We start from the raw sequence: 144179 nt of genomic DNA on the forward strand, positions 1-144179 counted from the left end.
AATTTAAATAAATAAAATAAAGTTTACTATTAAAAATTAATATTTTTTATGAAATTCTGTATTTAATTATTTTTTTAAAAATGATTATGTAATATTTACACATTTCATGATTGAAAATATCATATATCTATATAAAATTGTTTTAGTCTGCGGGTGGGAGTTTAGATCATTTCAAATTATTTTATTATCATTTATAAATAAATAATCTAAAATATTATTAACGTATAAATGTACCCTTTATTCTCTCCGTGTATAATGGTACGGACTTTGCAATATTATTCTACTACTAATTGAGCCCCATAGTGGAATTAGAATTAAAATAAGAGCTATGTTATACATAAGTCCGTAAATTAGCACACTAACTATATTGTAATTCATTATAATTCTTAAAAACTTCTAAATAGATTTTCTCTTAAGATAATTATATATATATATTTAATTTAGGTATTTGGATCATTTTTTTAAAAGGAATGCGTAAAACTTATATATATTTAGACTGCAAATATCATTTTTCTTCCAACTTAGAGTTTAGAGTGTGAGAGTAACATATAAACATTTTTCACAACATTTATAGTTATTTGAATGAATTCCTTTGACAACATTAAATATTGAATTAAAACATGAATTTTAAGAGATCTAAATCCCAGCATTTAGAGAATAAGTATGATATGAGATGTTTACAATATATGTATGTAACAATGTAGAAAATATTCTAAATCTAATCGAAAACGACAACAATTCATATATTATTATATCCATCTCTTTTTCAAATTTCAACTGTAGAGGATATAAAAAGCTTATAATTATAAAACAATCTTAGACATTAACAGTGTTCAGATCATTCATTTTGTATTGTTTTATACAAGTCCATTCAAGTCAAGTCATGACCGACCTTAAAAAAAAAAAAATCAAAAAGCAAAAGAAGAAAGAATTCATAAAGTTTGGTAGGTTGGCATCTTCCTCTACATATAATATAAGCATGATTGTTATATGAGAAATGATATTTGTAGACGTGAGTGCGCAAATATCATATAGTCATTTTGAAAAAAATGAATAAATACGGGATCCATATGAAAAGAAATTAATTTTTTAATAATAGACTCCACTCTTTTTCAAAGTGACTGCACGGCATTTGCGCATTCCACGACTGTATGTAACATTATCCTTGTTATATTACATATGAATTAGCAAACATTTATATTTGAGAATTCTGAAATATTCATAAATTACTTGATGATTTACGTTATGATTAAGATTTAATTGTTAAATCCGGTGAAAAATAACACATATTTCTTTTTCTTCTTTGTTTTTTTTTTTATAAAAATGGTGGAGGTTTCGAATCCAGATTTTTTAGTTAAAGAACCGGATCATATGCTATCAAGCTCTCCGCAAAAAAAAAAAAAATATATATATATATATATATATTTGAATAAAAATAGTTTTGCCTCGCTCAAATTAGAAGCCCAAACTTAGATGGACCTAACATTGGCCTTAATTGAACACTTCGCCACCATTCATTTTTATGTGTTTGGGTGATCCGCTAACTACATTATAGTGACCCACTGGGATGCACAAGAAATGATCCATCAGTAAGTAAGCCCAATACATTAAAAGCTCCTCACCGGATTTCTTTTATGGATCACAAAGCAGAAATTTTTTTTATCTTCCTCCCCCCAAGGCCCATTCTAATGTACTGAATTTTTGAGCCCTCAACAAAAGTTTACGAGTTCTAAACTAAAAAGGTCTCAACCGAAACTTAACAATCTGTATAGATATCTTAAATTGACGTAGTTAATGCGAAATGTTAGATATATTTTATAATTTACAATTCGACTTATCACATCAAATCATAGCAGTTTGTAAGTTCAAGTTCGTAAAATTTATGTGCAGGCTAAGTATTTCTCAAAGTAATAAGGAAAGAGAGAAACCAGATTGAAGCTTTTAGTGAAAGTGCAAGAAAAACTCCTAAACAAAACTTTCATTGAGAATGAGTTGTTGTGAGAAGTCATAACTTTCAATAAGTGCACCATCAAATTGATAATATTGATCTGATCTTTGAAGTTATGAACATATAAATAAGAGAAATGATAATTGCAATCATGAGTGCGCAAGTGCCGCTCAATCACTTTGAAAAAAGTGAATAAATACGGATTCTATATGAAAAAAAATACATTAAATACTTATCACATCAAATCTTATCAGTTTGTAAGTTCAAGTTCGTAAAATTTATGTGCAGGCTAAGTATTTCTCAAAGTAACAAAGAAAGAGAGAAACCAGACTGAAGCTTTTAATGAAAGTGCAAGAACAACTCCTAACAAAAAACTTTCATTGAGAATGAGTTGTGAAAAGTCATAACTTTCACTAAGTGCACAATCAACATGATAATATTGATTTGATCTTTGAAGTTATGATCATATAAATAAGAGAAATGATAGTTATGCATAAGCGTCACTTAATCACTTTGAAAAAAAAAAAATAAATACGATATCCACGTTAAAAAAATATTTTACTCTATAAATAAAGGTTTCTCATGTTCCTCCCATGTGAATTACCAAAAGGTACTTTAGGGAGGCCGCACCCACCTACCAAAAACGCTCGGAATTGCGTGTTTCGTTGTCAAAATACAAGGTGATGATAGAAAAGAGATGGGAAAACAAAGATCAAAAAGCCATGTGGTCAATTAACAAGATAAGCTGCTTTGCAAAAAGAACCCAATTCCTTTCAGACCAGATTCATAAGTCCACACACTATGTATTTATATAATTAGTGCTTCTAGATGATGGCCTTTTTTTTTTATCACAGTTGCTGCCCCACCCACCATCATTTTCGTCTCAAGTGGCCAGATTTGAGGAATATAGACCGACCAAAGTTTATATAACAAAGACCGAATTAGGATGTTCTCTTGATCATCGACTACTGTTGTGATCAAAAGAGAATGATTCATGTTAGTGATGACAGAGACTTGTGCACTAGTCTGACTTCTTCTTTGCATCGGTTGACTCGGCCTCTCTCCGACTATACATGTTTCGGGGTTAAATTATTGTTAAAATCTTAACTACATTTCACAAAAGTAAATATATAAATTGATTTGATTTAATGTAATACGTTATATTATGATGTTATTTTTATATAAAATAGATAAAAAAATATTTTGTATGAAATTATGTCAATTTATAAATTTATTTTTTTAAAATCTCTGTAATTGTGATCAAATGATCGTTTTTGTTCATCATATGTACGTATATAACCAATATTAATTAGAATAAGATTGTTTTTTGGAAGGCCGCTAGTGATTAGCAGAGAAGGTGACACATACCAATGGCGAGATTCCCATTTGCCATAATTCCAGCATCTGAGAGTTTTTATGCCTATTTTTTCTCATAGATCTGTCCTGTTGCTGTTGTTATAAGCAATCCTTTTCACGTTCATGTTGTTTTCATGCTCCTCTTCCTGTGATTGAACAGTGATAGAGAGGATTGTCTCTTGCCAATCGAATCTCTCTCCACTGTCTCAGACGTACTCGCTGGCCGTGTGTCCTCCATGCATGCATGCATGTATAATTCTCTGCAAATAAAGAAGGATTTACGTGCCTATATATGTGTATATATAAGTAGCAATATATTAGTTGTCGTCGGACATAAAGCTTGAAGGTTGCCTGCATCCATAATGAAATTACCTATTTTGTTTTGACCTTGTACATCAAATATATCAGGATTGATGCTAATAACATGATAGTTTGATAACATATGAACCGGTTCTCCGAATAGTAAATTTGGATTCGAAACTCTTCATCCTTTTTGTGAAGGTTTGCAAAAACCACCGTAAATTTCAGGTGGATCACTTTATTTATTTATAGCAGTATATGTACATTTACACGTGATGAGTTTAAGTTAACAAATATATTTGTAAATACAAAAGGATCCGGTTCATAAAGGATCTTGTTCTTGTTCTTTAACTTGATCTTGTTCTTGAGCTTGATGAGTAACCGTAATACCCCCCGCAAGCCTAGCGTTTGAGAGTCTCGGACGCGAAGCTTGGAACGAAAAAATATAAATGCAGAACGACTAAGGCTTTTGGTAAAAATGTCAGCAAGCTGGAGATTGGTAGGTACATATTGAAGTTGAAGTTGTCCGGAGGCCACCAATTCGCGCACAAAATGATAATCGAGCTCAATATGTTTCGAGCGACTGTGAGAGACTGGATTTGCTGCAAGAAAAATGGAGCTTTGATTATCACAAAATATAAGTGGAGAGGAGGAAGATATCACCTTGAGATCACGAAGAAGATGGCCAAGCCACTTGACTTCAGCAGCGGTGCTGGCGAGTGCTCGATATTCTGATTCGCAACTTGAACGGGACACTGTCGGTTGTTTCTTGGAACGCCAAAAGACAAGGTTATCACCAAGGTAAATAGCATAGCCAGAGATAGATCGTCGTGTGTCAGGACAAAGGGCCCAGTCAGCATCCGAGTAAGCACGGATATCACGAGAAGAAGAGGGGGTGAATGAAAGACCATACCGCAGGGTTCCTTTAATGTAGCGTAGAATCATTTTAACAACCTGAAAGTGGCAAAGGGAAGCCTTGTGCATGTATTGACTTACGGCAGAGACAGCATGAGTAAGATCAGGCCGAGTGATAGTGAGATATTGAAGAGCACCAACAAGTGACCGGTAGAGTGAAGGATCATCAAAATCAGGACCATCAATGGATAGGTGATGTGCAACTACCATGGGAGTGCTGACGGGCTTACTATCAACAAGTTTGGCACGTTGCAATATTTCATGTGCATATTTTGCCTGACTTAAAAAGAGACCAGAGGAAGACCGATATGCTTCGAGACCCAGAAAATAATTTAATGAGCCCATGTCCTTGGTGGCAAATTCTTTGGAGAGTTTGCTAATAAAAGTATTAAGAAGGAGTGAATTGTTACTGGTCACGACAATATCATCAACATATAATAAAAGATAGATTAAGTCAGTACCCTTAGAAAGAACAAACAAAGAAGAGTCAGCCCTACTGCAAATAAAACCAATAGCAAGAAGAAAAGTACTAAACCGATGAAACCATGCTCGAGGAGCTTGTTTGAGCCCATATAGAGCTCGACGCAACCTGCAGACATGAGAGGGATATTTTGGATCAATGTATCCTGGAGGTTGCTCCATATAAACTTCTTCCTGAAGAATGCCATTTAGAAAAGCATTTTTCACATCAAGTTGGCGAAGTGGCCAGTGATTAGACACTGCCAAGAAAAGAACAACACGAACAGTGGAGGCTTTGACAACTGGACTGAAAGTGTCATTGAAATCAAGACCTGGTTGCTGGGTGTAGCCTTTAGCAACAAGACGGGCTTTGAGACGATCAACGGAGCCATTTGCAAGGTACTTGGTGCGAAAGACCCATTTGGAGCCAACGATATTTGTACGTGGCGGTCGAGGCACTAAGTCCCAAGTGTGATTTTGATGCAAAGCTTGAAGCTCCTCATCCATGGCAGCAATCCATCCAGGGTGCTTGGCAGCAGTCTTGAAGCCTTTGGGTTCGCGCATGGTGAGTAAGGATTTGATGAGATTTGAATTTGGAGCCAGGCATGTATGAAGGGCCCGAGTAGAAGGTTTGAAAATCCCATATTTTGCTCGTGTTTGCATTGGGTGGGTGCCAAGGATTGGTGCTGGTCCTGGATTTATAGTTGGGCTCAGAGCGGAAGCTAAGGCTGGAGTGGGCAAGGAGGAAGCCAAGGGAGATCCCGGCCCATCCATAGCAGGTACATGCAAAACTGAAGTTGGAACAGAACTACAAGGGGAGTCAGTTAAACAAGAGCTACACAAATCCGGAATTTTAATGGGCTGTGAGGGAGAAGAGGGAGTTATTTTTGGAGAGTGGGTTGCGGTCGGCTCTAGAAAGGTAGAAATGGAGGTAGTGTTTAAAGGCCCAGATTGAGTGTTATTTTTATAAGGGTAGCCATGGTCGTCAAAAACAGCGTGTCGAGAAATAAAAACTTGATTAGTGAGACGATCAAGACAGCGAAATCCATGATGGGACATACTATAGCCAAGAAAAACACAAGGACGACTACGGGGGGCTAATTTGTGTGGAGCATAATCACGTAAGTAGGGGAAAACAAGACAACCAAAAGGATGAAAATTAGAGTAAGAATGAGGCTTACCAAAAAGAACCTCAAAGGGAGAGTAATTATCAAGAAGAGGTGTTGGCAAGCGGTTAATAATGAAAGTTGCAGTGCTAAACGCGTCAACCCAAAATTTAAGAGGGACATGAGAGTGAAAAAGCATAGCAAGACCTGTTTCAGTTATATGTCTGTGTTTGCGTTCAGCACGACAATTTTGAGATGGAGTGTAAGGGCAAGACATTTGATGACGAATTCCCGAGGAAATTAAGTGACCTTGAAATTGATGATTTGTGAATTCAGTTCCCCCATCACTTTGAAAAATTTTGATTTTAGTAGAAAATTGATTTTCAACAAATGTATGAAATTGGAGAAAAATACGAAAAAAATCAGATTTATGTTTTAGAGGATAGAACCAAGTAAACCGGGAGTAATCGTCAATAAAGATAACATAATATCGAAATCCAAGATTTGAAAGAACAGGTGACGGTCCCCACAAATCGCAATGAATAAGATCCAAAACATGAGAAGAACGGTTTTTATTCAGAGAAAAATGAAGTCTTTTACTTTTAGCAAGTTGACAACTAGAGCACACATTAGGATTTGGGAGTAAAGAGGTAACACATAGATGATGATTTTTATTCAAAAGAGAAATAATGCTATAAGAAACATGGCCCAAACGAGCATGCCAATCATCAAAAGATGCGCGCGGACAATTATTAGGAAGAACGGAAATGAAAGATTTATGACCACGTTCAAGAACATAAAGTCCATTTTCACGTCGACCGGTTGCTACCACTCTTTTTGTGTCTCGAGTCTGCACAGTGAATCGATCATTAGTAAAAGTAATAGAGAATGGAAAATCAGAGGTTAGTTTACTAATGGAGATAAGATTTTTAGTGAGACCGGGCACAACTAAGACATCTTTTAAAAGAAGAGAAGGAGTTGGAGAGAAAGTACCTGTGTGAGAAATGAGAAGAGATGCACCATTACCAAATACAACACAATCCTTACCAAGATAAGTGTTTGCCGTGTCTAATTGAGCGGCATCATGGGTCATATGAGCAGTGGCCCCAGTGTCCGTGTACCAATCGGAGTCTTGGACGGAGTCTTGACCATCATTAAGAGAGCAAGAAGTGAAAGCTTCAACTAAATTTGCACTAGGGGGCCGAATGTAACGATCACGGCAAACAGAGGCATAATGGCCTTCACGACGGCAAATTTGACAGCGAATGGGACGAGTTCTTTGAGTGTTTCGTCCACCACGTGCACGTCCTCCACGAGAGGAACGGCCCTCTCCACGACCACCCGCATGTGATGCGGGTTTGGAAATTCTGGAAGTGGTAAAAGCAGCAGCAGTGGAGCCCAGAGGAGAGGTTGAGTCCAAAGATCGAACAAAAATCTCATGGCTTTCGGCTTTGGGTACAACATCATCAAATAGAGGAAGAGGAGACAGAGATAATTGAGTGGTGGAGAAAACTGAAAAAGATGATCCAAGACCACGTAAATACCAGTGAAGTTTATCAAGATCATCAACTGGACGTCCCATTGCAGCAAGTTGATCACAAACGGCTTTGAACTCACGGGAGAACTCAGGTACGGTTTTGTCATTCTTTTTCATAGTCTGAAGATCATCCTTCAACCGAAGCTCACGGGACTTTGATCTGTGACTAAACGTATTTTCCAGGCATGACCAGACGGCCCGAGACGTGGATAAGCCAACGACAGCAGACATGGCTTCTTCTGTTAAGGTGGAAAGCAACAGGCTGAGCACAAGTTGATCAATCTGTTTCCATTCGGTCAACTTTGGATTTGCAGAAACAGAGTCGCCATAAACAATGAAGCGGGCTTCTGACTTTGCAGCAACGGAAGTACTTGACTGCGCCAGAGGAGATAATTTGAGGAAGATAATTTGATCGTGAGGAGATGAACCATGGTGGTGAAGGGGAGAGAGGGGTTGACAGAGGCCATGGGATCGGTTTTGGATGTTAATCCGAGAAATGGCTCTAAGATACCATGTGAAGGTTTGCAAAAACCACCGTAAATTTCAGGTGGATCACTTCATTTATTTATAGCAGTATATGTACATTTACACGTGATGAGTTTAAGTTAACAAATATATTTGTAAATACAAAAGGATCCGGTTCATAAAGGATCTTGTTCTTGTTCTTTAACTTGATCTTGTTCTTGAGCTTGATGAGTAACCGTAATACTTTTTATTATATATATAGATATATATATATATATTAGGATTGATAAGAGAAAAAGTAAATTAACAAGTAGAATTAATTACATCTTATATAAAATTTACATCATTTTACAACATGTTTACGTTTATGAAATTATGAAAAGTTTTATTTCAAATAATAAGTAAATACATTACCGCAACCGTATAAGAGAATAATATAATATATAATAAACTTTAATGAACGGATCAGATCGAATCAAGATTCAAAACGTGTCAAAAATTGCCATGCGATAAAATGTAATTATAACAAATACATGCAATTCTTGTATTGAGTGTAATTGCACGTTTTAACTCAAAATTATAAAATCAAAGATCAATATATTATTGGTCTGTATACAAAATGAAAATACATATTGAACACAGCGGAAAAAAAATAAATAGACAGAGAGAAAAAGGAGAAATATATGACATTGTCATGAGCAAAGATATTAATTAGAGCATTGCTACACAACTTCCACCACACTCCATATTCCATATTTTTTTAAATTTTTTAAATTTTTAATATTTTTTTAAAATTTTTTTTAAGTTTATTTTTTTTAAATTATTTCAAATTTTTTATTTATTATTCATATAATAAATATTTAATAAAAGAAAAAAATAATAATAATTAAAAATAATGTGAAGTGTGGAGTGTTAGGAAGTTGTGAAGATTTTTTGTATTAATTATTGTAATTGCAGGAAGCTGCCCTGTGGCTCGGAGCTTGTCCCGTTTCCTCTTTCTTTCAATCTCCTTTCTTTCAGACCTGGATGATGTTTGGTGTTCTCTTTTCCGACTCACTCGCAAAGTCACTTTTTCTTCCCTGCGAGTCATCTCAGATACCCATTACTCTGCTCAGAGAGCTAGTTAGAGAGAGAGAACTAATTTTCCGAATCCGAAAAAGATAACAACGAAAAAAGGTTCCTAAAAGCACTCGGCTTTTATTTCTCTGTCTGCCATCGAAGTGCCGTAAATCTAATCCCTCGCTCCCCTCCCATTATCCCGTCCCCTCTCGCTACTCTCTGTCTCTCTCTGTTTCTGAGACAATGGGTGAACTTCTTTTGCTTAGTTTTCCCGGGCATCTTCCTCCTATCTCTACTTACCACTGTAACTCTTAAACCAGAACTCTTAAAGCAGCCCACTTTACTAGGCTGGACTGGTTTCCCCCCACGATTTCCCAGCCAGAAAATCTCTCAGAAATCCCGAGGTCATATTCCTTCCAATTTATACACAACCCCATCTGGTCGTTCTGCCTCGCCCACATTTCCCTTTCTGGGTAATCCTCGAACTCGAAGCCAACCAAAATGATCACTCTCATAGACCTCTACCACGTTCTCACAGCCGTTGTGCCTCTTTATGTGGCCATGATATTAGCTTACGGCTCTGTCAAATGGTGGAAGATCTTTACCCCCGACCAATGCTCAGGCATCAACCGTTTTGTGGCTCTTTTTGCTGTGCCTCTCCTTTCCTTTCACTTCATCTCCACAAACAACCCCTACGCGATGAACTACAGATTCATAGCCGCTGACACTCTCCAGAAGGTTATAGTCTTGGTGGTCCTTGCCGTCTGGTCAAGGACCAGCTTAAGAGGCTCTCTTGAATGGTCCATCACCCTTTTCTCTCTCTCCTCTCTCCCTAATACACTCGTCATGGGCATCCCTCTGCTCAAGGGCATGTATGGAGACTCGTCAGGGACCCTCATGGTCCAAATAGTGGTCCTCCAATGCATCATCTGGTACACTTTAATGCTCTTTCTGTTTGAGTACAGGGGAGCCAGACTCTTGATCGTCGAGCAGTTCCCAGACACTGCCGGGTCCATTATTTCCTTCAAAGTTGATTCTGATATCATTTCCTTGGATGGGAAAGAACCACTTGAAACCCAAGCTGAAGTTGGTGAAGATGGGAAACTCCATGTTATTGTGAGAAAATCAGCTTCTTCTCGCTCCGAAATCTTCTCCCGGCGATCTCACGGGCCTAATTCTGGTCTTTCACTCACTCCACGGCTATCTAATTTGACCAATGCCGAGATTTACTCGCTCCAATCATCAAGAAATCCAACCCCTAGAGATTCCAGTTTCAACCACACTGATTTGTACTCCATGGTGAACGGTAAGAACGCGAGCAGTGTGAGCCCGAGGCAGTCCAATTTCGGTAATCTGGGTTTCGACGAGGAGAGCGGGGTAGGCGTGCTCGGGAACCCCGCGAAATCGAATGGGGATTATCCGGCTCCGACGAGTGTAGGGATTTTCTCGCCGGTCGCGAGGAAGAAGACCAATGGGTGTGGTGGTGAAGGAGGTAAGGACCTTCACATGTTTGTTTGGAGCTCAAGTGCTTCCCCGGGTTCTGAAGGTGGGATCCATGCTTTCAGGGGTGGAGGAGAGTATGGGAATGAGCTTGGTGGGGTTGGTCGCCAAAAAGATTTAAACAGTAATCTTCAAAATTTTAATTTCGACGTTCTGCTGACATGGTAGACTATTAGTTCTGAATGCTTCTCTTAAAAAAAAAAAAAAAAAAGTTCTGAATGCTAGTGCTTATCTCTCTTTTGGATTTTTGTTGGTCGTTGATTTTGGATTTATATTGGAGGTTCTAAGGAGTGACGTTTGTCGGATTTTGGTTTTGTCGTACTCAACATGTCCTTTTAGTTTTACCTTTACCTTGGATGGGATATGGGCTCCTCCTCCCTTTCCCAGAGCAGATTTGAAACAGGATCCCCTGTTTTTCTCGGTCCCAAATTTGTCACGACTCCGATCATTTCTTTTTTCTTTTGTCGTTTTCTCGATCATATTTTACGTTACAGTGATCGAAATCTCGTGTTTGATATCTAGATTATCATGACGAGTTTGGTCGGGATGAGTTCAGCTTTGGAAACAGGCCAGCGACGAATGGAGAAGGCCCTGTACTCTCAAAGCTCGGTTCGAGCTCCACAACTGAGCTCCACCCCAAGGCTGCAGGTGCTCACTATGAATCAAAGATGGCGTCTTTGCCGCCTGCTAGTGTTATGACCAGACTCATTTTGATTATGGTGTGGCGGAAGCTAATCAGGAATCCCAATACTTACTCCAGCCTGATTGGCCTCACCTGGTCATTGGTCTCATTCAAGTACGTTAAAGCTAGATCATCCACTCTTTCCGTAGCAATTTTCAAGTGTTAAATCCCTCGCCTTTTAATTTGTGCAACAATTTTGCAGGTGGAATATCGTAATGCCAGCGATAATTGCACGGTCGATATCCATTTTATCTGATGCTGGTCTTGGAATGGCCATGTTTAGTCTTGGTATGTTCAATTATAAACCCTTTTTGGGATTTCTTAGCTTTTGTACTAGGTAGAAAGTCTGAGCCGAGAAAACTCAGAAAAGTGGTTTTTTTTTTTTTTTTAATTTTTATGGCTAGAGTTTTGCTAATTGTTTCTGTCTTGTGTGATGGCAGGTTTGTTCATGGCGTTGCAGCCGAGAATGATTGCATGTGGGAACTCTGTTGCTGCCTTTGCCATGGCTGTTCGATTCATCTGCGGTCCTGCTGTCATGGCTGCTGCCTCGTTTGCCGTTGGTGTACGAGGAGATCTTTTGCACATTGCAATTGTACAGGTTAAAAGGGTACCTTAATTAGTATTGGTGCTAGTGAAAGCATTTGATTCCCTAAATTTTTTTCTTGGCTAAAAATACTCTCCCAATAATTTTATCTTAAATTTTATTTATTTTTAAAAAATCTTCTACATTTTATTTTCTATTATATTAAAATAATATTATTCTATTTTTTCTTTATTATTTTTTTCTTTCACCTCTATTTACAAACTTAACTACTCAATATATTTTTTTTTATATTTTAAACTATAATTCTAGTAACTATAATGAATATGAATATGTGAAAAAGTATAAATGATTGTAAGAAAAATTTATTTTATTTATTAGAATAAAATATTAATAAAAGATTATTTAGGGGACGTATAATGATTTTTTATATTTGGATAATTACTGTTTATCCCCTAAATCAAAATCTTAAAATAGAGAATGGGATGAGAAGGGGTTTTTGAACTTTTTTCTAAATTCTTCTCCATAATTTATTTATCTTTTATAAGAAATTCTTCGCTATAATTTAGGAAAGAGGAAAATAGGACATGGGATGGAAATGCCCTTAGGCATAAGATAAGTCCATATTTATATATGGATCCCACGTAAAGTTACTAATTTTACTTTGAAAAAAAAATATATAATAATCTAACATATTACATCAGTTTTATTTATAAATTTACTTTTTGTAAATTTTTTTTGGACCAACTACTTGTCTAAGCACAGATGCCGCTAACACCATCTAAACTTGAGAGTGAGTCCAAGTGCGCGATTAAAAAATAGTTTTGCTATTTATCATTCTATATATCATACATTATACTTATTTTTATTTTATTTTTTAGTTTTAGTTTTATTTTTACTAAACTAATTAAATTTTTCTATTTATCATCTATACATTACATATTTGTTAAGAAAAAAAATAAAAAATTATATATGATGTGTAGTGTAAGGATGACGAGAGAATTTTTCTTTAAAAAATAATGCATATTAACAAAATATTTATAAAATACAATAAAAAGCGCCTTAAGTGCCCCATTTGCTTTTGTCAAGCGAAGTGCTTCGGCTTGGCGTTTTGTGCTTAAGTGCGCCTTTGCCAACCACCTACCCCAGTTCCAAATCATGTTTCGTTGTCTAACTCGTTTGCTGGATGCAACTTTACTTGCTCTTATGCAGTATAAGATAATGTAAGATTTCTTCTCAAATTTTCAGGCGGCTCTTCCCCAGGGGATTGTCCCCTTTGTCTTTGCAAAGGAATACAATGTTCATCCTGACATTCTAAGCACTGGGTTCGAACCATACACTGATTCTCATTTAATTTCTGATGGACTGTGTTATATATATGCTTACAAACTTACAAATGCGTGCATGAATATCAGAACATATGCCTGTCCATGCATGAATATCACTATATTTAAACTGATGAGCTGTGTGCTAACTCTCATCAATGATCATCATGCTATCAATATTTTCTAAATTTTTTCAAGATTTTGGTAATAATACCTACTTTGGCGTTCTCTTTGTTGCAGGGTTATATTTGGGATGCTAATAGCTCTTCCTATAACACTAGTTTACTACATCTTGCTGGGACTTGGAAGCTGAGGAACTGAAACTGTGTTAGAGAAATAGTTAATACAAGCTAGCTAGCTAGTACTTACCCTTTTGGAATTGGGAGGTTTTTATTTTCCTCGAACGAAATAGAATTTCAGTAGTTTAGAGAAGAGAAGAAAATTAGGAAACATCAACAAATTGGGGAGAGATAGAAGATGAACGATATTGAAGCTGGAGCTCTAACTTTTGTCTTAACGTTTTGTCCTTTTGTTTTTGGAAAAAGAAAAGAATGACCATGTGCTCCGGCTTTTGTTCCTTTGACGAAGCTTGTTTTTAGTTGCAGATACCTCTACCCTTTTACTTCATTTTTAAGGTCAAAAGAGGATTTCGATTGGAATCTCTGTGCAAGAAAGTCCATCACATTTGCTTTTTTCTAGAGAAAAACGTGTGTGCATAGCTCCCTCGGTTGAACCTGCTGTCCCTCGCGCTTTAAATTTTGACCTCTCTGGATTTTAATACAAATAATTTAGGTAAAGGCATATTGAAAACGTCGCAGATCAGCTTTAATCCTTTAGTTAGGCTTGTGGGAAATTAATGGCTGTCACAATTCAGATTAGATAGAAGCTGGTAGCAGTTGGCCATGGACACATCAACGAGTCAACAGCAACAGATCAGTGCTCATTGCAGTCAAGTAATTTTTTTTTTTCTCTTTGTGCTCGTGAATTCAAAGTAGTTCTGAACGATGTTTGCAAGTTTTCTGAACAACCATGGGATCATATGTAATTGTAGATTCACTTCATCTCATTCTCAGTGCATGCAATGGCTTGAATCCCTCAAAAGCCGCATTTTCAGGGGAAAATGCCACTATACGTGGGGGACATCAATATAAAAGTAGGAGACATGAGTCGCATTTTGGGTCTGCCCTTGGGGTTCCAGTCATGACATGCACTCGATCAGTTCATGGCGGTCGTGATTACATACTTAAAAGTGCTTTATAAGCAGACAAGAATTGCCTATTTTGACTAATTATTTTGACAATCTCACAAATTGATATGGCTTTATGTAGTTCGTCAGATTATAAAATTATTTTTATTATAAAATAAATCTAACAGATCAAATAAAATCACATCAATTTATAAATACTCATTATTTTACGCTGGTTCTGAACGTATTTTTTCAGCAATCTTCTGCTAAACGATCTTGGGATATTGCTGCATCGTTTCACACCAAATCTATGAAGGAAATCATATACGTGCCTTAAAGGCCTTTGACAAATGCAAAAGAACAGGCTTGGCATTCAAATGTAAGATCTGGCATTGGCCCACTTAAGATTTTGCAATCTATGACGACATTTTTTGTAACAGGATATATATAGATATATATATATAGTAATGCTACGTGAAATGCACAAACGCCGTGTAGTCGCTTTGAGAAAGAGTGGGGTCTATTATTAAAAAATTAATTTCTTTTTATATAGGTCTCATATTTATTCACTTTTTTCAAAACGACTACACGATGACAGCACGTTCACGACTGCAAGTATCATTTTTAATGTATATATATATATATAGACACATAGCTATCACTGACATGTTATAGTTCGGAAGATAGTCATGTTCTAAACAGGAACAAGTTGTCATGACTGCAAATGGACATTAATTTTGACAGAAATATTGCAGTACAATAAGAGCTAGATTTACGTTCATTTCTGATCTTGTAGTTCCAATCATATAAACTGCATCCAGAAATTTCTTACCCGGGGTTAAATGCGGGTGATCAGGGTGACAATTATGCATTAATTACCACGTTTCTGAATTAATCATGAGTTGCGTGGGACATATAAACCGTCTACTTTCGGTGAAAATTCTTATTTTTTATGCGAAACTATTGCTTAGTTTTCTTTACAAACTTCTGATCAATTCTAAACAAATTACATTCTAATGTTATATTCATTTTTAAGTCCTAATTATATGTCATGATCATATGATAATTATTAGTTAGATCTTAACAGAACGGGCAATCTTTAAAAAAATAGACAAATTATAAAGAATAATGATATTTTGTCCTCTTATTTTGACCGTTTATATATTTAATTTTTTTAAAAAAATTAATTATTAGTATATTATTATATTTTTTTATTATTTTTTAAAAATATTTAAAGATATTAAAAAAAATAGATGAATTTTATCTAAACAGTATGTCTAACGATTACTGCTGAACGACAGTCTAGTGTTACTCAAGTATAAAATGAGTTGTAATTTAATTAGGTGACAACTTAATAATTTTGTAACCATGTTGCAAAAGTCTGAGTACGTACTGCACGGGGTACGACTCCTCCCAGCCAGCTAAATGTTTAATTTTTTTTTTTTTATATTTATTATTATTTTTTATTAACGCTGAATATATTAATTAATCTTTATCTACTATTGAAAGCTCTTATATATTTATGATTTTGATATTTTATTATTACAAATTACCTGCATCATATATCCCTAAATCGGTAAGTATTGATAATATTTTTTTTTAATCTTAAATTACTGTTATAAAATCCGTTATATATATATAATATATTATAATAAGTGACTATCTAATTGTGAATAATAACTTTTATTATTTTTCTGTTAATTTTTTCTATTTTTCCTTTAAGTCTTTTAAGTCTTATTTTATCAAAAAATCCTTAAATATTTGACGTGTAACTCATTTGTAGAATTTGGTGAAATATCATATTTTATCAAAAAGTTATTAAGACCCTTGACCATTTGACGTGTAGCTCATTTATAAAATTTAATAAATGATCATGTTTTACTAAAAGATCCTTAATAGCCCATTGGTGGACAAGAATTAAAGTTTCTTTTTCATATCTTTTTTGTTCTGATAGTGTATTCATTTTTCTTTCTTTTTATTTCAATTTTTTTAAAATAAAAAATTAATAATATTTTATTATTATATAGAGAGTAAATAAATAATCTAATATGAATGCAAATCAATACTCATACTTTACTAAAGTTTTTTTTTTTTTTAATCTTGATTTTTTATCTTTCTTTAATTTTATATTTTCTTTTATCAAAAAACATGTCTTAACTTTTTCACTTTTATTTATTTATTTAAATGATTATATTAGGTGCACATATACTATAGGTAACGCACATGAGGCGTTTCCCAGTGTGTATATATATATATATATATATATATATATATATATATATATATATAATATGTATTCATGCATGGTACGTGATATTTAGAAGGATCGGAGAAGAAGCTACATCTCGCGAGAAATTTCCTCGACTTTATTCCACGACAACATTATTGAATCAACGCAGTAAAAGGGCCCAAACGAACCAAAAATTCTTTGATAAAAACCCTAAAGAGTAAAGACAAAACGCCACCGAAAGCTTCCAACACTTACTTATTTTCACTCAGTACTCACTCCAATTATAACTTCAACGCAGATCGCCCAGCAGCATGCTTCAACCGGAAAACCAAGACCTCTACCGCTTCTTCACAGGCAACGGCGCCTTCATCAACGTCGGAGTGCCATACGGTTTCCCTGCAAACTGTGATGATCAGTTTCCTGCCGGCGGGATGCAAAGCTTCTGTAGTACTTCCAGCTCGTATTATCCCAGCTTGGAGGTGTCGGGTTTATTAAATTCGCCACCGCAGGATAGAGCACTTGCCGCCCAGAAGAATCATAAAGAGGCTGAGAAGAGGAGGAGAGAGAGAATCAACTCCCATCTCGATAAACTGAGGAGTCTTCTTCCTTGTAATTCTAAGGTGAGGCGCCTGCGCATATATGAACCTAAATTCTTTCTTTGAGAAGGTTGGATTTATGACTTTGATATTTGGGAAGGAATTTTTTTTTTTTTTTTTCAGGTCGTGAGTTAGTGAGAGGTACGAGCTAACAATACGTGTTTCCAATTCGATTTTTCTTTTAATGATTCTTTTCTTTTTTTCTGAAAATTATGAGCTTGAAGGGTCCCAATTAGCTTTGCTCAAGATAAGATTCTCATCATGTTCATGTGTTTTGTGCTTTGTTGACTGTTTGGTTAGCAAGAAAAAGTAAATAAAGAAACAGATCGCGATGTTGGACTTTTCATTATCTTTGACCGAAAAAGGTCGACTTCACTTAGGCAAAGAGTACTGTCATTATGAGTTGACATCCACGACCTTAAATTCTTCTTCAACTTGTTCATTCATTTCTTTTCTTTTTGGTCTTTGTGGCGGGGGATTATTCGTTATGAAACAATGATCTAGAGTTTTGTTTTCAGTTTATATTTCTAGGCAACCAAACTGAGCTTACTTTGGGATTCTCCGCTGCATTAGAAGAAGATAGTATTACTTAATAACCCATTCATTTTATGAACTTAGAAGAAGATAATATTACTTAATAACCCATTGATCATCATTTTATGAACTTAGAAGAAAATAATATTACTTAATAACCCATTGATCATCATTTTATGAACTTAGATTCCGAAATCTTGGATTCATAAAATTCTTTCGGAAGTTTTGAATGTTCAAACTGTACTTAACACAGAATCTGAAAAGAGACAAGGAATCAAAAGCTTTTATAGCTTCTAGGGTTAGCGCGCGACTTTAATTGGGAAAGTTGTCCAGCTTTTCAGAATAGGGTTTTCTGACCTCTCCACCTTCCCTCCCTCTTCTTTTTCTTTTATCTTCTCAGACAGACAAAGCTTCATTACTGGCAAAGGTGGTCGAACGTGTTAAAGAGCTGAAAGAACAAACGTCACAAATCACGGAACTGGAAACCTTCCCTTCCGAAACTGATGAAATCACCGTACTCTCTGGTGACCACAGTGATGGCAGGTTAATATTCAAAGCCTCGTTGTGCTGTGAAGACCGCACCGACTTGATGCCAGACCTTATCGAGATTCTAAAATCTCTTCATTTGACAACTCTAAGAGCAGAGATGGCCACTCTCGGCGGAAGAATTCGAAATGTTCTTATTGTCGCCGCGGATAAAGATCACAGCATTGAATCAGTACATTTCTTGCAAAATGCCTTGAAATCTTTGCTCGAGCGTTCAAGTTCTAGTGATAAGTCCAAAAGGCGACGCACATTAGACCGCAAAATAGTTATGTAACTGTGATTGCTCGATCGTACTCCATTTCATATTTTTGTCATTAGCTTTTGCGTTTAATATACGAGAAGTGTTACCACTACAAATAGGTTTCAAGAAATAAATCTACCAACTTGACATAATGGTTTTATATTACACGTTAGATCTATTATATAATAGAAATAAATATATAATCTAACGTATTATATAAAATCATGTCAGTTTGTATGTTTATTTTTAGAATCTTTTTTATAGTTAAAACATTTCTCTACGCAGGTATGTTATCTTCAGTGAGTTATCTTTTGTATGTTTGATGGGTTTACTCAATTGTTTCAACCCATAGTTTTTTTTTTTTTGTCTTTAACAAATTATATATAGGCATGTGTGTGACTTTATATATATAGATCGGTGAGGTTTATTAACTGTTTAAGACCTCATAATTATAATTATCTAGTGCATGTGCATCATGTAACAACAATATATATTGGTTTTGCATAGAAAAGGTGGAAGAATCTGTATTAGTACGAGATGTATGACGATTGGATCTGTATAGAAGATTTGCTTCTGTAAGTTTCCAAGCTCAATATGATCAATACTATATTATTTTCTCTCATATTCTTGAGCAGTGTATCACTTGAAAAGTACTTGGCCCCCAGTATAGTTTTTATCTTATCTTCGTTAATTGAAAGCATTTTTATGTAATAAAAATGTATCTAAAATTCATTTTTTCTTAAAATATTGAAGTCATTAGTTATTTGTATAGTTAAACTTTGCGCACTCTTTTTTTTTTTTTTTTAAATACTAGATTAATCGATCATACTATTTTTAATGGTATTCATTGTTCACCGTTAACGATCATTTCATAAATTGAAATCGAATTTCAGTACCTCAGTTTCTTGTGAAATCTTCCCAATGCCCGTTTCGTGTGTGGCGTTCTATCGACTTCCCTAATCCGGCCAGGTTCCGATCTTTGGCTAAAGATCAAGAAACTAACAGTGCAGATTGATTGCAGATACTTTTTTCTATAATCTGCAAGACAATTAGGGATCGATGATCAACGAGCTCATGGCAGGCCAAGGCCACCGGCCATTAGCTCTCTCGCAGGTTTCTAATTTCTGTTCTATTTTTGCCCGAAGACAAACAGTCATAACTAGTTTAATTGATTGTATGCTATCGCGCTGTAATCACTAACCAAAACAGAGTTACAAAATTCAAAGTCTTAAATATGGGTTTTGTTGTCTCCATTGATTCCACTTATTCATCTAATTAACTTCTAATTCCTTTCCGAAGAAGTACTACAAAATATAATTATAATATTCCTAATGCAAACGAGCATGGACAGTGTATGACCTCATTCCGTCCGGACTTGAACAGCTGCTTTGTTAGTTTCTTTTGTTGGGATCTGTCGTATCGATCGGTTGTGGAAGGGCTTAGTGAAGCTTATTGAGCTCCCTCGTTAGATTAGTTAAATTTAAAAGATATTTTTTTATGAATATAAGAGAAATTTAACTTTTAACTATTATATTCACATAAATCTTCATATTAAAATAATTATTTTTTTATTATATAATATTAAAATAATATAAGATGAATTTAATTTTAATTATTCACATCAAATCTCCACATTAGATTATATATTTATTTATTATATAGTAATGAATAACTAATAATTTCAAAAATATTTAATTTTTTAATTATTAATTTATTTTATTTTATCATATTTTACTATTCTACCTATTATATATTAATTAATAATCATATTCTTATTAAATTAATATATCACTAACTCAAATTAATATATCGATTTCAAAAATATTTTAATTTTTTTAATTATTAAATTATTTTATTTTATCATATTTTACTATTCATAATATTATATATTAATTAGTAATCACATTCTAATTAAATTATGGATTAAAAATATAAACTAGAAAGACATTGATGGAGACCTCGAGAGAGAGAAACAAATTATATAAAATAGATTTGATGAATAAATAGTGTCTTTCAAATTTGAAAATAACTTTAGAAGTTACTGTAGTTATATTCCAAATATTTAGAATATAGCTATTCCAATGTGATACATTTTATGGTTCAATAGCTAAATTCTCATTGAATTTAGCTTTTAGCTAATTCAATGAGAGTGCTCTGCATTGGTAGTGGTTTATGAAAAAAAACTTCCACATTGGTTTATGCATCTTTGAACCAAATAATAGTAAAATATTATTATTATTTTTTATTTGTTTCCTAAAATTATTTTTTTATATATATGTTACAATTAACATCCACTTTGTATTATCAACTTAATAAAAATTTTATGTATCAAAATCATCTTAATATTAATGCTACAAATTTGATTTTAATAGGTAAGAGAGAGAAAAAAAATAGTAAAATAATATTTGAAGAATGAATAGTACTTCTTCAAATTTAAAGAAGCATTATTTATAGCTATGCATAAAAATTTAGAGATGTATGAGTCAATATAGATGAATTTAAAGACATATTCTTTAAATTTAAAGATAAAGAAAAAGATAGTGAAGCCACTACCAATGCTCCAACTTCTACTTGAGCTAGTTTTCGACGTTGAAGGGACCCAAAATCACCAAACATTGATATCGTTTATCGACACTCTCAAACTCAACAGTTGCGAGAAAAAAAAGGAGTTATGACTACTTCAACCCGCCCAAGACTAGAACTAGAAGTAGACAGACAGACAAAGATTCATGTATTAATAATGGTAAATTTGACCAAGAGAACCGAGAAAGCATGCTCATGCACATCCACTTCAGAAGTGAACAAATGGACAAAGGCCAGAGAGGCTCGGAGAGAGAGGAGGCGTGCGTAAAGGGAGCTGACAAAAAGTAGAAGTCATGGGCAGTGAGAAGAAGACATGAGAAAGTGAAGGAAGGAAGGAAGGGGGAGATTCAGGGCAGATGGGATTGGCTGTTTCTTCCTTCTTTTTTTTTTAAGCAAGAGGAGGAGACATTGAGTTTTGGATCGAGGATCGGTGTGGACCTTTTGTCGGGGGACGTGCTCTCAATCTCTGCCTCTGGGCTTTTTTTGTGTAAGTTGCAGTGGGTGGTCCTATCCGATTCTGCACTATCCTTCTTATGTATGATCCATCTGCCTCGATCTTTCTTTTGACCAATCATTACTCCCACTCCCATCTATATATATAATATTCTTTTCTGCAGTATATATAGTATTTGCTGATAAATTCTACTCATCATTTAAATTTTTATCATTTTCCCATCATCCTATGATGTGTCATTAGATGATTATAAATTATTTATTATATTTCATTTATAAACCTATCATTTAATGTCACATCATGAAATGATGAGAAGATGATGAAAGTTAAGATGATGAATAGATTTTTTCTTTACTGATATGCATTATATCGTCACCACCTTGTACGTACGTTCTAACTGCTAACTTCATGCTCCTTTAAAATTCGTGACTATTGTGCATGCATATGTAATAGATCAGACGGAAAGCCAAAGAAAAATATGTGTATGTAGACCTAACCGTTCTCGTATAAAAAAAAATAAATAAATAAAAGAGATCGGTTGTGTCTAAAAGCATGATATTTTATTAGAAAATGATCAAGTCATACTGTAGGGGTGTAAAAAAATCAAAAAATCGGTTGAATAGACCGAATCGGATCAAATTAGTGTGTTTGGGTTTGGCCAAATACTGGTTTGTAAGAATTGAAACCAGTTTGGTACCAATTTTTAAAATATGAAAATCGGTTTATACTGAATCGGATTGGAATAGTATATATATTTTTAATTTTTTATATTATATATAAAATTTATATTATATTATATATATTATATGCTAAGTTTCTCATTAGCATAATATAAAATTTTAATCTTATTATTCACGTGTATTATTAATTTAATATTTGATATAATATAAAATTAATCTAATAAATTTTAATATGATATATAAATTTTAATATTATAATATAAAATTAATATAACATCAAATTTTAATTTTAAACATTAATATTAATATTAAGTTATTAATATAAACTTACTTTTGATATATATATATATAATATCAATGATAAATACATTTTTGGCAAACATTAAGAAGTGTTAGGTACAAATTAAAAAAATTGGCTTTAAAATCTTAATTTATGCAATAGTATCACACGTGTAAATTGTAAATTGTAAATTGAAAAGACCAGACGGAACCAAAATCAAAAAAATTGAAAGTTTCGATTTTAAAAATGAATCAATTCATATCGATTCTTAAATTTTTAAAATCAATACATATCATTTCAATTTTTAAAATTGTCTAAAACTTAATCCAACTAAACCGATTACGCACCTAATCACACGGGAACAATATCCGAGCAATATCACGCTTCAGGGGATATATGAACAGAAACCGATGTAAGAGTGCATGCAATTGGTGTTAAGAATCCCTTGACGAGTGAGACAGTCGATGTGCATACACAGGGGCCCTCGTGGTTGTCTTCTTCTGCACAGCCCATATATGTGGGCCAGAGGTGTTGCCTAAAAGAAGATTCGTGGCCTAATCTCTGCTGGTAGCCTGAGAAGGTGGTGGAAATCCCCACAAAGGCCCAAGTTAAGCAGCCTCGCCACCATTGCCAATGCCATCCATCTAGCCAATTGTTCTTACCTTCTACACCAACAATATTCTGCAGAAACATTTAGCTCATTATTAATCCATAAATATAATAAATATTACATTATTAAATATGTTTATGTTTAATACACAAAATATAAGTTATTTCACTTATCAGTTTTTTCTATTTCTTGAAATCTTTTTGTAAATAAATTATTTTTCCTAATTGAATTTCTTATTTAATTTGAGTTCATGAATTTTATATCATGGTATTTTATTTACAAAAAATTATAAATATATATATATATATATAATATAATTACAAAAAAATGGAACAAAGCAAGTGGTGTTTGTCTTGTTTGTCTTGGAGTTTGTTGCTGCCTTTGTTGTACCAGCTCTCTTTGTTTTCTTTTGAATTGTTGTAATCATAGAGGGCCCCAACAAAAGTACTGATAAAATAACAGCTTTTTATAATAAAAGTATTTACCCAAAAAAATATAACAGTTATCTATGATAAAAATATATATATATAAAATGTCCAAAGAATTTGAAAGAAAGGTGGTTGGGGAATAATACAATTAAACAAATGAACAAGAAAGTTGCATTTTGGGGGGTACTACTGTTATATAATCTCTAATCCCCATGAAAGTCAGTCCAACAAAGCATAATCTTTTGAACAAGGAATTGTCAGAGAAGCAACCTTACCGATGCTTGACACGTGTTACTGATAATTGCTCCCACCTATATAAATAGATTAAATAAAAAAACAAAATACACTAATGCATAGTTTTTCTTACAAGCTACTTATATCAGTTATTATTTATTTTTATATTTTATATTTATAATTTTTTTACAAGATATTAGAGTATTTTTTGTAAGATATGGAGTGTAGAATGATGAATAGAAAAGTAATTTTCTGGTACTAAATTGTGAGTTGTAGCAAATTCAATGAAGATCAAAGGAGCTTGAATAATGTCTGTCCCTAATTTCCTTTTCCTTCCCTCTGGTCAGAGCATTTTTGAGGGAATGGAAACTGGGTCTTGTTGGGTCGCCCAGCAAAATCATAATGAAGATAGAAAGGTGGGGACTAGAGAATTATGATTATGCAGATAATGATGATGACATTTCTGATCAAGGCATTACTGTTTAAAAATGGGTTCTAAAAATATTGGGATCCATTCAAAATTTGGGAAGATATTGAACAGTAAGTAATTCAGTGATTAGTGACTGAATTGCCATTGGATTCTTCTTATGATCAACTGGGTTTTAACAAACATATTTGACCTAAGATACCTAGCTAGCTAGCTACAAGTGTCTTCTTAGTCAAGGCATTCCTCACAGACTCGGTGGCTTGCTTGGAAACCATCTGTAACCCATGTTCTTGCATGTTCATATGCAATTTTTAATCCACACCATCTCTCTCTCTCTCTCTCTCTCTCTCTCTCTCTCATATCTATGGTGGAAGAACACACAAATTTTCATTGTCTAATAGCTTTATTCTATGGAAAAAAAGAAGGGGTGGAGAGAGGAGGGCATCAGGGAATGAGAATTTTTCATTACTTGCTATTGCACAAAGTTCCACTCTGCAATAAAGTAGCATCATTGTAGTCCTTTGTTTTACCTTTCCCTAAATTTAGGGCATCATCTGCATATAGTGGACTGAAAAAGAGCTTACCAAATCTATTTCATATTGATCTTATGTACAGAGAGTCTGACTCTGACCCCCTTTTAAAAAAAATCATAAATAAAATTCAGGAAGTAAGTTTGTACATAAAAAATGATTCGAATCATAAAAGCTGCTGCATGAATGGATTGATGAAAGATTGGAATAAACATTTGCTATATTTATATATATATATAATATGCTTCAGTTACACTCTACATTAATCAATTAATTAAATTGCATAAAGATCGGGAAGTGATAGCTAATTAGGTATAAATAAGAGCATTGGCATTGGCTTCATCAAAAGCTTAGCCAAATGTAAAATTTGATGAATTTCATCAAAATAGGGCTGCATTGGATTAGTCAAAGAGATAAATGTGAAACTTTGAGCTACAGTAAATGGATAAGTTTCTTCAAATTTGAAGGGCTACTATTCACTCATCAAATCTATTTTTTATTCACTTTTAATCTCCAAAGGACTTTTTTATTCACGTTTAATCTCCAACCGTCTTGTAATAATAATGTAAAAATAAAATAAAATTATTAATTAACATATGATTAGTGTAATTATAAAATATGAAAAAAAATAAAAATATTTTTATTAAAATAATAATATTATATTATTATTTTGATGAATTCAATGACTAATTCAATGTGGAGTTATGGCTAGGAAAGTTTTGGATTTATAGAAATCATGTACTTTTCATCAAATTTTAGAGATAACTTTGATGAATCCAATGCCAATGCTCTAATCACACGTTGATTGCCTAAAACTCCTCGGCCTGTTGAAGCCATGCTTTGCGGATGAGAAGCATTCAAAGAGGATTGAAAAGTCACAGCTGTATGCATGCATGCATGCATGCCTGCCTCTACAATAAAGATTAAAGCGGGCACACAAAAAAGAAAGAAAATAAGAGAGAGAGAGAGAGAGGATTCTCTTGGTTGGGGGAAAAATGAAAATCACGACCAAATGTTTCTTCTTTTTTTTCACTTTTAATTTTCCCTCCTTCAGTTTTCTTTTCATGGGTAAGCATAGTCAAACCACATGATTCAAATATTGTAGAAACTCGAAAGTCCCCACTGAAATGACAAGCTAGTTCCATTGTCACGAGCATGAATGCATGGCCATATATTCAAAAGACAATTTAGCATGCAACATGTTTTATTATAATTTATATATGAGTATTGCTATATGAACAAAAAAAAAATACATAAAAATAATTTCATAAATTGATGTGACTTTATTTTATCTATTAGATTTATTTTATAATAAAAATAATTTTATAATCTGACGATCGCATCAAGTCACGTTAGTTTGTAAAATTATTTTTATATAATATTTTTGTGACTAGAGTATGAATCGGATTAAGTAGTACATACCATGATCCATCTCCGTCCGAATTGAAATAAGAAAGTATTTTCAATTAAGTTTATATTAATTTCCAATCTCCATCCATTATTCCAGACTAATTAACTTCCCTGAAAATTGATGGTTTATGCTACAATTTAGGGGAAGTTGTATTATATTTTGCTTTTTCAAAATATCACCTCTATTTTTTAATAAACTACTTAAACTAATTATAACTAACATCTCAAAGTAATTATCAGATTTTGAAAATTTTACCTCATTGATTAATATCTGACCATTAAATTAGTCATGCCTTTTTTTTATTTTTCATTGATTTGATGATCATCGTAATTTAGGATGCAAATGAAAAAAGATGCGCATTCGAAGGCATAATAATTCATGTTTAGAATTTTATATTTTTTGGTTTTTCTAAGCAAACGTTAATCATTGACATGAGTTTGATTAATGTGCGGTTTGGATATTGAGATGATATAAGACGGTTTTAGATAGAGGTTTAAAGTTGAATAGAATATTGTTAGAATATTATTTTTTAATATTATTATTGTTTTGAGATTTGAAAACGTTGAATTATTTATTATATTTTATATGAAAATTTAGAAAAATTATAATGATGAGATGAGATGAAGTGAAATATTTTTACTATCAAAACGAGTCCTACATTTCGGCATAATTATTACCCATATTATAAGTAATTTGTAATTTTAAATTACCCACATTCTAAAAACCGACCTCCAATCCTCCTATCTTTAACTTAAGAGGAAATGTATGTTGCATGCATGCGATCCTATTCTTCACAAATTTTCCTTTATTCTTTGATGCGTGCTTACTCGCGATAGAGCTCACAAAAATACGATCTTTACAAGAGTAGTTTTGCATTGTCCAATAGCGTCACATTAGAATGGGTGAATATGCTCAAACAATAATGTTTTCTTTCAAGAACAAACATAGTACGGACGCATATTGACATACCCAAAACTTAAGATCTCATTTGGATTAAGAAGTAATCTCAACTCTTTTCATCATTATAATTTTTTTAAATTTATACATAATATATAATAAATAATTAAAAATTAAAAATCTCAAAATAATAATAATATTTTATTCAACTCATCTCATCTCTTCTCAACTCACTATCCAAACAACATCTAAATGTTTTGCGAAGAAAACGACAAGAGAAATGAGAGAGACTTCTATGTTTTCAAGGCAATGGATGAGAACAAACACGAGATTTGAAACCAAGAGACATATAATTTCGTTCAACTATCAACAGTTCTGATCCGTATGAACTAAAACTGCAGCATGCATGAATGCATGGTCAGGTCACCCACCACAAAAATGTTATAGCCCATTGGTAGTCATAGACATGATGACATGCCCTCTTGTTTTGAATGAATACAGAACTCATACATATATGTATAGAAAAGTATGCTTTTTATCATCTAAACCATATTAATCAAATCAAGTCTTCCATTCAAGTGGCATGAATCCGATTGGTGGGAGTGTGTTACCCACTGAGATTAGGAATAAAGCTATACTTTAAATGCTTGTCAATGACACCTGACTCTTTATTTTGGAACACGAAAGTGGATGCACCTACTTTTGTGCAAAAGCCCACAAAAATGAATGGGATCATACCCTACAAATTAAGGGCACATGAGGACGTCGCCTATTAGATTTCCATGTGTAGGCTTAAAAAGCTCAAGTTCAACAAGGGACGGACGACACCTCCATCTCTATGCCTAGAAAAGCAAAAGGGTTACCTATTATTACCTAGTACCTACCTCCAATTACACTGTCTATAATTACTGCTCAATAATTATTGAATTAAAAGTCTAGGAGATGATTGGGTTTTTGATAAAAAGACAAGCCCTATGAAAACTCAAAAAAAAAAGAAAAAGAAAAAAGAAAAAAGAAAAAAGAAAAGGAGAATATAATAATAAAACAATTATAAAGACAGAAGGTTTCAAAGCCCAAAGAAAGCTGGTCAAAGCTAAAATACACAGAGACAAGGTGGCTCAGTTTCTCGACTTCTTACAAGTTACAATGGTAGCAAATAATGGAAATGCAAATACATCTATCCTTTATTTCTTTAGTTTTTATTGGGATCAATAAGGACAGGCTGGAAGGATCCAAAGGCAACCCCACTTCCATAGTTCCATTATTAGCAGGGAAGAACAGGCTCATCCAGCCTCTAATAAAGTTGATATTTTCCACAAACAAAACCAGAGCAAGAAAAGAGGAAAGGAAAAACATAAAATAGCTTACATAAAGAGAGAAAAAGGAGGTTTGGGGGTTTGTTCTTTTTCTTCTTTCCTTGCAGCCTCTGTTAAGCATCTCTGCTCACTTCTCTCTCTCTCTCAGAATTTTTTACTGGATTTTTTTGGTTTGGTTTGGTTTTCTATCATCATTTCCTCCTCTGCTTCAGCTATAACTTCTTGTTTTGGTGAGTCTTCAGGGTTTTTCCTCTCTTGCATTGATTTGTTTGTTTTAGCCGAAAAAGTTAGGTGCTTTTCTTATTAATTTCCCTTCCTGGGTTTCTCTTTTTCCCTCTAGAATTTGGTTTTCTGGAAATTCACGTGCTGATCCTTTCTGGGTCGTATGATCATATCCTCTAGCTCGAATATAAATTTCTCTCCCAATTTTTTGAGCTTCAAATTTCTGAATTTCGTTTCCCAGACTTTCACTGGTGCTCTAGATTTCATTACTTTCTACAGTTCGTTTCCCGGTCACAAACATTAAACTTTTGTCGATTTCTCGGCAATTTTCGTTCTTTATTTACCTGGGATCCTGATTCCATGGGACTCTGTCATGGGAAACCCATTGACCACCCACAAACCAAACCCGAGAACTCAGTAATTCCCGGCGAGAACGAGCCAGTGCCGCATTCTCAGACTGTTAAGCCCTCAAACTTCCCATTCTACAGTCCAAGTCCCCTGCCCAGTCTCTTCAAGAGTTCCCCCGCCAATTCGAGCGTTAGTTCAACTCCTTTGCGCATTTTTAAGCGCCCATTTCCGCCTCCTTCCCCGGCAAAGCACATTCGGGCATTGCTCGCCCGTAGGCACGGCTCGGTTAAGCCAAATGAGGCCTCAATCCCGGAAGGAAATGAGTGTGACATTGGGCTGGATAAGAATTTCGGATTCTCGAAGCAGTTTGTGGCTCATTATGAGCTTGGAGAAGAGGTGGGGCGAGGGCATTTCGGTTATACTTGCTCGGCTACGGCTAAGAAAGGGAGCTTGAAGGGGCAGGAGATGGCTGTCAAGGTCATTCCGAAATCAAAGGTCTGGTTTCTATCACTCTGTTCTCGTGATCACTCTTTATGACTCTGTTCATTTGTTTAAGTAGATATGTTAAAATGAATGTCATTAGGGAATTCCTTTTAAGTTTGGGTTTCTTATGTTTATCTAGGGAAGAAGTTTGTTGAGGATTGTTTGAGATTAATATCCCGCTGGGAATGTTCTTAGTTCGTTCTTTTACAAAAATGGCTTCTTTAGGTTGTTTTCTTTCTTCTGGTGAAATAAAAGGGGAACCTTGTTAACTTTGCATACGTCAGTGCATGCTATCATACTAGGTGTCTCAAAAGCAATGTTTAAATTTATAAAGCTTTTACACTTGAATTTTGTAGTGATCACAGTATATTTTTATCTATTGCATTGTGACATAACCATTTATGTTTATATGCTTGATTTGAAAGTGATTGACTGTTGATACAAATATGATGGAGCTCAATGCTTTCTGTTTGTTGAAGACCATTAGATATGTTGTTTGTTTTGAGTAAACATTATGAAAAGTTGTCCTTTATTGTCACACAGTATCATTGTGATGTTTTAGCTAATTCTCCCATGCAAAATTATTAATAATTTTCTCTATGATTGGTAAGTTCACTTCCATACTGGAAAAGTACCTTTAAAGGACCCATATTACTTGCTCAATATGAGACATAAGTGCAAGGATAGAAATTATTGATAATTGTTATTGTCTGCTTGGCTATGGACCACGGGAACAAATGAATGATTGTTGTGTAATCATGAAAAGGATGGTATTTTGGCAGATGACCACAGCAATCGCTATAGAGGACGTACGAAGAGAAGTGAAGATATTACGGGCACTAACAGGACATAAGAACCTTGTTCAGTTCTATGATGCCTATGAAGATGAAGACAATGTTTATGTAGTGATGGAGTAAGTTTAGAAAGCTTCAATATTTTCTTATAATAAATATTATTGTGTTACAATGCCTTTGTTGGCCTGATAAACTGAAAGGGTTGATAGCAGCTTGTAATTTCCTTTTCCAGGTCTTGAAAGAATTTATTTTATTGTTTTGCTCCATCTTTGACAACTGTACATAGGATAAGTGCCATGTAAATAATTCAACTTGTTAATGTGCCTTCTGGTCATCAACCAAACTATTGGGATACGGATGCCAATTTTAGCAAGTTATATGTAGTGGTAAATTGATTTAACAAGGCGGAGTCATCTATACAATTGGTTTGCAGATGCTTTCTACGAGTTAGTAATGTATTGGTGGAATAAATAGTCTTATACTTGAAAGGTTTGACCATTGTGTTTTATGATATTCATCAGATAAATCAGGATTTCTGGGGGTGCATGCTTATTAGTATGTTGTTCTTTCAGCTTTCCTGTTATACATTTTAGCATACCATTTACTCCTAAGATATTGATATGAATTGAATAATTATTTTTAGTTCTCATATTGGTCTTGATGAAAGCTACAATTGATCTTTGAAATTCTCAAGCTAATCATTTTCTTTTATATGTTATGTTCTTCAGGTTTTGCAAAGGAGGTGAACTGTTAGATAGGATACTTTCAAGGTACCCATATTCTACATGCTTTTTTCCCCATTTATAACATGAATTGGGAAAAATATATGCCATCTCTGCCTGGTTTATGAAATTTTGATCAGCTAAATTTAATTTCTGTTCACTAGGGGTGGAAAATACTCGGAAGATGATGCAAAAGTGGTTATGGTTCAGATTTTAAGTGTGGTTGCCTACTGTCACCTCCAAGGCGTGGTTCACCGTGACCTCAAGCCAGAGGTAATTGATAAAAAGATTGAGTACTAATTTTTGGGTGATTCAGTCGTTAAAAAACCTCCTGATAATATTTCCTCCTCCAGGAGTCATTTAGACACTAAAATGAAAAAGAAGCAAAACAAGGAGGGAGGGGAAGAGATCCTTTTGGGAGTTTTCTCTGCAACATATGCTTAAACTCCTTGGTTTCATATTTTGTCTTATATGTCACCGAACATAGTGACACACCTTGACTATAGCACTGAACAATTTCTTTAGTTCCAGCATTGATGTTGGATGATCTTTTTTGCTCCTCATTTGTTTCTTTGGAATCATCATTCATTCTTTATGTTATAGGTGGGTTTTCATTTTTGTGCATTTTATTATCATGTTTCCTCTTTTCTGAATGTGTTTTTCTCTACTTCAGAATTTTCTTTATACTTCTAAGGATGAAAATTCTCCGCTTAAAGCCATTGACTTTGGACTCTCCGACTATGTAAAGCCAGGTCAGGACTAGTACTTGAGATTTATCTCTCTGATCACATTTAAAAAGGTGAGTTGTGGTCCGACAATTCGAGTTTTATGCAGATGAAAGGTTGAACGACATTGTAGGGAGTGCTTATTATGTGGCTCCTGAAGTTTTACATAGATCGTATGGGACAGAAGCTGACATGTGGAGTATTGGCGTAATTGCTTATATTCTTTTATGTGGAAGCCGGCCCTTTTGGGCCCGAACAGAATCCGGCATCTTCCGAGCTGTGCTCAAGGCAGATCCAAGCTTTGATGAAGCCCCTTGGCCTTCTTTGTCTTCTGATGCAATAGACTTTGTGAAGAGGCTGTTGAACAAGGATTATCGTAAGAGATTAACTGCTGCACAGGCTCTAAGTAAGTTACTGAAGCTATCTAATTTGCTATCATGATTTTTTTATCCTCCCTCCATGGGATTACAGTGCTAGAATTAATCACATATATCGCTGCATTTGTGATGGAAATAAAACTGACACATGCATGTAAACAAATGAAATGGGATAGATGTAAGGGTACAATCGTGTATGTTAGAATGGCGGTGTCACTCCCCTCCTACCATCAAAGAAAAAGATTCCCAGGGGCGCTCATTTGAAAAGGAGTGTGTGCTTGTAACTCCAGTGGGGAGCTCGGATCAACTACACAGGCTGCCTTATTATGATAGGGATGGAAACCAAATATTTACATACATGATTTTTTTTGTGCTTCTCTCTTAAATTTTATGCTCTTTATTGTCTTATAATTAGGTTCTAGTGTATAACTCAAATAACCTCCAATCCAATGCTTTCTGTTGATCCTGAGGTTAACAATCATTACAGTGAATTTCTCCTGGGTTTTAAACTCAAGTAAGAAGAATATTTTCCCGTTCAAAATTTTCCCTGGTTAAAGAAAAAAGGTCACAAAGGCCATGGGAGGCAGTTATATTGAGCGTACTTCTTTCACATTCCTCAATTCCATGGTCTTCTTGTAAAGTTCTGTTTCTCTGCCCAAATTTTTATCTAGGTCATCCATGGCTGGCCAATCAACATGATGTCAAGATACCATTGGATATGATAGTGTACAAGCTTGTTAAAGCTTATGTATGCTCATCTTCTCTACGCAAATCAGCATTGGGGGTATGTAATCTTATAGAGTTTTTTTTCTTTTTTGCTCTTTTCATTTATCGTTGTTTTTTTTGGTCCAATGATTTTTTTCCGGCATTGTATGTCTTAAATTCACCTGTGGAAAATTCTTTGCAATCTAGCAATGTAGTGGTTTTGGTTGTGTGATTAGCCTGCTTTACAGTTCTCTTTTTGTTTTGTCAATAGCTTCCAAGTGAAGGCAACCTATTGTGCCCGTGAAAAAAAAAAGCCCATAAAAAGAAGGCAGACTATTTATAAGAGGTCCAAGAAGACAGACCTTAAGTACTGGTATTTATGGCTGATTAAAATCAGTGCACCAGCCTGTATCAGTTTTATATCCTGATTTAAATCTAACTCATTCGCCATATGATTTTGTTGAGGTTAGGCCATCTTGGAAAGTCTCCTTAGCCGGCCTGATTATATCATAGGTTTGACAGTAAATCAGTTTTTGGCCTGCTTCCAAAACTACCCAACCAGCAGCTCTCTAATCTGCTCAAGAAACCCAAACTTCACTTTTTTTTTTTTTGGAGAATAGAACCTTTATTAAAAAACCCTCACTGAGGCGGAGGAATAACCATATACATCCAATCAAGTCAAGGACTTATCTACGTAAATAAGGCAATTCCAAACAACCCAAACTTCTTCTAAGGTTCATCAGAAGAAAAAAGTTTATATCATTGAATGGATAGACCTAACAAATTTATTTTAAGACTGGCCAGGACCACCTAAAACATAACTGCCATCCTAACCAATTAATTTCTGAGCAATACAGCCCCCCCCCCTCCCTCTTTTCAGAAAAAGGAAAAGTACAACCCAGAAATGATAATGGAAGAAGAATTTCTAGCAGAGTGGACAATTTGAGTAGAATTCACGGGGAATTTGTGATTCAATCATATACCTTACTCTGGAGCAACAGATAGATTAGTACCACCTGCTAAGTTGTCTTAATGCATGTGTAGTGTTCTTAATTTGGATATTGGATATTTTAGGCAGTAACCTGTGAATTTTTGCCATTCTGACAGGCTCTTGCAAAGACATTAAGTGCAGCTCAGCTAGCTTATCTGCAGGAGCAATTCACACTAATAGGGCCCAACAAAAGTGGATTTATCTCCATGCCAAACTTTAAGACGGTCAGCACTTCTTTCTATCCTTCTCGCTTCCTATTTTAATATCCACTGGAAGCATTATAAATATAGGTGGATTTAGCAGGGTGCAATGAAGAACTCCACCGATGCAATGAAGGATTCACGGGCCCTAGATTATGCCAACATGGTAATGCTGCCAAAATTCATAATTCTGTTTGTTATAGCTGAATACCATGCTAAACAAATTGATAGAAAAACATGATGATAAGGGTAGCAGCTGATTGTGTGTGGGTGCATGTTGCAGGTTAGTTCTATTCAATACAGAAAATTGGACTTTGAAGAATTTTGTGCGGCTGCCATAAGTGTGCATCAGCTGGAAGGAATGGAGAGCTGGGAACAACATGCAAGGCGTGCATATGAGCTGTTTGAGAAGGATGGGAACAGACCAATTATGATAGAAGAGCTTGCCTCTGTACTCTCTCTCTCTCTCTCTCTCTCTCTCTCTCTCTCTCTCTCTCTCTCATGCTAGCATCACTTAAGCTCTATGTATAAGTATGCCAAGGTTTTATTGACTTGTATACAATCGTTTATCAATTTCTACTTCTGTATTGATAATCCCTTGTTTTCGTTCAGACAGTTCAACTTCTCAGCAACCAATTCAATTTTAATGAGATTAATAAACATGTTTTCCTTAGAATGGATTGCAATTACATCACTCAAATTTTTCTGGCTTTTCCCCAGGAACTTGGACTTAGCCCATCAGTACCCGTTCACGTGGTTCTCCAGGACTGGATTAGACACTCAGATGGGAAACTTAGTTTCTTGGGGTTTGTCAGACTTCTCCACGGTGTTTCTTCCCGCTCGTTTCCAAAGGCTTGAATTTGAACCAGGCTACACAAGTAATTTCTCTCATCCTTCTCACTTTTGTCGTCCTGAAATGTCGGAAGGGACTATCTGGAATTGGAATAGCTTCCTTATGCTGGCCATGCTGTCTTTCTCGAGTGGCGGGATGCTGCAAATCATGAAGTATAGCAGCTGTTGCTGGTGAAACAACCATAGGCAGCATGATCTCATTTCATTTTTCATTTTTCACCTTATACAAGGCTTTTTTATTATTATCATTATTATTATTATTTTTATAATGAATGGTGCTGTTGAAACTTAGAGAATTGTACAGATGAGGGTAGATTCAAGAGTGTAAGTAGGATTAGCAGACTGCTCAAGACTGAGATGAGTTTTTTTTTTTTTTGTCACTAGTGTTGCTCCCCGTTTACCCTCCACTTATTCTCCTAATAAATTATTTATGTGGTTTACTTGCAACCTTTAGATGAATCATGTCGCTTTGGTGATCACAGCAGCTAAATTGGTATCCCTTGTTCACCACCAGAAAAGAAGAAAACATTGCTTATGGTATCCTTATGGCTTTCGCCTATAAATCTGATAAATCTGCAGACAAATAAAAGAAGATGCGTTTGGATGGAAGCACTTTGGCCCTCCTCGTTACAAATTGGCTGAAGCAATGAAATGAATTAGAAACTGTCAAGGAAACTCCATTTTTTTCTTTCTGAGTTGTATTATAATCAGTTCTGAATCCCACAAATCTAATACGAGCTGAAAAAGAAAAGAAATACCTCCAAACATCATCCATTATAGTGAAAAATAACAATTTACTTTTTTTTTGGGGCAGAAGGCCCGAGAGGGGGTGGGGGGAGAAGATCACTAATCTGTGAACACGCTTCACCCTTTTAGACCAATAAAGTCCCTATTTTAAGTTCATTAATTGCGTTTAGATTTTGAGCTGAGTTGAGATAGCAGAGTGAATTTTGTGGGGTCTATTTAAGATTAAATATTTTTGAATGTTAAGATAAGTTTAGATATATTTATAAGAAGTTGAAAAAGATTGTGAGTCTCATGTGCAAAGAAGTATTGAATTGAAAAAAATTATGGATCTCATGTATAAAGAGTTTTTGAGTTGAGATGAGTTTAATAATTTGAGAGTTGGGAAGCAAGATCATCCTTAATATATCAAACAGAATTTACCTTCAACTTTGGGATTATAATGAATGTTTGGAACTGATAAATGTCAATGTGCAAAAAAGAAACTTTTGTTATTTTTATAAAAGAAATATGTTTGGTTCCACGTGGTACGTTTTTATTGATAAGTAACGAAAATAGAATTGTTATAGATACGAAGAGATTATAGAAAGTAAATTTATAAATTAATGTGGTTTTAAAAAATTCGTTAGATTTACTTTATAATAAAAATAATTTTATAATTTAACGAATCATATCAAGTCACATCAATTTATATATTTATTTTTATGTAATGTTTTTATAGTTAAAGTATTTTTCTAATGAAAATGGTGGAGGGTGAAACACGATGAATTCCTAGGAACACAAGGATGGATTCCACGTGATATGGTTTAGAAGTATCAAGGATTTATTTAGAGAACGTTACTAATTGATTTAAAAAATAAATAAAAATATTTAGAGTAAAAATGCAGCCACATCAGATTGACCATAAGCTGATTTAGGAAGATCTAGATGGTCAGGTTAGACCACTAAACAAAGATTCTCAATTAACCCCTGCTTCCTTCCTTTCTCTATCTGCAACTCCAATGGCATTCCACAGAACCCCAAAGACCAAACCAAAACTGAGATCCGCGATACTCTTGCTCGTTCTCGCCATTGCGCTCTTGTTCCTCCTTCCTTCCCTCATTTCCACTAATGGGTTGTCACTGCCTTCCTTTAGAGCCCTGGAAATCGTTCTCAAACCCAATAATTGGACCCCACGGAAAAGAATCCTCACGGGCCACGAGAAGTACTTGTACTGGGGTGACAGAATCGACTGCCCCGGAAAGCACTGCGACTCCTGTGAGGGTCTGGGCCACCAGGAGTCCAGCCTCAGGTGTGCCCTCGAGGAAGCCATGTTTCTCCAGAGGTATATATATATACACGAGTGCTGGGTACTTGGATTTGTCTTTTATTTGTGTTTGTTGCTGGCTTTGGAGTTTATGAAAATGAAGATATTTGGTTGCTGAGACTGATGTTGGAAAAGTACAATTAACAAGCATTATTGGGATTCGGGAAAACATAATTTTCGCTAAGCTTTTCATTCATCTTTAGGGTGTTCGGTTAAATTACGGGAAATTGTGTTTCGGAATCCAAAGAGATGATAAATTCTTGTCAGCCTTTGTGATTCGTATTGGTTTGATGTGTTCAGAATAGGATTTGAACCGAGTCGATTTTATTTGGTAGATCAATTATCTTATCCATCCGGATTGAATTTCATGTGGTTGCAGACTTGGCCTTTCCTGGTTTTCCAAAGTTTGGGGTCTATATCGTTTGTTAGAACATGGTCAGTCCAAGATTATCGTTCTTGGAATTTGATAGTGTTGAGGGTTCTATAAATGGCATTGTGTATTATCCAAGTTGTTATTCTGGTTTTTTGAAAGTTTTCTCCGACTCTGTATTTGCAATGATATGGAATGCTCGAACTGATTCATTTCCTCTGGAAATCATTACTAACTCAACATTTCGATTTTCTGATGTACAATTCTTTATGTCATTATCTAGTCTTTGACTTCTCTTTCTTGTTGCAGAACGTTTGTCATGCCTTCTAGGATGTGTATCAACCCAATACATAATAAGAAAGGAATCCTGCATCACTCTGATAATGCAAGTTCAGAGGAAAGGTGAGTTCATTGAGTCTTTTCGTGTCAGTTGGTCTTTTCAGAATAAGGTGCTATGTTGTTATTGAAGTGTCTATTTCAAAATTGTTATTTATCCCTCTGCTTTGAATCTTGACGGTTCTGGAAAAGATGCCTTCTAGGTTAGGTTTTATAGATGCAGCTTAACTTTATTTTCTATTTTAATGTTTTTATCATCAATCAGGCGATTAAATTAGTCTACAATCTGAACCTACCTCCTTTCTTTTGGTAGGTGGGCAGCCAGCTCATGTGCCATGGATTCTTTGTATGATATTGACCTCATATCTGATACTGTACCAGTAATTTTAGATAATTCGGAACTATGGCATCAGGTCCTCAGTACGAGTATGAAGCTCGGAGCTAGGGGAATTGCCCATGTGGAAGGAGTTAGTCATGCTGATCTTAAAGAGAACAGTCATTACTCAAATCTCTTGCTCATAAACCGAACTGCAAGCCCTCTTTCATGGTAATTTGGCTTTTTTCCCCCACCCCTTCTTTCTTTCTTTTGTCTTTTTTGTTTTCCCTTTGATGGGATTTCTTTTCCTTTTCAAGTATCAGTCCTATTACTGAACATTGCATTTGATCTGGATTTCATTGAGCCTCTATTTTTATGATTTACGTGAGTTAATGTTGATTGCAAGGACCATTGAATAATCCGAGATACGGTTTGATTTCTTTTTTGCAATCAAATATCAGTACTTGGTGATAGTTCGAAAACTTCGGTCTTGTTCAATTGGATTTATATTTTGTAATTCTTTTAAATAGTTCAGAAGACAATCGGGAAATGCCTTTCCCATGTGTACCGCTTCACTTAATCCCTTGTGACTCTGTATGGACCAGTTAGGATTTTGTCAAGGACTTGAGTTTCTGAAATGATATAGCTCTTCAGGTTTATGGAGTGCAAGGATCGAAATAACCAAAGTGCTATAATGCTGCCGCATTCTTTTCTCCCTTCGATGGTGGCAGAGAAATTAAGAGATGCAGCCGACAAGGTCTGTGTTGTATGAGATTTTGTTAAAATTTCATGTTTTTTCCCTTCTATTTGCTGAATAGAAAATGGTTTTGGGGCATAGCACATTTTTCTGAAAGATTTTTAAAATCTTGGATCACTTGGTGGTTATGGTTTTCATGATGCAGTTTTCTTTATGGAAAATGCTAAATGTACTTGAGAAAAACTTATTTCTCCATGTGTCAGTTATTGATACGGAGAAAATTATGAAAATTGAAATTCAAAAGAAAACTGACAAAATGAATCTTGTAAGTAAAATCACAAGTACATGTAGCACTGCTCTTTCTTTATTGCTTCTATATATAAGAAATGTTTGTTCTATGTGTACCATAAACATGAATATCTCTGTTCTTTGTGGTTCATTGGTCATATAGAGAATAAATTATGAAATAGTTTTACAGCGTCTAATTTGATGAAATATAACTGAATTTGTGCACTGTCTCTGCCACTTAACAAGCACTCAAACTTTCAACTGTGTAAGCCTTTAACACTGTTAGAAACAGATTGGAGGTACATCTGAAAATTTTGATTTCTGTACTTTTAGCAACGCCTATCATTCCATCCAGAACATGTACTGAAACTTTAGTTCATATTATTAGATATTTGCTAATCTCTGTCTTCAGTATGAAGTGTTGGAGCTTGGATCCATCATACTTTTTGTTTTGAAAAGAGGCAATGACTTCTTTCATGTTAATTCTTCATATGTGTCTTGCCTTTTCAATGACTTCTTTTGTGTTATTCCTTGATGTGTGTCTTGCCTTTTTACTGAACATTATCAAATGATGGAACAGATCATAATTCTAGATAACTGTCAACGAAAAATTGTCAACGTCTCGAGTAATGATGGAACTTGGCAATTATGTACTGGCAATTTAAGAAACCTCTTGGGGCTGTTCAATAGTTATTATATTATGAGCATGACTGCATACATTGTATTATTAGGGCTCTTAGTACTTTATCTTTTTTTGAATTTTTTGTTCACTCAATATGGGCTGTCAATTACATCAAATTTTCACCGAAATTTTTTATTTGTTATCCATGATTTTCAGTGGTCGGTGAATTCTTCTTACATTAATTGAAGTACCGCTTAAATGGATTCTTCAGCTTGGCTTATGTTCCTTAACAATGATATTTGGGCCTGTATCAAAATAAAAGTATTTTGCAGCATTTGGTTTGATATTACCATCTAATAAAGCTTAGTGAAGAGTAAAAGATATTGGGGGGTGGGGGGGAGTAAATCTGTGCTTTCCTCAAATATATTTAAAGAAGGATCAATCTGAGACTATAGTAACTGAATTTTGTTTGGATTATGCGAGTCTCGGGATGGTTTATCTGAAAATCACATTTCAATATTAGATCTAAGACAAATTTGTGTCCACAGATAAAGGCACTCCTTGGTGATTATGATGCCATCCATGTTCGTCGTGGCGACAAAATAAAGACGAGGAAGGACAGATTTGGAGTTGATAGGACTCTGCATCCCCATCTGGATAGGGATACGCGTCCTGAGTTTATCCTTCAAAGGATTGCAAAATGGGTTCCACCTGGAAGAACTATTTTTATTGCTTCAAATGAAAGGACACCTGGATTTTTTTCACCTCTCTCTGTAAGGTAAACAGCCCACAATCGCCTCCTCTTGTGCAGTTGAGGTCTCAAAAAGTGTTCGTTGCAGAGTGTATACTCAGTCACAAACACATCCAGTAATTTCTATGTCATTATATGAGAACTACATGGCAGTCCATCTGGAAGTATTTAGAAGAATGGTGCAGTGAAAACTAGATCACAGTGTTGCCTTCATAGGAAAATTGACTAGTCTTTCATTACTGTACCATTCTGCTAGATAAACCTTCGACCTTGTGTCCGTGTACTAGAAGCCATATATCGTGCATCTTTCATCATAAATTTGTCTTGGGAGTTTTCTGTTTTTCCAACGTGGTCAGTCAATGTGACCATTCTCCATCAAATGATACCCTACAGTATTCTACGACGTAGGAATTTTCTTACCATTTCCAGTTCAGTTAAATCTCACTTGGCCATATGTGTTTACCTTTTTGTCATGGAAATGAAAAAATTCAAAAAACTAAAATGATTTTTTGCATGCCATCTTCCTGCGTTCATTTTTGGTCAGAAATTGTCATTTTGCGGTACTTTTTGCCTCAAAACCAGGTGTCTTGGGGATTCAATTTGTCATGTGAAGACCTGCTGACCTATATTGTTGGTGATCCGTGTTTATAGGTACAAATTGGCATATTCATCAAACTATAGCCAGATGTTGGATCCCTTGATTGAGAACAACTATCAGTTGTTCATGATCGAGAGGCTAATCATGCTGGGTGCGAAAACATTCATTAGAACATACAAGGAAGATGAAACAGATCTTAGCCTTACTGACGACCCAAAGAAGAACACTAAGACGTGGCAGATACCTGTTTATACCATGGATGAAGAGGGAAGCTGACATGGGTTTCATAAGTGGGGCGGTTCTCTGTTTTCCCCACACCTCAGTTCATTCTTTCCACTCAATTCTTTTATGATACGGACAGACACTCAAGAGCTGCATACAAGAAATCTCTTGACATTAAAAAAATAAAGACTATGGGAGGAAATCAGAGGCTGACCACATAAAATTTGTTGTTGTAAAATTTGTGATGCTAATTATTTATAGGATTTTGTGTGTAACTTTACAAATATGTACATCTCTCTGCGGAAAATGGGCATGCTGCCCTTTTTTTCTTGTTTCCTTTTACCATATTTTTGCCCTTTATTTATTTATAAATATATCATTAAAGTTTGGAAAATATTTTAATTATAAAGAGATTATATAAAAATAAATCTACATGTATAAGTCAAATTGTAAAATTACTTTTATTTTAAAATAAATTGAACAAATTTTATGAAATTACATCATCTTGTAAATTTATTTTATATAATATTTTTTATATTTGTAACAGTTTAATTACATATTCCAGCAGTTCTATTTGATTTATAAAGTTTAATTAAAATCTATTTAAATAATTATAATTTTTTTTTTTTTTTTTTTTATCGATTGTCGTGGAACCCACTTCCATGAAAAAGAAACCAGACTTGACAGAGACTTGCCCCAAGTCATAGTGTTACTGTACTGCAATACAGGAATCTAATGCAGCGTTGGAACTTGGAATACGCAAGCCACTCCCTTGGGTATGTAAAGCAAACCAATCACTCTTTTAAAGGTCCTGATCTTTACACGTCATCACACGGCCTCGCCACCCTTACTGGAAAGTAATGGGTGGGTCCACTGCTGCGTAGAAGCCATCTCTTTCTATTAACCACGTGGACGATCTAATTCGGCGCGCAATCCCCACAGGTGCGTACGCCCCCACATGACAGTTTCTCCCACGTGAGGAGCACTACATGTCATAAACAGAGTTGCAGCCTGCTTGATAGAAATCGATAACCAGAGAGAGAGAGAGAGAGAGAGAGAGAGAGTGTGTGTGTGTGTGTCCGGAATATTCCGAGTTTTCAGGTTCGGGATTTTCTTTTTAATTACAAATTTCAATTGAAAATGAACTAATTGATTTTCTTCGATTTTTTATGTACTACTTATTTTTGGTTTTGTTTTCGATTATTTGAATTTTGGCCCTGTGTTTATCTGGAAAACTGATTGACTGCGATTCTTTTAGACGAATCCTGTTTGGGTGGTGAGGAAACAAGGGAGAATTGAGACAAGATTAGATTTGAACCACATCTTTTATGGTTTATGTTGTTGTGGTTTCTGAAACATATTGATCAACTTCACTTTCACTGCGCCAATATTCAAAAGTTTCAAGTTTTTGCTCATTACCCCCTCTTACTAGATTTTAATTCAGTCTAAAAATAGGATCAACTGAATTTTCTAGCTATGATTAGGAACAAAATGGTTTTGTGTTAATAATATGGTTTTTGTTTTTGGTTATTTATTTATTTTATCATTTTCTCTGCAACCAAACTAGACACTACTTTTTTTCGGAAGGAAGTTCAGTTTCCAGCTCAGTTAGTATTGCTACATGATCAGTTAAATAGCATAACAGACGCTGGGTTCTAAAATTTTTTGTACTTTCTGTAGGAAAAGGTTTTAAGGGTTAAGGAGGAATTCTGTGTTTGTTTGGTCATGCCGTACCGTGTTCGCGAGAATCTATTCATCGGCAACATCACAGACGCGGCGGAGATTCTCCAAAAGGGTAGCACTGAGATCACACACATACTATCCGTACTCAGTACGGTGTCGATATCGTTTTTCTCTGAATGGCGTAGCGCTCTTGTTATCCCCACTAAGGAAATCAAGAAGGTTCATGTTGGTGGCTTCGATGACAGCAGTGGAGGTTCGGTTTCAGAGGATGCTTTCGGTGGTGATGGGATGTTGAAGAGTTCCTTGTCGCCTGGAAAGCTTCTGTACTCGATGGAATATGCAGGCAAGGATTTGAAGTTGGTGAGGATGGCTGTGCCGGTGAAAGATATGGAGAGTGAGGATTTGTTGGATCATTTGGATGTTTGTTTTGATTTCATTGATCAGAGTCGACAAGAGGGGTCCGTTTTGGTGCATTGCTTTGCTGGCGTATCGAGAAGGTATAATTTTTTTTTTCTGTTTTGGTTATAAATATTGTTGTTTGAGCTGATTTTAGGCTGATGGTTTTAGGGATACCTGTAATTTGGAAATAAAGCCCACCGCTACAGATTTTTTCTGTTATGAGTGACTACATTATTTTTCTAGTTGTGGTTGGTGGTATATAAGGATCAAACTGGTACTTACTACTTTCTGTACTCTGCAAAACATAAGAGTTTTATTGGTATAATTCTTTGACATCCAATCAAGCTCTCAAACAAGATAGAGAAAAATTGATGGAAAATCTGTGCACGAGTAAGAAAAATGAGAACAGAAAATTTCGAATAGAAAATGGTACAAAAGCTGTTTATGGATTCCTCCATGAGTGATAAAGCTTTGAAAAATATATAAGTTACAATATAATTACAATGCTAAACAACAGAAGGTTCTCGAATGTAGAATGTAGGATTTGCGACCTAGCTAAATGAAGTTACTAATGCTGGAATGGTATTTACTTTGCATGTCATAAAAAACGATTGTTTGACACATTTTTTTCCTGTTTTAGAGTCAGAAGATTTTTATTATAAACATATCACTTAAAAAAATTATAAGCACATTATAGCAGGTAAGCAGACCGAACTTCTTCAAATGTTATTTACTAGTGCTACTCTACAACCAGCTTCAAAACAATGTAGTTTGGTGCTTCATTTCTACATCACAGATTTGAAGGTTGTGTTATTTGTTAAAAAGGGTTTGCTTCCTACTACATTTTATTTTGTTATATTTCAGCCAGCTAATGAATGTCAGAAATTGTTGAGAAGAGGTTTTTTGGTTTTCTCAATTTTCAAGTTTTGAGGGTTTGGTTTACATCCTTCTCTGCATCTGTTTGTTGCAGTGCAGCTATCATTATGGCGTATATCATGAGAACAGAGCATCTATCTCAAGAAGGTGTGAACAAATCCGTTGTTTGTTTGAAGTTCTTTAGGTCTACCAATTGGTATATGCTGGCTTGTATTTTTGTTTACAATACTTTCAATAACCATTTTTATGATGAGATTGAGAATATTTTAGACGTTTCTCAACTTATCATTAACATTTTCTTTTCTTTTTTATCCAACAAGTATTCACCTTTTCTTTTCATTTTTCTCTGTCGGCACATCCCTGCAGCTGCACTTTTTTCCTTACGGCAAAGCTGTGAGTTCGTTTGCCCCAATGATGGTTTTCTAGATCAGGTAATGCAATCAAATGCTATATCACAGGGTAACTGACGTGCAATTTCCAATGTGTCTACCTTATCCAAAATTTATGGCTTTTTTTTTAATTCCCATGGCAGTTAAAAATGTATGAGGAGATGGGCTTCAAGGTTGATCACACAAGCCCCATATACAAGCGCTTTTGTTTGAAAGTATTGGGTACAAATTCCTTCCCCCCTACCCCTCTTTTCCTTCGTGAAGCTTTATGGTCTCTTTGGACAATGGCTTTGTAACCTAGTGATGTTCCACTTCTTAATAGGGAGGGGGGCTCTGAGGTTTAACCTTGTATAGGTGAGATTTTTCACGATTTATGGAACAATGGAATCAGGAATAGTTATGTCACTTGCTTTTTGTGTGTGCGTGGGTGTGCAAATAGAGAGCATACTTAGTGGTATTTCTGAAAATACTACAAGAAAGAGACCAAGCTCATGGGAAATAATGACAACTATGTTAACAGCAAAACTTCAGAATACTCAAGTTGTTTAATTCAGAGGATGGACACCTAAGGGACAACCAGACATGAAAACTGTCAATTTTGATGCATAATTTATTAAGGAATAAGTATTCTTAATAAATTTCTTAAGAATACTTATTTCTTAATTATTTCTTAAGAAATAATAAGTAATAAATTCTTAAGAATTAATAATACTTATTTCTTAAGAATACTTTTTCTCAGGAATACTTGAAGAAATAAGTATTCCTGAGAAAAAAAAATATATTAAGAAACAAGTATTCAAAACCTCCTGCCTGCATAAGGATGGAGTGGACGGTCATGTGAAGTCATTGATTTAAGATCCACTTGGTGCAAGTGTAACATGAGCGCATGATCCATATTTGAAACTTTGTCTTACAACTTAATTGTGAGTTGTCTTTAAAATTCCTTTGTTAGTGATCACTATAATTGGTCTAGTTTAATATAATGCTTGGTATTTCCCATTTGTATTTTTCAGTCTGATTACTTCTTTTGACTGTTATGACTTGAGAATGAAAAGAGAAGGTTTTCACTTGTTTTCAAATGTGATTCTTAAAAGGTATTCCTCAATGGTTTCAGGTGAATCTTAGCAGGTATTCCTTAATGGTTTCAGGTGAATCTTACCACCGTGGGGAGAAGATAGACACTACTAAATTTGGGGCAGATCCTGGCTTGTCTACCGAAGTTTCCTCAGAAGGGAAAGTACCTTCAGATGTTGGAAATAATTGTACTTCTTCATACCGCTGCAAGAAATGCCGAAGAGTTGTTGCCTTGCAGGAGAATGTTGTAGATCACGTTCCAGGTGAAGGCGAGACATCCTTCGAGTGGCACAAGCGCAAAAGTGGAAACCCATTTATCAAATCTGACGAGTCTGAATGTTCATCCATTTTTGTTGAGCCTCTGCGATGGATGACAGCAGGTAAGTTTTCATTTTTGAAGTTTCTGATTTGGATTACTTTTGAGCTGTATATATAGACGAATTCTGTGGCAGCTATAATTGTATTACCTACTCCAGCTATGAGATAAATAGGGACTTCTTGGAGCCTATCAGAAATTGCCTCAAATCGACAGCGTTGTAGAATTATATCCACCATTCTGGTTATTTACCCCTGGTAGCCAAAAGCCACCTGTATCTTGAGTATAGATCCCAATTACTGTTATGTGCAGAGACATGTTTGTAATAATTGAAATTTTGATGGATATTTATATGTATCTTGTCACACCCAGTTGAAGAAGGTGCACTGGAGGGCAAGTTGTCTTGTGCTCATTGTGGAGCCCGGTTGGGTTACTTCAACTGGTCGGGCATCCAATGCAGTTGTGGGAGCTGGATCACCCCAGCCTTTCAGCTCCATAAAAGCCGTGTGGACATCAGCACTGTCTAATATTTGTCAGGCAAAGCCTTTCAGCTAATTCTCCAACCAACAAAGTGCCCAGCATCTTCCCAGCAATAATCTTTGAAACTCAGCTATCGCTCAGAAAAAGTATACCTTCCAACTCAACCTGAAGTGCAGGAGAAACCGGCGGCCTCTCTCTCTCTCTCTCTCTCTCTCTGTGTGTGTCAGATTTTAGCTATCAGACGACCGAGTTATCGTCTTTGTTTTCAGGTGTGAAACCCAGCACAACTTTGCCATCGCATAAGCTTTTATTTTTATTTTCCTAATTGAGCCAATCTATAAATTTCTCGGCTCTATCATAGATAGATGATTAGTGTGGCTCTATCATAGATAGATGATTAGTGTACCAAATCACATGCATGCCAAATCAAGAACAGTAAATAGACAAAAAAAAAAAAATACAAAAATTGAATTCAAATTTGAAAAGAAAAGGATAGATCAAGGTAAACATATAAAAAAGATATATAAATGGATAAAATACTTTTACTTAAAAAGTAATAATTATCTATTTTTAGATAGCCCCGCCCGAGTAAAAGACATTTTTGTCAGATGCGCGAAGTATACAAGACTTCTCATGCCTCAACGGCCCCCAACTCAAAGCATCATCTACTCTTCAATGTCAGCTCGTGCCCATGCTGAAAATAAACCTCACCATCTTTGCTCACCCGCGCGCGCGCGCGAGAGAGAGAGATGAGAGAACCCATTTGTATGTAAGCATAGCATATATGGATCATACATTGAACACGCACGCTAGTGAATAATTTGCAAGTTCTCTTAATTTTCTGTCATTGGTGTATGCGTATTTATCCTTAAACTGATAATTACATTCAAAATGAAAGAGGAGTTAAGAAAGACTAGAAAGTTAAAAGACGAAAAAACTGAAAAAGGAGAGAGCCTTTTCCTTTAAAATGATACTGCAAAAACCTTGACTGGGTCTCTCTAAGCATATCAATCTCGTCACCGGTTCGGGGCAGCATGTCTGCATCAGATAATATTCTATCTCTGAATCTGAAACAATCTAGTTCCATTCTACAGAGCAATGTTAACAGAATCAGTGAGATTGCGCTTCAAGAAGAATGTTTGTAGCCACATTGACGTCATTTCTAGCCTGCACAAGTGCCTGTCGGGCTGAGCTCCTGTCAAAGCCCATGGATACAAGTGTTGAAATAGAGTCCTCAAGTGGTTCTGTGGCAGATGGCATGGAGGAAGGATAGTTTCTCTGAAACAAAAAGAGGATATAAGTTCATATAGATCAACAGATGATGCTAAAGTTACTTGTACTCTTGAAAAGAAAAATATGTGAGCAAGACTCAATCAGATCAATCAACCAAACAATTACCTTAGACATACTCCTCTAAAGTACTAAGGGCTGACCACTCTCTACCTGACCCTGTCTAAAGCTGTGTTGTTTAGGCCCTTAAGAGTAGGATGTATGAGCACGAGTCAAGCCTAAGAGTAAGAGATGGACATAATTCATATTGATATTTGCCCCTAAAAGCTTCCACAAAATTATGATAATGGTCATATTGTGGTTCTGTTAAAAGTCTAATTGTTATTTAGCCGCAACTTCACAGAATTATGATAATCTCCTTTTCATCCAAGGATCTATGATGCCTGTCAATTTGCTACCCCAACGTGGTTTCACTTCTAACAGTTCAAAGCCAACAATTCGGTAAAATATAAATCTTATGGACGGAAAAGTTTCTCTATAAAATTGGAACCAACATTTGAGCTGGTTTTTTACTTGCAATAGCCCATTGTAGGTGATTATAAACCTGGCTCGCCCACTTCATGATACTCCCAACCGATCCCCCATAATATCAATGATGCCATGGCAGAGAAGTCCATCTTTGTAATTGTACTTAAATGCTTGATAAATGCACCCACAACAAAGAAAAAAACTCTGAGTCAAAATGGTTTTAGAAGAAAATGGCCTTCAAATCACTATGAATGGACATCTTTGTAATTTAGTTAAAATGTAAAATATGTTGCATTAAGTTGACTGGAGATTATTACCATGTTATATTTCAAAACTTCTAAATATTATGCAAAACATGTACAAATCATCCTGACAAGCCTAGAAACCTATTTATAAATCAACCAGTGCATTTTTGGGGGTATGAAAAATAGGGCAGATGATTTCATTCAACTTCAGCCATGTCAACCTAAAATGAAGGGTCTAGGGAATATGGATCCTACATAAAGCAAAAGAGATATGCATCTATGGAAGTAAACATGAGATCATACTGAGAAAGAAATCAAATAAGACATAAACAAATAGACATTATTTTGAATATGTTTGAAAAGGTACTCCATGCAAAACGTGTTATAAGCACATATTGGATCTATGTAAATGAATATCTTCATCCTCATCTTGGTTCCTACTTCCTAAGCTTTATGCGACAGCTTGGAATCAAACCCTATACATGGGGTAAATTACTTTGTAGGGTGTTAATTTGAGTTACTAAAATTAAAACTCAGCATAACACCTGTTATGAGGAAATGTAAGTTTGATTGAAAGCATGAAGCAAAACACTTGCCTCCACTTGGCGACCTGCATAGGATGGCATGTTTCCTACAATATTCCTAGGTGCTGCTGAAGGTGATCTCCCCATGGTTGGCCAAGAAATCCGCGACAATAATGAAGTAACAAACTCTGGGAACTGCAATATGAGACAGACATGCACAATCACATGTTATTTTAATTAACTTCAACACAAGCTGTAGCAATAGCAACAGATGCAAATAAGATATGAACCCCCATAAACAATTTGAATAGTTCTTTCTTCAAGTTAAAAGAAATATTTTCAGAGGAAGAGTGGTCAAAGTATTTTATACCCAGCACTAGTTGTGAGTAAAATGTGTCCATGAAGTGTTCCAAGTCACTACTGCATATAATTTCACTCATAACTCACTCATTCTCTAGTTGTAAGCTTCAGTAATGTGCCTCAGAGGAGGCTCACAGCTGTAAGCACTAATAAATATTTGAACAGAATACCAAGTTTTCATCAAAAACAGCAGAAAGGGATAAGAAGAATAAGTATCTTTCTGTCCAAAGGTAACTGATAAAAACCTTTGCCTTGCGGATATAAAAGACATTCAAACGGTACAAGGAACCAGCTAGGATGCCACATAACCCTGGTAAAATAGATCTTTTCCAGGATGATAAAAGAAGCTGCAAGACAGAAACTAAAATTAGATTTTACCGGCTGGAGAGAGATGGAGAACCAAATATGCTAACAGAACTTCAACTTTGGTGCAGCTTGCACCATAAACTGTACATATAAACCATAGTCAATTTTTACCTGAAGACCAGCTAGATATACGAAAGACTTATCAGAGAAGCGCACACCAACTACACGAAACCATGTTGAAACTGGAATATCGAAGAAAAATGGTACAAATGAAGCAAAAATAAGACCATAAGGTCCCGATGTGACCAGGTTCACTGCAGGATCTGCAAAAAAATTAATAAACGCTATTTTAACTTTAATATTATAAATGCAGTATGCACAACAGAGCTTTGGTAAAAAAGCAAAAAACAAATGCAGGTAACTATGAGATGAGACGGTAAACTCTAGCATCCACTTGTAGTATAATAAGCACTTAACCTATTTATCCTTGATACTGAATATATATATATATATATATATATATGCAAGTAAACTCTAGCATTCACATGCAATAGTAGAGCCAGGATTTTCCTCAAACGAGCCAATTAAAAATGAAAAACCAACATAACCATGCAACATATAAGTTTGTAGGAAATTGATCCTTTTTTTTTTTTTTTTGTAATTTAGTTTGATAGCCACACCACATTTTTCCATTTTTTTGGTGGTAGGAGTAACAGTATTGAAACTTTTAGTATAATTTAAGAAGTAATTCCCAACCGAACTGTTAATTTCATAGTAAGAAAAATAAAATAAAGACTTAAAAGCAACTCATTCCAAATAAGAAACATTTTGGGAAAAAGAAAAATCATGTTTTGAAAAATATCAAGTGAAATTTTAAAGACCATAATTTGGGATTTTTCTCTTCCATCTCAAGGTGTTTATAAAATTGAAGTATTTTTTTATTGATATAAAAGTGAAGAAGTATATCAATGATAATATTTTGGATACTTAAGATGGTTGCAAATTCATAGAGTAATGAAAAGCAAAATTCGGAGCAATGCATACCTTTAAGGAGTGCTAGAGCAAGGATCTCAAAAAGCAATGAAACTATTACAGAGAACAAGATAAAAACCTGCAGAATGGGGTAGACCAATTGTAAAACAGAGGCAAAAAAAAAAATCAAACCTCCTTTCTCCTATGTTTGATATCTGATTAACAGAAGGATTAAGACATGCCAATCATACTAAGAAATACCAAACATCAAAGAACTATGAATATAAATAACCAAAGCAACAAAAATTGTTACAATTTCCCGAACCTTGATTCTCAGATTATAGGAACACACAACCCCATAGGATTTAAAATCGAAGCATTGCTCAATAAAATTTTGTTTATCAATAAAAAAAATAGAAGCATTGAATCTCTAAGCACAGAGTAACAAATAATGTTACCACTGTAATGTTAAGCGCAGAGTCCTTTTTTTACTGCAAGTCCCAAACCACAAGAAGGAAAGCCAAAGCTAAAAGGCTGCTGCAAGTTTAAATTCTCAAAATTAATTAATTAATTAGATCCCTGTGAAATGACTAACAGAACAGTGTCCATGCAGATGACTGATTGGGCACCTTTGGGCATTCAATTCATTTCAAGCAAGGGTTAGGTTTTTCCCCACAATTAACTGTGACAGAAAAAACTAGTCATGGTCAGAAGTCCCAGTTATCCAACCCAAAAAACAAGTCCCTCTTTTTCATCCTAGAGAAGAGCCTGCACTCTTTTGGCTTTTTTCTCCAAATAGAACGTATATGGCATCTGAAGGCATAAAATTATATAATTCAGAATCCTATTTGATCAAAACCAATTATTCTAATTAAGGATGCAAAATGTATTTATATGTAACATTCCAATTTGAACCGCTTTTCTATATTAGTTATTCTGTGTGGTTTTTTTGAAGATTGATCACACCATTTAACACATTCTTAGTTATGGGAGTTTCCTGTAATTGAGTCTATTATTTTCAAAATGAAATTCCCTAAAAGAAGGCAGTACTTGAGTGTAACTGGAAGAAAACACTTCTCAACAACAAATGTTTATGCCACATGCTTTCTTCTTAGTCATGAGTTATTTTTTTTATAAGTTTTTTTTATAACTGAATCAGAGAGGAAATTGGAGGAAATGAGTAATTTTTTTTTATAAGTAAAGTAAATATTCTTCTGTACTTGGGCGATGCCTATCATTATCTAATAAAATTGTTTACTTATAAAAAATAAAAATTCTAGTCATGCGTTATCTTAGTTCTGTACATTTTCTTTAACAAATCTTCTAAAACTATCAATCCTATGAGTAAATCTGACCGACCAAAATAGCCACTAGCCCGCTTATTAATGAAGTTTTTATTACTTACCAGGGGAAAAAAACAACTATCACCATACCAAATGCAGAGCAATATAATGTAGTGATGTAGACTCATCCAACAGAATACTCATATTACATGCTTCACAGGCCAACCTTGGGCAGGTACAAGAAAGATAAACGCAGAAAAATCGGTGACCTTCACTAGGATGCTTTAAAATTCTTTCCCTTCACATGCATCTTAGAAATTTGCATCATAGTGATTATTTAGTACATATTTCATCAATACTAAGCCTTTAATTAGGCCTAAGATACTTTGATACAACTACAAAAGGCACATCTGATACATGAAAGATATCAAAGTCGACCTCACAAGTAGTTTAAGCTAGATGATTACTCACTGAGTACTTATTGGAACCTATCTGTCTCTCAAAGACCCTGAAGTAGTATAACAAGTAGAGTCCAAACATCAATTCTGGTGTAGAAGAAAAGGCAAAAACTGACACAATTAGCTTCCAATGTTGGAGATTCCCAAAAACATCCTGTCACAACAATAACATGGTTTGATATTAGTGCACACAAATTGCAACTTTTTAGAGTTTACAGCACCTTTCTAGAGGGGGAAAAAAAGAAGAAATGTAAGCATATTTGGCTATATCAACATTGGCATACAGCCCTCCGTTACAAATACACGTTTATCATGAGTCACTAGCAAAACAGTCAGCAAAATTCTCATTTCCAACCTTCAGCTTCCGAGAGTCAGTAACTTGAACAGCTTTATGGGAGTTATTATCTTAAAAGATTTTTTGTAGTGAAGAATGGGAAATTCCACTTCATATATCATCTACAATATTATTTCTTTACATCTGCAACTTTTCATGAAAACAAAAATATCTATAGAAATATCTCCTCAAACAGAAAACTAATTTTCTGGAAGAAAAATTAAATATTAATTGTGAAGAGGAAAAGGTGTGCACAGTTCCATAATTGGACCAAAAGCACACTTACAACTGTGATACACATACTCGGTCATGATCCTGAACACATTCATGATCCACTAATGTCAAGTTCAATTATGTTTTTGGTAAGTAAAAGAAATTTTATTAATACGAAAAATAGGCATAGACCAATTACATAGGTAGCGTACAAGAGAAGTTGTTCGTCATGATCCTGAACACATTCATGATCCACTAATGTCAAGTTCAATTATTTTTTTGGTAAGTAAAAGAAATTTTATTAATACGAAAAATAGGCATAGACCAATTACATAGGTAGTGTACAAGAGAAGTTGTTCAGAAATTTTCACAGTATCTTGTGATGAGGCAAGTACCTTGTATACGTCATGTGTACACAGGCTATGCCTATCATTATTCATCAACTAACCTTTTCATTACTAATTAACAAAAAGAACTGCTTAATTAACACTTCCAAGTCATTTTTATTAATGAAGTGTAAAGGGGCGCAACCAATGCATACAATGCGTATACACGGCAAAGCACTCAAACTAGAAAGATATTGCTTCCTAACGCTTGAAAACTACTACATCATCGTTGCCCAATCGGAATCCAATCAAAAGATTTTTTTTTTTTTTTATAAGAAGCAATTTATTAGAAACGAATGTATAGGCAAAGCCCATGTACACAGGAAGAATACAAAAGAAAACACCTCAATATATTCTAGGAAATAGAAAGCGACATCAGAAAATCATGAATGGAAGTTCCGTTAATCACTAAAGCAGAAAACCAAAACAGCAAAGAGTGCACAAAGAAATTCCAGAGTTGCTCCAAAGTACGCTCCTTATCATTAATACACCGCTCAATCCTTTCCATCCAAATGCACCACATAAGACAGAAATGAACCATTTTCCAAACCACATCCACTTGAGAGCAACCATGAAGCCCATTCCAACAAGCAAGAAGATCAACCACTCTCAAAGGCATCACCCAAGCCAAGCCAATTCTACTAAAAATGCCATCCCACAAAGCCCTTGCCACCTCACAATGCAATAGTAGATGATCCACGGTTTCCCCATTCTTTTTATACACGAAACATCAATCCATAACTATAATACCCTGCTTCCTTAAGTTATCCAACATCAAAATTTTCCCAAGAGAGGCAGTCCAAATGAAAAAAGCAACTTTGGAAGGCAATCAAAAGATTATTTATATGGTTTGACTTCATCGATCTCAATCCTTTTTAGTGCAGTATAACTTTGTAGAGGAAGACAAAACAACTCATGTGCATGGGAGTGTAAGGTCCTCTTAGAAGATACAACAAGCTCATCAACCGCCATCTAAGAAATAGACTAATGAGCCACAAGAAAAGAACACTAGCAAACACATGTCCCACCATCACACTAAGGTCCTCGTAGCAAGAGACGATTCCCTGTCTTACAGTCTTGCACGTGCAACACAAGTCTTTTGACTCTATATGCGGCTTTCAACCACTTGGATCTAAATCAAAGCAGCTATCCATCCAAAAAAGGAAACAAAAATGATAAGATTTTTAGGACCTTTACCTATATTTAATAAAATTCCTATTTACTGATAAAAAAAATTTTTTTAGGACCTTTACCCATTAAATATTTGTCCAACAAAACAATCCATTAGTAGTCCCTCAGAAAGTCTCTTGAAAATTGCAACCGCCAAAGTTCCCACTACTAGATATCTTCTTCTTCTTTTTTTTTTTTTTTTTGTGATAAGTAAGAGATAAATATTACATATGTGAATGAAATAGGCATGGCCCATGTACACAGGAAGTATACAGAAGAACTCCTAAATACATTCTACATGCGATAAATTAAAGACAAGAAATCATGGACATTAACTCCCTGCAATACAATAGCGGAAAGCCACGACAATAAAGTGTGGAACAAAAAATTCTTCAACTCAGTCAATGTGCATTCCTTATCTTCAAAGCAGCGCGCATTCCTTTCCGTCCAAATACACCACATGATGCACAACGGAATCATCTTCCACACCACTGCCACTTGAAGACAGCCTTGCATCTTTCTCCAATAGCCCAAAAGATCCACCACCCTCATAGGCATAACCCAAGCAACATCAACCATTTGAAAGATCTCATCCCACAACACCCTTGTTACCTCACAGTGTAGTAAGAGATGGTCCACCGATTCTCCATTCTTTTTACACATGTAGCACCAATCCATAACTACACATTCTCTTTTCCTCAAGTTGTCCGTGGTCAAGATCTTCTCAATGGCAGCACTCCAAACAAAAAAAGCTATTTTAGAAAGCACACGAGACCTCCAAATAGTCTTCCAGGGAAACGGAGAATGATCTTGTGTTGTCAAGATGTTATAATACGCCTCACTGTGCATAACTTGTGATTATTTGACCTCCACTTCAATCTATCTCGTTGTACTATAGGGGTCCCCGTAGAATATGGTGACCCGAAAAATTCTGCAACAATAGATAATTCCCAGTCATGAAAATCCCTACTAAAGAGAATGTTCCACTGATACGAGCCATGAGAAAATAACCACACATCCGCCACTAACGCCTCCCTGTTAACTGCAATACGATATAAGGTCAGAAAAGCCATTTCCAAAGCTTGATCTACACACCACATGTCCTGCCAAAACTTATTTGATTGCCCTCACCAACTACAAAACGGATTTGATTCGCAAAGCATGACCACCTCTTCCTTATAAACTTCCATAAACTCACACCATACCCCCCTCTCACTTTTTTGGAACACCAACCACCCCTAGCGACACCATATCTAGTATCAATAATTTCCTTCCATAATGATCCATCTTCCAAGTGATATCCCCAAAACCATTTTCCCAATAGAGCTTTATTAAAAGTTCTCAAGTTACACACTCCCAAACCCCCATTCACAACTGAGGCACAAACTGTTCTCCAGCTAACTAGATGAAAATTTTTCTCCTTCCCCATGCCTCCCCATAAGAACGTCCTAAATAGTTTCTCCATCCTGTTCACCTCCCCTACAGGCATAGGAAACAAAGATAAAAAATATGTGGGGAGGTTAGTGAGAGTACTCTTAATAAGAGTGAGACGGCCCCCTTTTGATAAGTACACATGTTTCCAACCAGCAAACATTTTCTCTATCTTCTCTACCACCCCATCCCAAATAGCTCTATTATTAAAAGTTGCTCCCAACAGAAGGCCCAGATATTTCATTGGGAAAAAAGACACCTTACATTCCAGAAGGCTTGCTAAACTAAGAATATTAGGAACCGTACCCACAGGAACCATCTCAAATTTGGCAAGGTTCACCTTGAGCCCTGACACTGCTTTAAAGCAAAGTAACAAAGCTCGTAGAGTTTGGATTTGACTCTTATCCGCTTCGCAAAAAACTAAAGTATCATCTGGAAAAAGAAGATGTGAGGTGATAGTAGGGCCCCCAAAGCCATTGCCCACCTGAAAACCAACTAAAAACCCTCCCCCAATAGCAGTCTGCACCATCCTACTTAGAGCCTCCATAACTATAACAAATAAAAGTGGAGATAGAGGATCTCCCTGTTGCAATCCCCGTGAACTATCAAAAAATCCAGCAAATGTGTCGTTGACTAGAATTGAGAATCGGGCCCGTTGAAATACAATGACGCATCCATGAAATCCACCTAATCCCAAAGCCACACCTCTGAAGCAGGTATAATAAGAATTCTCAGTTCACATGATCATACGTCTTCTCCATATCAAGCTTGCAAAGAACCCCTGAGCCTCCCTCTCGAAGTCTGTGGTCTAAGCACTCATTTGCAATGAGTACCGAATTAAGAATTTGTCTCCCCTGAATAAATACGTTCTGAGACTTGGAAATAATATGCTCCAACACCGGGCTAAGCCGGTTGGCAAGGACCTTAGCAATAATCTTATACACGCTACTAACTAGGCTTATTGGACGAAAGTCCTCAATAGTCGATGTCCCGTGTTTCTTAAGAATGAGAGCAATAAAGGTCTCATTAAGGGATTTTTCAAACTTTTGGAAAGAGTGAAATTCACTAAAATCCTGCATTACATCACCTTTCACAATGTCCCAAAAAGTTTGGAAGAAACCCATTGAGAAACTATCTGGATCCGGTGCTTTATCCTTGCCATACCAGAGATGACCATGTAAATCTCTTCTTCAGTAAAAGGTCTCTCCAGAACACTCGCACTCTGCGAGTCAATTGCCTCAAAAGGCAAGGTATCAAGCTTCGGCCTCCAAGAAGCCGATTCTGTGAGAAGGATCTCATAATAGTGTACTATATGGTTTTCTAGCTCGGGAGGAGAAGAAATCACCTGAGAGCCTAATTGGAGCAACTCAATAGCATTGTTACGCCAGTGTGAATTAGCCACTTTGTGAAAAAACTTAGTGCACCTATCTCCTTCTTTCAACCAAAGGGCCCTGTATTTTTGATGCCATGAAGTCTCCTCTGACAACAGAACTCTTTCCATATTTTCCATAACCATGCCCTTCCTCAAAACCACCTCCTTCGAGGTATATCTCCCAATAATTCTTTGCCCTCTAGCTCTTGCAATTCCTTCAACAGTGCAGACTTCTGATTGTCGATGTGACAAAAAACTTCCAAATTCCATTTCTTCAGGTCTTGTTTCAACCACTATTTCCAATTTCGTACCGTACCGGCCGTTACGGCCGATATTTGCCATAACGGCTGTTGGGCCGGTACAAGTACCATATACATTTCATACCGGCCTCAATTTCGACCGGTACCGATATTTCGGCCTTCAAACATTTTTTTTTTTTTTCATTTTTTCAAACTACAAGCTTATTTTTTTTATCCCCAATTCAAATTAGACTATTTATAATTTATATATAATTTATTCATATATTGACTATCCAGAAACGGTACACGAAACGGTACCGGTACCGAAATATTTCGTTTCAGTGCCTTGACGGGTACGGTATTCAAAACATTGGTTTTAACGCCTTTAACTTGCCTGCAAGAATGAAACTTGGAGTACCAATGAACTGATATGATGACCACCAAGCACTCACCATCTCTACAAACTCATCCATTGATAGCCACATGTTTTCAAATTTGAAATACCGGCGACCCCTATGAATACCCCCACAGTCTAAAATAATAGGGAAGTGATCTAAGTTGACTCGAGCTAACCGTTTCTGGCTTACTTCCGGATAGTGGGCTTCCCCACGAAGGAGAGACAAAAAATCTATCAAATCTCGACCAAACCCTCTCATTTGACCAAATGTACTCTCCCCCTACTAGGGGAAGATCCATGAGATCCAAATCAAAGATAAACTCCAAAAATTCCTCCTCCCACTACTAGATATCTCCTCTGCTTGAAGATGATTGTATAGAAAATCAATTGCCTCTAATTCTCAAGCTTGCAACCAATGAACTTTGGGCCTAGTGGGGTGTTGGGTGAGGTCGTAGGTTCAAGTTTCTCTGGTTGCATGAGTTAATTACTGAGATACAATAATTCTGAGTCTTTTTCTTTTATAGGTAAAGAAATTTTATTAATACAATTGAAAATAGACATAATTCAAGTACACTGGACTTATGCAATAATTCTCAATATTGAATTAAACACACAAATCTGGGATAGTGTTAAACTCTCACCATACCCCCAGAAACAAAGCTACAAAAGCTTTCTTTATCCTCAAATAAGAGAAACAGTTGAAGAAACAAATCCTTAAAAATATTCTCTCAAAATATGCCATACCAAAAACAAGCTCACTAACTATCCCCTAACACAAACTCAACAGACTTTAAAAAGCTCCTCCAAATGCATTACCACAAAATTGATCCACGAGAGTCTTTCAACATTGTGGAAGTACATTGAGCTCTAGTTTTCTCGTACTTTACTAATAACACGTCCAGGGTAATCCCACTCCTCACCTTAAAACCATAATTGGGAAATAAAGATGCAATTTCAGTTGCAGCTATTCCTAAACCCTCCACTCTAGCGACCATAATGCATTAGTGATATTGAATTAAATTTGAAAAGCAACAATGCATCACTAAAATTGATAATACAAAAACTGGAGTTAAAACGTGAGTCCGAGCTATCCCTATACAACAGCATAAACCCCATCTCCAATTACATGTCAAAAGCACCGGTACATTAGTTAAAGCTGCTCTCCAGTGATGACAAATGTAATCCAGATTAAGAACAAGTTTAAAAAGCAACAAGCCAACTTCAATTTAGCTATTCATAGAGAAAAGCAGAAAAGCAATTTACAACCTCACCTGGAAAAGCAATATCATATAAGTTGCAAAATTCTTACGATGGTGATGAAAGATAAATATGGACCTCATCGAAAACAAACTAAAGAGTAAAATTAAACAGCACGTTTATGAATCAAAGATCGCCATAAGTACATATAACAATATCAGAAAAAAGATCCATAATTTATACTCCCCAATTCGAGCTTTTGATGAAGAAAAAAAAGAGGTGAAAAGAAAATAAATAACCACAACATCTAAAAAGGAAATAAATGAGTCACAACTTAAATGAACACAAAATTAAATTAACAAAACAAGTTAAAATGAAATATCTAAAGGAAAAAACAATACCAGATATGACAATCCGAGTTTACTAGAACGGCCTTGAATCCCAAAGAACACGGTGAAGAGAGCAGAGGCAATAATGAAGGCTCTGGTAACAGGAGCATTATCTGTCAAAAGAAAATAACATAAGTGTCCGGGGAATCGGAGAATAATAGATAAAAGGGTACAAAAGTATAATATAAGAAGACCATGGGATTATTGTCTAAGCGAAAAAATGTATTGTACGCACTGAAGCCCGATGGACCACCGTTCATCTTCTTCTCAGTGACGGAGCGGAGAAAGACGAAACTCAAGAACCGTTTTTTTTTTTTTTTTTCCTTTTGATTTCTTTCTGTAAGGAAGTCTCTACTCTGTTTCTCTTTCTTCCTACTTTTTCTCCCTTTGACCTTTTTTTTCCCCCAATTTTGAGAAGGTTGGTCTAATTTATTACATAAAAGACTATGTTCTAGAAAATATGGTTGACAACATAATACAAGTCTCCCACTAAAAATAATAATAGATAAATGAATAAACATCATTAGTGTTTTTTTAACTAGGAATGTTATATAGAGTGCGATCGTGATGTATAATCACTTTAAAAATAATAAAATTTATTATTAAAAAATTAATTTCTTTTTATGTAAATTTTATATTTATTTATTTTTTTAAAATGATTGTATGACGTTTGCACAATCACAACTGTAACTATCATTTTTTTTTTTATAATCAAGTAGTTTTATTACAAGATTCTAAGGTAGAAAAAAAGTGAGAGAGTCTGCAATTCCCCTAAAACATTAAGATCTAATATTGAGCAATCAAATAAATGAAAAAACGAAAAATAAAGAATAGAGATAACAAAGTAATCTTAATTTCGTGTTCTCTTGATTAATAGACTGTTACATAAATTAAGAGAAAGACTACTTCGAGAGTAGTTTTTGTTGGCAAACAAAATCTTCAATTTTTTTATCTAGTCATTATAATTTTCTAAACTCTTAAATAAAATATAAAAAATAATACAACTTTTTTAAATTTTAAAACAAAAATAATATTTAATTTTTTTTAATTTTATAATATTTTTATTTAATTTTTTATCTCTCATTTTTTAAAACGAAATAAAATATCTTAACTCAAACTATTTTATTACTATTCATAAATATTTTAAGATGCCTTAAAATTATATTGATTGTAAATGTGTTGTAACTTTTTAGGAAGGTTTCCAAACAAATTTTATGAGGAGAGGGTGGATTTATCATGCAATGAACAGTTACCACCGTTAAAATTGCAGCAGACAATATATTAGACTTTTAACTTGTCTTCATAGACAGATAAGTGCATCAACTATTGATTTTAGAGAAGCAATAATAATGTAGATAAAAGAAAGATATTTATAATTGTGAATTGTGTAACTGTTATGTATTTATTTTTAAAAAAGTGAATGAAATATGAGACTTACATAAAAAAAATTAATTTTTTAATAATAAATTTTATTATTTTTTAAAACAATTACGTAATATTTATGTATTTTACGATTATACGTAAAATTATTTGTGTTATTTTAAGATTGAATGTGATTATTTGACATCTTCAATCATTTCATTCATGGTACTTGTGATTACTAATGTTAAGTTTGACATCTTTTGTACTAATCTCATTGTTGTTATTTATGGTCACCGCTAAATGCTAAATGTACTCACAAAAAAAATTATATATTCACGTGACTTTCACAGTTTTTTTCTTTTTTTATATTTTATTTTTTTAATGAAAGCGGTATGCTGATGATAAAGTTATTTGGATATATAAGTATTTTTGTGAGTACATTTAGCATTGCCCAATTAACATTGTCATTTCATGCTTCTACGTTGTTGTTGATAGTCATGATTGATTATTTTTTCTTATTACTAATTACCAATATCATTATTTTAGCTAATTATCATTGTTGATAATTTTGATATTTATTAAAACTAAATTATCATTGTTTGGTGGTTTTTATAACTATTGTTGCTGAATTATCATCTACAGGGCTTTCTTTCTTGTTTCATGATACCGAATTTTATTGGTTTTGGATTTTTGAGGTTTTGTGGATTGTTAATTTGGCAAAATTACTATTTACAGATCATCTGAAATCATATCATTATCCAAATATAGACTAAACAACTTTGATAAAATGGTACTATTAAATTCGAGAAATATATATACCTTTTTTTTTTTTTGGCATGAAGAAAAAATATTATGATCTAGGATCATGACAATAAACATTTAGAAATGATATTTGCAGTGGAGTGTGAAGTTCCCTCGTATTTTATTTAAAAAAAGTGAATAAATTTTGAATTCACATAAAAAAAATTATTTTTTTAAAGACGACCCCTATTTTTTTGAAAAATAATATGTGAAGATTGCACGCTCCAAAATTGTATATTGTAAGCATGCTTTGCTTTCTTTTAGGAATAAGCCAGGCCCGAGTTCTGTTACATATATTTTCCCAGCTTACCTTATATATTCAAGGCCCAGTATCTATAGAAGTAATCCACCAAACAGAAATTCATCTCCGTGCAGATAGATTATGCTGATCAAGGACTCTGCCTCTGATCTGATAATCATCTTGACAGAAAAGTCTGGAGGTCATATTTTCCTTTCTGTGCAGATTATGCATGTTGAAGAAGAAAAAGTGTCACTTACTCAAAAAAATCACCGAAATTCTCAACTCTTTCCAGTAGATGCACTTCAGTTACATATAAACATAAGTTATGAGTAATTTGAGTGATATTTCATCCTCTGATATGTTATGAATTTCCTGGAGTGGATATTGGCAAAATTTGTTTGAAATTATGATATCACGGTACGCTGTATTTGCAGAACCAAAATAATGGAGCCTAATCTTCATGAATCATCCCCTTTGAATACTAATTCTATGGCAATGAGCTCTTTTCATTCACAGCTCTAGAGAAAAAGCAAGGAGGAGCTGATGTACAATGTAGTCATGAAAATATGGGTGGAAAGTCCTCTTGATTCTATTCCAAGATTTGAGTTGGCCAAAGGCGCTTCCACCTTGCAATCTCCTCCTTGTTAAGCTTCCTAATTCCGCCATAGAAGCCATCTACTCCATTGCCTTCTTCCTGGTGTTCCTTCCTGTTTATCACCATTCGTCTCCATCTCGAGCCAGGAGTATACTGGTTGAACTCCAATATCACCATGTCTGTCAACCGTGATAAGATATAATTTAAATAATTAAATTTACTTCCCGTCAACTTATAAGTTCTAAGACAAGTGGTAATTTAACATAGTATTAGAATAACAATCCCGAATTCAATCCTTACTCTACAATCTATTGATTTAACAAGCACAGCTGAGGGTCAGCATTTTAAAACAAATTTGATCAGACAAATGCTTGTACTTGAGGGAGGCTGCTACCTTAATAAAAAGAACACAGCCAACATATTATACCCTTTTGCAATACAAACTCATAAAAGAAAACTTTATAACTGCAGAATCTAAGATGATCTTCTCACCACTATGATGACAGCAGCAGTGATTCTCATTGCGGTCGCACTGTTCCAAATGACTAATGACAGCATACCACCAACCTGCAATTGATGCAGAACAAGTTGTTACATTGTAATATGCAAGTAATGGAATAATCATGAACAATTTATAAAAGGCATAATTGGGTTCAGAAACAAACCATGAGGGAATTCTTTTTTTCTTCTCCACTGAATTTCAATATGATCTCCGGGCTTCAACTCATTCAAACAATCGGAGACATGAAGATCATGTGGAGGAGTATCAACCGGTGGTGCTCTTAGTCTATCCCATTCTATATTTTCCTCTTGTGTGCGCCGCCCATGAGGTGAGTATCTGCAATAAACATCCATTTTGAGTTACAAGGCTCTGCAGTAAGGACATTTAAATTCAATCTCGATATTAATTACTTTCTCAATACAATATATTAATGTAAGGAAAGGTTGCCCTCTGTTATAGTTTTGAAGATTTGAGACTTCATCTAAATTGACATAGCAGCATCTACTTTCCTCAAATCTCCAAGTACATAAACATAGACAAGTAACTCGATTGAAGTTCGTGAAGTAATTTTCTAAGAAAGCCACTTTTCCAATACCTTGCCTGAAAGGTGTCGGTTTGCGAATCATATCTGAGTAGGGCATCATAACATGACAGCATAAAGCCAACATTACCATTCTGCAGTAAAAAGTACAAAGGATTCATTAAACTGTTCAGCGTCCAAAAAAGCAATAATACTGCCACAGACAAATAAAGATGAGGATTTACAAACTAATATTTCAAAAAACGTGGTCACGGAAGAACACGCAGATTAATCATCGGAATAAGTTAGGTAGTTAGTCTTAGCAACTTACCTCACGATTATAGACCTGAGCCGGAAACCAAATCTTGCCACTTTCAAGGGAGAGATACCAAGCCATGATCGAATCAACCGGTAAAGAACTCCTTGACCTGCTGCTGCTTTCTAACTTGGATCTAAACCATGGAAAAGTCCAAACCCCTTGAAGGCCGGTCGACTCAAAAAACCCTTTTTTCTTGCTTTGATCCAAGAAGATTAGTCTTTTTCTTGAGGATACATGCCTTTGCCATTCTCGATAAGCAGCATCATCAATCAGTCTACCCCATTTGTGTTTCATGTGCTTGTCCCAGAAATGATCACTTCTGCACCTATCCCTCAAAGAGGTACAAACTGCCGCCATACTGCATAACCCAGAAGGCAAAAGCCGGTCAAGAATGCATTCCAAGGCCAAGTCAGGCAAATCCAAAAGAGAAATGTCCTCTTCCTCCTCTACATTCTCTACCTTTGAGCTAAGACCCATCTTCTTAAATGGCATGAATAGTACAGGTACGTGAAGGAGACTAGTAGCATTAAGCCTTGTTTCCTTGATCCAGGACACAAGAAAACTTGATGATAACAACAGCTTCATCTCTTCCTTCCATGGACATTGTGGTTTGTGAGTGAATGACTTGGAAAGGAGGATGAAGGAAACACAAGAAATTATGAAGTAAAACATTGTACAGAGTTGAAGCTGCCAAATGATTGGATCAAATGGGACAGTCGGACAGAGGAACCAGTCGCAAATGAAGCAACCGTGACTGGTACTAATATATGTGAGAAAAGTAACTTGCATTTTCCTCTAATTTTCTGTCCAGGCACTTTTCACTGTCGTGGAGATAATAAAAACAATACGTACATCTCACTGCCCAAATATTATATATATCTTGTTTAAAATTGTACGAAATATTTACATAAAAAATGGTTCTGATTTAATACCAAATTGAAAAGGAAAAAAAAAAAAAAATTGTTCTCCCCCCTCTGTTCCAACTGAGAAACATCAACCAATGAAAGTGAAAGTGTGTTCTAGTTCGGTGGAACCAACGGAGTTGTAAAGCAGGCCTCGACTAATGCGTTTTAAATGAGAGGCTCTACGCACCGCAACTGACAAGATTGGTGTAGTTCCTGTTAATTATAAGCAACATCCAGGCCGGGAGAAAAAAATAAAAAAAAGACCAGTGTCAACGGTATCTCAAGACCTTCTTTCTTCTAGAATCGTACTATACAGAATTTTTTATCATTTAAAAAATTAAAATTACCTATTTTTAAATAGTATATAGAAATATAAGACTTATGTTTAGAATTTTTTTTTTTTATAAACAACCATTTTAATACGCTGGTTTGGTTACACAAAATTATCTCATCTCATCTTATTATTATAAATTTTTAAAACTCTCGAACAAAATATAATAAATAGTTAATTTTTTAAAATTTTAAAATAAAATAATATTAAAAAATTTATATTATAATAATATTTTATTTAATTTTTAATAAAACATCTTATCTTATTTGAATTGTGTAATCAAACGATCAGTTACTCATTCTCATAATTTATGAAGAATTAAGGAGTCACCTTGAATGGAGCTTTTTAAGTCGGACTATACTATGGTACCATAGTTGGAGACTGACAAGTGACAAGGTGGGCAACAATGACTAACTGATGAAAAATCTCACTTTAAATAGAAAAATCATTAATAAAGATGGACAATGTGAAGCGCACGCGCAATGTAAGGGGAGTGCAAGCTCGTCTAATCAGATTCTTCTTGGTATTGAGAGATGGTGAGTGAAAAATTGCAGAGGGTGGCACGTTTGAGCATTTGATCACCAGAAAACAATAAATCAAAGGCTAAAGGCGAAAAAACTTAAGATACATAAAAAAACCTTATAAACACGTGACATGGAGGGAGCTGAAGACGAAACGAGAGGACACCGCGCGAGGATAAATGAAGAAAGAGGATTTTGGAGACTCCATTAATACTGCTGAAATTAATGCTGCCTAGCTCTAACTTCCACCCAACTCCAATACCCCATGTTCCACAACCACATGTTGCTGGACAAATCAATGCCCAACCAAACCAAGGAAATAAAATGCCACCTTTCGAAATAAATATTACAGGCTAAAGAAGACTGAAACGATTGACTTCTTATTGTGTGAAAGTATTCAGGACTATTGGTCATCAGAACTTCAGAAGCACGCATCTGACTGTTCGTTGTCGATCATAGGGGCTCCGATGTTCTTTCTTGTTTTTCTTAATCATTAAACTCTTATTTTAGAGCTACAATTAATCAAATGGTTTTTTTTTTATTATTATTATTAAAAAGTAAAGAAGAATATTATGTATCAATCACTATTTATTCTGATACTTTATATTTATATTTTTTTATATAAAAAATAAAAATAATTTTTTAAAACATTAAATGATGGACGAATCTATATAACGTTGCCATGCAGTCTTACATTGTTGTATAACTTTTATGCAAATGGGGGGTAGGAGTAGTTTGTGGCGATTTTATTTAGGCTCTCAAGAAAGGTCGTAGACAATATATATTATTGAAAAAAAAATAAGGACATGCTGAACAAGTGGAGGCAGTGCCAAAATACAAGAGATATTGAACCTCGAAAGTAGTGAACACATATTAATTGATGTTGAACCACCTTGGTTTTAACGATCCAATGTATAATGTGAAAAGTGCAAAGTGACTTTTTTAAATGGTAACCAAAAGTATTTGCCTTGATACCTTCGTGGAAAATGCTAAATTTATTTCTTTATATATTAATTATTAATATATTAAAAATTATAAAATTTAAAATTCAAAATTCAAAAAAAGATTAATAAAATAAATCTTATAAATAAAAATATAAATAAAATTATAAGTACATAGCACTACTCTACCTTCATAACACCCCCTTAATCTTATAGAATGCTACAATATATCATGTACCAATAGATGTTCTAATCATGCCCATGCATAGTGCCTAAAATGAAACCATAGATTTCAAGACTTGAGCGCTAGTTTTGACTTAACTCATTTATTCGGAGTTTTTCCTGTTGGTTTGTCACATGGATGCAGAATTTACATCGTTGCATTTGAATATTGAATTGAATTGAATTGCGTTACGACAAAAGTTGAAAATAAAATAAAATATTATTAAAATATTATTTTTTAATATTATAATTATTTTAAAATTTTAAAAAATTAAATTATTTATTATATTTTATATTAAAATTTAAAAAAATTATAATACTTAAATAAAATAAATTGAGATGGATTTAAAATCAAAACATATCCGCCGAATTCATCCAACATTGATGGGCATTCAGGTTTCGATGGCATCCTTGCATATGGCCATTAGTCTTGCATTGATTGAGAAAGAGAACTTCACGTGAGATTGTCAACTACCCATGCTGCTTTGCATTGATAACTTCAGTACAGAACCATTGATTAATATCCAAAAGGCGTCAATAAAGAGAGAAAATTAACATAAATAGTAAATACTAAACACAACACGCAACAAAATTGTGTAATATGGTATATATTTAAGATGAATTTTGTTATACATCAGTCATTATTCATCCTCATATTTTATAATAGTTTTTTTTTATAAGGTGTTGAGTATAAAATAGTGAATAGTAACTGATAAAAAGAATTATTTATAAATGAAATATTCTTTTAAGGCAGGAGACCATTTTGAAACTCAAACCAGTAGTGTGCTGCATATCTCCATAATCATCTGGGTTACCTACTTCTGCACTAGTTAATGCAGAAATATAATGGGCTAATAGCTGTGCTAATGAAAAACTAATCTTTTAGTTTGTCAGTTGGGAACATTAGCCTCAGGCGTGGGAAGTATTTTAACATGAAAAACTAGTATCTAGTTTAGTTTATGTTGTTGATTTTTGTAATATGAAAATTGGGAGGTGGGTAGGGGACCCAAAATCTTAGATTCATTTGTATAGTATATGACCTGTAAAAGAGCAAACTCAAGTAGACCACCATCTTTTATAAGGAACCCATCATTATTTTAGGCTCAAGATGGGTCTGATGTCAGTGCAACTAAATGGAATAAAGCGAAACTTCAAAAGAGAAGCCTCAAAATTCACGGTTTCTTCTGAAAACACTGAGGTGGACACTCAGAATCAATCAGTATCCATAAAGAAGCATATGGTAGGAGTAGATAAATAGTCTAAGCAATGAGATTTTAGTTTAGAGATATGTGGAATTGTGCCTATAGAAGCTTTTAGGGTTTTCATAAAGGTGGAGCTCGGTCCACCTGTATGTTTTTTCCCCTTTGCATGCTATTTTCTCAAATCCAAGTGAGTTCAGCACCTTTTCAGGGAAAATGGTAGAGAAATACCCTGTGTTTTGGGATTATCTGAACAAGTTTTTAGCTTCTAATCTCTAAATATGATACACACACATGAAAAATGTCCCTTTCGACCAAAAAAAAGTTATTAATCCGTGGTTGTAAGCCACTAATGGAATCATGATCTAGCAAAAGTGTTTCTGCAATTATCTTTCCAAATCTCCAATCCACTTAAATTGTGTTGGACAAATAGTCTCACCTATTGTCAACAAAAGCACCGTCTCGTAAAAAATGCTACCCATGTATTGGGGCATGACATCAAGGGGAAGAGGTGCTCCTCTTTTTGTGTCTTGTATGGCTGCAAGGAAATAATGAAGAACTGCCAATAAATGTGGTTAATGTAGTTGGACATCAAATTTAGTGGGAGTCCTAAACCACTCCCAATCTCTTTTGGTTCACTTTGCTTTTCCTCTCCCTTCCTACCCTTTCCATTGGTGTCAATTGCAGAATCCAAGTAGAAGACTTCAGTTGGATCATTTCCTTTGAATATGAGCCACCGACCATTTTTACAGAACTTCCCAAAGTGCAAACTTCCCAAAGTGCACAACGGATTTGTCCGACTAATCCAAAATTTTGGATGTGTCATCGTCTAATATACCAGGGGATCGCTTTGTCCATTTGCATTCTTAGCATGTTCTTTACTTGGCATTCTTGGCAACGCCCCTTGGGGAATCAGAGTTTGTTCCCCAAGTTGGTTTCAACAAGTCCCCACTGCAAATCTCTAGGGCAGTCAGAAATAGAAATTGAACATGGAAAAACACAAGTACGATCACCTTTACATTTGTACTGGTCAACCCACCAGATTTCGAACTTGAAGGTATAACAGCCACCTGAAGAAATGAGGTAAGATTTGTGAAAGACCTGAGAAGGAAACTCACATGCTTCAAGATTGGAAATGTCATATGAGACCATTCTTTTGGCAAGATCTGCAAAATCCCAACAACAATGCATATCCTCCCAAAAGTATAGAATTATAAGGAACATAACTCTTCTGCAATATTACAATGAAATGATGCAAAGCATTGTAGGACTGCACCATATACGAGTGCAGAAAAATCAATAGCAAATGCTTAAAGACCAAATCCAACAGTACGACTGTCCCTTCATCGGAGTCCAGCAATGTATTGCCTTTCTAAATCCAGCAGGAGTTCTTTCTGCTTCTCAGCTTGAAGGTCTCCCCCATCCTGGTTGTTGGGTTTGTGCTCCAACGTCAAGTCGCCCTTCACACCCTACAATTGGCCATAGGTACCAATGCAACCTCAGACTCTAAACATGTGTTAGTACGTGAAGAAACACCAATGGAATGAGTGAGCCATTCAGACTAAGCAATGAAAAGTTCTATATGATGCTCATGAAAAAACAATTCTGTATAGAATGCATAAAATGCAACAGAGAAAGTAGAAGCAATGGACATTTACCATGAGTTTGTTGAATTTTTCTTATCTTTCACGATCAGACAATAATGCTGTATCCCAATGGTGCCCAGACTGTAGAAGAAGAATATTTGCCAAAAACTAGAATTAAATAAATGAGAAAAAAATCACAGATCATGAAACATTGCTTCCACAAAAATTGTCACTGTAAAGATAGTTTAGATAAAAAGATGTTCTAAAGTACGTAAAAACCATTCTCCTTGAGGATTTCCATTGCTGTAAAAATCTTAGATAACCCAATATTAATTGAGCTTTACTACTCATCATCCTCACACACCACACTTTGTTTTTTTTTTTTTAGTTTTATTCTTCCTAAACTAATTGAGTTCTTCTACTCATCATTCATACACCACACATTTGATAAGAGAAAAAATTGTGTGGTGTGAAGATGATAGAGTACAATTTTTCATATTAATTTGGTTTCTACTCTATGGTGCTGAGGGGATGAGTACCATAATTGAAAATCCAATAATGTGTTAAATGCATGAAATGGCAGAAAATCATCAGACAAACCTCTTCAGCAGTTGTATTCTTTTTGTTTCCCCACAGCAGCCTCTTCTTTTGGTCAGTAGTCATGCAACTTCCAACTCCAACCAGATTCCTATTCACTGTCACATGCTAGAAAGCTCCCAACTGAGTATGTAGAGCGCTCAGCTTATTCCAATCCAGAATTGAGATGAAATCATGTCTAACCGCCAATTAACCAGTAGTAGATTGAACAGGGTAGTTGTTATAGAAGTCCAACAATCACAAGAAAGAATGCAACCAGTTAGACTCAGAACTGACCAAAGCAATTACGTTCATTCAGAGAACATATTATAGCTAAGGCAGCCTTTACGACTCGCCTAGTTTAACTAGTAATTGTCCTAGATGCTAACTAAGCTATATTCTAAACATGATATTTTAGCAGATCTCTAGAAGCATCTTCCACTTTATAGTGACATCCTCTTTGCATCACATTGGCAAGCATGCCAATACAATAAAAAAAAAAACTATACTGCTACAATTCAATACACCATTTAAAAATTTGTCTAATAGCCAAAAGCTCCATTTGGTTCTCTCTCTTTCTCTCTCTTCCTTTGATATCCTTCTCAGATAAACAATATTCTGCTTACAGAGGCTGCACAGCAGATAATTTAGTGAGAAGCAGGCATTTGCTTCAAGGATAAAAAACATGAGATTTCAACACAGGCGCTGAGAAGAGAATACCATTAATGTCAACATATTAAATACCTAATACAGCAGCTTTCATTGCATCAACTTTTGCAGCATTTAGATCATTAGCAGTATTGGAGTCACTGGCCTGGCCCTGTCCAGGAGTCACTGCAGCATCCTCAGCTACAGACAAAAACTTTGAAACTGGTTTGACTGCAATGTAACCATAAAGTATCAAGCAATTAGAAACAGCGTAGGAAAATATTATGAAATGATAAAGTCAAACAACAAACTTAAAGCAAAGGTACCATCTTTCCCGTATTCCACGTCCTCGTCTAGACTATGCAGCTTCGGTTTTTTTGCTGGAAATTCTTGCTTTTCAGTCACAGAAGCAAACTTATCTTCAACAAGCTTTGTTGATTCTCTAATGCACTGACCCTTATATATCTTAGTTTCTCGGTCAACATTTTTCTTCTTTTCTTCTTTAGAAAGCCTCTGACCAACCAAATCCATTGAGTCACTCTTATAAGCATCTCTCAGATGATGGTTACCACTATTCCCTCCTGAAGTCGAGCCATTTCAATGCACCAGGTCTCTTCATAGGAATGTCTGTCACCTCTGTAATCTCCTGAACTTCTATGATAATCCCGCTTCTCATCTCGACCATCACTCCCCCTCATATACCTACCCCTCTCAAACTCTTCAGAAGGAGCATGTCTCCTACCAGATCCAGCTCTATCAGATGATGAATCCTCTCTATATTTCTGGTGTTCTAGGGATGAGGCTTCTCTATCCTTATCATTGCTCCTATGCCCATCATATTTATCTTGGGAATATTTGTCCAACTTTCTCCAATAATCTCTCAACCTACTCTGCTCGCTTTCTTTTACTGTATGCTCAGAATTACTGACACCCTTTGCCTTTTGACCAGAACCGGAGGATAACCTTTTATAGTTTCTCTCCTCTTCATTCACATGCTTGACATGTACGTAGCTATCATGCCTTGAGTAGCCATGGGAACCCCTAGAGGACTGTCTATCAGAGTGTCTATAAGATTCGCCACTTCTACTGTAGCTTCTCCTAGAATTCCTTTCTAATTCCCTCCCATCATCCTTCCTTCTTGGTCGATGTTCAGAGACTTTCACAGGGTCATCCTTGAGATATTTGAGCTAGAGCTTGGGTCCCGCTTAAGAATTTCTGTGAGTATATAAAGTTGATATTAAGCATCAAAATAAGCAATCAGAAAACTGACTAACCAATGACCTGTAAACTACTCTGAGATCTTATACGATGATGCTAACACCATCATGTTCACACCATCATATTCAGAAGCAGTATGATACTTCAAACTAACAAAATGACACGAGTCAACCAATGATGAAAGTATCTATAACTACGGTTGATACATTCTGTAAAGATCCAAGGGGCAAAGATATGTTTGAGAAAAGAGAGCACTGAGTGGATGGCTAATTAGTAAATTGCAATGACCTTAATTTTCATGATTTTTAAAGATTGAAATAAAGGAATGAAACATTCATGAGAAATAATATGGTTGAACATTATTTTTAATATACAGGCTAAATCATCATCTAAAATTGTCCACAGTACATATGACACAATTACGGTTTTTGAACAGTTTATTGAAAAAAAAAATAGAATAAGTTCCACACTGGGTGGAAAATAAAACCACGTCACAGTTTGCATTCCCATCCCTACATTTGGTTGCAGCGGAGGTAAAAAATGGAAGCAAAAGAAATAAACACGCGCATATATATATACGTGTACAGTCAAATACTACATAGGTTGTTATAAAAAAAAAATACTACATAGGTTTATAAGGTGTCGTTTGAATTTGAATATGAGTTGAGATGGATTGTAAATAGTAATGAGATGAGTTGTGAATAGTAATGAGATTTGTGAGTTAAAATTGCTGAATAGTAATGAATAGTAATGAAATGAGTTGAGATGGACTGTAAATCCAATAACTGAATTTTTGTGCATTTTCTGCTTAAAAAACAAACAATTAGATCAGAATTTCAAGTAATTTTAATCATTCCCTTAACACAAGAACAACCCCAAGGCATTACGATCCCATGTATTTTGGATTTCTTGTCAAAGTTCATCATCTGCAGCATAAGCCGCGTCTGACTGTCGAGAAAATCAGAAACAGTAGAAAACCAAATAAGATTCTTATTTGGTTGCCAATTGACAACCAACTCCTCCCTCCCCCAATGCCCCCCGACAAACGTTCGGAACCAAAGGACGGGACAACTTTCTTAAATGATAAAAAAATAAAGCTCTGAAGAAAAAATAAAGCTCAAACCAACGCTGAAACTAGGGTTTCGGAAATGAAACATAGTAAAGCGGTAATCAGACAATTTGAATCCAAAAAAAATGAAAAATAGATTGAAGGACTCGTACCTGAGTGGTTTGGCATTCACTCGAAGATTATGGATTTTTTTCCATTTGGATAGTCAAAAATGTTTCTCTCTCGTTTTATTATTATAATTTTTTTACATTTTCATATAAAATATAATAAATAATTTATATATTTAAATATTTAAATAATATTTTATTAAAAAATAATAATAATTCTTCCCCTTTCTGAAAATCTTTTGAATTTTTTTTTTCCTCAATGAATCCATGCGACAACCCCTCAAGCCCTTACTTTCTTTGCCATGGTGAGAATCCAGGCACCACCTTGATTACACAAGTGTTCAATGGCGACAATTTTCTTACTTGGAGACGCTCAATGTCCATGACCATCAGCGCGAAGAACAAAACCGCTTTCTTGAATGGAACTCTGCCTCGGCCTGCTGAGAATGATCCTCTATTTTCTTCATGGCTCTGATACAATAACATGGTAATCTCTTGGCTTGTAAATTCAATTTCCAAAGACATAGCCTCCACTGTCATGTTTATGGATTCAACAGCAGAGATTTGGAAAGATTTACATAACCGGTTTGCACAAGGAAACAAACCTAGAATATTTCAACTTAGGAAAGAAATTTCGATTTTAACACAATGCAATAACTCTGTCAATGTGTTTTATTCGAAATTGAAGGGTCTTTGGGATGAGTTGTCGACTCTAAAACGTATACTTACGTGTGGTTGTAAACCGATATGTATGTGTAGCTCTACCAAGATGTTGATAGAAAATCAAGAGGAGGAGCATGTCTCACAATTTTTTATGGCTCTTAATGACTCATACTCTCATTTTAGGGGGTAGATTATGCTAAGGAACATTTTCCTTCTATTAACAAAATACTTTCTTTGACCTTGCAAGAAGAGAGACGGGAATTTTGAGCAGTGTTGAATACTATGTTGATACTACTACTGCCTTAAAAAAAAAAAAAAACTAGCCCTACTTATTCAGTAGGAAATGGTAGTAGTAAACCACAACAATTTTTTTCTAAAAATGAGAAAGTAATGTATAACCATTGTGGTTATAATGGGCATACCATTGATAAATGCTACAAGATACACGTATATCCTCCCAATTGGAAATTCACAGAAGGGAAAGGTGCGTCATCCATTGCCATGAATCAAGTTAGTAATATTGATGATTCAATTCAACTTGCAACCATTCAAGATCAGTACAGGCAGCTCCTCGCCTTGCTTCAGTCTACCACAGAGACAAAATCTACAATAAATCCACCTGAGTTGTTTCCATTAGTAGCAAATCAGGCTGGACTATTGCCAACACTCATTTCAAACAATAATATGAGTTTGCTAGGTAAATCCCATAATTTTTCTGCCTTTACTTCCTTCATTCAGCAACCTTATTCCCATCATCAAAAGAAATAGATCATAAATAGTGGAGCCACTGGTCACATGGTCAGTTCACTTTCCTATCTCAGCTCCATTACATCAATGGTCAATCGTACAGTAAAACTTCCCAATGGCACACTTGCACACATATCTCATATAGGTACTGTGCATCTTAATTTCACAATTCTTGATCCTAAATGATGTTCTTTGTGTTCCTAGCTTTTCATTTAACCTCATTTCAACAAGTAAACTTTTTTTAAATATGCATTATTGTCTAATTTTTCTAGCCAATTATTGCCTTATTCAGGACCTACACTCTTGGAGGATGATTGGGATGGGTGAGCAGCAAGCTGGATGATATTACCTACTGCAAAATTCGGGTTCCACAGCAAGCTCTAAGGTTGTCACAGCTTTATCTCATGTGATCTATAATGTTTCCAACCAAAGTCTTTTTGACTTATGACATTATACATTAGGTCACATATCTCATTCTAGATTGTTACTTCTCAGTAAACATGTATATGACATAAAGCTTTCCACTGCATCTCCTTATACTGTTTGTCCTTTAGCTAAACAACATAGACTTCTTTTTCCTTTAAGCCAGAGTGTATCTTTGTTTCCTTTTGAAATAATATGTTGTGACATTTGGGGGTATTTTTCAATGCCTTCTTTAGATGGATCCAAATTTTGTCTTAAAATAGTGGATGATTTTTTTAAATGTACTTGGCCTATCTAATGAGTGATAAAAGCAAAACTCGACAGTTGATTCGGTCATTTTTCTCTCTAATTGAAACTCATTTCACAAAAAGATAAAAAATCATCAGATTAGACAATAGTGTTGAATTCCATATGTTTGTCTTTATGCTTCTAAGGGTATCATTCACCAAAAATCTTGTGTTGAAACACCACAACAAAATGGTGTAGTTGAAAGAAAACACCAACACATTTTGAACGTTGCCTGTGCCTTAAGATCCCAAGCTCATCTTCCTTTAAAATTTTGGGAAGAATGTATTCTAACAGCCGCCTATTTAATCAATCACACACCTACTCCACTTTTATACAATAAACCCCCATATGAGGATCTTTTTTTCCAAAGTCCCCACATATTCTCACCTCAAAGTTTTTGGCTGCTTGTGTTTTGCATCTACTCTTTCTAGAAATAAACACAAATTTGATCCTCGAGCAAGAAAGTATATTTTCATTGGATATTCTTTTGGCATTAAAGGTTACAAGGTATTTGATCTTGAGAACCAACATCTCCTTATCTCACGAGATATAGTTTTCTTTGAAACTGTTTTTCCTTTCAATTCATCCTCAGACTCTGTTGTTTTAGATCATTCCTCAATCGTTCTACCTCATCCAATCTCTGATATTTCTCTTCCCTCAAATGTGCCTCTTGTTTCATATTTCCCCCCTTCAAATATCAACAATCCTTCTCCTTCTTCCCCTTCAACACAGATTCTTCCTGTAGTTGTTAGGCAATCATCTAGAGCTCGTAGAGCACCCAGTTACCTGCAAGATTATCACTGTAAACTAGCTACTGCTCATGCTGTCTCAAATCCTTCAGATCAAGGTTTTAGTAAGTCTCTTACTTCCCATTCTCTTTCTAATTTCCTTTTTTACAAAAAGCTGGCCCCTTCTTATAGATCGTTAGTTCTATCTGTTTCCATACATTTTGAGCCCAAAACCTTCTAACAAGCCGTTCGATTGCCTCTTTGGTGTGATGCCATGGCAGCTAAAATAAAAGCTTTAGAACTTAACCACACATGGACTCTTACCCATTTACCTTATGACAAACAACCTATGGGCTGTAAATGGGTGTGTAAAATAAAATATAACTCTAATGGTAGCATTGAAAGATACAAAGCGAGACTATTGTAAAAGGATATACATAGATTGAGGGCCTTGATTTCCAATAAACTTTTATCCTATGGCCAAACTTGTGGCTGTGAGATGTCTCTCAGCTGTCGTAGCTTCTCAAAATTAGTTTTTACACCAATTATATGTAAATAATACATTTCTTCATGGTAATTTGGAGGAAGAAGTGTATATGGAGGTACCACCTGGTTTTGCTCGAGAGGGGGAGTATAAAGTGTGCAAATTGAACAAGTCCGTATATGGACTCAAGCAGGCCTCTCGACAATGGTTCTCTAAATTGTCCTCGGCTCGCATTTCCTATGGTTTTATTCAATCTCATGCTAATTATTCATTGTTCACATTGCATGATTTAGAGCATTTCACTATTCTTTTTATATACGTTGATGATATTATTGTGGCTAATAATCTTCTCCCTTATATTATGAATTTAAAGTCATTCCTTGATCAAAGATCATGGAGACTTGAAATTCTTTCTTAGATTGCAAGTAGCTCGTTCTTCCAAAGGAGTAGCCCTCAACCAGCGCAAGTATGCCCTTATGATATTTGAGAATTCTAGTTTTCTCAACTACAAGCCTCTTAAATTTCCAATGCAACAAAATTTGAGGCTTAGCAAGGATTAAGGAAGATGGTCCCCTCTTGCAACATGCTTCTTCATATCGAAAAATTATTGGTCATTTGATTTACTTGACCAATACTAGGCCTGACTTGACCTATTCAGTTCAAGTTCTTAGCCAATTCATTGATAAGCCTCGGCAGCCCCATTTAGATGTTGTACGTTGCATCTTGAGGTACATCAAGTCTACTCCTGGCCAAAGTTTGCTATTTCCAGCAAATAATACACTTCACCTCAAGGCATTCGCTGATTCTGATTGGGCTGGATGTCCTGATTCCAGAATATCAGTGACCGGTTAACTAATTTTTCTTAGTGATGCACTTATTTCTTGGAAGTTTAAGAAACAACAGACTGTCTCTCAATTTTCAGCCAAAGCTGAGTATAGGGCTATGTCATCAGCCACTTGTGAGATCACTTGGTTACTTGCTATTTACATATTTATGCTCTTTTGTTTTGTGACAACCAGACAACACTTCACATCGCTGTCAATCCAGTGTTTCACGAGAGAATGAAGCACATTGAGATTGATTATCACCTTATTCACGAAAAGTTGCAAGTTGGTATCATAAAACTACTTAATGTCTCTATTTCTCATCAACTTAGTGATATTTTGACCAAACCTCTTCGTGTTGTGCAGTTTCATTTTCTCTTAGCCAAAATAGTGTTGTTAATCTCTACACTCCATCTTAAGGGGGTATTATCAAGATGGAGTATTATCTTTACAAGAAAAGAGACATGTACATGACGTGCTTAGTTTTAGTTACATATATTAATTTCTATTACTTTACTAGCACATAAGTACTACATGTAATTAGACACAGAAATCAATTGCAAGAAATCATGTTTACTTCTCTCAATTTATTTCGCATTTTTCCTTTTCCTGCTATCGAGCCTTAGACAAATTCTATCCTTCTCCTCCTTGCACCATGGCAGTGTAAATCTTGTCAGAAACACGCATTAGATGTGGGTTAAGGTGAAGTTTTGTTAAAAGAAAATGAATTTCTATGATTCTGTTCGTAATAATGATTGATTCCATGCAATCTCCAGCCAGAAAACGAATGCATTAACACATGATCGAAGAGGCATTCGCGCAGCTCAATTGGTTGGTAAAATGGTTGCTTGCTTTGCTTTGTTCTATGGCAAAGGGTCTTTTTATTGCCTCGTTCGTAACTCTTTAAATAAATCACAAGCCACAATGAAATGGACTCGTTTTCTTGCCTTTGGGGTTTGGTCTTCTTTATGTTGCAGAGAAATTTTGAAAAACAATCGGACTCGTGCGACCACGCGACAAAAGCGCATCCCATTCGTGAAAATAATAAAATATAATGAATTAATTCGAAATAATATGTTATTTTTCATATAACTGGTAGTCACACTAATTATATAAAAATAAATTTACATGATTTTATGAAACTTATTAGATTTATTTTATAATAAAAATAACTTTACAATCTACGAAATCACGTTAAAATAACTTTGCTACTCATCATCCCCACGTTTTTTTTGTCTTTCTAATAATCTATCCCACTTTGAACCGTCAAGCCCTCAGAGTTTGAATTAAGGAGCCGGACAAAGCTTGAAACGTGCATTACTTGCAGAGTGAATCTCGCCGCTGAACAAGGCTGCGTGCAGTCTCGATGATAACAATTAGGAACAATACCTTCACTGAAAGAAAGTTCAAAAGACAAAAAATAAAATAAAACACTCATTCAGGCTTCAACAGAACACCGGAAAAACATACAAAAAATAGACGTTTCCATGAACAAAATGAATATGGGGAGTTATCAGGTCTAGATGCACTAAAGAAGGAACCAAGAAGCACAAACAGGTCAGATGCATCTTTTGGAACAGTACCCTAAAGGGGGGATAGATCCCTTAAACACAACTTGGTGGAAGTGTCTACGCAAACCACCAACGTCTACCAAACCTTTTTCGGTAACTACAAAACTAGTACTCAAGAAAATGACACAAAAGATGTCGGTTTGGCGACTCTGCCATGTGAACCACATCATAGAAGAACAGATGAATGGGCATAAAGAAGACATTTTTTGTATTCTAATGGAAATAGAAATAGCAGCCTTTCATGAAGAGTAGTACCATAAGTACTTTTTACAACACTTTATTCATAAATTCAGCTGAAACGCCATAGATTTGTGTAGTTTTCATAGAATGGTCAAACATATCCACGGAGCCAGCCAGTTAGGACCGTTATAAGACTTTCTAGGTCTTGATCTTAACCCCACGCAGTGATGCAATCTTAGCTGCACAAATGTTTCCCCATTTTGGCATGGTCTTCATTTCATTTAAAAAAAAAAAAGAAAAAAAAAAAGAGAAATTCAAGCGTCGTAAGCTGTTTCTGGGGAAAGAGGCAATTTATTCGCAGAAGAGGAAACAGAGCACAATATATCAATACATAGGTCTCAACTCACAAGTGCAAGACAACAATTCTAACATTATGAGTATCAGTCAATGAGGGCAGCTCAAATCAGTTTGGCACGTCCATTTACTGACATTCTCTACAACATCAAAGATTCTAAACCCATCTCTCCTCCAAAACCAAATTGCTAGAAGCATTAAGAAAAAAGGGTATTTGAAAAAGAAGAGGGACTTTTCAACAGATTCAAGGAAATATTTCAAACCTAAATTTTTTAGATTGAAAATCTATAAACAGGATTTGCATGGACCATCTTTCTCATTAATACGAACATGGCAGCCCTCAAAATCACCAAAAAGCACCACAAACATTTTAATAACCCATTTCCGTCAAGCCCAACAGTCCTACCTTCCATTCAAGGAACTCTATCTTTCAATTCCCAAAAAGTGCCTTCACACCAGATATTCTCAATTGGGAAGGACTTCCAGCTTCTATGGAGCTCCAAAGATGGTGGTCTTCTCTCCATTTCTCATCACTCATGTCCTTCTAGGCCCATATGGTCTACCATGCCCGGCCAAGCCTTTGTGTCTGCAGCTTTGGTTGAAACAGAGGTGGAGGAAAGCAGGGGTTCCTTTGCTGTCAAAGATGGAGATGTTCATTTGGTTTGTAACCACCAAACCATAGAGGAAATAAGATTGATTGATCAGTTTGATCCTTCTTTAGAGCCTAAATGCCAAGATTCTCCATCTGGGCATCCGGGGCTTGAGCAGAAAAAATATATGAATGGTACCCAATTCCCCATTTTGCTAATAACTGGTTGGGTTTTCAGCATGAAGAAAAAGAAAAGGCAGTTTCAAAAAGACGGAATTCGTGCAGAAATACAATTTGAGACAAAGGATCCTTCTACTCGTGCAAGGTATTGGTTACTATTCGATCAGAAAAACAACAATCAGGTTGGTTTCCAAGTGATGCTTGGGCAACCAAACTTTAAGCTACGCCAAAAAGCCTCTTCAACAGCTTCAGGAAGATACCGGGGTTTTAGGCGGAGGCTAGGACGGATAAAGAAACGGAGGCTTGGTTTCTGTTGGTACACTTCAAGGCCGAGAGGGTACGTCACAGTTTCCTCAGCAGAGAAGGAAATACAAGACAAGAGAGTTGAAGAATCCACGCAATTCAACAGGGTATGTTTGACCTATTCAAGTGAAGCAAATGAGAGATTCTACGGTTTTGGGGAGCAGTTCTCACATCTGGATTTCAAAGGCAAAAGGGTACCTATTTTTGTTCAAGAACAAGGCATCGGAAGAGGGGATCAACCTATTACTTTTGCAGCTAACTTGGTTAGCTATAGGTAGATGAAAAAGAATAACTCTTCCACCACCTCTATTTTTATAAATAATGACTTGTATGGTATATATGGAATTGAAACAGTTTTTCCTTGTTGCAGGGCTGGGGGTGATTGGAGTACAACTTATGCTCCTTCTCCATTCTATATGACATCAAAGATGCGATCTCTCTATCTCGAAGGATATGATTATTCCGTTTTCGATCTAACAATGAATGACAGAGTTCAGATTCAGGTACTTTCTATTATCTAGTGGATCTTAGAGCCACAAAGACAACTTCTGTAAATGTGTTTTGAGACAAAAGTAATTCGGTATTTCTTTGTAATTGGTACGTAATAAAGTAGCTTAAGATAATTAATTGGACGAAACAATGCTTTTTAGTGAGGGAAGATGCATGCTTACGATGTCATACTAAAAATTATTTTTGACTAATGCATTGGTTCACTGCCAAATCAAGGATGAATTTTTTATGATTTTGTTCTGTTAAATAATACAAGTACGAATAAAAAGATGGGATCGGCACACACGACAAATGGTAATTTACCTGCAAGGAAAGAGTTGAAAAGGAAAAAAGTCGCAATCGTGTTGTTTAATGCATGAATCAAGATTTTAAACCTGCAGTTTCCCATTTTCTGTCTGGTGGAGCTTGCAGATGCACGGGTCTTCAGTTCAAGGACGGATTTTGCACGGGAACTCACCTTCTGAGCTCATTGAACATTTTACAGAAACCATTGGGAGGCCTCCTGAGCTTCCTGAGTGGATAATATCTGGTGCGGTGGTTGGAATGCAAGGTGGCACAGAAACCGTTCGCCATATTTGGAATAAGCTGAAGACCTACAATGTTCCCATTTCAGCTTTTTGGCTTCAGGTAATGCACATCTCTTCATGCAACAATGGAAATACCCACGTCAGTAATGATTCAGAACTTCTAAAACATCAAAACTAGGCTTTCACCTGAGAATTTTTTCAGTATTTTAAGCAGATTGTAAATACAGTTACATGCATCCATTTATAACGTGTAGTGATCTGTCACATAGGATTGGGTAGGGCAGAGGGAGACATTGATTGGATCGCAACTGTGGTGGAATTGGGAAGTGGATACAAAAAGGTATTATGGATGGCAGCAACTGGTTCAAGATCTCAGTGCTCGGCATATCAAAGTGCTGACATACTGCAATCCTTGTCTAGCTCCAGTAAAGACCTTCTCCCTTCTGTTATTCATAATAATTTTTAGTATAAATTCCTGCAATCAATCACGGAGCACTGCATTGCTGAAAGAAGCGTGGTGTCATTACATGAGGAAAAGGCCAAAGTGATTTATAAATTTTTTATATAATTAGTCACATTTTTTCTCTTGTGAGTGAAATGATGGCATTAGTCTTGTCTGGGAAAATTGCTGTGCTGCAATTAGTGATAGATTAAAGGGGTTGTGTCATTTATTATCAGCTTTCACTTGCTTTGACAGACTCATGAGAAACCAAACAAAAGGAGAAACCATTTTGAGGAGGCAAAGAGTTTGGACATCTTAGTCAAAGATAAGCATGGACAACCATACATGGTTCCAAATACAGCTTTTGATGTTGGAATGTTGGATTTGACGCACCCAAAGACCGCTGGTTGGTTCAAACAGATTTTACAAGAAATGGTGGATGATGGAGTTAGAGGATGGATGGCTGATTTTGGTGAAGGCCTGCCTGTGGATGCCACCCTCTATTCAGGTTTTACATCTGAACTTGTATTTTATAAACTCCAGTGACATAACAAATGAATGAAGTATATATCCTCTTTGCATGAATACCCACCTATTCTTCACTTATCAAAATCTGAACGAACAATAATGCCAAGTAGCAAGAAGGTCCAACGCAGATCATTCCTCATGAATTCAAATATACTGACAATTATCAGTCTCACCATTTCAGGTGAAGATCCAATTTCTGCACATAATAGGTACCCTGAGCTATGGGCCCAAATAAACAGAGAGTTTGTGGAAGAATGGAAAAGCAACTGTGTGGGTAAGGTGAAAGAAGACCCACAAGAGGCGCTAGTTTTCTTCATGAGAGCTGGGTTCAGAAATAGTCCCAAATGGGGGATGCTATTTTGGGAAGGAGACCAAATGGTAAGTTGGCAGGCTAATGATGGGATAAAGAGTGCGGTTACTGGCCTACTCAGCAGTGGACTTTCAGGATATGCTTTTAACCACAGTGATATTGGGGGCTACTGTGCAGTAAACTTGCCTTTTATTAAGTACAGAAGAAGTGAAGAGTTGCTCTTGCGTTGGATGGAGCTAAATGCTTTCACCACCGTCTTCCGGACCCATGAAGTAAGTTAAAAACCTGCCGAATGAATACATAACATATACAACTTTGATTTATTCACATGGAGACCATTAGTGGTATAATTTCATGAATAGCTGATATTTGTGTCTTTCTGAGCAGGGGAACAAGCCATCCTGCAACAGCCAATTTTACTCAAACCACCAAACTTTATCTCAATTTGCTCGCTTTGCTGAGGTGTATAGAGCATGGAAGTTTTACAGAATCCAACTTGTAAAGGTATTCCCAGAACTCTATAGATTCTATTCTCTGTTCAAATATGGTGAGATAATTAAGTTAAGGTTCCCTACCCCTCCCTGGGTATTTTCTGGAAATCAGGAAGCTGCTCAAAAGGGCCTTCCAGTTTGCCGCCACCTATTTCTCCACTACCCAGAAGATGAACATGTGCATAGCTTGAGCTACCAGCAATTCTTGGTTGGCACTGAGATCCTAGTGGCGCCTGTCCTAGACAAAGGCAAGAAGAATGTAAAGGTCTATTTTCCTGTGGGGGAAAGTTGTGATTGGCAACATATATGGACGGGGAAACTATATAGAGGGCAAGGTTGTGAAGCTTGGGTAGAAGCTCCAATTGGTTACCCTGCAGTATTTGTAAAGACTGGCTCCACCATCGGAGAAACCTTCGTAAAAAATCTGAGAGATTTCAACATTCTGTAGCATAGCAGTCCTCAACGAGGGCGACACTAATTATTCATCATTGGCTGTTTATCCAGTTTTGGACACTCTCAATTCATCCACAAATAACCTATATCATACCTACAGATAACAGGCTGAATGCTACAGTTTTTGCTCGAGGATAAAGTACATCTCAGTTCCAATTTAATTAATATTAAGTTAGCATGAGTGAAACTGGAACTAGTATAAGCAAATGACTTGCATTCTTTCAAGTTCATACCTTCATTCTGGAGGCTCTTCCTATATAGACAGCAATACAACTTTTTTCAGGAACTGCCCCGATTGTATTTCAGCTGTTGGAGCAAAAAAGCAAGTGGGCGGAATTGCCAAATTTCCCCCTAAAACAGGAAGTATTCGAGGATTCAAAAGTGGCACTTACCAACGAAACCAAACTCCAGAGACAACCTGCCTTAACCCAAAGTAACTGTGAGCAAAAACATATTTTACATGTTAAAAGAAAAAATATCCATAGATTCCATACACCCAAGAAGGAACTCTTGCACCATTATATAATCGGTTCTGGTATACAAATTGAGAGTAGTAACCTACATTACAAATACAACCCTAAAATCTAACACAATAAGATTATTGGCACTATAGTTTTAAACATAAGAAATGAGGATAAAAGACCTAGGTGAACATATGTGACACTAGAACTAGAGATAAGACTATATCAACAAGTGTGACGATACTGCACAACAGCCAGGTCCCAAAAGGATTCTAAGATAAAGAACCGCAGCAGTTGACTTGATGGTGAATCATGTGGCTGATCCTTTACAAACTCAAAGCTTAGTGCTGACTTGGTATGATAGGGGGCCAGGGAGATCAATCTTCAGAATAACTTCATTTAGGGGATTTAGCTAGTCATTCCCGTGGCCGGGCAAGCCAGAGAGAACTGAGGGCTCGAAGACGAGAGAAATAGTCATTTATGGCAAGAAGTGCACGGGCTGATTGCCTGGTCGTTAATATACGGTGCATTTGTTGGAGTGTTTGTTGACGCAGATTATCAGCCTGGTAATTTCGAGAAAAGGGGAAGAAAAAAAAGTGTCATACAAAGAGATTATTATTATTAGTGGTCAATGCATCTTACATGTAAATGTGAACTATTTTTAACAAGTTCTAAAGCAAAAAAAAAATACTGAAGAAGCCACTTCAAATCCAGCCCGTTTCAAGATTACTTTCACTTCATCTTCTGTCCTTCCTAGCGATGAGTATAGGAACTAGAGAGGAAAAAAACGTGAAATCCATAATAAAGAAATTTACCTGGCGAAGAAACCCCTCAAGTGTTCCAAGCTTTCCCATGGCCATGGCCATTTGACCCATATAGTTTGCCACATTCCCAGATGATCCTGATGGGCTAGGTGAGCCATTGGCCAATGTCTCAGCCAGAGATTGCTGCAACGCCTCCATGCCCTGTGATAGAGCATCTTCAGCCTGCTGGGATGATTGCTGCAAGTTGTAGATGCCCACCAATTGTTGCTCAGTTAAAGGCTCCAATTGATTGACAAGAAGCTGAATCATTAGCAATTCAGTTTTTTAAATTAGCAATTCAGTTTAAAAGATTATAAAATGATTTAACAAGTAAATAAAAAGGAAATTCTGAGAACATGGTAAAGCAGTATTGAAGATCTTAATATTTTTTCTTCACATATTTAAAACAGAATGACCTATGTAAATGCATTTTTTTCTGCCACGATATCAACAACACGTCCTCACTAAAAGGCATTTTGAAACGGAGACTCATGTTGGAATTTATATGGCTAGAATTTTAAAAATCAAAAGTTCCATTATTGGGTTTGCATGTCACCATGCATATAATTTTTTTCATTTTTCCATTTATTTTATTTGGCAACAGTAAAGACATAACAGCAGTATAATCACAGCTTCACATATATCTGCTCATGAAAAATTCTATTTGCAAGCTTTCTTAATGTTGTACCAAAGTTCAAACACACAACGAATGTGGCATCCTGCTATGTTAGCTAGCATAAAAAACATTTTTTTATCTTTTTTTTTTATTGAAGTGGTTTCAGTAAGCGATGTGTTCGCACGCTGGCCTGTAAGTAGCAGATCTCAATGCCCTAATATTTCCACACAAACTCATGATTTTTTATTCCATATTTTCCCACAATTTTGGAGTTCAAGTTCTGGACTTCTAAAACTTCAGTTATAAAAAAAAAAAGGAAAAAGAAAGATATACTCAAGCTGAAAATAAATAAAAAATTGCAACAAGTGGCATCTCTTGCCTCATAAATAAAAGATGGATGGTGAGATATCAGTTTGATCCTATATAGATGTGTTATTTACCTAGAAAAGAATCTCAAGCTGGGAAGTCATCTATGGTATCCAAATAACAAATTAAGTACACTAGGGTGACAATTTGTGTCAGGTCATTCGGTTATGTGTCAGGCTTTTAGGTTCTGAGTATGAATGAGTCAACTTTAACCCAAACCAAATAACTCAAGTTCATTCCATTCTGGCTCATGTCCAGTTAGCCTAGTTCATGTCAGATCAACCTTCTTTCAATCACTCTCCATACTTGCGGAAACATTTTTTAATGAATATATGTGAAACACATGATTATCATATGCTTTAAGTTGTTAATATACATGGACAAAAGATCTAATTTTAACATTATCACTTGTTCAGAGAGGGTTATATGGCAGCTCACAAATTGCAACAATGTGCAAGATAGTCCCTATCCGCCTAGTGTGATGCATTTGGTGGGGAAAGAAAGATAGAAATTTTGAGGATCGTGAACGAACAACGGAAGAGCTTAAAACTTTCCTCTTCAATACTTTGTTACTTTGGGCAGCCACTAATAGATTTTAATGGGCAAAGTTTTCATTATTTCCTTGTATCCTTTTCTATTTCTAATAGGTGTTCTTCTTGTATGTATACGTCATGTGTACTTGGAAATGCCTTTTATATTTTTTAATAAAAAAATTTATTACTTATAAAAAATAAATAAATATTAGCACTTGTTAATATTTTTTTTCATATAGGTAGCACTTGCTAATAAACAATTGAAGTTGACAACAAGCTACATAATTTTATTTGAAAGTTTATGGTGCCCAATTATCTTGTATATTTCTCTTGGCTTGGAAAGATGGCATTGGCTCTTTATCATTTTCGCCGTGTGAAATCTTTAATGAAGGGTCTTCATCTACAGTAGTGTTGTCCTCATGCAACGCAAGTGAAGGGCGAGGGATCGGATGTTCATCTATTATCGATATATCCAAATTGATTAAGGCATGCATGAAAATCCCAAGACAGATCACCAACTTAGTACACAGACAAGAATGCCTCACTTCTTACCAGGTTATGATGAAAACTTTGTGAAATGGATTTGTATCGCATCCTTATTTTACAAAGAGAGCATGAAAAAGAAACTGACCTTAAGTAGTTCAGATGAACGGAAGCCACCAATCCACATAAAACACCGTTCCGCTGGTGTCTTCCACATTCCTGACAATATGTGGAAAACATCAGCTTTGGCTGCAATGCCTTTCAGCCTAAAAATGTCATCAAAGTGTGCGATAACATTGTCAACAATGGTGCGAAGCTCAGCATCGGCTGCATGTGAATTGACTGCGGCCCTCAGCTCATTTATCTGCTTGTTCTGCTCTTCTAGCCACCGTGCATACTCTACATCAAATGCCAAGGCGCCTATATGCCAATGTAATCAACATGGAAAATATTTTACCATTAAAAATATACTTCACAGAAAAGCAAACTTAGCACTACTAGCATCAACAAAACAAGCAAACATACAGGGAAGAATGAACCATGAATAGATTTATATGCCATCTGTCATGCTAATAATGACATTCAAATTCCACGATCATCCAAAGAAATTTCACAATGAGGCTTACACAAGACTAACCATTTAACAACCACCAACCCAAGAATCATTAAATGTTCAGACCCAACCTCAAACTGACTACTTTCACAACTCTTAGTGATCCAAAACAGCACCACAGAAGTCTGTCAGAAGATGTAGCTAACTTATATAACCCATAACAGCCAATGCAAATAGAGATTTTTTTTGTATCGATAAACAAAAATTTTATTGATCATGAAATAGACAAAAGCCCACAAAAGCTCCAGGCTTTATGGAGGAGGAGGAAGTGTATGATGTAGTCAGACGCATGAGTAAAGATAAAGCTCCAGGCCTAGATGGTTTCTCGATGGGTTTCTTCCAATCTTGCTGAGAGGTGGTGAAAGTGGACATTTTGAATGTGTTTCAGGAAGTATCCTTGGTTGGAAAGTTTGAGAAAAGCTTAAATGCTACTTTTATCGCGTTGATTCCAAAGAAGACTGGAGTGGTGGAGGTTAAGGATTTTAGACCCATTAGCCTTGTGAATTGGGTGTATAAAATTATATCCAAGGTTCTTGCTAACAGACTGGGGGCGGTTCTGGACAAGATCATTTCGAAACCACGAAATACATTTGTTAGGGGGCGACAAATTTTGGATTCAGTCCTTATAGCGAATGAGGGCTAGAATAGCAGATTAAAGGCTAGCTCCACAGGTATTATTTGCAAGTTAGATATGGAAAAGGCATACGACCATATCAATTGGAACTTCCTCTTGTATTTGTTAGGGAGATGTGGTTTTGGGCCTAGGTGGCGTAAGTGGATTAGTTGGTGCATTTCTACAACCAAATTCTCAATATTGATTAATGGTTGTTTTACCGACTTCTTCAGTAGCTCTTGAGGTCTAAGGCAAGGAGATCATTTGTCTCCACTTCTCTTTATTATCATTATGGAGGCTTTGAGTAGGATGACATCGGCGACGATTACGCATGGGTTTGTGACTGGATTTCCGATTGGTGATCCCAATAGGGGTATTATTACTGTCTCATTTACTTTTTGCAGATGATACACTCATATTCTGTGAGGCAGATCGAAACCAGTTGAGGGCATTGAAGGCTTTGTTACTATGCTTTGAAGCAGCGTCAGGCTTGAAAGTGAATTTTGACAAGTCAGAGTTAGTGCCAGTGGAGAACATGAGTAATACTAGGCAACTAGCTAATATTCTTGGGTGCAAGGTAGCCTCTCTTCCTATTACCTATCTGGGATTGCCGTTGGGGGCTGCAGCAAGGGCCTCATCCATATGGGATTCAGTCATAGAGAAGATAGGAAGGAAATTGGCAGGGTGGAAAAGATTGTATCTGTCGAAAGGTGGTCGTTTGACACTTATCAAGAGTACCATTTCTAACTTATCTACATATTTCCTATCTTTATTTCAGTTGTCTACCAGGGTAGCGGCTCGGATTGATAAACTGTACAGTGATTTCCTATGGGATGGGATAGGGAATGAATTCAAATTTCACCTGGTCAGCTGAGAGAATGTGTATACACCACTCTCGTGTGATGGTTTGGGTATAAAAAATATGAGAACTTTCAATTGGGCCCTGCTTGGGAAATAGTTATGGAGGTATAATAACGAGGCAGAAGCCTTATGGAAGCTGGTGATTGACTGTAAATATGGAAGCATGTGGAGGGGGCTGGTGTACTGAGGAGGTGAACGGGGCTAGAGGTGTGAGAGTTTGGAAACACATTAGGAAGGGGTAGGGAGATTTTAGTAGCCACTCTAAATTGGTGTTGTGGAGGAGTTCTCGTATTAAGTTTTAGAGAGACATATGGCGTGGGAATGAGGCCCTAAAGATACATTTTCAGCTATTTTTCAGTTGGCATGCAACCAAGAAGCTTCAATAGAAGACCTTATGCTTCGAACAGGGGACCAAGTGCAGTGGAATGTCACATTTAGTAGAGCGGCGCAAGACTGGGAAGGGGACATCTTTGAGGCTTTTTTCAGCCTTCTTTATTCTGTGAAGCCGAATAGACAGCAAGTCGATAGGCTATGGTAGACTCCCGCAGGTAAGGGCACTTTCTCAATTCGATCCTTTTATAAGTCCATTTCCCAAGTTGCCAACACCCCATTCTCATGGAGGAAAATCTGGAGGAATAAGGCGCCTCCGAAAGCAATCTTCTTTACTTGGACAGCAGCATTGAGGAATATTCTGACTACCAACAATCTAAGGAAGCGCCGATTAGTTATACTAGACTAGTGTTACATGTGCAAGAGATCTGGCGAGACAGTGGAACACCTTTTGCTACATTGCGAGACTACTAGAGCCTTGTGGGTTGAAGTCTTTAGCCGGATAGAGTTAGCCTTTGTTATGCCTGCAACGGTGGTAGACCTATTGGCCAGCTGGTTACTTCCGAGAGGAGTTCAACAAATCAAGGCAGTGTGGAATATGATTCCGATCTGTATTATGTGGTGTATATGGCAAGAGCGCAATGATCAGACTTTCGAAAATAAAGAATGGTCTCCGGAGGAACTTAGAACGCTATTTTTCCGTACTTTATTTCTATGGGCCATTGCTTTAGATTTTAATGGCCTGAATTTTCATGACTTTCTAGTTTCCCTAACTTCGACCTAGATAGGTCTTATCTCTTGTATACCATCTTGTGTACTTGGGTTTCGCCTATCTTATTAATATATCTTTGATTACTTCAAAAAAAAAAATAGACAAAAGCCCAAGTATCCGAGACATATACAAGAGCGTTGCCTATGCATTCTGCCAATGCAAAAAAAGAATTAACAACCTAATTCCAAAAGAAGCACTCAAGCCAGGAGCACATATGCACCCCAGTAAGAGCAAATAAATATGGAGGATAGATGCATTGAGGCACAATCTTGAAGTTATATTATAAAGCGACTAGCTCACAATGCATAACTCCTTATTGGGATTATGCAATAACGGTTTGCAAGTGGGCTGGTTCAAGTTGGGTACAACAGAACTCATAACTTAAAGTAAGTTTTACATAATGACTTGAACCTATTATGTGTAACATGATGATTACTATTAAAACATGGTAACCATCATATGCATGTATTTGGATCTATCCAATTCCAAGGGAATCCTGAATTGATATAGGGTGCTGCATCCATCTCTTGTACATGATGTTATGCATATAAGTGCTAACTTCAGCCACAAACCAAAAAAAACACGCTGTATCAAAGTCCACAATAAAACAAGGAATGGATAATAAAAAAAAGGTTCAAAAATACTTGACTTCATAAAAAGAAGAATAAGCAAGAAACACCACCATTAGAGAACAGAGATAAATTTAAGATTTGGAATGTATATAGCATCAAGAACATTATAAATTTGGGTCAGAAGACCAAAACACAATAAGAAAAGGCACTGCATGTGGAGAAAAAGTGTATATATTTCACTGCAACTTTTTGAAGTATTCTCGCTCACAAAATCTGACCCATACAAAACAAATGGAAAGTTTGTCCAGGATGCAATAAACATAAATGACTAGAAAGACAAATCAAGGCTTCATGATACTGATTAAAGAGCCTTTAACAGCTATGATTTCTCTTTTTGTAGAATTATTTTGATTAACTATGATTTCTCTTTTCTTAAGTATTTTTATTTTACTTTTTTTAAAGCCACTAAACTAAATTCATTTCTAGAAAGAGAGCTTTTTGACAGAGACCACAGTGGAACAAGACCTAAAGGTCATGGAAGTAGAACAGATGGAAATCAAGAGAGACGTTTGGAGAATCACAGCAGTCAATGTGGTTTGGCCAAGGATAGAATAAGCTTGCCAACTTTGGGGCTTTAGAGTGTTATCCGATGATGCTATGCTACATCACCCAATTAGGCCAAACCTAGGATAAATAAACCTACATGTCAAACTGATTTCAACTGGGGAAGCCAGCCTCCTGTTCGAGCAATTATTATGGAAATAAAGCTGCAATTCAGGCTTGAGTTCGTCTCTTGTAGTCTGCCAAATACTACCAATGATAGAAAGTTTTGTGCACGTGCAGCTAAGATTGCAATCTACTTTCCTCATAATATCAGTACTGTTATATAACGACATGGTAACAATTTTGAGGAACTCAATGCAATATAAAAGCAAACAGGATCTGTGATCAGACACAAATTAAAATGGAAAAGAAGTTTAGATACCATTTCCACTCATTGAATGGGATTGGTCTCCTGAGCTTGAAATGAATATGCCCTGCAAATAAACGTTAATAGACACATAAGAAAGACGTCAAAAACCTTCAGATTGAAAAGGCAAAAGATAAAAGTAGCATGTACGCAGTAGAGAATCAAATTCAAACCTGCTGGCGGGCCCGCTGCAGCTCTTGCTCTAGTTGGGTTAGCTTTAGCCGGCTACTCTCAAGCTGTTGCACATATGCCTATAAAACGGAGAAGGTAAACATCGAAAATTTAATCTTAAAAAAGAGCAAGTTGCATTCCAGCATATGCAACAATTACACATTGAAGGCAATGACATGACAATGAAAACAATGTTCATGAACAAAAAAGGATTGATGGCACAAAAGAGCCTACTTTTTTCCTTAATCGGCTCTTTCTGGCAGCTTCACGGTTTTGAGCAAGCCGGCGCAAGGTCTGAAAAATTTTGATTTCATACACAATATATATACAATCAGGTTGATATAATCTTATCTGCATATATCAGTTGAATCATGTTACCTTTTGATCCCCTGATTTCTCCTTCGATTTGTCACTAGAATCAGAGGCTGCAACACCAATCAATTGACCCATTTCATGCTGCACGAGGAAAATGCCAAAACTTAAATCCACTGCTAAGGAGCAGCAAAGCTTGCCAATGAGAAAGAAAATATTCTTATAAATGCAATGTTACGTTCATATGGCAGCTCCAAAAGAAAATATAGTTCTTGTTACAGATTTATCATAGGACATTTTTTTTTTTTATAAGTAATCGAAGATTTATCATAGGACATTAATGGAAGGACGTGTTACTTTTAGCATCTACACATAGCAGCAGTACTGAAGTATTTATATGTGATCTGATCTCTAAACAGAAGAATAAGATGAATAACCAATACCCTTTGATTCTTGTCATCTGTGTCATCTGTCGAAGTATCAGTCCTTGGGCTTGCTTCTGCCATAGTGGACTCTCCCCAATTTTCACGATGGCCACCGGATGTAGAGACCAGATTTGCTTGTGGTTCTTTTTGTAGTTGTAATGTCTGAGACCCCACAATAGAAGCAAATAGATTTATATCAGATGATGTGGGTGACAAAATTCCACAAATCAGAGAGGAGAGAAGAGCACGAGACCATAGTTTTGGAATTATTTTTATTGAACTTGAAGAAGCAACTGTATAGAAAATATAAAGATCACCTTATTTAAAGTGGCAAATTGAATATCTGTACCCAGCGCCTGGCTACTTGACTTCATCTGGTTATATACAGGATCTAAAGGATGTAATATTATCAAATAGGACAAAAGGGATAAAGAAACATTTGACATACAAGAACAAAAATATGTATCCCGAACTGCATAAATCACGTTATTTCACACATTTCTTGAAATATACACTAGAAATTATACTGCATTCATAAGCAAAATGCAATTTTTAGCAACTCAGAACACCATCACTCAATTTTCTGAAATGTCAATTCCCTCACTCCCTGAATTATTACATGCTTTTGAAGATCATACTTCAGGAGAAATATTAGAAAATGTGCGAGAAATACCCAAAAGGAACAAATGAATTATAAAGAGTATATTTATAATTGCAGAGCATATAGTTATGTACCATCCTACAACACCTCAATGTAAGCCCATAAGAATTATCAAACATGGATATTGGACAATTGCATGTTCATGAGGAAAGTTATCAGGCAACTCATATCTGCATGCTTATTCAGCACATACAATATGGACATTTGAGGGAAATACTTGAATGCCTTGTGCTACACAGCAAAGACAGTACATATTGTAGACAATACTTCAATTCAAAACTTCATCAGGCAATGCCAGTTATGTACTTGTACAAATTAAAGAAACAATAGATAGAGAAACAGACAAAAAGAAGACTTATTTTCGATAACTAGAACAAAAGAGACTTTGTATAAGTTGCAATTAAAAGAGCAGCGACAAGATTAAAATCTACTTCAGAATAAGACCTAGATTTCAGCTACATACTTAGGCCAACAGCATCCTCTATGCGAAATCCAAGGGACTGCTCAAATGTTCCAAAGTCTGTAAGTTGAGAAGAACGAATGGTGTTTCCTTCTGTTCCACTGGAAGCCACAAGATTGTCATAAACGTCAGCAATACTGAGAAATTATAGTGATAGGGACAACTTTTTTATAAATCCCTTTTAATAAATGGCATTTTCTTAAAATAATATCCACCAGAAAGGAAAAGAATCTGGATGTGAAAATATACACCAAATAAACAGGGGGATGAAGATTGATCATTAGAATGCTCTAATAAAATGCTTTAAAAGGGATGAGTCGGTTCAAATGCTTGTATTTGCAGACCAGAGAAATAATAGAGATGCCAGTTGTTAACCTATATATTCAAACCCCTTCCCCACAATATTGTTCTGACTAAAAGCATTAAAACCACAATGCAATCAGATGCATTCCTATGTTGTTAGAAAGAAACATTGACCCTAGATGCATCCTACGATATAAAGAAGATGAACCATTTATATTTGGTTGCCAAGAAAGTTCCAGAAAAATCAAGAAAAGAGCTTCTGAACATGGTGAATTAATCTCAACAAAACCAAATATCATAATTACATTCAGTTAATGGAGGATTCTTCAGCTCATATCCTAATTAACAACAAAATCAAAATCAAAAGGTCTCGACTCTCCCAAACTTTGCTATCAACTTGAAGGAGCATAAGATTCAAATTTCCGCAGCATACAGGACTTTCCCTTATGTACCAATAGAATTTACACTACAAAAGCACATCCATCACATAACAGGTATTATGCCAGAACTGTTGAACCATCCCAGAACTTACTTTGAAACTATATATATATATTGAAATATCGTCGGGAAACAATGAAAATTTACGCCAAGTAAATTTCAAAGCAAAATCCAAATTAAAGGTGAAGAGAGGAAAAGAAGGAATATACAGGGAATTGGAATTGGGTATTGCAGGAACGAAGCTCGGCATCCCGGTCATAACTCTACTATCATCTTCTGCACCAATCTTCACTGTTCTACTACCCATGAATCACCCTCATCATCATCACCACCGCCTCCTTATCCCCCAAAAAACAAAATCCAAAATCTAAAAGCCCTTCACAAAACAGAAGTACCCAGAAACTCCTGATCACAAAAGTCTAGTAGTTTTTCGAGCTAACACAAACTACTATTTCATCACCTCCCATTCCGTACAATTAGAGAAAGTTTACAAGTTTACCTAACAATTATAAGCTAAAACACAAATCCAATCAACATACGAACCGAAAAGATAAATAAACCTTAAAATTTACCAATACAAAATAGTTAAACTAAAAGTACAAAAAAAGACCCTCTAAACCTTAACAAACCCTTCTAACACCAAATTCACCGGAAACCAGCAACTTTAATTTCAAGCTCCAAAACGACCACAAACTGCGTAGAAAATCCCGAACTTGAAGTAGAACGCACGGAATCCCAGCACATATAGCTGAAGACCCAGTGCTAAAGACCCTGATTTATAAATTTCTAAGCAAAATACCCGGAAGCTGAAATTGAGACAGGAGCCAGAGAAGAACTGAAAACCCTAACCAGTGTGTCTCTCATGTAGATAAATACTCCTATATTACTTTGACTTCTGATCGTATAATGTGGAATACGGTATTTTGTACTACAATTATACAGATACTCTCTCTCAGCTCTCTCTCTCTCTCTCTCTCGTTCCCAAGTCCAACAGACCCACCTTGAATGATGAGCTATTTTATTAATTTTTTTTTCTGGGGAGGTGATTTCTTTGAAAGGCAAAGACAGAGGAAGACTTCAACGAAGAAGCGTGACGTTCAGACCATTCCAATCCGCTCCATCCGTGCTTTTCTTTCTGGTTACTTTTTCCCATTTTCAAAGCCACCCGTTTTTGTACGTACTTTTCCTTTATATTTTTTTTTCTTTTTCACGGCTTTCAACGAATGTAATTAGTTAAAATGAATTATTTATGAATAATAGTAAGTTGAAATGAGAAAAAAATTACTTTATATGAATTTAAATATGTTTGAATATTAAGATGAGTTTAAATATATTTATGAGAAATTGAAAAAAATTATAAGTCCTGCATATAAAAATGTGTTGAATTGAAAAATATTATAACTTCTACATATAAATAGATTTTGAATTGAGATGAATTTAATAATTTGAGAATTGAATATTTAGATATTATACTCAATTTCAAATTAGATTGAACTATCTAAATTCCAAACAAGACCCCCTTAATACAACAAAATGCATGCATGCCCAAAATGCCACCAAATGTTGGATCTACTCAATTATGCTTGTGAAAATTGAGTAACCTCACAAAACAACACAGTCCATGTTTGGATCTACTCAAAACTTGAAGCATCTTAGCACTATGCTGATCCTTGCTACATTTTTTTCAAGCTGCCCATTTTTGGGCTGTCAATACAATTACCAATTATGGTGGCTATCTTGAGTGGGAATGCTGCTCCAAAAATATTTTTGTCTTCCTTTAATAGCTTTTAATGCTATCATTATTGTCAAGACTTCACTCTTCCATCACAAAGGAATGATGCAAATAATGTATAAATTATTTCAAGGCAGTCAAGTCAACTCTGTTTTGGGTAGGTGAGGACTCAACGAAATGTTAGGAATGGATTTATGATATTTCAAAGAAACATCTAGGAGTTGTCTTCGATATTTTCAAACTCCTCCTCAAATTGGAAAAACCGAATTGAAAAACAAAATTAGAAGAGAGAAAAATAAATCAACGACAATGACAGGAATTGAGCTTCCAACTGGTTTTTAGAGTATAAAATTGATTTAATCACCAAAAAAAAATTATATACTAATATAATTAAACATGATATATCAAAAATTATAAAATTATATTTATTATAAAACAGATTGTAAAATCATATAGGGTTATTTGGATTAAGAGAACCTTTCAATTCATCTTATATAATCATTACAATTTTTTTACATTTATTCACAAAATACAATAAATAATTGAACTTTTTCAAATTCAAAAATAAAAATAATATTCTAACAATTTTCTTAAATTTCAACACAAAATATAATAAACAATTTAACTTTTTTCAAATTTTAAAATAATAATAATGTTAAAAAAATAATATTTTAACAATATTTTATTTATGCGTTTAGATGTTAAATTGAGTTGAATTGAGTTGAGTTGAGATGGATTTTAAGATCCAAACATACTTAGTTACGTTTGGATATTGAGATGATGTTAAATAATCTGTAAATAATAGTAATAAATTAATAAATAATAATAACTAATTAATAATTATTAATAATAATAATAATAATAAATAATTTATAAATGATAATAAAGTAGTCTAAAATAATACGAAGAAACTCACTAACCAAACAAACAAAGCCTAATCATTTATAAATAGTAAAACCGATACTTCCAAATAGACCCTTCGTTTCATTTGAATTGAATTACAAGATGGACCACTGCGCAAGACAGTCATGCACCGCACCAATCCTTGTCTCGTGGTGCGTAATGGCAGCTCTGTGATTTCAGTCAAATAGATGGGTGAATTCGTTGTTATGGGAACACGTGTGGTAGCTTACGTGCAAGCTCATCGTCGTCGATGCAATTGCCGGCTTCATTTTGCCGGCGCCGCCTGCTTAGAAGGTTGGAGAAACTCATTTTCATGCGTGAGGCTGTGAGCAATGAAATGACGCTAATGACCCTTGAGAGCAAAAGTCAAAATTGATAACTCCGGATCTAAAAAGTCGTGTTATCGTAATAGAGTAAATTTCAAATATCAAATACGTCAATTATTTAAATAAGATGTAATAAGATCGAAAATGATATTTAAAATAAAGAATGATATTATTAACATAATTATAGAATAATTTATTTATTAAAAATCTACTATTTTTAATTTTAAATATTTTTTAAAAAGTATTTATAGATACTTGCAATTTTCTATACACTATTGATATTTGGCATACCTTTTATTTATATATTCTAAAATTATATTTAGTATTATTTTCTGTTTAATACTTAATAATTATATTTAATTTAGATAATGAGTTGAGATGAGATGAAATGAAATGAAAATTAAATAAAATATTATTTTTATTATAATATTTAAAAAATTAAATTATTTATTTTATTTTATTTAAAATTTTAAAATATTATAATAATAAGATAAATTAAAATGGTTTCCCTGTCAAACTAGTCCTTAATAGAGCATTAGCATTGGTTTATGCATATGCATATGCAAAATTACCTCTTTTGCATATCCACTTTGTCATTCAAGCAAAATTCTCACATTGACTTATGCATATTTGAGATAAAATAATAATAAAATATTATTATTTTATTATTATTACTTTTTTGCTAAAATCTATTTTTTTATATATATTTTACAATTAACATCCACTACATATATTTGACATTAATAATACAAATATAATAATAAAAAATATAATTTTTTAATAATAATATATTAAAAATATAATAAAATGAAAAATATATATATAATATATTATAATAATAAAATGAATGTGCAAGTGAATGTTTGTTTTGTTGTTGAAGGAGGGAGAAAATGAAAGGATTGTGTGAGAGAGAGTGGGAGGAGAGAGAAATAATTATTTAAATATGATTTGTAGGGTGAATAGTGGTTATCCAAATTTGGATAAATACTATTCATAGGTAGCTAAATATTTGGATATGCATAAGCCAATGTAAAAGATTTTAGGGTCATATTATATAAATTTGACTTTACATATGCATATATATAGACCAATATTAATGCTCTAAGGGTGGCAGGCTAAGGGGAAAAAGAAGTAAAAAACAAGAAGGATTAAGCAAGAGTCAATCACGAAAGGACATGTTATCAAACACTTGATCTAATCACACTTTTGTTTCATTTAATGGTCAATTCTCAATGATTCTCATTGAATGATTGAGTTGTTGAGCCCATCAAATATAATAAACCAACAAACAAATATATTTGTATATATCAATCGGATGGAATTTGGATTCGTCCAGAAAATATTAGGTGTGGGCCGTGTGGCCATGAAACTCATCAAAACAGTGATGAACATTTTCACAAAACAAGGATCACGTGAGACCAAATTACAGATTTAGAGGAAAATCTAATCTTTATATAAACCATGACAATTTTCATTTCTAATTTCTAAAAAAACTTTGTCTAGCAATTAAAAACAATTTTTGTGATTAGAAAAATACAAAATTTTATCTCTCTCGGCATTAAGATTGCGTTTAAGTAGTGAAATATTTTTAAATATTATTTAAATAATAGTGAAAAAATAATAAAAAGTAATGATTGAATATTAAATAGTAATAAATAATAACAAAAAGTTTATAAAAAATAATAATAAAATAATAAATAATAGTGAAGTATTCTGAAAATACACCCAAACTAGGCCAAATCAACAGACTCAATCACTTTTGAGAAAAGCTAGGGAGTGGTCCGGTTGCTCTTCTTCATTAAGCAGTCTTCTAATGGTTGTGCACTACGTAAATACTTTATAGTGTTTAGTCTAAACTTGTATACACATGATCATAGACCCATACAGCCTCTCCCTCACGCTCTCTCTCTCTTTCATCTTCTTCTCCCTCCTCTTGAATACATCCTGCGTGCCCCCTTTTTCTCGCGAATAATCATTTCTAATTTTCTTAAATCTCCTTTAGATACTCCTTGGCTCAAGACACATTTCTCCTCCATTAAAATCCTCCACTATAACTGTTGTGATGCCTATGAACAGTTGAAAAAGGCAAAAAAAAAAAAAAAAACTTCATACGTACCCATCATAAAGGCTATCCCTCTAATCCCAAAAAAAAAAAAAAAAAAATCTCTAAATTGAAGTTTTTGTGTTTTGGGGGGTTGCATGGGTGTTTGCTTGTATTATGCCTTAGTTTATGCAGCATACTTTAAAGACAGTGATAAAAATGGGGTCCTACTCTTCTAGATATAAAATATTTTAGATTTGTGCTGACATCATGTCGGTTAGAGATGAGATGAGCTGAAAGTTTATGAAATAGATGAGAGCTCTGTGAAGGAGATGACTAAGAATATGCGACAGGTTTTGGAAAGGGCTACAAGGCCACCCATATGGAGATGAAATAAGGAAGAGGTCTGGAGAGATGAAATAAAGAATAAATTGGTCTTGCGTGCTGTGATTCTATGTGGTGAGTTCTAATTAGTCTATTATATTTTTCCCTACGTATCACCGTCTCAATGGAAGGCTACCCTTCTATCTTTAATAGCCTGACCGTCCCGCAGCATTTCTCATCTATTTTTCAAAAGCCATTAAATTATAAAATATATTTCATAAAAATATTCTTTAATTCTTAGAAATTTTCAATAGAGTTTTTAATTCATCCTAAAACCTGCCTACTTATCTTACACATTCGGCACTAATCTCTTGGCTGTTTTGCACTTTTTTTTTAACAAAAAATATATAAATAAATTATGGTGCCCGACAACTTGTCGGTTAATCTTTTGCTTCAGCCAGTCCTCTTTTCACTTTATCTTTATAATTTTTGTTTGGTCTCACTATATGTATATATATTTATATATATATATATATAATTATTTTTGTAATTATAGGCCCGTTTGTATTCAAAAGTAGTTCTTCACATCTCATTTTATAATTTTAATTTTTTTAATTTTTATATAAAATATAATAAATAATTCAACTTTTTTAAATTTTAATTTAATTTTTTTAAATTTTAAAATAATAATAATATTAAAAAATAATATTTTAATAATATTTTTTAAACTTTTATCTTTTATCTAAAGTAATCTAATATCATTTATAAATCAAAACCAGCTGCGTTTTATTTCTTTATTTATTCCTTTTATTCCAAAAATGATACTCAATTTTAAATATTTTATTTTATTTATAGAAAATAATATTTATAATCTTATAACGTGTAAATTATGCATACTCTCTTTAAAAAGTAAATAAATCTAAGATACACAAAAAAAATTTTAAATGAATTAGACAGAATTTACACATTCTAAGACCAGCCTTACCCTTTCTTTTTTGAGCTTTACTTTTCATAAACCTCTCACACCACGTAACACAATTTATTTTATTCTTTTATTTTTTAAATTTTTGTTGGTTTTATTCTTTTTAAAATAATTAAATATTTCTACTCATCATCTATATATCACATATTTAATAAAAAAAATTAAAAAAAATAACAAAAAAGATGGTATGTGAAACTTATGAATAGAATATTTTTTTTTATTTACTTCCAAACAACAATTTAATTTGTATTTTTGTTTTATTTTATTACTTCCTGTTTCGAATTCAAGATCAGGGGAATGAGAAGTAAATTAACAATTACTCACCATCAGATTTGATCGAATTGGTAGAGGTTGGGAGAGTTTCCAGCCGTTGATTAATTGGGTGGAAAAATAAAAAGAAAAGAAAAGGTGAGGGAGGAAAGTATCAAAAGTGGGCCTGGCCCAGGCTATGCTATGCTATGTTCATTTATTTCACCTCCACAACAGTTTCTTGCTTGGGAATTTGATGATGGGCTTTTCAGATTATACACTTGTCCTAAACGCACAGATTAAGATTTTCTTGCAACTTTTTTATTTGAGGAGTGATATACCACAAAAATTTATATAAAAATAATCTCATCAATTGATATAATTTTAAGTAATTTATCATATTTATTTTATAATAAAAATAATTTTATAATCTGACAATCCATATTAATTTATGAGATTATTTTTTTATAATCACTTTGTAGTTAGAGTATTTCTCTTTTTATTTAAATATTTTTTATGATTTAAAAAGGCCCGACAGATATATTTTTGTAATCTTATGAAATTAAATGCGACTATCAAGATTAATTACTATAAGTTTACATATTATGCCTATATATATATATTCCAAATTGTTAAAATTGGAATGAATCCATAAATAGGACACGACGTTTGTACAATCCATAAATGATTATAACAAGCATTACTTTATATATAATTGGTGTAATTTGCTCAAGATCAGATAGTATTGATATACGTACAATCCTTTTTACATATCATTATACAACCATACTTTAAATTAAAGTATTTCTATGAATCGATGTTATTTTATAAGTTATTTTATAAAAATACCTATCACTTATAAAATAGATATGTAAAGAATTATATGTGTATGATTTTTTCAACCATCATATTCATGGAGTCGCTTTCCCCACAGTACATCTCTAGACAAGAGCGAGCATGGACCCTGCCACTAGTTAGTAGATAGTGGCAAACAGGGAAAGCAATAGTGTATAACATATATAGCTCAGTGTAGAAAAGCGTGACATATATTATTAACATATGTAGTATTTAATTGGCTTGTTGTAGTGAAATTAGTAGTAACAATATTAGAATTAAAGCCCACAAATTAATATGCATATATAGGTGCAGCTGTACATATATAATCTTTAAGAGCATGGATCAAGCTACCTATATAGCTACGGCCAACTGGCTAGTTTAGTACTGATAAATATATATATATATATATATATATATATATAATATGAAGGAAGCATTAATGGAAATTAATGTTTTTTTTAAAAAAAAATGTCATCATTTATTCATAAGAAAAACTTATATTTATGCCCGGATACATTCTGGGATGTCTCCATCTCAAACATGATATCATAAACTAAAATAATGCAGTTGGAGCTCCATCAGTACACTATTTTATTTTAATTTTTAATATAATTTTTGTTTTGAAATTTGAAAAAAAATTATATTATTTTTTGTATTTTGTTTAAAAATTTAAAAAAGTTGTAATAATTAAGTAATTGGTAGATGAAAAAGTTGAATATTTTAAATTAAAAAATATTTATATTTAAATGATATTTCCGAAGAAAATTTTAAAATCAGATGAGATGCATTATTTTTTCAAAGAAGGGCTTATTTTTCATGGACAATTTTGTAAGTGAGCACTTTACGAGCCTGTTTGGGAATGAGTTTAGAAGCTCAAAAAGTATTTTTAACTATTTGAAAGATCTTTTAAAAAAAAATTAGATGTTTGATAAATTTATAAAAAATGTTTTAATCACCTTAAAAAGTTGAAAATTTACTTTTTTAAAAGTACCAAATTGAAGCTTTTATCGAAAAGTCCATGCAAATAATTGTATATTTTTAAAAAATTAATGTAATTAATTTTAAAAATATTTTAGATACATGTTTATCAAATAGTAAATAACTTTTGAAGTATAGAGCTTATTATTTAAGTTATAAGATATAAATCCTAAAATTATAAATTATATTTTCTACCACAATTTCAAACATGCACTACTTTTTTTACTAGCTTGCTTATACGTTTCTAACACGTTTTTTCTCCAAGATTTGTCGGTGTTGCTTTTACCTTTCTAATTATTTTTCAATTATTCAATTTTAATTATAATGTTATATATATATATATATATATATATATTAAGATGCAATTCTTAGCAGACAATACTTTTTAGAAAATTTGTAGCGAAAAAAATTGAGAATTTTCTTAAGCTTCTCAACACATTTAAAACAAGTATTTTTCATATTTTGGTAACTCATTTTCTCTCCAAACTTGTGCATAGATTTGTCAATACTTGTCATTGTTTTCAAAATGTGAACGATTTGCTTGAGTTTTATAAAAATAATTCTAAAAAATTACCAGAAAATTTGGCACTCATGAATCTTGAAAAATATAATAGGTATTATTGATGTCATGTTTCGCAGCCCGAATAACTCCGCAATAGGTCGATTCATTTTTGCAAATATGGAAGAATGAGAGCTCGGGGCGGTGAGAAACAACTTTGATACCTAAGTCAGTTTGGATTGTTAGTCTATGAGTTAAAGGAAGTCAAATGAAAGTGCTTAGAGAGTCCCACTCTCCCCCCTGCAAAGGGGGTGTATATACCAGGTAGGGGTGGTCCCCTGGGCAAGCCAATCATGGCGATGCCACTCCGTACTCAGGTTGTGCCCTCTTCCAACCTTGTGCCGTGCAACATGTCATCCATGCTTGATCTTGACAACCGTTGACAGTCCAGGGTTCAAGTCGTGGCTTGTTCGTCTCCAACCTTCATTAAATGTGGGGTGATCTCGACATGGCGTGCCCACTTTCTAGATTTGTCCAGCCATCGGTGTCTAAGGATCAAGGTTGTCCCTCACCTTGTGTATATGGATTGTCGGCCAGTAGAAGTGGCAGGCCTTCTGACCCAGGGGTCCACATCTTGTGCATGCTACTTTGTTGGTTCTTTCTGGGATTCCTAGGCCGACATCGCCTTTCTTAGCCCGACCCATCCTATCATTTCATACCGATTTTCTACTGTCGTTCTACCCTTAGACCCATCGGTGCTTGGTGGGTAGGGCATGTGTGGTTTGGCCCAACACTGGAGACAACCTCGATCACAGTACCCCTCAAATTCCCACCATACACATGTGGTGAGAACTCAAAACGTTTCCTTCCACATTTCTCAGGTCAATTCCCCTCGGGGCACGTCTGGCACCCCTTACTGTTCAATTGCATCATTAATGACTTGACGGCGCATTGGGTTCTTCCCACCCCTTCGTTATCCGACGGTTCAGGGCAGGGGAATTCTGCCCACGCACTGGTCTGCGTATTAGACCATGCTTCCCACGCGCTCATTACTTGCTCTTTACGCTTTCGTGGGTTCGCGTCGATTAGGTTCTACAATGCCACTCCTCCCGTTTCTTGAGACCTGGCATGTCCCTTGGGTTTATGGCTCGGGTTTGTTTCGTTGTCTACATAATATCAACTGTTACGTCCTTCTCTATATAAAGCCTCAATTTCTCCCATTTTCTGTCATTTCTGCTTATCATCCTTCTGCATTTTCCTTCAGGCCTATTTTCCTAATTCCTTTCCCTTAACTCTCTCGCTTCTTTCCTTCAGGCCTATTTTCCTAATTCCTTTCCCTTAACACTCACTATTTGTACTTCGTTGGGCGGAGCCTGGAGTCGTCAATCTCTGTAGATGACCTCCGCGAGTTGAGGAGGGCGTACAACATTGGGGAGTCGGTAGTTCTAGAGATCCCTGGGATGGCGGTGGACTTTGATGGGATGACGTCTCGGGTTGCGCTCTACCCCTTGATGTTTGCGAATGGCCTTCGTCTTCCGTTATGCCGCCCCATCCAGGATATTCTCAACTTTCTGGGGCTGGCCCTGGCACAGCTCCACCCGAACGCCTGGCGGCTTCTGGTTGCTAGCTGCGGGATCTTTCGCAGGGTGCTCAGCTTTGGTTCAAAGGAGTATCCTGATTTGACAACTCGGGAGTTTCTCCAAGTGTACTGAGTGCTGCGTTTCAATGTGAGCTTGTGCAGCTTCTGTGAAGTGCATCGCCAACCTGAAAAAAGGGCACTCCCACATCAAAGAATGGTCTCAACGGTTCTTTGTTGTCACTAGCTCAGGATGGGAGTATCCAAAGGGAAGAAGGTTCACCAAGAATTCCCAAGTCCAGGCCATCTGGTCTTATGTGCCCAACAACAAGAGTTTATCCATCACGCTGAACATGAGGGAGGAGGCGAGGGGCTCTTGGTCCCGTCCTATGCCTAGGGGTGGCGGAAGGTTCGACTACGCTGAGATCCCAGCCTCTCCTCTTGTCAAATCCTTGCGCAGGAGTAGCGCCCCCTCGTTTGTTCTCCCCGTGGCCTTGTCGACCTCGGGTTGTGTCGTCCTTCAGATGACCTTCTTCAACGTCTTTCTCAAACCCGCACCTTGTGGACCTACATTGGAGGTCGAGTCATTCCCCTCCTTCGAAGAATTACCCTCACTAGATGACCCTATTCCTCCAACCGTTCTGATGGAAGCTCCCTCTTCCCCTACTGGTTCTAGGCTGATTGACCAAGAGGAGGCCATGTCAAGTTCTTCTTTTATCGTGAAGTTGATTGATGACTGCATGTCTATCCCATCACCTTTCATCGACCACTCCCCAAAGCCAGATGTTGGCTCCTACTTGGGTTCAGATGAAGCGAAGATACAATCTCCCTCTATGGGCGAGTCGAGCTTTCCTGGGGTGGAGGTCGCCCCCAGGACTGAAGAAGCACTTGTGACGAGTGATGAACCCTCATTAGGGCCTAGCACCCGAACCAACGCCGTTGGCGAAGTACCGGAGGATTGCGACCCCTCCTTCGAATCAGCCCTAGACACGTCTAGGCCTTTGTGGCAATTACGGGGTGTCGGACCATCCCCATATGCTAAGACAGAGAGGCCCCAGACGACAGGTTCAAGCTTCAAAAGGGCTTGGGCTGAAGCGATTGACCGGGAGGCTCAAAGGTTAAGACTTCATTTAGATCCCAAACTAAGTTGAGTATCCTCCACTTTTAAACTCATTCAACCATCCAAACACTCCACCTTAACTGCATCAAGACATGAATTCGGTGAATTCATTTCCTGTAGATGGACATGACTGAAGGCTGAAAAAGCTGACGCTTATGATTACTTTTTACTTTTTGTTGCCGTCAACTCTCTCTTTCTCATGACAAAAGCTTATTTTCCCTCTTTTTTTTTTTTCTTGTTGCTATAATCTTTCTCTTGGTTTGTGCGGGGAACAAAAATTTTTTTTTTATAGAATCTCCATGAACAGCGCGTGGGGAACAAAAATGTTAGGTCAACAGTGGTGGGTCTCAATTATTTTACAACTTTTCATAAATATCTGTAAACTCATCTTAACATCCAAACAGACATAAACTCATTTTAAGTATACCCCACAAAACTCACTCAACCTTCTCAACTTACTACTATTTATAAAGAACTGAACTCAGCTGAGCTTAGCTCAACATCAAAACGCAACCTAAGGCTCGTCTACGCCCAAGTATCTTTTGTTTGCACTTTGTTCAATCCTCTGAAACTTTTCTCTTCTTAACATTGCTTGTGACGCAGGTTGCGGACCAATTGGCTGGTATGATCATGGAGGAGCGTGGGGAGAGGGGCAGGGAGCTCCGAGACGAGAATGCCCTTATGGAGAGCGAGATGGGCAGGACTAAGGAAGATCTTTCCCGAGTCACTTCAGAGTGCAAGCGTCTCAGGGATGAGTGCGTCAAGGTCCAGCAAGACTTGCAGAGGCAAGATGAGGATCTGGAGTTGGCATAAAGGGGGCTCCTGGAGTAGGAGAAGAACGAGATTAGCTGCTTAAGGAACGTGCATCAGACGTCGGGCAGCGTTCACGGCTACTATCCAAGCACTTTGAGCTGACCCGATCGGTCCGTCGCTAGAAAGCCCTTGTACAGCAACGCGAGGCCCAGGTCTGCTCCTTGGAAACAAAGCTAATCGTTGTGACCAACACCATCCTAGCCCGAGATGTTCGTATCTCGGCATGGAATCTAGTCTGGTGTCTAGTCGCACCTACTGGGAGTGGTCATGTCCCAGATCAAGTGTGTCGGAGCTACTCGGGATGAGGCCTGGGGATATGGCTACGAGGAGGGTCTCGAGCGGCTAAGAGATTATATGCAAGAGCACCCTGCGAACGATTTCAACGCTTTAAACCTGGCTTCCCTTGAACCCAGTCATCGAGCCATCGTGTTCGTTGGGACCATCGAGCCTTTAAATTATTCAAGGCGGGGCGACCCAATATCACGTTGTGCGAGGAGGGGCCTTCACCACTAGGAAGTCGGCCATCATGGCTGAAGTTTTAGGGGACTTTCCAGCCAGAACGGATAAGGTAATAACTCCCATTGGCTGAACGATGTCCCCTATGAAACCCTTGAGTGGCATCGTGGCTGGGTGCAGTTAGTCAAGGCTGATTCCCTTCCTAACGAAGGCCTCTTAGAATAGGATGTATACCGAGCTGCCATTGTCAATCAAGACTCTTTGCGTCGTGAAGTTGGTGACCTGCACGGTGACTACCAAGGCATCGTCAAGGGGGTGGAGGATGCCCTCTTCGTCTTTCTTACTAAATGTTACGATGGCTCCATCCGTGTGTCTCCTAGCGCCAGCGACGACCCTCCCCGTTGTGAACACTTTCTCGTATCGAGCTATGCGGACGTGGTTCCTTCAGGCCGACGAGGTGGGCCCTCCTCCTTCATATCCCAACGATAGTGCGAATCTCACCTACAAGGTTGTCCATCCTTACTGAGCTCCGACGTCGCGGGCTCCTTTGGGCCCCTGTTCTAGCCTTTTGTCTTCTTAGGCTCTTACTCCGTCGGGGCCTTTGGTGTCATTTGCTCGTATCACCGACCTTTTGTCCCTTTAGTGTTGTTGTTCCAATAGTCTCCCCAGCTTTTCCATCCTCTGTTTCAGTGTATAGTAGTTCTTGGTCCAATGCTGGTCCGCCCGGTGGTAGGTGCAGTATTTGTGGCTCTTCTGACCTAGTCGAGGTTCCTCCCGTGAGTTCGGGGCACGCCCACCTTCTACGGCCATACTCATATGTGCATGGTCCGCTGTGCACCCGAACTGGTGCCTAATTTCTTCACTTGACTTCCGGTATGCCCTTTTTGTTGCCTTCACGGTTTGCTCCACTATTATGCCCCATGGCTTTCTTATCTGCCTGTTCCAGCTCAATTTTTTGGGAGGTCGTTAGAGCCTGAATGGTGTCCTCGGCATTGATAAAGTCGTCAACTCAGTCCATGAACTCTCTTAGCGTCGTGTGGGTCTTTTGCGCTATCTCTGTCATGAACGGGTTCAGCAGCCAGTTCTCCTCTAGGAGGGCCGCCTCCCCTAGCAAGGTCGTCAGGGTAATCTTTTCATCTTGGTCGTCCGTGATCATGTGCTCTCAATTGAATCAGGAGAGGTATGATTTCAGGTTTTCATCGTCGGGTTGGTTTACCGTTAGGAGGTAGGTAGCCCGGGGTGCCTCCTCTTTTGGTTGGCCATAAACTGCATTATAAAGATATGGGACAGCTCGTTGAAGCTGTTAACTGACCCCAATGGTAGTGATCCAATCCAGGCCTCGCTTCACCCTTTAGCGTCAGTGGGAAGGCTCGGCACTGATCTCTCATGGGAACCCATGAAGGGTCACGTGAGTTTTGAACATCTCCAAGTGTTCCAGCGGGTCCTTGAACCAGTTGTATGCTTCCGTTTGGGGGACTTTGAACTTGGGCGGGAAAGGGACGACTATGACTTCTGCATTGTACGGTAGATCCGTACTAGTGAGCAGTTGATCTATAGAGGATGATGCGCCCATTTGCCTGGTCATCTCTGCGTACTTGTCCCCGAGCTCCCGGAGCTCGAGGTGTAACCTGTGTCTCTCTTCTTCAGTCATAGTGATCTCTGGGATGCGCCGTGATTCGGCGTGCTCGTTGTAGTTGGATTTTTTTTCCTCCCACCAGTTCTTCATTGGTTCTTCGTAACGTGACGTTTTCTTGCAGGAGAGCTCCCACCTCCTCCATCAGCTTCTATATCGTGTCTTCCATTTCGGTGAGCCTTGCCTCCATTGTTCCAAACTGATATTCTTCTCTCTGTGTGGTATGGGAATGCGTCATTGTCGACATGCGAATGACACGCTTCCATAGGATATATCTCACAGACGATGCCATTATTGATATCGTGTTTCGCAGCCCGAGCAACTTCGCGATGAGTCGATTCATTCCTACGAATATAGAGGAATGGACTCGGAGTGGTGAGAAACACTTCCGATACCTAAGTTAGTTTCGATTTTCAGCCTATGATTCAAGAGAGCTCAAATGAAAGTGCTTAAAAAGTTTTTTCCTCCGCGATGGGGGGTATATATACTTGGTAGGGGTGGTCCCTTGGAAAGCGGGATCATGGTGATTCACTTCGTATTCAGGTTGTGCCCTCTTCCAACCTTATGCCACGTGACAAGTCTTCCATGCCTGATCGTAGCAATCGCTGACAGTCTAGGGTTCATGTCGAGGCATGTCTATCTTCGACCTTCATTAGATGTGAAGTGGTCTCGGCCTAGCACGCCCACCATCCAAGTTTGTCTACCTGTTGGTGTCTAGGAACCAGTGTTGTCTCTGACCCTGTATATATGGATTGTTGGCCAATAGATGTGTTAGGCCTTCAGGTTCAGGGGTCTACGTGCATGCTACTTTTCTGCTTCTTTATGGGCTTCATGGGCCGACCTCGCTCTTCTTGGCCCAGCCCAGCTCAGCTCAGCTCAGCCCGGCCCATCCTATCCTTTCATATCAATTTCCTACTGTCAAGTTACCCTTAAATCCATCGATACCTCATTGGCTTGGTCCCGTGTGGTCTATCTCGTGACAACCTCCCTCATAAGTATTTTTCTTACCCTTAATTCTATTTTTTAATAAAAGGATATTTGATAATAGTCCTCTTAAAAAAACTCTAAATTAGTCAACGTTTTGTTCGAGAAAATTGAATTCAAGGAGGTTCCGAATTCAATTTTGAGCTCAAGTACTCTTCTCATCAATTCATTCATTGAACCTTCATGAGCTCCGGCCCCTCCGGCTCCCAACCTCAACCTCTTTTTGGTGGCTATATTAATTGCACGCATGAGCGGGCAGTTGACATCTTTTTGAGAAAAAAATAAATAAATACATTCACGATAATTTACATAATAATTTTAAACAAATATTTTATATTATTATATAATTTATTTTTATCAATCACTATTTATCATTTCATATTTTACATCCTATAAAAAATATAATCACATTTTATGAAAAATATTTATATATCTTATAAAAAAAATTATAAATGTGTAATATAAAAGTGAACAGTAGGTTATTAGTATAATTTTTTTTTACTATATATATATTGCGAAATGTGCTGTGTCATTACTCCGTCAGCGCAGCAGTAGCTACTAGCTAGCTTTTCTGGGCTGCATGATCTGCCACTCGTTCGGCATCCCTCGTCTTGCGGACGTTGTTCCCGCAAAGGACGTCGGCAATGCATGGGTAGTTTGGGTACTGTCGTATTAAAAAACACAAAAAAACAAGAAAGAAAAGTGTAATATTGGAGATGATGAATGTGGAACTTATATAAATATTATATAATTATTTTTAAAAAAATTATTATTTAAAATTTAATTTTTTTTATACGAATTTTATATATATATATATTTTTTAAATAATCACGTGTCGGTTGCGCATCTACAGCTACAAGTATCGTTTCCAAACAGACGGGTGTGGTCAGAGGAAAAAACCACAAAAACAGGGGGGGTTTATGAAGGAGTGGACCATTCGTAGGGGACATAGGTTTGCTGAACATAAATAGAAACTAGTACGTAGACCACTCCACGCTGGCCCACTGCTTGCTATCATGTTAACAGTACGTGTACTGTATATAAGAGTAGCACCGACCTTGCACCCTAGTGCTGGGAATGATACTAACGTGGAAGGCTTGAAGCTGCAGAATCATCTACCTCTATTTAATTTAATTTTCCCTTTTCATGCCAGCTTGAGGCAGCCATATATGTCACCACTTCACGTACTTACGCAATCAACGATATAATTTAATTTAAAAAATAATTTTAAATTTTATTATTTAAGTGATATAAATAATTTACTCTACATATCAATTTAATAATAAAATAATTCTATACACAAATATATAATATTATTCTGCAAATAAATTCTATAAAAATAAAACTATAAACTGATATAATTTGACGTGATACGTTAAATTGTAAAATTATTTTTATTATAAATTTATAAATATGTAAAATTATTTTTATTATAAATTTATAAATATGCTACTATTACGACCCTGCTACTATTACGCCCAGTGATGACTATTGGGCGTGCTCTTAGTACAAATTGTATTTTTTGATTTATTTTTTTATATTTTTTAAACATATTTAAATAGATTTATTTTTAAAAAAAATACATCAATACACAAATAATTATTTTTTTAACTATTAAATAAATACATAAATAATCAAAATAAAGAAGCAAAACCACGAAGCGTATTATCATTTTCTTATAAATATACGTCACATATAAAGTCACGTACAACTATATTTATCATTATCATAATATGAGTTTTCCTATATATTAGTCACTATTTATTCTTATGTCTCGTACTTTAATAATTTTTCTTTATAAAATGTAAAATAACAAATAGTAACTGATCACGAAAATATTAGGGTATGTTTGGCAAGTGTAAAGAATAGTAGTACTCTCGTTATTATTCTTTACTTTATTATTATTTTTTATCTATTTTTTTACTATTCATTATTTTTCACATACTTTTTATTATTATTTAATATTTTATTATTATTTTTTTATTACTTTTTTATTATTATTCACAAATATTCTTAACACTTCTCAACACTTCTCACTAACCAAAGGTAATTCTATCTCGTAATCATTTGGGTTTGGACAGTAATTTTAAACCTTACTTTGCAAGCGCACATGCGCAGTCCCTCACTATATATTTCTCTCCCTAAAGACTTTTACGTGCAAATCTTTTCAAACTCACCGGAAAGTCAAAGCACGTGCAAGCTGCGGCTACACAATCACCTCACAGAGTTTATTTCCGGTGTAAACAACATCTTACCTACAGATCTAAGTCCAGAATATTGATTGGATACTCAGTTGACATCACCAAACATTTTCAAAACCTTCAAATTTTTCTCAATTGTATTCTCAAATATCATTTAAATATAAAATATTTTTATTTCAAATTTAAAATTTTCATCTTATTATTAACTAATCTTTACTCAAACATAAGAATTAATATATACAAACTTCAGTATAATTTTTTAATTTTATTGATTAATTTTTACAAATTCCAATACAATACTTAAAATATATTTTTATTTAAATTTTTCTCATTTTCTAAAATTCTGTAAAATATATTCATTAAAACTAATCACTTCTTTAACTACTAAATAAAAAAAATATATGTGTCGGTCCATTTGGAGGGTTAGTTTATTGATCTCCCAAGCATTTTTCTTATGAATTTTTGCAAGGAACTTTTGTTGGTCTTTATTTATAAATATATATATATATATATATATATATGTTGGATATAATTTTAAAATAAGTAAGTCCCGCACATTCTGTTTGAAAAAATTTGAGATTTATCATTAAATTTGATTACGCAGTTCAGATGATATGCAATGAGATATTTTAAATAGTAGTGAGATTTTTAAATTAAGATGATATGAGATGGTTTGTAAAAAAATGTGTACTTTAATAGTGAGATGAGATGAGATTATTTCAACTTTTTGAGAATTTGATAAAGTGGTGGGTCTAATCAATTATTGAAAAATATTTTTAATTATTGAGTGAAAAATATTATGAATATATTGAAAATAAGTAATATCTATTATTAATTTAAAAACTCATAAATATTTTGACTTTTCTAAAATATATTTTGTGTAGTTAGCCGTAATTATTCTAATATTCCCAAATATGAGCACATGTCTTTGTTAAACAAAATTACTCTAATTATGACATATTTATTGTACTATATTCATGATATTCGAAATCTATTTTTCTAATTATATATTACAATAGAATAAAAAAATAGAATAAAGAATTATATATATTAAAAGTGTGGTACTTATTTTTTTTTCCCAATTTATTAGTTTCGAATTTTCAAATAAAACCTCAAACTGCAGCCACCTTCAATACTCCCAAAAATATCAATAGCATTGTTGATTTTTATTATTCTAATTATGACATATTGATTATTCTATATATTAGGAAAAGCGAAATATTTTTATTGTAATTATTTATAACAATAAAATTGATTATTGTAATATATAATTATATTTATTCAAAATCTCCTAGTTTTGAAAGGGCACAAGGCATTACTGTAAAGTTACTGTATTTTTACTGTAGCAGCATTGTAGGCGTTACTGTAGCGTCAGTTCACAGCGTTGAGATTTGAGAGATGAACGGACGAAACTTCAAACTTACCGTTTGTTTACACAGACAAACCAGCCGTACCAGCTTAGATAAGATAGTTTGTATCTCATCTTGTCATCGGATAAAAAAAACAAAAATTTCATATAAATAACGTGTTTATCTATTTTTTAAAGAAAAGTGTAAGGGTGAGTTTATCTCAATTTATTATTATAATTTTTTTAAATTTTAATATAAAATATAATAAATAATTCAACTTTTTCAAATTTTAAAATAATAATAATATTAAAAAATAATATTCTAACAATATTTTATCATCTTAACTCAACTCATTTCAACATCCAAACATACCTTAAGAGATGTATAAACATTAAGGCCTGATTTGTATAATAAAAGACTCTCATTTTATTTCATTTCATCTTATTTTAATATCTAAATACTATAAACATAAATATTTTTTAATTTCAAATTTTCAACTTGTTGATCTAATCATTACTTAATCTTTATAATTTTTCCAAATTTACAAATAAAATATTTAAAACAATTCAATTTTTTCAAATACTAAAACAAAAATAATATCTTAAAATAATATCATAATAATATTTTAAGTTTATAATATTTTTATTCAACTTTGTTCTCTCTGCTTTTTCAAAATCTCATGAAATATTTTAATATAAATTATTTCTAACTTATCTCATTTCAACTCAAATATCTCACTATTTTACAAAGTATTTCAACTTATCTTATATCTATGGTATTGTATTAGGGTTCGTGCCCCACCTTTACTTTTGGCCATTGGATTTGGTATACCAATATTCTTAAGAAAATTTCAATTGTAATGTGGAAAACTATTAATAATTGTTTGAGTGTGGATGTCAATATTAAATTGGCTGGTATCTCTATGGCTTCAAAATGTCATTGCTGCTCTTCGAGTCATATCGAGGACCTTAAACATAAGCTTTATACATGTGATGTTGCTATAAATATTTAGCACTTGACTTCGATTCAATTAGGTGTACATATGAATACTTTTAGTACTTGGTAAGAGCAAGTGAATTTTTGGTTTCGAATTATTTTCGGATTATTTTTAGACTTCTTCATTCCAAGTCCACTCAAGTGGTAGCAAGTCTACTTAGGTTCAAATTATTTTTGGACTTTTTCATTCCATTATTTATTGAAAACTTTGGGATTAGCGTTGTAAAGTCATGTATGAAGGCAAGTGTGATACAGTGAATTTGGTTTGGCCTGCTATTAAAGTTTGGATTCAGAGAATTATGCAATTGACCATTAAAACTAGGAATCTCCCTAAGAAGGATATTGATATTTTAAAACGGTTGGATATTCTTGTGAGTTTACCTAAACCTAAGAAAGTATCAGTGGTGAAATGGATTCAGCCACAACATAATTAAGTGAAGCTTAATACGGATGGTAGTGGTTTGGGTAATCCAAGACAGGCAGGAGCTGAGATGTTATTTGTGATGATGCTGGGAAATTCTGTGTGGCTTTTGCTATGTTCTTAGGCAATGGTTATAACAATTTTGCTAAAATGAGAAATCTGTTGGAAGGAGTCTGGAGGTGCTATCAGCTTGGTTTTTATCGAATTCATATTGAGACAGACTCTCAAGTTTTTGTTAGATGGCTAACTAGGGAAGAATATAATATTTGGTATCTTGAGAATTTTTGAGACGAGCTTCAGATTTGTCTGAGAAGCATGGATTATAGAGCCAGTCATGTGTTTCGTGAAAGAAATGATGTGGCTATTTTTTAGCTAAGCAGAAAGCTTAGCGTTTAAACACCAACTGGATTGAAGATAGAGATATTTTGCCCAATAAGTCAGGAGTATTCTTCGCACGAACATAATTGAAATTCCTTATTTGCGAATTTCGTAACGAAGTATTTGTTTAATTGCATCTATTTTTCTTTGATTAATTTTCTTTTTTGCGTAAGCTAATGTTTATTTGCAGTTTGTTTTCTTTATTTCTCAAGGTTGGCTTTGTTGTTGAGTTATATGTATGCCTTGGTTATTTGTCTATTATTTAATTGTTTTAGGTTTTTTATGTCTGAATTTTGATCCTTTATGAATATTTTGTAACCTTTAGGTATTTATTTGTAATAACGATTTTCTTCCGTTATAAGTGAAGGTTATCAATAAATTTAATGTACCGTCCTCTTCTTTAAAAAACAAAAAAATTATCTTATTTCTACTCACTTTCTAAACCAGTCTTAAAATTATAAATATTATTTATCATATTTATATTGATGGTCATTACAGTCTAGCATTCCGTGGGTTATGGCGGGGGCTTTAGTGAGCATGGCTGTATAGGATTCGACCCAAACGCTCCAGACAACTTTTGCAGCACTATGACGTCAGGATGTCGCCACGAGATGACGTGATGACATCTACGGGGACCATGTTCGAGTGATGTACAGATAACACAAAAATCAGCTGCACTCCATCTCTTCCACTCTCACCTTTAGCCCGTGTGTTATACGACTCAAATATTTTAGTTTTTGTCCATATTCGATCCAGACGTGAAAACAAACAGATATATCATATATAGTTGAATGTTCAATGTTACAGTAATTATTATTAATATTAAATTTGTTATCCAATATTAAAGCTGCGAACGTACGATGAATTGAATTAAATTGAGAATAATTAAATTTTTTATAAATAATAATAAGTTAAAATGATTAAATAAATTTTATAGAACTCATTTAAGATAAGTTTAGATGTATTTAAATGTTAAAATAAATTTAGATATATTCATGAGAATTTAAAAAAAATTATGAGTCTATGTGTAAAAGAGATATTGAATTGAAAAATGTTACGAATCCCAGATTTTAAGTTAAGATAAGTTTAATAATTTTAAAATTGAGTATTTAGATATTAAACTTAATTTAAAATTAGATTGAACTGAATTAATTTCAATACAATATAACAACCAAACATGACCTAAATCTTTTTAAGCAAGTTATATTTAGTATTAAACATAGAGGAGTGCATGAGTCAAGGTCAAAAGAGTTGATAAACACCATTGTATAACAACGTTATAAAATAAATAGTAATATCATGTACAAGTGTCAAATAGATAAATTTTATACAAATTTTTTTATAAAAAAATGGATCTCATTAATAAATAATAATTTTTTTTATACTTTCTTAAGGTGGGTCTACTTTTTTACAAATGCGCGTATAAAACTCGTCTATTTAGAATTTGTATAAATCATTTATCTAAAATAAAAGCAGAAAGAGTACTTAGAAGAAATAAATAATCTTTATTCTTTATAGAAAAAATACTCTTTACTCTTTTTTGAGTCTTATAAAGTGGTAAATTTTATATAATCCAATAAGCATGTTCACAAGCAAGACAATAGGTTATGGTGGTTGATGTGGGGACATTTTATTGTTATGGAGTGATTATCAGGGAGATCTACTTCTTGTACTTTTCTTCTTCTTTTTTTTCCTCCTGTCCCTCCCAATTCTCTAGTCAAGAAAGACACTCTTATATTAAAATGCCAGATCAAGTTTTGAAACTCCATTGCATTGTATAATAGTTGTTGCAAAACTGTATCAAATTTTAAATCTCTGTACATGTTGGAATCGTGGAAAAACAAATATATATAAAGTTTACAGTAATTATAATTTATATTGATATTATAATCTCCAATATTTTAGACTTAAAAAATCGAAAAAGTTTCTTAAAAAACTTGTGTCTCGATTGGACATTAATAATATCTTAAAATATCTGTAAATAATAGTAAAATGATTTGAGTTAAATATGTTTTTATTAAATTTTGAAAAATAAGAAAAAAGTATAATAAAAATATTATAAAATTAAAAAATTATTTGAATATAATTTTTGAATATAATCTTTATTTTAAAGTTTGAGAAATTATATTATTTTTTGTGTTTTGTTTTAAATATTAGAAAAGTTGTAATGATTAGATAAAAAAGTTGAATATTTAAAATTAAAAAATATTTTATATTTGAGTAATGTTTGAGAATGAAATATATGAGAATATCTAAAAATATTTGTAAATGATTTATTTAACTACTTTACTAGCTCCATTCATTATTATTTCACAAATATACTACTTTTTTTATAAAGTTATAAATGATTTATTTAACTAGAAAGGTATATACTTATAGCCATGCTATAGTTTTCACTCTATTTGAAAATGAGTGGAATACATATTTTAAAAATTTTATTTTTTATACTTATTTATTTTTTTTAAAAAAAATGTACAAACTTACAAGTTATAAAATTGTAAATATCATTTCTCACGTGACACAATATTAAAAGTCGGGAACAAGCACTTTCTCAAGTGACGTATGAAAATAGAAAATATTATTTTGTTTCCCATTTAGGAAATTGATAGTATGACTCATAGATATGCTCCTTGAATGTGCCTATTTATATATTTTTATTTTTTACAGTTAATGAAGTGATTATTAATAATTTTTTTAATAATTAATGATGTTTTAAAAATGATTAAAAAAAAAAATTCAACACTAAGATCTAATTTGTTTTCAAGACTAAAATTTAAAATTTTAAAAATTTTAAAAACCTTTCATCTCATCATTACAATTTTTTAAAATCCTCATATAAAATAAAATAAATAATTTAATTTTTTTAAATATCAAAATAAAAATAATATTTTATTTAATTTTAATTTTAATTCATCTCAAAACAAACAACGTATAAGAGTATTCTCATTAGATTGGTCAAATGCATCTTCAAATTTTAGCTAATATCACATAAATTTACATTTACCTATTCCATTTAAATTCAATCCCCACATTGAATTATCCATTTACTCTCTATATAATAATAAAATATTATTATTTTGACAATTAATTAATTAAATTTATTTTTATCACATTTTGTAATTCTACCAATTAAATGTTAATAATAATTACATTCTAATTAAATTAATATTAAAAAAAAGTATTATTAAATGTTAATAATAATTATATTCTAAATGTTAAATGTTAATTATATTCTAATTAATTTAATTTGTTTGCTTGGAGTGAGAAATTAATATTTTAATATTTAATGAAGTAATTATAGTTAGTTATATTTAATGAAGTACTATAGTTAAAATCTAAATTATTTTAGAGATGACTTTTTAACTGAGATTATTTAAATTTTAACCATTTTTATCTTTAACTAACTCAATAAAAATGCTCTAAATTGCATATTTGGGATCATGCACATTTATCCATTTGAGCCTAGGAGTGTCCTTCTATTTACTGTATCAGTAGGTGGTACGACTTACGAGCGCATTCAGCTTTTTCTCCTATCTTGTTAAATTTTCTCCTTTAGTTATCTTCTTCCGAAAGTCACAAAAGGCACACCATTTTTCTTTCCTTCTCCCGGAGAAAGCCTTTCTTTTTTGCAGAGATCGATCTCTTCCTTCACAACGGTCACCTGACAACTTTCATGCAAATTATCTGTATATTATCCATTTGAGCTTCGAGAGCTAGCTGTTTTATCTGTCTGCTTACCTTCTAGCTAGCAACATGGATAATTACCTTCCAAGCAGTGTGCACCAAAGAAAAGCAACCAAAAAGACGAAAACCAAAAAGAGTTCTAAGCCTATAAAGGTGGTTTATATATCCAACCCCATGAAAGTGAAGGCGGACAGTGCCTCGCAATTCAGGGCCTTGGTCCAAGAGCTCACTGGCCAGTACTCTGAATTACCGGACCCCACTAAGTTTCCCGGCACGGATGACGACGTCGGCGGTCAATATCAGATGGTTCAGGTTCCAGATCCGGTGATGAAGGTCGGCGATGATGATTATTCGCCGGAGGTGCCGGTACTACTGGACCCGGGTCTTGAAGATCATCAGCCGACGCAGTTCGAGCCGTTCGATGATGTTTTCACGCCCCAGATGATAGATGGTATGTCGGGGTTGTTGCCCACGAGTGTGTTGTATGAATCTCCTCAAGTTGATGTGCTTAGGAGGCTGGATGCAGTGTGAATTGATCAGTAAGCACCCTGGGGCCTACGACCATGTTGTTATATACATGCGATGTATGCATTTCCTGCATATATTATTATTAATTGTATGTAATTGAACGTGTTTGCCTCTTTGTATTTAACTTTGTTTGGGGAAAATCTAATAATCTAGGGCTGCAACTCGTGGCCACTAATTGCTTTTTACGTACGGTGTGCTTTGAATAACCTGAATTTCTGTGTTACTTTTAAGGGTTTAAGTGATAATCTGTGAGAGGTACTGTGGGGCTGAAGATCTTAGATGAAGGCTGAATACTGAAGCTGAAAAACTCGTGTGGGGGGGTGGGTAAAGAACATGGGACCCGATCGACCCAGGTTCTTTACATGACTTGCCAAGACAAGTACAAACCATGGAGTCATGAGAGCAGAAGTTCTTGCTGGGAAAACCTAGCCATGAATCTAACACTAGTCTTTGGGTTTGATCTAAAACAGCAGAGTTTATTGAGAGGTGTCACGTACGTACGTACGTGCAAATTGTGGTTAGAAAAGGAGGGCAAAAGTAGTGGTTCGTATTGATTTTCCCGGCCAGCTGGGTCCTACTCCTAAGCATGAGCAGAAGATATTACAAGTATGGATAACTTTATGACCGAAATGGAGCGTACGGCAGAACTTTTCCTTCCATATATCGCAACAATGAATATTCATTGAGATGGAAATATCGCAAAAAATAAAAATAAAAATTAACGTATACTTGTTTTGGATGTTTTGTGAGGATGAGGAAAATGGATTCATGTTCATGTAGTTCTTGTGCGTGCATGCTTTTATGGAAGGGAAATTATAATGTTATATATATATATATATGTGTGTGTTATGTGATGTCAATACCTAATGGGGTACTATGGAAACATAGGGTTTTAGGGTCTGCATGTCTCTGATGGAACTCACGTTTGTAACTTTCAGCTTCCGCCTTCCTCGAGGGCGGACTGACTATATACGATGATTGTACTAATTATAAATAAAAGGTACTTTTGTGTTCTTTTGAATTAATAATCTTTAGGCTTCTACACACACACACACATATATATATATATATATTTATTTATATATAATCACTTTCGGATTTGGGAAATAAGGTTTTCTTTGGAGACTAGAGCTTTGGGTTCTTCGTTTGGAGTTGGGGTTAGGTTCATTCGGATGGTGTTTGATCTGGCTGCATGCAGCTAGCTAGCTAGTTAGGTTGTTTAAATAGTTATACCATACACCTAAAAAAAACTCCCTTAAATTTGGCCAAAATTTACATGTGGTTTTGGCTGGATTTGTCGCGGCAAGCATCGAGTTAAGGAGAAATGGAACCACAAGATCAGTACTAGAGAATATAGACAATAATATAATTTAGCATCTACAGGACCTGATTAGAGAATGCCTAAATATAGAATCTGATTGTGAAACAGTCACTTGTCAAAAAAACTTGAAAAGTTAAGTGAAGACTATGTAGCTAGATTTAGTTATTTATATTCTTAATACTTTTTCTCGTGGGTGAACCAAATATTTAGGGCAGGTTTGGAGCACAAGATAAAACACAAAATTCTCATCTCATCTTATCTCATCATTACACATTTTTTAAATTCTCATACAAAATATAATAAACAATTCAACTTTTTCAAATTCTAAAATAATAATAATATTAAAACATAATATTTTAAACTTCAAAATAAAATATAAAATTCTCATCCCACCTTCCAAATCTGTCCTAGAATATTTAATTAATGGAGTAGAGTGTAGAGCTAGAATTTAAATTTGGGATTTCTCATTTTAATATCATGTGAAATTACCACTTATTTTAAAAATTTAAACTTTTAAGATAAATGATCATTTTACAGTAAAAACTCTAATATATATGTACAAAAAATAATTTGCATTTGCTTATCTATTTATGTATAAAGTAAAAAAAGTTTGATGAAATTCAAGTGTGAGCGAAACTTCCATACAGATTGAGGCCTGGTTTGGATGGTAAGTTGAGATGAGATAAAAGTTGAAATTTAATAAAATATTGTTAAAATATAATTTTTTAATATAATTTTATTTTAAAATTAAAAAAAATTGATTTATTTATTATATTTTATTTAAGATTTTAAAAAATTGTAATGATTAAATAAAATGAGATAATTTCACTAAAACAAACCAAACTTGAAGCTAGATTTGTAAAAATAAATCAAACAATGGGTCCAGACCGGTTGGTTCAGTCCCAAAATTTATCCACAAGCAGATAAACCAGGCGGGTTACTCCCTGGCTTGAAGCAATGGTATCAAGATTTTTTTCCCTCTTGGTCGTGGAGTGGAGAGTACCTCAGTGGATCTTCCTTTGGGATTACGTAGATATCCATCCTATATCTTGTCGGGTGATGATAACAATAACCTTATGCTGCCACGTACGCGAGTATTTATGCAAAATTTTATTGCCTTTTACCCTGTCGCATTCAATCCTATTATCTGGATACATTTTTTTCTAACTCGTGGGCAGAACATCTAGACAGGAAGGTTGGACTGCCAATTACTTGCAAGACTTCAGGGATCGATGCCAGCCATTGTGTATCCTTTTCCTTAATCTTCTTGACGTGGCCATCAATGATTGTGCAGAACTTTGGTTTAGAGATGAGGCAAGCCATCCATGTTTTCTTTCTGTCTCTGTCTGTCTAAATTATATATGCAAAAAGAGCTCAGAGATGATCAGTTTCTTAAATTCTTGTACCTTACGATACTCTTGGGTGTCGCATGAATATGCAACCCAATAAAGATGGATTAATTAAGACTCCTTAATTTTATGGTGGCAAGAAAAGGGAAAAAAGGGTAAACTTTCAAGCAATGGATCAGATCGATCTTTGGTTTATTAATTTGGCATTTGAGTGTGTCATATAAATGGAGATTTTAATGTATCCAAGTCCTTAAATATTGCAAGATGCAGAAATGAAAGTAGGTGACATTGGTGGTTCAACTTCTTCTAAGAACAAGTCTAGATGAGTTACTAAGAAGCCAACCTATTTTCGAGGTTTGTTTGATCTAGAATAAGTGCGTTTCATGTGATTGGCTAACTTGTGAATCTAGAAATAATTGAGTATTTATGAATTCTAGGCCGATTCCTGAACCTAGTTTATGCTTATCTCCATGACTGTAAATATCATTTCTCTTTTAATAATTATCTCGTAGGTGAATCAGGTTAAGATTTGTTTTGCATCTATTTTCTTGTTCCCTGTTGTTTTGTGTTGGGTTATAGTCTTAAGGGCAGAATCTCTCTTAATAAGTGTGTATTTAATTGAATAAGGGGTAAGAGTTAGCTTCAAACTTTGAACATTTGCTCTACTCAAATTAAATCAACCAATTCATTTGTTCCAAAAGTATAGAAATAAGCAAACTTAATTCTTAGAATCATATCCCAACAATCACGCATAAGCTGCATATAAACATATGATGATTTTCACATCCAAAAAGGTCTAATTCCTTTCACAATCTGTCACCTGTGGGTTGAAAATTAGCTGCGATGAAAATTAGCATACATATAACTGGGCGAGTACCCACCAGAAGTGTTGAGATGTTCAACCAGATGAATGTTTCAAGGGCTCTTCGTAATGTCTGACAATGAAGAATATGTCCCAAGAATTGCACAAATGACGCCCAATACAGCTATTGTGGAACTTGAAATAATCTGGTCATGTAAGGGAAGAAAAATAGTGTCAACAAAGTATGACAAACCAATACACTTTCAGAAAACGACATGAACATATAGAAAACTTGTGAGCATAAAAGCTCTGGCTTTTCTGGAAGAGGGAAAGCAAAGAAACCCAAATCAAACATTCTTTATACATTCATCCCTCTGAAATTTCAGTTCTTAACTGTTGTAAGAACTAATCTAGCGTAAAAAAAAGAGGAAAAAAGAAGAAGAAAATAAACGAAAGGAAGACAGAAAAAGAAATAGTTAACTTTCCCTTCAGTTTTTAATCCAGCTTAATTACTCCTTACCCGTTTGAGGATTACTTATTACTCTTTTAGTCATTCAGCCCTAAGATCCAGTACAATGAAATTCTTTCTTTTGGTTTATAGCAGAATCTTCAGAGGAATAACCAGTGGATTACAATTTAGATCCACCATGAGTCAGTAGTCATAGTCCCAAATTCTCTCTCTCTCTCTCTACATTTTCCACTTTTTCAGATTACATCATGTTATAAGAGGAGAGATTTTCATGTATCATTTTGGGTTCTTCTACTTATAGTGAATGGTGCTATTCATTTTGTTTTCAACAATCGGTGGCATTTGCCATAAACAAAAGCTAACATGTTACCTCAGCAGGTTCCATAGCAGCAGTTATCTAATGTGTAGGATGAAATTGCCATCAGACAATCCCACCAGATCTACAAATATTTTTCTTTTTGATTTGGACAAAAATATGGGGGTAGGACTCTGCTCACCTGTGCCCTTGAAGCTTTCTGCCCAACGATTTTTAGAAAGCATAAAGCGGGCATTATAATTGCCTGGATCAGAACATCATCCACCGCATAAAACATATCAGTCGTATGTCAAGTTGGCGTAAATCAGCATTAGGAAACTTGAACGTTCTTTTACACCATGTTCTACCCAAAACTCTCTATTTAATGAAGTAATTGAAACATGCAGAATCTTATTGATTCAGTGTCTGGAATTCATTTTCCTGCAATTAACATTTGTGGAATACAGCTATGTATTTATTGAACTAAATTGCAGTCTTACCACAAGTATACTAAGGAAAGAACCGATTAAGGCCATCACAAGACCTGCAGCCAAACCAAAATGATTACAGTCATCTAGTTGGCTCAATCAACACCGGAAGTTGGTGAAGCTGGTCAAGAATGATAATGGATAAAAAGTAGATCATATTTCCCCGAAGTCCATAGGTAACAGAAATTAATTATAAGAAACATCTTCAGAGAGTAGTCCTTGAAATAAACTGTTCTCATTCAGGATAGAAAACTAAAAGTTGTGATGGCAGCAAAGTAACAGATCAAACACCAGGCAACCCCTAACTGACCTGATTCGGGATTTGAATTAAATGAAAGCTTGCCCTTTAGCCAGTTTTACAAATGCTAATCTTGTTGCACTAGGTTCGAACACCATATTAGAAGTACAAATCAGATATAATCACATATGTTATATAGTTATATAATTAGGGCCTCCATGTAAATATATAATTATATCCAGAGGTTCTCTAAACTTGATCTAACAAAAATGCTTCACAGCATTGAGCAATAGACTTGGCTCCAACCTCAATTGACTTCTCTTCAACCTCATACCGTTAAAATAAAACTACAATTATTTAGACAAGGAAATGAACAATTTTGGGAAAAGCATATAACATGTAATTTACAAAGAAGACATGTTTTCTGTCCAGAAGGGTATAATTTTGCCGATACTATTTCGATACATTTTGTTTAATAAATATAAGATGATATTGAAAAATGTGAAGTATTTACTTCAAGTCAAGTTCCAAGAAATTACCAAAGAACGGAAGAAGAAAAGCCACACAAACTGAAGAAATGACAAGTGCTGTTCTTAGAAGAATGAAACAGCACACATTACTTGAAACTCTGACTGGAAGCAGCTCCTCGATACTCCTTGCCAAAGGGTTCATCAATAGAGCATATTTGTTGATTGTTAAGGGATCAGAGTTATTAAAAAAAGACAAAGAAAAAAGACAAATGATAAAGAAATACACGTAATTTGACTTCAATCAAAGAATAATATCTGTGAAAAGGATATTTAGTGATTGGGTTAATAACCTGACAGAAAGCAAGAAATGGTAACTTAGAAACCACAAATGTACACAGACCCAAGTTCACGGATAAAATCCCATTTCAAAGAGAACTTCCAATCTCATACTTACAGTTGTCCAAATTGCAACTTTGGAAACAAATGCATTTGGTGGCATATTCAAAGTTATCTGGGACAATGTTTGCTGACCAAACATGAGGTATCCCATGACAGCAACACCCCCATATATAAAGACACACAAAAGGAAACTGCACAGAAAGGAAAAGAAATTAAGGCATGAGTGATAGAAAGGCAAGTAAAATTTGCACCCGTTTGGAACCACAAATTTTCACCATATTACGAGTGCCTTGCTAAATTTCGTCTTGTCAGCCATTGATTGGTAGATATTTGGAAACACAGAATGCCCGGAATAGCAAAATCCATACACACCAATGACAAATGGAATGCCACTCCAGTTCACTACTTGAGCAGATTTATTGAACCCAATACCATCCGTTGTACCAAGGAAAAATACACACAGGGCTATCAAAACTGTTGCAAGGACCCCACCAGCTACAAAATAGATAACAAAAATTTGGTTATATCCACAATTTCATGAAGCCTATGGTGGCCTGAAAGAACAAGTTTGCAACACCTGAAAGGTATGAGATCAAACGGAGATCCCTCAACCAAACAGTTGGCAGAACAATCAGGGCAACTAGAATCCCAAACAAATGCATAGAGTCCAGATGAACACCAGCCCAATCCACTGAAGTCCCAGGGAATAGTTTGGTAAGATTATCTCCTTCCAAAATAATAAATTCTACACAATAGGACTGCAAATATGGAAAAGAAATCTTATTATTCTGACAAACAACTAAGGACATACAGTTCAAGCAATCAGGATCTGAGTGTTACTTACATATAACTCACTGTACAAAAGAATCTGCACCAAGATCCATAAATACAGTAACATCAGAGATCTTGAATACAGAACAACCGAGAAATAAGTAATATACATAAAAATAATATGTTGCAGTCTATTTCATCTCCCAAGATTACCAATTTAAATGTTCAAAAGAAAATAGAGCTCAACCATAGAATGCAGAATAAATTTAAACTAGTCAGATTATCATGTCTGGAAGTATAAAATAAACCGACCAAACATGACAATTAACATGCACCAAATAACATGACCAACTCTTAATGTGAAAAGGAATACTAGATTGATAAGCAATGGTTTGCCATCAATTACATTAAAGAACAAGCCTGAGCAACTTATAAACAAGATATTGAGCGTTCATTTAAGTTACAAGTAACTCACAGATATGAAAAGACGTCCAAATTGTCCAAAGGCAGCTTCTCCCAAGTCTGGGTAGGTCATGATACCTTCTTTGCTCTCAAAACAGTATCTCATGAGGGAGGCAGTGTAACAACATACAACTGCAAAAAGAACTAGCACTACTAAACTTGCCCAGCCACCTTCTTTCACTGTGTAAGGTGTAGAAAGAAGCCCAACTCCAGCCAACACATTAATTCCTACCTCAAAATAATTTGACGTTATGAAATTTTAAAAGAAAGTGAACACATAAAAGTTCAAATCAAAGAGCATAACAGATGACAGAAACCTTTGCTCTTACGATTCTCAATAAGGTGGGCTATTACTGAATGTTGAAGCGTTTTTTCCCTTGTATGATAAACATAAGTAGATAAAGCAGTGCGGAAGTTTGTCACAAATTAGACATTCTCTTCCATCAATGAATATTATTTACCGACACCTTGTCACAACAGGAAGCTCATATGTGAGTTAGAATTGTAACAGAACCAGAACAAAAAGGCTTACCATTGAAGACAGTCTGAGTTAGGCTACAGCCATGACCAATAGGTAACTCCCCAGTAAGCTGCTTATTCAACGAGGCTTTCTCTGCTAATGATGACTGAGCTCTTGAGATCTTATCCAAGTCTTCCCTCTGATGAGTTCTTTCATAATCAGACAGTAAAGGAGACTTTCCATCCAGATCTGAATTACTTTTAGTATGATCATCAAAGCTTGAATACATAGCACTTGAACCAAGTCCAAGTAAACCAAAACTCGGTGATGCTGTGATGGTATAAGAATCGGTAGTTGCTCTGCCAGAAAATGACAAAAGAAACCGAGATAAAAAGGTTAAGTACTTGAATGTATTCAGTCTATATATAATGACTTAAATTTCACACCCTTCCAAGTAATTCCTTTTTCCAGGTATGTCTTTACAACATTGTATTCAGATACTAAAGCCAACCTATTAAAGAATACCTCTCCAGGTTTTCGCGCTAGTTTTTGTATTGTAGAATTATATAAAAGAAGTACCTTAAAAAAAAAAACTAAAAACTAAAGAAAAAAAAAAGAGAGAGAGACAAAAAAAAAATTGCCATTCTCTTGAAAAACGAGAAAAAATGAGAAAAAAAATGAAAAATAGCACTTGTTATTGAAAATGCCAAAGCAAAAAAGGGCTTTAAAGGATGCTTGGAGAATGAGATGAGATGAAAAATCTGTAAATAGTAGTAAAATTGTTTGTAAATAGTAGTGAACTAGTTTGAGTTAAGATGTTTTATTGAATTTTGGGAAATGAGAAAAAAAGTTAAATAAAAATACTATAAAGTTAAAAGGTTGGAAATATTAACTCAAAACAAAAATAAAAATATTATTTTCATTTTGGGATTTGAAAAGGTTGAACTGTTTTTTATTTTTTGTGTTTTGTTTGAAAGTTTGAGAAAGTTATAATGATTAGGTAATGATTAGATAAAAAATTTAATGAGTTGAAATTGATAAGTGTGTTTTAGTGATGTTTGGAAAAGAAATTATGAAAAATATTGAGATGAGACAAGATAGGAAGCCATTCCCAAACAACCCCCTTTAAGTCTTAGCAGATGTACATTATGAAGACCCTAAATGGGGATATAAGCTTTCAGATTTTTTTAAAATGCTCATCAAGCGACTTGACAGTGACCTCTCAAGCTAGCACATGCAAATTGATTTAACATGATCATTACGCCCTAAGCCAAATCATGACACATGGTTATATGACATTGATTATGGCCAATATCCTCCCACACACTTCAGGGGGTAGCAGAGTAACTATCGAGTACAATTCGGACGCACATTTGTCTTTAAAACTTCAGTATGAGATGAAACCTGCTCATTTACAATTTGATATGAACGAAAACTACAAACCATTTGACACCATAAACTATAGATATTGGGTTTTTAAGGTAAAGATGAAGATTTTTTTAAGTTCGGAAGAATATGGACCACTATTACAGCTCAAGCAGACTAACTAGACAATGTTTAACTCATTCGAAATTCCTTATTACCAACCAAATTATAAAGTGCGGAAAGTAACGAATTCCGGGTAAAAATTTTGGGGTTTAAATGATAGTGACCGTGCCGCGCTTAGCATGCAAGGCTTATCTCATGCATTTGTCAGACGGAGCGCAAAGCCACCAAACAGAGGCAACATGAAACGGGGAAAAAAAACTATTCATACTGTTTGGTTCAGTGGAAAATATATTTTCCTGTATTCTCTAAACCAAGTGAAGTCTGAGAAATCTTAAATGATTAAATAAAATGGTCTATGAAACAACATGTTTCAAGAATAATAGAAACAAAATTACATTTCAAAGAAGCAATCTTTCCAGATCAATCTGAAAAGCCTTGCGACAGAATTATTATGTTCCAAGAAAATACTTTATAGGATTTTTCAAAAACAAAAGAGGAAGAAACGAACACCTACCGGTAGCTCCGTGGCCATTGCTGAGATGCGAAAGCATCAGAAGATGAACCCTGAAGATGAACACCTTCCTCACCATTTTCAATATCACTACTGCTAATACCACTTCCACCACCATAAATCTTGTTCACTTCAATACCTTCATGATCATCATCATTCTCGTCCAAGAAGAAGAACTCAGCTTCTGTCTCCTTATCCTTATCTGCAGCCATTTGTATTTGGGTCTCTAGCAAGAGAAACAAACCCAAGGACGTGTGTCGGGATTGAAGATGGGAAGGTATGCGGTGCTTAGTTCTTGACGTTTGAGTTTTTCAAAAGAAAGTCTTGGGTGAACGTTAAGGTGTCCAGATCATCTGGTCCAGATGGGTGGACGTGAAAGTGGACATATGTAGAAGAATCTAGCGGGTTTTGGAAGGAGGCCGAGATAAACTGGAGAGCTTCTGCCGTTTAGATATAAGATCGAGGAGTAATTATACTCTCTGCGTTCTCAATTTATGTTTCTTAGGTTAGTTGAATATTCATTATTATTATTTATTTATTATTTAATATTTTATTATTATTTTTTATTAATATTAACAAAACACTTAAAAATATCTCACTATCAAACGTAATGTCACACTTATTAATGAAAAGAGTCCAAAAAAGTTTTCGTAATTACTTTCTAAATATTACTTAAATATAAAACTCTTTTCAATTTTCAATTTTTTAAATTTTTTGCCTAATTCTTACTTAATCATCCCAATTTTTAACAAGCTTTAAAATAAAAAATAAAAATCAATAAAATATTTTTTAAATTTTAAAATAAAAATAATATTAAAAAAATTACTATAGATATAAAAAAATTACACAAAATAAATCCACAAACTAACGTGACTTCATAAAATCCATTAGATCTACTTTATAATAAAAGTAACTTTATAATCTGATATACTACATCAAACCATATCAGTTTATGAGTTTATTTTTATATAATCTCTCTGTAACTAAAATATTTTTCATATTTAAAAATAATATTAAAAAATAATTTTTTAATTTTATAATATTTTTATTCGATTTTCTCTATCTTTTATCAAAATCTAATACACATTTTAATTTAAATTATTTCACTGCTGTTCATATTATTTTAAGATATTTCAAATGTCTAAGCATACGCATTCTGAGACAGTACTAATTAAGCATTTTCCTTAGAAACCGTTTTCCTTATAATATTCGTAATTTATTTTTTTAAGCCAATGAGATTTCATGATTGAATATTGTTATAAGATTATATTTAATTATCCATGCAGTTTCTTATAGATAATTTGGTCTTGATCACAGTTAAAGGCCAGTGAATATATACGTATATATATACAACCCGCTTTTAAGTTATGGACTCTAATTAATCTATGTATTTTTGTGTCGTATACGTTAAATTCTTGCGAGTTTTGTCTCTTAACTTCGTTTGTTTTTATAGATAAAATAGATGAATTGAGAATAAAATTAAAAATTAAATAAAATATTATTAAAAAATATATATTTAATATTATTTTTATTTTAAAATTTTAAAAAAATAAATTTTTTATTTTATTTTTATAAAAATTTAAAATAATTATAATAATTAAATCAAATCAAATGAAATCAATTTATTTGGGTCTCCCCACTTCTAATGGTAATGACAGGAAAAGTTTCCTAAGCGACCTAATGGAGAAGATCCACAAAAAACTTCAGGGTTGGAAATCTAAACTTCTCTCTCAAGCTGCTTGAACTGTTCTCATCAGAGCTACTGCTAGCTCTATCCCTTCCTATGTCATGTCTTCATCCCTCATCCCTAAGGCTATGAATAAAAAGCTGGATTCCCTTTTTAGTAGATTTTGGTGGGGTTTTAATGATGGTGATGGCAAGAAATATACTCCCAAATCTTGAAAGTCTATTTATTTGCCTAAGTCAATGGGTGGCCTTGGTTTAAGAAATATGAACTCTTTTAATTCTGCTTTGATTACCAAATTGGCTTGGTCCCTCCTCAATGATTCAAATAGCCTCTGGAAAAATGTCATTTCTCATAAATACTTAGGAACCAACTCTTTCCAGGAAGTTTCTCCTAAGTCTAATGACTCTCGTTTCTGGAAATGTCTACTCAAACAAAGGGATTTCCTCTATTCCAGCATTTGCTTCCAAATCAATAATGGCATTTCTACCAAAGTGTGGTCTGACCCCTGGATACCCTCCATTCCTAGTTTTAAACCTGAACCAAATATGGATAATCAACTCGATGCTGATTCTCACATGACTGTCTCTGAGCTTATCTTAGAGGAGCCAAGGCGCTGGAATGTTCTTCTTCTTAACACTCTTTTTTCTGAAAGTTCCTCTAGAGAAATTCAAAAAATTCCCCTAGCCAACCATAATTATTATCAGGTCCATGACAAGATCATATGGACTCACCATGCTTCTGGTATCTTTTTTGTAAAGTCAGCCTATGCAGCTCTTGTCTCTAGGAATAATTATTCCAACCCCAATATTCAGTTCAGTAATTGGAAGACTTTATGGAAAATGAAGATCCAAGATAGGCTGAAGCTTTTCCTTTGAAAAATTAGTCACAATATTCTTCCTACCAGAGTAAAAATCTCCAGGGTCATCCATTTAGAGGAACATCAAATTATATGCCCTCTTTGCAAGACTGAACCGGAGGATATCTCTCATCTTCTCTTCAACTGTCTTTATTCAAGAATTCTGTGGAGACATTCAAAATGGCCCATTAACATCAACTCCTTTGCAAGCCAACATGTATCCATTTGGATAAAAAATATCCTTAATCCTTTGAAAAATCTTGGAATCCCAGAAGAAGATCATCATTCCTTCCAATTATTTGCTGTCATAGCTATGGATTGTCTTTGGTTTCTCAGGAATAAAAAAGTCCACAATCAGATTCAGGACTGTCCTTCACCTCTTGAATTTTTTGAGTCTGTGAATTCTATTTTTCAGCAACATGTTACAGCTTGGATCATTGAGAATAATCAAATGGGGAGAATGGAAGAAAGCCATGCAGGTTTCTTTTTGATTCGATTTGATGCGGCAATCAGAGACCAAGGAAGTATTTTAGCATCCATATGCTGGAATGATTCAGGTGAAATCATCTTTGCAACCACAGATTTCAGTTGCAGTGTGAGTCCTAATCTTGGGGAAGCAAGAGCAGCATTGATGGCCATTTCCGAAGCAAAGAGACAGGGTCTTCAAAATATTTTACTAGAAGGGGACTCAAAAATTACCATTGAAGCAATTTCTAACCCTTCAGTGGTTCAGGACTGGACTCTGTTCTCTATTATCAGTGATATCAGACATCTTCTCCTTTCTTTCACTGTTTGGAAAGTTAGGAAAATTCATCGATCCAAGAATCGATGCGCGCATTCTTTGGCGCAATGGGCAGCGGCAACGCAAGGTTTTGGCAACATCCCTTTAATCCAATTACCCCATTCTCTGTTGAATTTTCATAGTAGAAATGATCCACATTTTTCTCTTGTATAATTAAGAATTTCAGACTCTGTTGTATTTGGTTTTAGTTTTAATATAGTATCCATCTTGATCAAAAAAAAAAAAAAAATCAAATGAATTAAAAAAAAAATTGTGAAACAAAGGAGGCCGACAAAGGTACCCTATCCTAACTCTGGAGAGAAGCATGTGTTATTCAGTGTACAAACTACATAAGGACAGAAAATATGTGTATCTGTGTAGATAAAGACAACAATCATCTGATCCCGTCCCGATGCAAAAAAATCTTTTATTTTTTATTTTATTTAATAATTAAAGAATTGTTTTTTTAATGATATTTTGATTCTTTTTTTAATATTTTAAAATATAAAAAAAAGAATGAAAAAAATAAATAAAATTTTTTTTGTTCTTTATCGGGATCAATCGTGTTATATCCTCGGTGGATGTAGCACTGCTCGACAAGACAATTCAATTTGTTGTCATTCTAATATACTTCTGCGCATGAAGTCCCTTCTCCTCTGAATCAGTACAGTAACCTTGTTATTCTGGTTTCTCTATTGCACGTGGAGATGCCGATAGGCCCGATATTGCCTAACAAAATCGGTTTCGTTTTTATTCGCAAAAATAAAGATATTCACAAAAATAAAATTATAAATTGATTTGATGTGATAATTTATTTTATAACTTGATGTAATATATGTCGATTTATAAATTTTTTTTAATTAAATTTTTTAAAATTGCTATTAAAGTAAATTCTATAATATTTTTTACTGTAAAAAATTAACATGAATATGGATAAATAATATAGAGTTTATTTCATATATATATATATATATATATATATAACACTTTACTACCTAAATAAATCTATTGAGCCTCCAAGGAGGGATTGTTGATTGATACAGGATTTACTGGCATTGGGGAAGTGATCCAGGCATCACTTTTGCCATTGTCTTCGTTCTCGTGAAACTGATCAACAACATAGAAAATTATTTTTGGATATAACCCCACTGATCTCTGGTCTGTATTACTCTCTCTGTCCATTCAGTTATCCATAAGAACGTTATGATCGGAGTGAGCACTAATTTAAACCAAAACATAACTTTTCTGGGTCTGGTTTTCTTATCCAAATTTAGCAATCTAAGTAAGTGCCCCCATTTTTGTAAGGGATTGAACCCAAAAAACAGAAAACATCGCCTACCCTTTTGCCCTTCTCTCCAACTGTCATGGTTTTCAGAGGTTGTAGGAGATGAACGAGTCTCTGTCTCTCTGAGTCCGAAAGACAGAACAGGAGAAAATTGTGCTACTCTGACCAATAAGAGAATGTTTCGTGGTTTCTGATTTAAGTTTCATCACAAAGAGACATGAAGAAGTAGGAACATGTAAATCTAGTCTTGAACAAGTTCAATCCGACGCACGCTTAAGAACAAAATAATAATAATAAGAATAATAATATTAAGAAAAAATTTATTCTTCATTTTAACTTTTATTATCTTTTTATTATTTTATGATGTAGTATTAAATAATAAATTTATAAATAAAAAATATAATAAATAATTTTCAATCACTTAATATCATGTTATAGTATAATAAAAAAAATTAAAATTAAAATGATAAGTAACGTTCTTTAATTTTAATAATTCAATTCGACATAGCTAATTAATGGTTCGCAGGGCTTGATCTTGCCCACTTCACTAGTGACAAGTGTCCAGATCTAGACATTTCATTGTACGAATACTATGTACACCTGTCATGAGAATGGCATAACCACAACCAAGACCAAAATTTTACACCACCATGACCGTTTGTTCTGGTTCAGAAAGAAAAGGAACTCTTTGGTTCAATCGCTCTTTTCGCTTCCTTCACAAAAACAAACAAAGAAATATTGATCATCAGAAAGAGATGACATTGACAGATTCAACATTCTCCGATCCTTCCCTATCAATAATTCATCGTTGCACGATTCTATTTTCATCTGGGTCTTCATGATTTCCTCCAAATAAGTACTATCTAATCCAATTTCGTACAAGTTTCGATCAATATATCGCTTTGTAAATTGTACGGCAATGTGAAGAAACACAGAATTTAAAGGAAAGAAGAGAATCATTGCACAATGAGCAAAGAAAGCGGTGTTCTAAAGGCATGGGAGGCCACGCTGCGCAAGACACAGGCTGCAAAAAAACGCGCCAACAGCTTCTTCAGCACGACGTCGATAGCTCATGCAGAAGATGAAGACGACAGCGACAGTGATGAAAACGACAACAATGGGAGTCCCGGCACCGGCGAAATATACCAATCAGAGAGGGTTCTCCCCAACGGTGACTACTATACAGGCCAATGGTCCGACAACTTTCCTCACGGACAGGGAAAGTACCTTTGGACGGACGGGTGCATGTACGTGGGAGAGTGGTTTAGAGCCAAAAACATGGGGAAAGGAAGGTTTAGTTGGCCTTCCGGGGCCACATACGAGGGCGAGTTCAAGAGCGGATATATGGATGGGATCGGCACGTATACAGGCTCTAACGGGGATACGTACAAGGGACAATGGATCATGAATTTGAAGCATGGCCATGGCGTGAAGAGCTATGCCAATGGAGATTGGTACGAAGGAGAATGGAGGAGAGGATTACAAGAAGGAACAGGGAGATATCAATGGAAGAATGGGCAGCATTACATTGGAGAATGGAAGAACGGAGAGATTCGTGGAAAGGGTACCTTTTTTTGGACAAATGGGAACAGGTATGATGGGCATTGGGAAGATGGTCTGCCTAAAGGGAATGGAACTTTCAATTGGCCAGATGGGGGTTTTTACGTGGGGAACTGGAGCAAGGATCCGAGTGAGCAAAATGGGACGTATTATCCACCAGGATCATCCCCAGAAGCTAATCTTGAATGGGATCCTCAAGATGTGTACAATGTTGATTTGAGTGACTGCAAGATTTGTCCAGGAGAGAAGGTTTCGATTCTACCATCGCAAAAGAAGCTTGCATTGTGGAGATCATCCAAGTCCGGGGAAGGTGCTAAGCCTAGGAGAATGTCAGTTGATAATGATAGGGTAAGCGTTGGCGTGGAGAGGCCATTGGACAGAACTCAAGCGTGGGAAAGTGATGAATCCAGTGATAATAATATTCCTCGACGTAGGAATTCATTGGCGAGCAGAGATTTTGAGGATGATTTGGTGGGTCTGCATATCGATGATGCAAATCCAAGGGGGAGTGCCTCTAGTGGTTTACCAATGAAAGTACCTCGGAGAGCAAAGAGACAGGGAGAGACAATATGCAAGGGGCACAAGAACTATGACCTGATGCTAAATTTGCAGTTGGGAATCAGGTATTATTAAGACATATTATATATATATATATACACACACACACACACTACATTCTCGTCTTACTCGCATCTTACTATATTATTGTGATACTAACCATCAATTCTTATTTAAAAAAATAAGATTTATTTTAATGATGATTGATGGACAATTCTACGCAAGTACAACATGATGAAAGTGGACTAAGAATGTAACATATTACTGAATAGGCTTTTGTCACCTTTAATTTCATGTGGCACACTTCATTTCAACCATTTTGATTTATGTCGCGCCATTTTTATTGGTTTTATAGAACCGCAGATGGTCTTTCTTAATTGGTTTCTTGGGCTCATTCAGAATGTCTTCTTTATGGAGAGGCTAGCACTTAGGAATGAATTGCTCTGTTTGATAATCAAAATTTAGTATTTCATTCGAATCTTCTATTCAAATGCCAGAATTATGAGAACTTTAAGATTATAAACTTATTTTTCAGTTTCTTGCGCGCTTAGTTTTCTCAGCAACCAAAGGACAAATCAATTAAAACTGGAATTGGCTAAAATACTTTGGAACACTTGTCGCCCATGCAACAATGCTCCCCTTCTTGCATAGGTGCTATTTTTGTCTGTGAATGCTCCCCATTGGTCTATTCTTATATATGAAGTGTGCAGCTGCTTTAATTTCCAAAAGTAACTTCATTGATTCCCATTTACTTACCCAGTAAAGTTTCAATTCAATTCAGTAAAGTTCAGTTCTGAAGGTTTTCTTTTTGGGCATGACATCACTTCCCAGAGGCTAGATCGAGCTGTGTTAATTAGGGATGATAATTCATTCTGCTTGCTGCAACGATTTGTGCATGTTTTCTTATGTTCGACACTTATTTTCTTCTTAACTCCTTACCATACAAACAAAAATGACGACTACAAAGATACAAAAAACTATGAACTTAAAAGTTTTCCCTTTCCTGACTTTCACACATAGTTTATGAATATGAGTAGTACTGTATGGTGTTTTTTTCACTCATTATGGAATTGATTGACAGGCATTCTGTTGGAAGACCTGCTCCAACTCATGCATCCCTTGATTTGAAGGCCTCAGCTTTCGACCCCAAGGAAAAAGTATGGACGAGATTTCCTCCAGAAGGATCCAAGTACACTCCACCACATCAGTCCTGTGAATTTAAATGGAAGGACTACTGCCCATTAGTGTTCAGGTGAATCATTGAAATTTTAAATTTGTTTCTGCTGTTGGTTTTTTCTTGTGCACTTGTGCATTTAATATTTCAATACCCTTGTCACAATTTCTGCTGATTACAAACTTTGACCATATATCATGCATTTTTCGTTTTCAGGACCTTAAGGAAGTTGTTCAAGGTAGATCCAGCTGATTACATGATATCGATCTGCGGCAATGATGCTCTTAGGGAACTCTCCTCTCCTGGTAAAAGTGGAAGTTTCTTTTACTTGACCAACGATGATCGCTACATGATAAAGACTATAAAAAAGGCAGAAGTAAAAGTGAGTTTAATTACATGGTTATGCCCACATATTTCGTTTAAAGTACTGGTTTCTAATTATAATCCATTGATTAATTTCATGCCACAGGTTCTTATAAGGATGCTTTCAGCCTATTATAACCATGTTCGAGCCTTTGAAAACACTCTTGTGACCAAATTCTATGGACTGCACTGTGTAAAGTTAACTGGGCCTACCCAGAAGAAGGTAGAACTGCTAGTGGTTCTATACAAAATCTGTACAAGAAAATTGTATCAAAGTAACAAGGCCATTATTTGTTGCCTTTTCTTTTAATATTAAGGAATCTAACAACTATCAGACTATACATCACTTTAAGAACTATACCAATCTGTAAGTCTTCTTGGTTTACACATACAGTAAGGAAAGGTACTTTCAAGTAACGTGGTTGATGATATAGGTACGGTTCATCATAATGGGAAATCTCATGTGTACTGAATATAGCATCCATAGACGCTTTGACTTGAAGGGATCTTCCCTTGGCCGCACATCAGATAAGTCTGAGACAGAGATTGATGAAACCACTATCCTTAAAGACCTTGATCTAAACTTTATATTCCGACTGCAGAAGTCATGGTTTCAAGAGTTTTGCAGGTGAATATGGTTTAATTTCCTTCAGTCTATACTTGCTTTGTTCAACTCCCATCATGCCAAACAAGTACCATTGCCACCACGTGGAGCTCTATTTTCATTTTCTTAATTTTGCCTTTCTAAATGTACCTTTGTTTTTGCAGGCAAATTGATAGGGACTGTGAGTTTCTCGAGCAGGAGAGAATTATGGACTATAGTCTTTTGGTGGGTATTCACTTCAGAGAAACATCAGCTGCAGGTGACCTGATTCCTTCCGGAGCCCCCACTCCCTCTGGAGCGCGGACTCCTACAGGTCTCTGGACACCTAATTCCGGAGCCCGGACACCTTCCGGAGCACGTACTCCTACAGGAGTACGGACACCTACAGGAGCACGGACACCTACAGGTCGTTTTTCACTCCTTCCGAAGATTACTTGGACTAGATTCTTAATCTTGTATCTATTTTTTTCGCTTAAAACAATGGACTGTTATCTTTCTTACAGGTGATTCTCTGAGTGAAGGACTTCCTCGTCTTTCAAGAGCAGACACGGATCAGCTTTTTCTAGACCCATCCAGGTGAAAGTTCTATCTTATAATCCAAATATGTGAAATAGTGTCCATGTAAAAATATATTCCTATATGTCCTTGGTTTGCTTTCAATAAGAAAACATTCAGGTCTAATACCTGTAGTAAGAGGATGACAGAAAGAGTTAGGAAGGCATTCTTACTGGGAAAGGAAACACCTCATGAAGAACAAGAATCAAAGAAAGAGTACTAGTCATAAAGGAGAATGAGATGGCGGCCTTGATGCTCCTCCAAAGTTTTTCTAATAATTAGTGGGTAACTTGTACACCTCAGATAAAAAGTTCCATGCCTGCGGCTTGCGCGCCCAGGCTAAAAATTGGCTTCATTGCATAGTAAGTTGAAACTGAGGATAAAAAGCCGTGTGGGTTTTGGAACATGACTGTATTGACTTAACCTGGATTCCACAGAGACCAGTATTTAACGTTGAGTTTCAGTAGTTCAGGGCATATGGAATGACAATCAGCATATGAATGATATGCATTTTTTTGTATATGAACAATGATGATCAGGTTACAACTAACAGACATCCTAAGAGCTAGCACTACATCGTTATCATTCGAACAGAAACTAGAGATAAGAGAGAATGTTCTGATATAATGGTGTGTCGATATTGCAGGTGGGCCAGTATTAAACTTGGTTTGAACATGCCTGCAAGGGTGGAAAAAACTGTGAGACGAACTGATCATTATGAATTCCAGATCAGTGGAGAACCAACGGGGGAGTATTATGAGGTTATTATGTTTTTCGGAATAATTGACATTCTTCAAGACTACGACATCAGCAAGAAGATTGAACATGCATACAAGTCCATCCAATACGACCCTACCTCTATATCTGCTGTTGATCCAAGGCAATATTCAAGGCGCTTTCGAGAATTCATATTTAACATCTTTGCAGAAGACAGTTGAAAGAAATCAAGTAGTTAGTGCTTGCATTTTGGGCCATCATACATATATATAATATACCCCAAGATCGAAGTCTGCGTTTCACATCACTAATCTTCGAGTATCTTGGGTTCGGACGTTGCAGCCGCGTCTTCTCCCAGCTGTATGACGGTGGCCATGCATGCATATACTTTCACCTTGTACGTGTATGGCCATCTGTGGCTTTCAGGGCTTAGTTCCACGCCTTCTACATAGTTTTGTTTGCTTCTTTTGTACGTCCATTTTTTATATTCTTTCCTCCGCTTTATATACATGATCGATATATATATATATATATAATATGATTTGGGAAATTATAGAAATGCTATAAGCAGGAGCACTTGAAGTGTATCCAATTGTAAATTGCATCAGAATTTATCATCTTCATCTGCAAATAAAAAGATCAATAAATTTTATTATTTATATCTTAAACACACATAACCAAAAAATAAGAAATTCATTATATTTGAAAAATGAAAAATTTTATTCTCAAGCGGGTATGTAAAATACATATAATAAAATACTTACATGACTTTATTTGATTAAAAATATAAATTTTAAATATTCAATCTTATAAATTACATATTACGATTTAAAAAAATTCTACTAAGCATCCCTGCTGTAACGCCCCGTACCCGAGGGTCCGGAGAGTTAACTCATGTCACTAACAAACCTGTCTCTCCCAGCACTTAAAACTCCAAGGACTTCATGTTTAGCACACAATTCATATTTTTCCAAATAGCCATAACAAAACTCCATAAGTTATCATTACAAAATATAAACCAAAAGGGGTCCACAATCTCCCAATAACCTCAAAAATATAACAATACACCTTTAGGTATCAATAGGTCCAAACAACGTAAAGTACTTCAAATGCTCAAGTTAAATCTATCTACTAACAATGGTACTCTAGAGTACCCAATCCTTCCATCCATATCTAGCCAGCTTCAATTCTATTTCTGACCCCCAGCTGGGAAATCGATATCATCTGAAAATATATGAAGATAAGGGGGGTGAGTTATCAACAACTCAGTAAGCAGATGACATATACTAGCATGTAAACATGAGCTTTTTCAGAAAGTTCAATATGCAGAAACAAAACATTTTATTTTTTTATATGCAGATCTCAGAAAACGTGTTATCAAAAAATCAGAGTGACTTTTCAAACATTTCATACTCAAGTCAACAATTCATATTTGAGGATCCATTTCATATTCAAAAACACTTTGGCATAACATAACTGAACATCTCCATCTTATCATATCATATCATATACCATGTTTAACCCCCGTGGTAGGGTTGTGCTATCCCCGGTGGCCAAACCAGGCAGTATCATGTGGTGAACTTCCCCTTTTTCAATCTCGGAGCCCCGAGTGTGCACACAGGAAAGAACACGTAAAAAGACCACTTTGTTTCCAAAGTGGGTGCACTCATATCATATCATGGTGGTACCAACCATATCACGTGAACAGTATCATCATATCAGAACCATATTCAGAACAGATAAGTATGCCAAAGTTTTATCATATCCATATCATATCAAAACACGTGCGAAACATATTCATATCATTTCTATTTGATCAAAAACAGATCCATATCATTTCATATCACATGCATAAAAATTTCAATGATATCATATTCGCTCTTTTGCATATTTCAGAAACATGTCAAATATTGCTCATGTCTACACATTTCATGTCAAAAACATTTCTTTTCTCTTTCATATGTATCTCATGAGGGAATGCAAAACATATACTGAGGTTGTTTTTCACTTCTTCTTTTTAAAACAACATGCACATTTTTTTACAAACCAACCTCAGTTCATTTCTTTTTATGCAAATCCAGCATAGGAACCCCGCTTACCTGGATTCTTTAATCTTTCAAAATTCCTCAACGAAGCCGAATAAATATTAATCGTCACCTATAAAAATCACGCAAATTCTGTAAATTTTCAATCAATCATGTATTTCGATATTTGAACCTAAGAACCTATTTTAAATCCTCAAAACCTAGAATTCTAATAATTCCTATAATACCACCATTATCTAAAACCACTAATATCCACTTAGTCGAATTCGTACCGAATAAGAGATTTAATCGAACAAATATCTAGGCATTTGCCGAACTCAATAAAGAGTAATCTTCAACAATATCTAAAGTACCAACAATGTATTATAAAATAATAGAATATTTAGACTACTTTAAAAAGTCTTATAAAATACGCCATGCAAAACTCCTCAAAAGAAATTAGAGTTTTTGTTAACAATATTGTTAAAATATTTTCTACACAAAAATAATGTTTTATGAGACTTAAACCTAAAACTCATTTTAACATAACAACAAAAATAAATAAATAGATAAATACCCTTCATCCGAAACACATTTCAGTAAAAAAAAAATACCAACTTAGTTGATGATTTAAACAAAAGGGCGAAACGGTAAAAAAAAAAAACATTTTTCTCCTACCTGTTACTCGAGAAAACCACACTTTCCTTATTAAGTAACTGTTATTAACAGCAAAACTAAAATCAGAAGAGGCAAAAAAGCAAGTGACGGTGGAGACATACTCACGAGAAAGAAACTCGAGGCAGCAGCACCGTGGGAGTGCGACAGACGCTGGACAGAGGTGGTGAAGACCTTCCTCGACGACGTCGCACGGGAAGAGAGGGAGAGAGAGCTGAAACCGAGAGAGAGAGAGAGCTGAAACCGAGCAGTAAAAAAAATGAGAGAAGAGGTGGAGTGGAAGATATGGGGAGGGAGTGTCCGTGGCTTACCGAGGGGCAGAGGTGGCGCGCGGAGGACTTATGGTGGTGCGACGATGGCTGGTGATGAGGATTGCCAAGTAGGCAGCACACGGATGGAGGGAGAATTCCTCTGTTTTTAGGCGTGAAAACAGGGGAGGGGCTCTTAATCCAGTGGCTGAGAAACCGGTCGTGGAACCCGGAGGGACGGTGGCGCACGGCTGGGGGAGGGACTCCGAGTGCATGAGCTACTGGCGAGACTGTGTGTGGAGGAGTTGCTGCACGGAAGTGACTCTGCGGGTGGCCGATTGATGTTGCAGACCGAGGCTTCGGTTTGGTGTTTTGCAGAGAACCCGTGGTCTTCTGTGAAGAGGGAACCGAGCGGCACTTAGCCTAGGGTTGTAGTTGCTTCATATAAATATATAGACCAAAATAGAAAGTAGATCAAACCTAAATAAAAGGGAAGAAAAACATGCTCGAAAATGGAAACGAACCGTGCGATGCGTGGCATGGCGTGAACCCGTGAAACTATTTCTGAACATGTGAACCCCGTGCATGGGTCCAGTAATGCTGGGTCTTACACCTGCAACATATATATACTTACTTTTTGTTTTTTATATTGTTTTATTTTTCTCTTAATATGTGTGCGGTGTAGAGATGGTGAGTTGAAAGAACTCTACTTTTTAAATCGTAAAATTCTACTCATCATCATTTTTTTCGTCTTCTCATTATTTCATGATCTGACATTAAATGATAGGTTCACAAGTAAAATAAAATAAATTCAATCATTTGATATCACATCATGAGATGATATGATGATGATGAAAAAGAAGATGATGAGTAACATAATTGATTTAAATGAAATAAATGTTATAATGATACTATCATCTCCACACCACATATTAATATGTGATTTGTTATTTTTATTCTTCTATTTAAATATATATATTTACACATTAATATATATGTGTTTAAATAGAATAATAAAAATAAAAAATCACATATTAATGAATTATATATTTAGATAATAGATTATGCCTACATTTGAATTCATACGAGCTGAGCTCTTCGGTGTTCCAAACGTAGCCTATAATAACTCTAAAAAAAAAAAGTCTCCTGCGAGAAAGACATCCCTTCCGGTGACTGACAAAAGCCCGTATAACACCGGTCAATGCGACGCAATTACCGAAACAGATTCAATCGTCAACCGGCAATTGCCAGTTATGCGGTGGGCCAGCACGACGCCGTGCGTCCTTTCTCAGAGTCGACAAAAAGGTGTGGTGGAGGAGACCAAATAAGATGGTGACAGAGAGTTAGGTCAATGTTACAGTATGAGTACGTGGCGTGGGATTGCGAAACCTACGTGTGAGTGGCTATTTGGTGCAGCTTTTCAATGCTGGTCGTGACACATTTGATATAGAATCATCGTAGGCCCCGCTCCCAGCAAAAGTCATATACGCTCCTTCTACTATATTAACAAAAACAAATTAAAATAAACTCTAAATACTTCACCTATCATACTAAAAGATAAAGAGTGGGACTATTTGCCGCTAGATTTGATCACATCATACTTTTTTATTATTTTTTATTTTTTTAATATATTTTAATATTAAAAAATATTAAAAATATATCAATACATTTAAAATCATTTTATTTATTATTAAATACAAAAAATATCGAATGGTCACACTAAATAGTACATCTAGGGCGACAAAGTAGATTTTTTCAAAAACAAAAGTAATAAGGTATGAAAATATTTTAGTGTTTAATTTAAGGCTCTAATCAAGTTTAATTGTAACTTAAATTACTTAATAAACAAGGCTGATGCCGACTTTTGGAATTCAACTCAAGTTATGTTATACTCGATTTTCTGTAAGTATCTGATCTCATTGAGCTTAATTTGAATGTTCAATTTTTAAATTGAGAAATACATTACTTGAATTTTATCTAATTAAACTTATAAATTGAAGTGATTTGATGTTGTAAATTATATTATAACGTAGATATATCGAATCATATAAAATTACGTCAGTTTGTAAGTTTATTTTTGTGATATCTCTTTGTAGTTGTAGTACTTCTCTATCAAATTATACTTTATTCTTCAAAACTACCATTAGAATTCAAACAATATAATTATATCAAATTACTTACTTTTATGTTCCAATTCACCTATCAAGTTCTATACGCAACATCTAGACTATTTGACCTCAAA

General features: G+C 35.0%; 11 protein-coding genes across 16 annotated transcripts; 7 read left to right on the forward strand and 4 right to left on the reverse strand.

Moving 5' to 3' along the window:
- The first annotated feature begins 9064 nt into the window (after positions 1 to 9064).
- LOC108986060 (probable auxin efflux carrier component 1b) lies at positions 9065 to 14440 on the forward strand. Of its 2 annotated transcripts, none has more exons than XM_018958574.2 (6): positions 9065 to 10769; positions 11168 to 11441; positions 11530 to 11615; positions 11768 to 11925; positions 13117 to 13193; positions 13434 to 14440. In XM_018958574.2, exons 1-6 carry the CDS (start codon positions 9647 to 9649, stop codon positions 13504 to 13506), a joined length of 1791 nt encoding a protein of 596 aa, XP_018814119.2. In that variant the 5' UTR covers positions 9065 to 9646; the 3' UTR covers positions 13507 to 14440. The 2 variants fall into 2 exon arrangements, with proteins under 2 accessions (XP_018814119.2, XP_018814121.2); XM_018958576.2 differs by having other exon boundaries at positions 9065 to 10637.
- Positions 14441 to 16731: 2291 nt separating this feature from the next.
- On the forward strand, positions 16732 to 18822 carry LOC108986062 (transcription factor bHLH106). The gene is made up of 2 exons (XM_018958578.2): positions 16732 to 17229; positions 18140 to 18822. The coding sequence occupies exons 1-2, from the start codon at positions 16921 to 16923 to the stop codon at positions 18557 to 18559; spliced, it is 729 nt and encodes a 242-aa protein (XP_018814123.1). The 5' UTR covers positions 16732 to 16920; the 3' UTR covers positions 18560 to 18822.
- Positions 18823 to 28296: 9474 nt separating this feature from the next.
- Positions 28297 to 35038, forward strand: LOC108986071 (CDPK-related kinase 7-like). 2 transcript variants are annotated; one of them, XM_018958589.2, is made up of 11 exons: positions 28297 to 29441; positions 30212 to 30342; positions 30952 to 30993; positions 31110 to 31218; positions 31619 to 31697; positions 31780 to 32076; positions 32719 to 32831; positions 33860 to 33967; positions 34044 to 34109; positions 34227 to 34394; positions 34664 to 35038. In XM_018958589.2, exons 1-11 carry the CDS (start codon positions 28959 to 28961, stop codon positions 34799 to 34801), a joined length of 1734 nt encoding a protein of 577 aa, XP_018814134.1. In that variant the 5' UTR covers positions 28297 to 28958; the 3' UTR covers positions 34802 to 35038. The 2 variants fall into 2 exon arrangements, with proteins under 2 accessions (XP_018814134.1, XP_018814135.1); XM_018958590.2 differs by having other exon boundaries at positions 28301 to 29441; positions 34047 to 34109.
- A 1427-nt stretch (positions 35039 to 36465) lies between these two features.
- LOC109016716 lies at positions 36466 to 41388 on the forward strand. Its single transcript, XM_035689043.1, has 6 exons — positions 36466 to 36863; positions 37525 to 37617; positions 37865 to 38098; positions 38522 to 38624; positions 40023 to 40252; positions 40877 to 41388. The coding sequence occupies exons 1-6, from the start codon at positions 36541 to 36543 to the stop codon at positions 41097 to 41099; spliced, it is 1206 nt and encodes a 401-aa protein (XP_035544936.1). The 5' UTR covers positions 36466 to 36540; the 3' UTR covers positions 41100 to 41388.
- A 672-nt stretch (positions 41389 to 42060) lies between these two features.
- On the forward strand, positions 42061 to 46587 carry LOC108986067 (dual specificity protein phosphatase 12-like). Its single transcript, XM_018958586.2, has 7 exons — positions 42061 to 42146; positions 42726 to 43225; positions 44098 to 44150; positions 44370 to 44434; positions 44536 to 44614; positions 45541 to 45846; positions 46155 to 46587. Exons 2-7 carry the CDS (start codon positions 42771 to 42773, stop codon positions 46307 to 46309), a joined length of 1113 nt encoding a protein of 370 aa, XP_018814131.2. The 5' UTR covers positions 42061 to 42146; positions 42726 to 42770; the 3' UTR covers positions 46310 to 46587.
- A 428-nt stretch (positions 46588 to 47015) lies between these two features.
- On the reverse strand, positions 47016 to 59716 carry LOC108986068 (rhomboid-like protein 20). Its single transcript, XM_018958587.2, has 8 exons — positions 59532 to 59716; positions 59309 to 59409; positions 52182 to 52322; positions 50500 to 50566; positions 49627 to 49778; positions 49395 to 49496; positions 48862 to 48984; positions 47016 to 47540 (listed from the first exon to the last, which is right to left on the reverse strand). The coding sequence occupies exons 1-8, from the start codon at positions 59554 to 59556 to the stop codon at positions 47373 to 47375; spliced, it is 879 nt and encodes a 292-aa protein (XP_018814132.1). The 5' UTR covers positions 59557 to 59716; the 3' UTR covers positions 47016 to 47372.
- Positions 59717 to 61966: 2250 nt separating this feature from the next.
- LOC108986064 (F-box protein At2g32560-like) lies at positions 61967 to 79399 on the reverse strand. 2 transcript variants are annotated; one of them, XM_035689590.1, is made up of 6 exons: positions 79389 to 79399; positions 63649 to 64209; positions 63393 to 63472; positions 62961 to 63133; positions 62788 to 62862; positions 61967 to 62474 (listed from the first exon to the last, which is right to left on the reverse strand). In XM_035689590.1, exons 2-6 carry the CDS (start codon positions 64126 to 64128, stop codon positions 62290 to 62292), a joined length of 993 nt encoding a protein of 330 aa, XP_035545483.1. In that variant the 5' UTR covers positions 64129 to 64209; positions 79389 to 79399; the 3' UTR covers positions 61967 to 62289. The 2 variants fall into 2 exon arrangements, with proteins under 2 accessions (XP_035545483.1, XP_018814125.2); XM_018958580.2 differs by lacking the exon at positions 79389 to 79399 and having other exon boundaries at positions 63649 to 64480.
- A 57-nt stretch (positions 79400 to 79456) lies between these two features.
- Positions 79457 to 83969, forward strand: LOC108986065 (sulfoquinovosidase-like). Its single transcript, XM_018958581.2, has 8 exons — positions 79457 to 80567; positions 80664 to 80796; positions 81215 to 81430; positions 81600 to 81755; positions 82028 to 82280; positions 82482 to 82882; positions 82998 to 83114; positions 83214 to 83969. The coding sequence occupies exons 1-8, from the start codon at positions 79552 to 79554 to the stop codon at positions 83547 to 83549; spliced, it is 2628 nt and encodes an 875-aa protein (XP_018814126.1). The 5' UTR covers positions 79457 to 79551; the 3' UTR covers positions 83550 to 83969.
- Positions 83970 to 83992: 23 nt separating this feature from the next.
- LOC108986066 (transcription factor TGA2.3-like) lies at positions 83993 to 95447 on the reverse strand. Of its 3 annotated transcripts, none has more exons than XM_018958583.2 (11): positions 94527 to 95447; positions 93580 to 93677; positions 92773 to 92846; positions 92474 to 92617; positions 92097 to 92174; positions 91953 to 92012; positions 91721 to 91798; positions 91563 to 91614; positions 86965 to 87236; positions 84831 to 85016; positions 83993 to 84578 (listed from the first exon to the last, which is right to left on the reverse strand). In XM_018958583.2, the coding sequence occupies exons 1-11, from the start codon at positions 94622 to 94624 to the stop codon at positions 84432 to 84434; spliced, it is 1287 nt and encodes a 428-aa protein (XP_018814128.1). In that variant the 5' UTR covers positions 94625 to 95447; the 3' UTR covers positions 83993 to 84431. The 3 variants fall into 3 exon arrangements, with proteins under 3 accessions (XP_018814128.1, XP_018814129.1, XP_018814127.1); XM_018958584.2 differs by having other exon boundaries at positions 84831 to 85079; positions 92773 to 92829; positions 94527 to 95445; XM_018958582.2 differs by having other exon boundaries at positions 84831 to 85079; positions 94527 to 95445.
- Positions 95448 to 122663: 27216 nt separating this feature from the next.
- LOC108986072 (amino acid transporter AVT1A-like) lies at positions 122664 to 129308 on the reverse strand. The gene is made up of 12 exons (XM_035689698.1): positions 128854 to 129308; positions 126924 to 127210; positions 126405 to 126619; positions 126003 to 126026; positions 125736 to 125916; positions 125434 to 125653; positions 125214 to 125349; positions 125090 to 125109; positions 124829 to 124974; positions 124064 to 124107; positions 123766 to 123828; positions 122664 to 123005 (listed from the first exon to the last, which is right to left on the reverse strand). Exons 1-12 carry the CDS (start codon positions 129060 to 129062, stop codon positions 122913 to 122915), a joined length of 1638 nt encoding a protein of 545 aa, XP_035545591.1. The 5' UTR covers positions 129063 to 129308; the 3' UTR covers positions 122664 to 122912.
- A 4889-nt stretch (positions 129309 to 134197) lies between these two features.
- Positions 134198 to 139574, forward strand: LOC109021848 (phosphatidylinositol 4-phosphate 5-kinase 5-like). The gene is made up of 8 exons (XM_019004580.2): positions 134198 to 135642; positions 136659 to 136829; positions 136968 to 137133; positions 137221 to 137337; positions 137549 to 137742; positions 137883 to 138124; positions 138222 to 138294; positions 138920 to 139574. Exons 1-8 carry the CDS (start codon positions 134426 to 134428, stop codon positions 139209 to 139211), a joined length of 2472 nt encoding a protein of 823 aa, XP_018860125.1. The 5' UTR covers positions 134198 to 134425; the 3' UTR covers positions 139212 to 139574.
- The last annotated feature ends 4605 nt before the right edge of the window (positions 139575 to 144179 follow it).

This window comes from Juglans regia, chromosome 4, assembly GCF_001411555.2.
Source record: "Juglans regia cultivar Chandler chromosome 4, Walnut 2.0, whole genome shotgun sequence".
Lineage (NCBI taxonomy): Eukaryota > Viridiplantae > Streptophyta > Magnoliopsida > Fagales > Juglandaceae > Juglans > Juglans regia.

Coding starts and splice junctions, on each gene's coding strand:
- LOC108986064 (XM_018958580.2), bottom strand. CDS start 64,425: ATGCAAGTTACTTTTCTCACATATATTAGTACCAGTCACGGTTGCTTC. Junction 63,473..63,648: donor CTCAGGTCTATAATCGTGAG/GTAAGTTGCTAA, acceptor TTTTTACTGCAG/AATGGTAATGTTGGCTTTAT. Junction 62,863..62,960: donor AAAAAAAGAATTCCCTCATG/GTTTGTTTCTGA, acceptor CATCAATTGCAG/GTTGGTGGTATGCTGTCATT.
- LOC108986060 (XM_018958574.2), top strand. CDS start 9,647: ATGATCACTCTCATAGACCTCTACCACGTTCTCACAGCCGTTGTGCCT. Junction 10,770..11,167: donor TCGCCAAAAAGATTTAAACA/GTAATCTTCAAA, acceptor TTTGATATCTAG/ATTATCATGACGAGTTTGGT. Junction 11,926..13,116: donor TGCACATTGCAATTGTACAG/GTTAAAAGGGTA, acceptor TCAAATTTTCAG/GCGGCTCTTCCCCAGGGGAT.
- LOC109021848 (XM_019004580.2), top strand. CDS start 134,426: ATGAGCAAAGAAAGCGGTGTTCTAAAGGCATGGGAGGCCACGCTGCGC. Junction 135,643..136,658: donor AATTTGCAGTTGGGAATCAG/GTATTATTAAGA, acceptor ATTGATTGACAG/GCATTCTGTTGGAAGACCTG. Junction 138,295..138,919: donor CTTTTTCTAGACCCATCCAG/GTGAAAGTTCTA, acceptor TCGATATTGCAG/GTGGGCCAGTATTAAACTTG.
- LOC108986062 (XM_018958578.2), top strand. CDS start 16,921: ATGCTTCAACCGGAAAACCAAGACCTCTACCGCTTCTTCACAGGCAAC. Junction 17,230..18,139: donor TTCTTCCTTGTAATTCTAAG/GTGAGGCGCCTG, acceptor TTATCTTCTCAG/ACAGACAAAGCTTCATTACT.
- LOC108986065 (XM_018958581.2), top strand. CDS start 79,552: ATGGCAGCCCTCAAAATCACCAAAAAGCACCACAAACATTTTAATAAC. Junction 80,797..81,214: donor ATGACAGAGTTCAGATTCAG/GTACTTTCTATT, acceptor TGGAGCTTGCAG/ATGCACGGGTCTTCAGTTCA. Junction 82,281..82,481: donor GGATGCCACCCTCTATTCAG/GTTTTACATCTG, acceptor TCACCATTTCAG/GTGAAGATCCAATTTCTGCA.
- LOC108986071 (XM_018958589.2), top strand. CDS start 28,959: ATGGGACTCTGTCATGGGAAACCCATTGACCACCCACAAACCAAACCC. Junction 31,219..31,618: donor ACCGTGACCTCAAGCCAGAG/GTAATTGATAAA, acceptor TCTCTACTTCAG/AATTTTCTTTATACTTCTAA. Junction 32,832..33,859: donor TACGCAAATCAGCATTGGGG/GTATGTAATCTT, acceptor CCATTCTGACAG/GCTCTTGCAAAGACATTAAG.
- LOC109016716 (XM_035689043.1), top strand. CDS start 36,541: ATGGCATTCCACAGAACCCCAAAGACCAAACCAAAACTGAGATCCGCG. Junction 37,618..37,864: donor AATGCAAGTTCAGAGGAAAG/GTGAGTTCATTG, acceptor TTCTTTTGGTAG/GTGGGCAGCCAGCTCATGTG. Junction 40,253..40,876: donor TTTTCACCTCTCTCTGTAAG/GTAAACAGCCCA, acceptor CCGTGTTTATAG/GTACAAATTGGCATATTCAT.
- LOC108986068 (XM_018958587.2), bottom strand. CDS start 59,556: ATGAACGGTGGTCCATCGGGCTTCA. Junction 49,779..50,499: donor TGCTCTAGCACTCCTTAAAG/GTATGCATTGCT, acceptor ATTTTTTTGCAG/ATCCTGCAGTGAACCTGGTC. Junction 49,497..49,626: donor TATATCTAGCTGGTCTTCAG/GTAAAAATTGAC, acceptor TCTGTCTTGCAG/CTTCTTTTATCATCCTGGAA.
- LOC108986066 (XM_018958582.2), bottom strand. CDS start 94,624: ATGGGTAGTAGAACAGTGAAGATTGGTGCAGAAGATGATAGTAGAGTT. Junction 93,678..94,526: donor ATACCCAATTCCAATTCCCT/GTATATTCCTTC, acceptor TGTGGCTTCCAG/TGGAACAGAAGGAAACACCA. Junction 92,013..92,096: donor AGAAATCAGGGGATCAAAAG/GTAACATGATTC, acceptor AAAATTTTTCAG/ACCTTGCGCCGGCTTGCTCA.
- LOC108986067 (XM_018958586.2), top strand. CDS start 42,771: ATGCCGTACCGTGTTCGCGAGAATCTATTCATCGGCAACATCACAGAC. Junction 44,435..44,535: donor ATGATGGTTTTCTAGATCAG/GTAATGCAATCA, acceptor TTCCCATGGCAG/TTAAAAATGTATGAGGAGAT. Junction 44,615..45,540: donor CTTTTGTTTGAAAGTATTGG/GTACAAATTCCT, acceptor TAATGGTTTCAG/GTGAATCTTACCACCGTGGG.
- LOC108986072 (XM_035689698.1), bottom strand. CDS start 129,062: ATGGCTGCAGATAAGGATAAGGAGACAGAAGCTGAGTTCTTCTTCTTG. Junction 127,211..128,853: donor CAATGGCCACGGAGCTACCG/GTAGGTGTTCGT, acceptor ATTTTCTGGCAG/AGCAACTACCGATTCTTATA. Junction 125,917..126,002: donor TTTTGTACAGTGAGTTATAT/GTAAGTAACACT, acceptor CCATATTTGCAG/TCCTATTGTGTAGAATTTAT.